The 127,790-nt window shown below is 34.8% G+C and overlaps 5 protein-coding genes, 2 long non-coding RNA genes and 2 other non-coding genes across 10 annotated transcripts; 5 read left to right on the forward strand and 4 right to left on the reverse strand.

Moving 5' to 3' along the window:
- Positions 1–8,776: 8,776 nt before the first annotated feature.
- On the reverse strand, positions 8,777–15,385 carry MCM6 (minichromosome maintenance (MCM2/3/5) family protein). Its single transcript, XM_022045837.2, has 18 exons — positions 15,182–15,385; positions 14,906–15,058; positions 14,655–14,780; positions 14,124–14,286; positions 13,808–14,001; positions 13,507–13,702; positions 13,342–13,416; positions 12,300–12,529; positions 12,096–12,210; positions 11,203–11,277; positions 10,983–11,123; positions 10,658–10,861; positions 10,393–10,554; positions 10,259–10,314; positions 10,054–10,166; positions 9,856–9,963; positions 9,400–9,530; positions 8,777–9,304 (listed from the first exon to the last, which is right to left on the reverse strand). Exons 1-18 carry the CDS (start codon positions 15,256–15,258, stop codon positions 9,188–9,190), a joined length of 2,436 nt encoding a protein of 811 aa, XP_021901529.1. The 5' UTR covers positions 15,259–15,385; the 3' UTR covers positions 8,777–9,187.
- Positions 15,386–19,801: 4,416 nt separating this feature from the next.
- PUP4 (purine permease 4) lies at positions 19,802–21,389 on the forward strand. The gene has a single exon (XM_022045961.2). The coding sequence runs from the start codon at positions 20,055–20,057 to the stop codon at positions 21,159–21,161; it is 1,107 nt and encodes a 368-aa protein (XP_021901653.1). The 5' UTR covers positions 19,802–20,054; the 3' UTR covers positions 21,162–21,389.
- A 49,997-nt stretch (positions 21,390–71,386) lies between these two features.
- Positions 71,387–73,884, reverse strand: LOC110817425 (uncharacterized). The gene is made up of 3 exons (XM_022045958.2): positions 73,645–73,884; positions 71,990–73,441; positions 71,387–71,915 (listed from the first exon to the last, which is right to left on the reverse strand). The coding sequence occupies exons 2-3, from the start codon at positions 73,413–73,415 to the stop codon at positions 71,557–71,559; spliced, it is 1,785 nt and encodes a 594-aa protein (XP_021901650.1). The 5' UTR covers positions 73,416–73,441; positions 73,645–73,884; the 3' UTR covers positions 71,387–71,556.
- Position 73,885: 1 nt separating this feature from the next.
- Positions 73,886–75,277, forward strand: LOC148268862 (uncharacterized). The gene is made up of 2 exons (XR_015817154.1): positions 73,886–74,250; positions 74,354–75,277. It is a non-coding gene; the product is annotated as an uncharacterized LOC148268862 (long non-coding RNA).
- Positions 75,278–85,474: 10,197 nt separating this feature from the next.
- On the reverse strand, positions 85,475–87,849 carry LOC110817400 (uncharacterized). 2 transcript variants are annotated; one of them, XM_022045921.2, is made up of 3 exons: positions 87,716–87,849; positions 86,048–87,499; positions 85,475–85,973 (listed from the first exon to the last, which is right to left on the reverse strand). In XM_022045921.2, exons 2-3 carry the CDS (start codon positions 87,471–87,473, stop codon positions 85,615–85,617), a joined length of 1,785 nt encoding a protein of 594 aa, XP_021901613.1. In that variant the 5' UTR covers positions 87,474–87,499; positions 87,716–87,849; the 3' UTR covers positions 85,475–85,614. The 2 variants fall into 2 exon arrangements, with proteins under 2 accessions (XP_021901613.1, XP_021901614.1); XM_022045922.2 differs by having other exon boundaries at positions 87,721–87,843.
- Positions 87,850–87,936: 87 nt separating this feature from the next.
- On the forward strand, positions 87,937–93,123 carry LOC110817401 (uncharacterized). The gene is made up of 3 exons (XR_002540191.2): positions 87,937–88,241; positions 92,738–92,836; positions 92,900–93,123. It is a non-coding gene; the product is annotated as an uncharacterized LOC110817401 (long non-coding RNA).
- Positions 93,124–100,974: 7,851 nt separating this feature from the next.
- Positions 100,975–104,702, forward strand: CEST (death domain associated protein). Its single transcript, XM_022045938.2, has 6 exons — positions 100,975–101,387; positions 101,480–101,524; positions 101,598–101,711; positions 103,085–103,165; positions 103,435–103,602; positions 104,485–104,702. The coding sequence occupies exons 1-6, from the start codon at positions 101,115–101,117 to the stop codon at positions 104,572–104,574; spliced, it is 771 nt and encodes a 256-aa protein (XP_021901630.1). The 5' UTR covers positions 100,975–101,114; the 3' UTR covers positions 104,575–104,702.
- Positions 104,703–109,614: 4,912 nt separating this feature from the next.
- TRNAS-GCU (transfer RNA serine (anticodon GCU)) lies at positions 109,615–109,702 on the forward strand. The gene has a single exon. It is a non-coding gene; the product is annotated as a tRNA-Ser (tRNA).
- A 6,210-nt stretch (positions 109,703–115,912) lies between these two features.
- TRNAC-GCA (transfer RNA cysteine (anticodon GCA)) lies at positions 115,913–115,983 on the reverse strand. The gene has a single exon. It is a non-coding gene; the product is annotated as a tRNA-Cys (tRNA).
- Positions 115,984–127,790: the final 11,807 nt, after the last annotated feature.

Below are 127,790 nucleotides of genomic sequence, written 5' to 3' on the forward strand. Positions count from 1 at the left end.
ATCTTCTAACGTTTTTCAAGTCGATCTTGCACACACTATGCAAGAACTTTAGCAACTATTAAAGTCGCCGCAAGTTCTAGTCATACTAGAATTTTCGACTCCATATTCAACAAGAATAGTTGACCTCTCACTCATTATAAACTCAACTTGTAACAAACATTGGAAATTTGTAGTTTTATGGATCAACTCCTATGGATGAAACAAGTCTAGTTGATCAGGTTGACATTTGTGCCAAGTTGAGTCACCAGAAATGAGGTGAGCTGCTGAGCCGAGGCGAACCAAATTTTGAGCGGATGTAAATAGATTGTTGCAGTTTGGTTAAGATATTAAATTTTAATTATAATTATTGACTTTATCCGCTAGTTGCCACTTAATGGGTATCCTATATTACAATGTCTCTTTAACTTCCCATAAATACTCATTTTCCAAATCATTTTTGAATAAAAATATGAAATATGTATATATATATATATATATAAAGCACCAAAAGGGTGCAATTAATGTACAAAAAGATTTGCAACTCAATCAGAATGCCTATTAGATCCCCAAAAGATCTTTAGTAGAATTTAGTAGATGACCATTAATAAAAAAAGCTATCAGGTTGAAGTCAAATATCCTTAAATATTTCAAGATAGTTACTGTACCTTCAAAAAAATCCTAATGTTCTTTACCTCCAATATGACCTAAAAGGTGGCCAAAAAGGATAAGCTTTAATCTCTTATCCCATTGGATTCCTTTCCAAGCATACAATTCTTTCTGAATGGAACTTGTAATTAACCCCTAGCAATCCATAAGCTAAATTCCAAATCCTAAACATAAATGAGCACTATAAAAGGATATAATTACAAGAGTAGCATCCATTCACAAAAATTTTGCCTCTAGTTATCAATTAATCTAAAGAATACATTTCTTTACAACCTCCCAAGTGAAGAAAGCCACCATGGGTGTTGCCTTTATCTCATAAATCTTACAAGCAGGAAATTCCACCCCCTTTATTCCGTCGTTATTCAAATAATTATAGAAAAACTTCACCTAGAATAAGCTTGGCAAATTCAACTTTTTAATTGGTTTATCTGATACTCTATTATCCACTTTCATACATGTGAGAGAATTAATAAAGCCGGATTCTTCTCCTATTTCCTAATTATTTAAATTCTTATTTAATTCAATATTTCATATCTCATTGTCTTTAATGTCGACCAAGAACTCTTCGATAGTGGTCTCCTTGTTATAAACCAATACATAAAATATTGGGAGATTGTTGTGCTAAAGCTCTCCCTTACATCTATTCATCCTCTCGAAATCTCGCTCCCTCTCTTAATTCCACCCTCCATCTAATACACTTGTGGAATCTCCCCATTCCATACAAATTCCTTTTCACATACCCGCTCCATTTGATCCTTTTGGGAGTCTAGCAAACTAACCCAAATCATCCACCTCATTCTTTCCCACTATTTTCTTAAATCAATAACTACCTTGTTCCTCTATGAATCTCCATAATTATTTCCGCCACTAGGAATCTTAGTGTCAATCCACCCTTTTGATTAGGCCATTTCACCTTTCTTCATACAAACAGATGATATCTGTTAAGTGACATAAGGTAAATAGGGATATTGAGTAGCTTATTTTTAATGAATGTCGACTCCCTTTTAATAGCAAACTCCACTTTTGCCCTATTAATATCGATTATAATCTAGTCATTGTCAAGTTTTTTATGGAAATCTCTTAAAATTTTGCTCACAAATGCATGTCCAAATACTTTATAGGAAGATCAACATTCTTGTACCCCAAGATGTCAGCCTTTTAACTTAGATCTCTATATTATTCTGTTGAAAATTGAGTTTCCTATAGAAGAAAGAGTTGACTTTTTTATCATTTCAACTCTAAACTTTATGTTTATTATTTTTTTCTTGTATTGACAACTTTAAATAACAACTGTCAAATAGGAATGTAGCTTTATGTTTTTTGTTCAGCTCCATATTTTTCTATTTAAAGTATGATATGTATCAGAGTTTGTATAATTAGTTAAAATTTGTAAACTTTTACTTCCACTTTGTATATATAAATGTATGAAATTAATGGAAAGTGTATGTCATTGAACATTTTCCCAACAATAGAAGACTATTATTTTTTCTGTAATTTTTTCCTCTTCACTTTCTTCCATATTCTTCCATTTTTTCAGAAATTTAATTAACTCATATCTCAATAGTTGTATCAGAGTTGCTGTTCTTGTGGGCTATGAGGAATTAAGCAAACTTGTTATTTGATTAAATTTCATCAAGTTGACAGAAAATGGCCATGAATGTGAACTGACCTGCACCACCAGTATTCACAAGAGAAAATTATGATTATTGGGTAGTAAGAATGGAGTCATATTTGCTTATTTATGACTTATGAACTGTTGTAGATGAGGATTATGTTGGGGTACCTGTACCTGAAAATTTTACATCAACACAAATTCGTCAAGATGAGAGGGCTCCATGAAGAATTTTAAAGCTCTATCTATTATTTATTCAGTTGTATCAAGAAATATTTTTCCATGGCTGGTTGGTTTTAAAACGGTAAAAAAAACTTGGAATTATTTAAAGGAAGAGTATGATGGAAGTGCAAAGGTGAGGGGTGTAAAATTATTAACATTAAAGAGGAAGTTTGAGCTGATGAAATGTGAAAGTGTTAAAAACTACTCTAGCAAGGTTATGAATATGATGAATCAAATCAGATTGCTTGGAGGGAATTTCAAAGATTGAAGAGTAATAGAAAAGATGATAATTAACCTTTCAAAGAAGTTTAAATCAAAACTTTCAGTGATTGAAGAAACTTACAATTTAGAAAAGCTGTCAGTAGCTAAGCTGATAAGCAAGTTGCAAGCTCAAGAGCAAATGACTTCTATTAGAAGTGATGGTGTTGTAGAAAATGCATTACAAGTTAGACAAAAAGGAAATTAAGTTGTTATAACCTCAAAAGAAGCTGATCAGTCTTTTGAGCCTAAAGTAAAGAGCAGCAAGACTTTAAAGAGTCCAATAAAAAGGAAAAACTTTTTGTTTACAGCTTTATAACAGGAGTGGGCATCTAGAGAGCAAATACTGGAAGAATTTGTAATGTAGAGTTTGTAAAAAAATAACACACATTGCAAAAGTTTGTTCAAAAAGAAATAAAAAATTACAGAATTCATATCAGCAATAAAAAAAATCTACTGAGTAACAACAAGCTAACTTTGTGGAGAATTAAACGCAGCAAGAGAGCCATTTGTTTATGGTTATTCAAGATCTTTATGTACTTGCTGTTGATATGTAGTATACTAAAAATGGTTATACAAGCCTCATGGTTAGAGATCACAGACTATTTTCTAATCGAGATTCCAAGTGCAGAACCAAAGTGAAGCTTGAAAATGGGATGATTGTGGAGGCTCAAGGCAAAGGTTCAGTGCCGATTCACACTAAATAAGATATAAAATTTATTACTGATATCTTATTTATTCCTGACTTAGAGTAAAATTTATTGAATGTGGCTTAAATGCAAAATAAATTATATTTAATTTTATTCAGAAATGATTGTTGTAATGTATATGATGCCGCAAATGTTGTGGTTCTGAGTGTTAAATAGGTTGATAATAGTTATTTTTATGTTTGAAGCTTGTGAATCAAATTGTCTTATCTGTTAAAAATGATGAAACATGCTTGTGGCATAAATGTTTTGGTCACGATCACATTGATGAATTAAAGTTGATACAAAAAATGGTATGGTGAGTGATATGCCTATTGTTTCTGGTGGAGAAAAAGTATGTGCAGTTTGTCAGTATGGTAAAATGCATAGGACCAATTTTCCAATTGGTGGAGTTATTCGTGCAACCATAAAACTTGAACTAATCCACTCTGATGTATGTGGGCCTGAGTGTTACTTCCTTAAGATGTAATAAATATTTTATTTTGTTTATACATGATTTTATAAGGATACTTGGTTTACTTTCTCTCAAGCAAGGGGCATGTGCTTTCTATGTTTAAAAAGTTTAAATCATATATAGAAAAGCAAAGTGGATGTGAAATAACAAACCTAAGGTCTGATAATGGCGGTAAATATATTTCATATGAGTTTAGGAAGTTTTGTGATGATTGTGGTATATTGCAGCAATTTACTGTTGCTTATTCACTTAAGTAGAATGAAGTCTCAGAAAGAAAGAATATGATATTAATAGAGAAGTTCAGATGCTTGATGTCAGAGAAGGAGTTGACTAAAAACTTTTGGGCTGAAGTTGCATATACTTCAGTTTATCTGCTTAATAGACTTCCTACCATATCAGTTAAAGAAAAAACTTCAATTGAAGCATGGAGTGGTTCAAAGCCTTCAGCAAAGCATTTGAGAATCTTTGGCTCAATTTGCTATACACTTGTTCTTTCTATGAAGAGGACCAAGTTGGATGATAGAGCTCAAATTGGTATATTTTTAGGATATGTAGGACAAGCCAAACATTATAAAATTTATGATGTACATTCTGGTAAAGTATATGTTAATAGGGATGTAAGATTTGATGAACAAGTTTGTTGGGATTAGAAGAAGAAATAAGTTAAAACAAAGGAAATTGAGAAAGACTCAGTTGCTTTCGAGTCTACATCAGGTCCATGTAATTCAGTTTGATATGAACAAAGTGATCATGATGTTGATTCAAATCCTATTACTAATACTCCTAGCAAAAAAATAGAGTCACTTACTGAAATTTATGAAAGATGTAACTTAGCAGTTATAGAACTATCTAACTTTGATGAAGCCTCAAAGTATCTTGAATGAGAAACAACCATGCAAGAGCAGTTTGACACAATTTGCAAGATTGAAATATGGGAGCTCACACCAAGACCTTTGAACAAGAATATGATAGGGGTAACATGGGTTTACAAAACTAAGTTTAATGTTAATGGATCAGTCCTCAAGCATAAAGCTAGACTTGTGGTGAAGGGATATGCTTAGCTTACAGGAGCTGATTTTGGGAATACTTTTGCACCAATTGCAAGACATGAAACAATAAGCTTACTTGTAGCTCTTGCAGTAAAGAAAAGTTAGAAAATGTTTCATTTAGATGTGAAGTTAGCTTTTTTTAAATGGAGTCTTGAAAGAAGAGATTTATGTGGAGCAACCACAAGGTTTTCAGGTTTCTAAAGATGGTGAATATGTGTATAAGCTAAAGAAGGCCTTATATGGGCTTAAGCAAGCTCCTAGAACTTGGTACACTAGAATTGATTCACATTTTATCAGCATGAGTTTTAAGATGAGCAAAACTGAAGTAACTCTTTATGTGAAAGGCATTGATGACAACAATCAGCTTGTTGTGTCAATATATGTTGATAATTTGCTAGTGACAGAATAATGGCAGAATTTGAGATGTCGGATCTTGAGGAAATGACTTATTTTCTTAATATGAAAGTCAAACAACTTAATGATGGAATTTTTCTTTCTCAAAGAAAGTATGTATGGGATGTCTTAAAGAGCTTTAAAATGGAGAATTACAAGTCAACTATCATACCACTTTTTGCAAGTAAATAACTTTCAAAATTTGATGAAGCTGAGAAAGTAAATGCAAGTCCTTACAAAATTTTAATTGGAAAACTTCTTTATTTGACTGCTATCAGCCAGATTTGATGTTCTCAGCTAATTATTTATCAAGATTTATGAATTCACCTGATCAAAAGCACCTTAGAGTAGCAAAAAAGGTGTTGAAGTATTTAAAAGGAAATGCTAGTTATGGTAATTAGTATTCTATAGAAGAAAGTGGTGGATTGCAAGAGTATTCTGATAATGACTAGGTACAAAATTCAGATGATTGCAAGAGTACTTTAGGATTTGTTTTTTCATTTGTTTAGGGTGTTTTTGCTTGGAATTCAAAAAAGTAGGACGTGGTAATTCAGTCCACTGCTAAGGTTGAATAAATAGCAGCAGCTACAGCAACAAACCAAGTTATATGGTTCAAAAAAATTTTGAATGAACTTAATATGGTGCATGAGGATCCTATTATTATTTGTGTAGATAACAAGTCTGTCATTGTAATTGCAAATAACTCGGTTCACCATGAAAGGATAAAACATATTAATGTGAAGTATCATTTTCTTCATGAAGCTGAGAAGGATGGTGAATTTCACTTAGTGCATTGCAATTTAAATGATCAAGTTACTAATGACCAAAGCTTTACCTAAGTGTAAATTTGAAGATTTGAGAGTTAAACTTAGTTTGTTCAATAGAAAATTCAAGGAGAAGTGTTGAAGATTGAGTTTTTCATAGAACAAGGATTTGACTTTTTTGTCATTTCAGCTCCAGACTTTATGTTTACTATTTTTTTCTAGTATTGACAGCTTTAGATAATAACTGTCAAATAAGAGTAAAGCTCCATGTTTTTTGTTCAGTTCCATACTTTACTGCTTAAATTATGATATGTATCAGAGTTGGTAGGATTAGTTGAAATCTGTAAACTTTTTCTTCCACTTTGTGTGTATATATGTATGAAATTAATGAAAAGTGTATGTCATTGAACACTTTTCCAGCAGTAGAAAACTTTTATTTTTTATGCAATTTTTCCCTCTTCACTTTCTACCACATTCTTCTATTTTCTCATAAATTTAATTAACTCATATCTTAACACATTCATTACGAACTTGGTTTTTGCCAAATTTATCTTAAAGCCTTGAGGCGACCTTAAAACAAAGTGATACACACTTACATAAAGCAAGGCCTTGTTGTTTGGTTCATGGAAAAATGGGAGACATTCACCATCCCAAAAACACAATTGTAAATCTTGTGCAACCCCATTTTTCTAGTTTCTAATAGTAATTCATTATCATCACCACAATAAATAGTATAGGAAAAAGAGGATTTCTTTGCCTTAAATATCTCAATGTTTTAAAGAACAGGGAAGATCTACAATTAACCATGACAGTATAGATTATGATTATAATTCACATCCCTTTTTAGGACCACCACTTCTCTCTGAGTGTCATTTTATTTAGTATGTAAAATAGAAAATTCAAATTCATATGAGCAATAGCTTTCTCCATATACAACTTACATAAGATACCTCTTTCTCTCTCTTTTTTTAAATATTATCAACCAACTCGTTCGCTGATAAAATCGCATCTAAGATCTACATTTCTCCCATGTAAAGGCATGTTACCAGTCCTATAACACCTTACTAACCGCTATAACCATCCTCCTAGCGAGGACTATAGTTATTATCTTGTGAGAACCACTCACCAAATCGAGTAGCTGAAATCTTTAATATCTAAACACCTTCCACTAATGGGATTAAGATTAGGAAAGTTGAATTGAAGATCTTCATAAAGGAACTTGCACTGTGAAATCTTTAAAAAATGTTATTAATCATTTTTAATAGTCCCTCAATTATGTTGGAAAAAACTCATATCAAAACTGGGACTTGGTGTTTTATCCCTGCAACAGTTTCTAATATCTTCATAAATCTCCTCCTCTGAGAATTCCTACGCAAATAAAAATCTTTATTGATTTCTCAAATAGTTAAAATTTAGCTCCTCTATAGTGGACCTCCTTAAGAAGTCTTCTGAATACAAGCCGTCCTCCCTTTTACCTCCAACTCCTCTCTATAATTCACTTCTCTATGATGACTTGCGAAATTGTGAAAGAATTTCCTACTTATGTCCCATTTCCTCATCCATCGCGATCTAGAGTCTTCTTTCAACTCAATTTCTTCTATAATTAGTCTTTTAACCAACTCAAGCCGAATGCCATCTCTTTTCTCCATATCCTTCCTCTCTAAACCCTGCCGCCCTTCAATATTTTCAACCCTCTCCAACTCAGAAAATAAATTGCTAATCCAAATGACATGCCAGAGAGGTGAGGTAAATAGAATGTTAAAAATTTTTCTGTGTTGAAACTATTTGTAGCAATTCGGTTTGTGAGCTCGGTGTCTGGATTGTGTATTGAATGGTTTACAAGTAAGAAAAATAGCAAAAGAAGAAAGCAAAACAATAAGAGTAAGACAGAAAGGTGCCACTTATGAATTCAATTGCCATCTTACAATGACTAGGGCTTTTCCAAAATATTTTGAATTCAATTTCACAAAGCCACTTATGAAAATGATTATTTTTCTTCTCTTTGTTTCTTTTTTTTAAAAAAAAAAAAAAAAAAAAAATCTCAAAATTAAAAGTAGTATAATTATTATCAAAGTTAAAACCTATATAAAAGTTTCTAATCAACAGTTTACACAAGCTTGATAATTCTACAATAAATTTATGTCACATTTTTTTTTATTTATTATTTTTATTATTATGATCTTCATGTTTATCTAATACCCTTCGCATCTCTCCTTTAAAGTTTTCACCTTCATCTCTATTTCTCTCAATCTATCCAGTCTTCTATTCTCTTACAATATTTTCCCTCCATTTCTCCATGTTGTTGCCTAATTGTGGTTCAGAGTAATGACTAAAGAAAAATGTCTACTTTTTCAGCAAAAACAATTTTAAGGGAAATACCACATGAATGAATTTTAATTAGATAAAGACAATTTACGGTTGCATATATTTTCTATTGGCATATGGGAATTTTGGTGTCTTGTAAATAATTAGTCTGGTGTCTGTCTGTTTTATTACTACCGCCTTTTAGTTGAAAAATGAGATCTTTTTCCCCAAGGGAGAGAGAGGGGAAGCAAAATGACAATGATACATGTGAGTGTTGTCAGGTTTCTTTTAACAAATTAATTTCATGTGAATCCAACTTAATAAATCCAATAAACGATTGATCATTCCTAGTCTTGCCAGTTTCGAAATGAATCCAACAGCTAAGGTAGGGTTTACCCCATCCAAGATACATTTAATTCAGCCTCAAGAGTAACATTACAGAGACCATGAAAAATAAAAAAATTTGCCTCATAACTCACGCACCAAATTTTTATATTATACATCTCTGAAAAAGAAAACATGAAGGGCACCTAATCTACAAGTTTTGCATCTTTGGGTATTCTGTTAATCACTAAATAAGTTGATAATTAGTATGGCTAGCGCCACTTGATACTGGTCTGCTTCGACATTTTGCTTTGCAGCTGTGCGGATTGCAAACCTCCCCAGTCACCCAGTTGGTGTTAGCAAATGTATAAACATTGCCCACTAACTAAATTCACCCGTGAACCACAGATGAAAAATGCCAGTTTCCTTATAATTTGTGCATTTCCAGGTCAATGTCAATCTACCACAAAATTGGGAGCGACAGCTAAAATCCTTTCATCTCTTCTGCCTTCTGCTGCTGCTTCCCTTCCATCATCTACCACTATCAGATGCCCTTCCCTCCGCACCAGACTCTGCATTACATTTAGTCAAATAGTTGCTACCACCATCCAGTCAAAATTATGGCATTCCAGTCTGCTGTTAGAACTTAAGATGCACGTGATCTCACCTCTATAATAGCTCTGAGTTTCTTAATTTCAAGTTTTACTTCCTCCTGGGAACTGTACTTCTGTTTCTCATTCTGCTGATCCACGTACCATTGAATTAGTTCCTTCTGCCTCAATCCAACAAGGCCAGTCCCTGCAAATGTCAGAAAAGAAAAAAAAAAAAAAAAAAACACAAATCAAGCAAACACAATAAAGATGAGACTCCAGCAAATGCTTGTGATCAGTATCTAGTTGGATTATGCTTTGTGGTTTACTGACATCCATGGCCTGTGCATTACGCATCTAGGGTTCTATGATCTCTGTTGATTGATCTATAACACATAAAATTCTTTTTTGGAAACCCATTGAAGCCTATTACAGTTGTGAATATGTAATTAGTACACAAGATTCATCCATTTATTTCTTTCAGTTATCACTTCAATCATAAGCAAGAAAGGCAAAGAGTTCATATAGTTTACCATCATCTTTTACAGTTTCTTCATGCTGTCTAAGGCGCATGACAAGGGCTTGAGTGACCCTCTGAAAATATTCTTCACTTATAACAAGCTTAGAAGCTGCTCCACCTTCTGCACAAATCACAGTTCAATTTGTTCCCATATTAAGAAATTTCCAAAAAAAAAATGATAAGTGGAGTCAAACAGGATTTATAGTTGCACCTGCATTCCTAGGAACAGACTCAGCCGCATTCCCATTTCCTTCATCAGCACCTTCAGTATTGTCACGGTTATCTTCTTGAAACTCAGAGAGATCAATCTCACTGGACTCAACACTGCATGGGGAAACAGAAAGCATACTCAACATTAAGCCCTATTTTCACATGGAAAAACAGAGAGAGAGAGAAAGAGAGAACTCTAATCTTGCCTGATTATAGATGTCTTCAACAGCTTCGCTGATAATCGAACATGACGTGGCTGTACCTGTAGAAAGTTACCTTTCCAATGTAAGATATGCATAAAATTGATGTGCACTGTCAGATTGCCAACACAAAAAAGCACCTGAGCTTCCAGATAGCTCCTAGCAATGGCCTCAGACAGCCTAATCAACGCCTCTAGCTGCCTAACTGTCATGCGATAAGCAACCCTAGTTCCCGGAGTTGTATCACCTCTTCGGAGAGCTACATAAGAGTCAACCAATAGTTTCCTTGCCTCTGAGTTTAACTACATTAAGATATCTACATTAAAAGGAGGAAAATACCATATAACAAAAAATGTATTTCAAGGTTACACCATATTCTGGTTTTAGAGAAAATGAGCCTGGGACCTTTGGTTTCAAAGTTTTTGCATATGCAATGTAACGTTTAAGTTGCGCAGTACTAAAAGCAGGAGCTAGTGCCTCTTCACGCTTCTGATGAACTCTTACAATGTGGTGAGCTATGTGGTAGTCAGTTTGATCATCTGGGTCATCAATCATTACATATACTAGATCAAACCTCGAAAGAATGGCAGGAGGCAGGGCAACATTATACTGGAGAAAATACATCAGAGACATTAGTCCACAAAAGAAATTCTCAGAGTGTAGCACTAGAGAAAATATGGAGTGCACGTGCAATGTTTATATAGTATCTGGTAAAAAGAAGAAATCTAACCTTGAGGGGCTTAGACTTGTCATAGCGTCCCCCAGTTGGGTTTGCTGCTGCCAGAATTGATGTTCGAGCATTCAGAGTTGCTTGTATTCCTGCTTTTGTGATGCTTATCGTCTGTTGCTCCATGGCTTCATGAATTGCAACCTTCACAACCATGTACATCAATTATCAACAGATAAATTTTGTAACATGACGATTCATGTGAACCTACGATGAAAATCACCTGATCTTTGACGTCCATCTTGTCAAATTCATCAATACAACAGATACCATTATCGGCAAGCATTAAAGCACCAGCCTGGATATAAATCAAACTTCATTATCAGATGACTATAAGCACACACTTACATTCCAAAGTTAGACCAGCGAAAGATGCAGGAAATTCTTTGCCTTCTTTTAGCTTCTACATTTTTGTTCATCTTAACCTCTGACTCATAGATGCTAACCTAAATAAATTACATTTCTGAACCTTGAAATTCCGATGATGTCTCTATTTGTGTACGGTCATCCACTTAATACACAGCAACTAAGATGTCTAAAAGTACATAGAAGTATTTTGGGCAAAGTATCCAAACAAAACAGCTTGTCATTTCCTTTTGATAGCATAGACCTCTTTCTCGGGCGTTTGACTTATTGTATCTACTTCCCCAATTCTTGTTTGTCACAGAATGATTTATCACCAACTTTTCTTATAAACCACAGTTCTTTATGCATTTGAACATGGTTTCAATTTTTTTAACTCTAGATATCTTTCTCTTTATTCTCTTTCAGCTTGAAGCTCGAGGTATATTTCTGATTCTCAGTTGAGAATTTACCTCAAGCTGCAGTAATTAAATATTCAAATCCATCCTGGATCTGATGATTTACTGTGAATGTTTTAAGCTATTCACATTATCTTTGGCAGGAAGATTAATGAAAGTAAATTTAACAATGGTTGTATAGGGAATAAATTATTCGGCTTTCTATAAGAATTCCTACCATGGATGAAAGACTATCAATGCCAACTGTCAATCAGCATGCAGCATTGTTGGCCCTGTAAGCTAGTGAATTGGTGTCTTACACCAAAGTCAAGAAATCTTTTCAATGAATGCATGGACAGAATATATCGAAGCTTACCTCGATACAGAACTCTCCAGTTTCTGGTTCTTTGGACACAGTTGCAGTTAACCCTGCAGCAGAGGAGGATTTACCAGAAGTGTAGACAGATCTGGGAACTATACCAGATGTATACCTACAGAAATAAATGCCAGCACTGGTGAGTCCCGCCAGCTAAACGTATAGGAAAAAATACAAAGACAAGTTTGAGTGAGAATAACATACTTGAGGAATTGAGACTTCGCACAGCTGGGATCTCCAACTATACAAACATTAATGTCCCCTCTCAGGTTGATGCCTTCATGAGTAAACTTATGGACACCACCCAAGAGCATAAGCAGGATTGCACGCTTGATGTCTTGGTGACCAAAAACAGTTGGACAAATGCTATCAACAACCTTATTAAAGAAATCAGGTGTGTTCCTCATTTGCTGAATTTCATCTAGTTCTTCTGCCTGCCAATTTAGAACAGTTAATAACTTTTGGCATCTGTAGAATGCTCCCCAGCTATCTTATTAGACAGTTAATAAAAGCAGATACAGTTAAAACTGCGTATCTGAAGCCAAATTAGACCTAAGAGCAAATGTTGATTTGGATCACTGACAAAAAAAATTCCATCCAAAAGGGATATAACTATGAGGCATGCTAAAATGAAATAAAAATACAGCCAATGAAAAAGACCTAACTACAAATAAATAATTCTTGGAGGAGATTTTATTCTATTTTCTTAATGTGGGTGAATATGTACTGATGAACCATCTATAATGCATCCCAGTTATTGGATTTGTCTTCTGCTGCTTGCCAAAATATACAAGTTTCAGCTTACCAAATTTACCAGTTTGATTGTTAGGTGCTTGATGGGAACTAAGTTCATATGTAAGAGGATGATGAGGAAAAGATTCATCAATAAGTTAAAGTAAATCCATTCACAAAAAATGGAGAGATTTAACAACCATCAAGCTAATTATGAATGACCATGACAGTTGATGAACATAGTCATGTATCATAGCATAAGATCAACAACATAAGATCTAACAAATTCATTTGCATTTTCTAAATTGTTAATTAGTTTTAGTCTCTACAGTTTTTAGCCCAAATTTTTGCCTGAAACATCTCAAAGGGAAGAAAGATCCTATTGTGCGTGGAAACATATAAAAAAATTTAGGACATGAAATGATGTGCAATATTTATTGATCGTGATCTAACTTGTTAAATCGAGTGAAGGATCATTTCCAAAAGTAGCAGACAACAGTGCACCATTACTAACCGTGAACTGCTGATCATCTTCTTCAGCATCCTTCTTTCTATTCCTTATGTCAGTATCCCTCCTACCATCAGAAACCTATCAAAGAAACTATAAATTTAGCCAATCCATCAAATATCCATCATAAGTTCTGATTTAGTTAATGGTAACAGTCACTTGCTCATTAACCTGCACTGAGTTGGCTATAAAGGCTAGGCGATATGAAAGATCCCTCACTCCTAATGCTCGAAGGCCTCGTACACCCTCTTGTCCAACAGCTGAATTCTTCCACTGAGGAGCTTCTCGACGACATTCTGCTCTCTCCCCTGGGGAGGCCAGTGCCAATATGTCTGGTATCACGACAACAGTACCAGTGAAAATGACCCTGCAATCACATTCAAACTGTTATAAGGATATAAGTTCATGCAATAGAGGGGAAAAACATAAAAATATCTAGATTACTCAATGAAGGAATGTTAAGAAATATTACGTATCTCCAGCTCTGGCCTGTTCAACAATCTCATGACGGAGTATAACATCTAGTGACCTTGGTAAGGAGCCTGCTGGTATCTCTTTAGAAGTCTCCTGCATTCTCACCCTTTGCCAGTCTGCAAATTTACTCTCTTGTCGAAGTAATGCCCATCTTGTTCTGTTAAAACATGTGGCACTCACACATATTGTAGGCTGTATCACAGTGATCACAACAGAAATAACTATCAATAAAAGAGTAAAAATTATACATCCTAATATTGCAGCACGTCTAAATAAAACCTACATAAATAAATAAACAAATATGCTTGTTTGACCTCTGTGTATTTGAATTGCTGTTCAACATTCTTTATAACACTGCCACATTCTAAACACTTGAAAGTTCCTTGGAGAAGTTCTGGTCGGACCTCACTTGTGCGTGTGACGACCCCTGTAACTGATACTAGTTTCCCAATTTCTGCTGTAGTTAATTCCCTCAACCTAAGGAATACATGGAATCAGTGAGAAATGATAATTTTTCAGCCACTGAAATCAGTTCAATAGAACCATACAGGGAAAGTAATGAGCAAACAATAATGTAACATGAGTTTCCTAAAGTTCAATCAAAGTGCAAATAGCAACATCCGGAGCAGCTCATAAGTAATGCTCTCAGAAGAAAAAGATTATTGAGCTCACTGACACTAATTATGAAATCAAGCGAGCAAAAAAGAAGGTGCCATATGCCCTGCTAAACAACGTCAAAATTAGCACAATTCACAAACATACAAAAAAAGTCAGGCCACCATTTCAGCATCAATCACGATGTAAAGTTAGATCTTAAATTTGTAGGAAAATTTCCTGAAAATTACCGCTTGGAGAAAGGGATGTTGTAGAAGGCGACGTTAATATCCTTGTTGGGGTTATCATCCGCGATAAAGGTGGGTTTCAGTTCCATGACGAATCTTTTGCAGGCGTTTTTCAAATACGGCTCAAACCTTGACATTTACAAGAAAATTAGAAAAATCGAAACCAACCAAATCCACGAACAATAGAGGTCAAAAAAAAAAAACAGAGATTTAGGGTTTTAGAAAAATGAAAGTTAAAAATTAGAAAAAGGAACCTTAGGTACTCATCGGCGATGGCCTTCTGGAGAATATCATTGAAGAGCATTGCGTGAGAAAAATCGATGAACATGGTCGATGATTCATTGGCTCTCATTGCTTCTATCTCCGCCTCGTAGTACGATTCAGGCATGTTTGGATCTAACCTAAAACTGAATCATTTTATATAATTAAAGGGAAGAAACAATTAGATAATGATTTAACGAATCGGACCGAGTTACGAGACTAATTCATTGTTTGACAAGAAAAAAGGAACGGGGACAAAGAGGAGAAACCTCTTTAGGAACTCGAGGAAAATGTTCTCTACTCGAACTGCCTTCTCATCCATGAAGAATCCTCCAAATGCTTCCATTTTCTCCACCTTTAACCAAAACTATGGTTTCTATCCTTCTTATCTTTGTTTTGATTGCAGAAAAGAGGCGTTGCAGCAACTACGCAGACTCTCTTACCACTTCGGAGCTTCCATTTCTGGCGGGAAAATGGAGGTGTTTCCCGCCAAAGCAAACGTCTTATTCTGTTGGGCTCAGTGGGCCGACTCCATTCTTGTCAAACCCCCGGACTTTGGTTGGGCTCATCGGGTATGAAACAAACCGAAGCACCGTGGTCTATTTTTTTCTAAATTAAATTATATTAAATTAAACTTTGCATTTTCATAAATTGTACAAAGTACGGTTAATAATTTTTATTAATTTTAACTGTAATCGTTTTTTTAAATTAGTTTTTTTCTATTTCTTCTTCCTTTCTCTCTTGGCTCGTCCTAGCTCCACTTTTCTTTATAAAACACTAAACAAGAAAAAAAAAATATATATATATATATATATATGTACATGTAGCAAGAAAGGTAAGAAAAAGTTTCATCCTTAATAATATCATTTACATATAATATTGTAAAAAGATTGCAATTTTTATCCACACAAGTTGAATATATGATTATCAAGAGTATTTACATCGAATGTTATATCATTCGTTACAAAATTAACAATTTATATTCGAGTTTTATTTTCAGCATATTTGACAAGAAATAAATGAGTAAGTTGTCGAACATATCATTCTAAAAATTCACACTACAAAAATCTCCTCCCAAGAGCTTAGTTCTCTTTCTTTATTTTCTCTAGTGGTTGCTCGCACCATAAAACCATCTTTACCTTTTCTTATTTTCTATTTATTTTTTTTCTTTTTTTAGTTATGTTTTAGATAAGTAGGCAATGATGATATATCAATAATCCATTACCTTAATAGTTAGTATATTTATCTATTCTTATAAGGATGAGTATTCGTGTCAGACTTTTTGTTATATGTACCCTCGTTAATATGAGTTGATACAAAAATATATATAAAAAGTTTATCTTAATTTGTAACATTTTTCTTTCAAGATGCATATTCTCCATCAAAGAAAAAGGAGAAATCATAAGAGGAGACTTTGTTGTTACTCATTTAAGGGAGAAAATAAGAACGAGCAATAAATAATACACCGATAATTAATTAAAGGAAGATATTCGGATAAAAGAACAAATTGTTTTAATTTCAACCAAACAGGTACTTTTCTAAGTAAACCGATTCACATCAAAGTGGATAGATTAATTTACTAATTAAAAAATCAAATTGAAACTGATAATTGTCTTATCTTTTGTTGTATTTCTAGTTTAAAAAAATCTATTTCAATTAATACTGATTTTTTTGGTCCCTTGGTGTGTGATCAGATGGCTAAAGTATTTAGAAATTCTTTATATTATTATTTGATTAACAATTTTCCTTGTATTTATAAGTCGTAACTAAAAGCGTTTTTCCCTTAAGACTAAATACTAGTCTAATAAGTATAATACTTCAATTATCTACTTTTGAGTAATTGAGTGCATGTTATATTATCTAGGTAATCTTAAAATCCAATTAATAAGATTAATTGATGTTATGATCAACATGATTGAAGAGTTTTACTAAAGAGCTATGTCAACTAAGGATCTAAATTAACTAGTTAAAATATTTAATCAAATTACACTGAATTTAGGATGAAATAATTAAGGGTTATTTATTTTCATGAGCTTATTAATTAGTCGTACTTAAAGTGTCTAAATGGATCCTATTTAAGCTCAAATAACTAAAGAGTTTTAATTATTGGACCAAAATAATATAGTTTGAACTAAATTAAAATTGTTAAGGGAAGGCCTCAAATGAGTAAAGATATTTTAGTAATTTGATATTGTTAAAGGGGCCTGGATATAGAGAGAATGTTTCAATTATTTTGCTCACTTATATAGATAGTTAATTATGATTTATATCAAATTTCAAATCACAATATTTATTTTAAATAATTAGTGCAAAAGTAGATAAATGAAGTATTATACTTATTAGACTAGTATATAGTCTTAAGGGAAAAACACTTTTAGTTACAACTTATAAATAGTCATGAGTGCGTAAATCGATTTTTATGGACTTCCAAAACTAATTGATACAGTAGTCTATTACTAACTTCTACTATAATCCAAACTCTTTTCTTAATGCTTATAAAAAGACCATAGATTCTTATTTACTAGCATAGTTAGTATTATGTATAATTCATTAGAAAGTTTTAGAAAAGAATTTTTCAAAGTAAGCTAGCGTGTAAAGTTCAAAAAATTTTATTTTAGATATTTTCTCAAGAAAATAAAATAAAATAATGATTTATTTTAGTGAAAGTTTCAGTTAAAAAAGAAAAAATTTTCTCCCTGAAGTTTTTCCTTAATTGATGAGCTAGGAGGAAGAAATGTTAAAGGAAGACATTCTCTTGTTCAAGGGATTTTCTCTCAAACTTGTTTTGGTTTAAAGCATGTCTAGGAAAGCATGATAAAAAATTAGTTTGATATGAATATGTCTTATTCAAAGATTAAAGCCTATCATAAGTTTAATATGATTACATGATAATCCATCTAATGAAGTGGTAATAAAATGAAAATTTTTTAAATTGGAACCTACCACTAAAAACTTACTTTTGGCCCCTCTGATAATTTTGAGTGCTAAAGAGCTTCATGAGGTCGAACTTCAAAAGACTATTTAAAAAATCATGATGTAAAAGGTTTAATAAGACATATTATTTTAGTTGACGTACCTATGTCCACTTGTTTTACTTTCTACATCTCATTTTGCACCAGTTTTGACTCCTCTTATAACTAACATGGAGGTTAATAAGCTTAATAATGATTTGAGTCACGACCTCTCTTACAATTGATGTAGTGGTTAATATGCTTGATGACGATTTGAGTTACGATATTGATGTATAAGGAGACATTTATATTAACTTTTAGATAGATTATTAATCGATTTAATTATAACTCTTATTTGAAGTGTATAAATTATCCAAAAAGTTATCAATCACTTAAGCTATTTATATATATATATATATATTTAATTTTAATTAGAAAATTAATAATTAATTTATTAAAAAGTGTAATTCTTAAATCTAGTAATAAAATTAGAAAACAAAATACCCGTAATAAATTTTGTTGTTAATATTTTAAAATGTTCAAACATTTATTTAATGATAAGTATATCAATTGACACCTTTTATTGGTAAATTTTTTTCTGAAATAATTTATCAAAAAATTTGTCCAACAAATTATCAATTATTAGCGACAGAATTAACACTAAAAAATTTATCGATAATCTACAACTTACCAATGAAATTTACCTACTAATTAATTTTGTTCATAACTAATGATGATTTTACCGGTGAAAAAAGACCATCACTAATATGGTTAGCCAACTAACAAGTTAGATGAAAAAAAAAATGTGTTACTCATAAACGATAGGTTTTTTGATAAAATGTTATTGCCTTTGCTAGAAAATTGATCTCTATGTCTATCGGTAAGAATTATCAATACCATTTTGTTGATAATTTAGAATTCATTAATGATTGTATCATAATCAATAATTTTGTGTCTACATAATTTCTCTTAGATTCCGTAACACCTAAATTATTTTTAATGTATGAATCTTAATGAGAATATAATCATGTTTAAGGCACAAGCAATTTTGTCCACTTAATGATGTCTAAACTTTCTATCGTTTTGAATCTAATTACGAACATGATACTTGCCCCGCAAGATGTAAAAAATTGATAAAGTATATAAAATTCAGTAACAATTTAATAATAAATGAACAAAAAGAGAGGAGAGGCTTAAAATAAATTTGCTGAATTTATATATTTCATTTAGTTATTGGATAAGGAAGTCATGCATAAATAAAATTACATACATTGTGTTCCGTTAACACGATAAAGACAATAACTGAGTATATATTAATATAGTGAAGTAAGAAAATTAATTAAGGGATAAGAAGTTTTTAGTAACTGTTGATTCGAATAGAAATTTAGAGTATAAAAATAAATTAATAAAAAAAAAAAAAAGAAAATAAAATAAGTGAAATATCATTTGATGGGAAGAAAGGAGGTGGGATGTGGCAATGGCAGTTTATAGGGGGAGGGAGACACATTTGTTTTGTTTTGTGAGTGGATGGTGACGGCAAAACAGTGGGCGTTTTTCTTCTTTTGGGGTCATTTATAAAATATAATTTTTGAAGAAGAATTATTTTATTAAATATTTAGACGTGTTAAAAAAATGCAGAAAGTGATAGGAATTTTGGGACAAAATTATATTGTAATAATGAAGTGAAAAGTAAGTTGAGGAGAGGAGAATGAGCAGTCAAAGTAGGGGGTTTCGGTAGTTTAATATAAATCCCAATAACCTACTAACGCCGTTCGTCTTGTTTTGCATTCATTTCCACCACCCACCTTTTTATCACTCTCCCTCTATATTTTACCCATTTCCCACTTGATTAATCACCCCAAAAAAAATTTATTTATTAATTGGGCTAATTTGGTACACGACATACATAATCATCATTTGATTTCCCAAATCCAACCTGGCTTAGCTACCTGCATCTTCACTTGAACCGACCCCACATACTCAAACCTTAAATCTCATCAAAACTTAATCCTCACCCTTTAAAAACGTGTATACATGGAAGTACTTAATTACCAAATCTGAAAAAGCTATTCACCAAACAGATTCGTCTCTTCACTCCTCACATCAATACACTTCTTCTTCTTCTTTTTCTGAAAGTGCAACCCCCCAAATTCCCAAAACCCATCTGTACCAGATTTCTCCGCCGACCACCATGAGTACTGACTCCCAATTCAATCAACTACAAGACCAGAAATCAAACACCAACAAGGCCTACCTGCCTCTCTTGATCATCAACTACATTTTTCTCTTCGTGGGTTCTGTCTCTTCCAGTCTCCTCTCCAAGTATTATTTCAATCACAGAGGTTCTAGCAGATGGGTGTCCACATGGGTCCAATCCGTCGGTTTCCCTCTCCTCCTCCCTCCCATCTTTCTCCCTTACTACCTCTTTAAATGCACTCAGCGTAAACCCTTTACCCGTTTCACTCCCAATATCTTAATCCTCTCCATCCTCGTCGGTCTCATGCTTGGTCTCAATAATCTTCTCTTCTCCTGGGGCAACTCTTATCTCCCAATGTCAACCTCCTCTCTCCTCTTATCCACCCAGTTGATATTCAATCTCATCCTCTCCGTCATCATCGTCAGACAAAAGATCACCTTTTCCAATCTCAATTGCGTCATTCTCCTCACCTTTAGCTCCGTCCTTCTAGCCCTCGGCTCCAGCAACGACAAGCCGGAGGGCCTAACCAAGACCAAGTACTTCATTGGCTTCTTCTCCACCATCGGCGCAGGCTTGCTCTTCGCCTTGTACCTGCCGGTGATGGAGGCGATATACAGGAAGGTGTACTGCTACGCCATGGTGATGGAAATGCAGCTGGTGATGGAGGTAGCCGCGACGGCGCTAGCCACGGCGGGAATGATCTGGGACGGGGGGTTCCGGGAAATGAAGAGAGAAAGCGAGGAGGTGTTCGACAAGGGAGCAAGGATGTACTGGATAGCGGTGTGGGGGAACGTGGTAACATGGCAGCTGTGCTTCATGGGAACGGCGGGGATGGTGTTCTTGACGAGCTCGCTAACCGGAGGGATTTGCATGACGGCGCTGCTGGGGATGAATGTTTTGGGAGGGGTTTTGGTGTACGGGGACGAATTTGGCGGCGTGAAGGTGGTGTCCACTCTGCTCTGTATGTGGGGATTTTGTTCGTATGTGTATGGTATGTATGTGAAAATGCGGCGAGAAGCAGATCATGGTGACCACAATCATGATAATCATGTTGGTAGGATGGAGATGGGCCAGATTGCGACGGCGCCTCATGCTGTTTGATACATCATCATCATCATCATCTCCTTTTTTCATCCTATGGTCATGGTTGATTATGATTATCATCATAAACTACATGTGGGTTTCCAAAATCCCATTTTCAAGATACAGTAGTATGTTGATGTAGTTAAACATATATTCAGTGTTGATGTGAGATAAAAAAAAAAAAAAATTATTTAAGGTTTTGTAAAAGTCTGGAGGGTTTAAATCGAATAAAGAATATGTTGATTATGTATGTGTATCCGTATCCATACATCCATCCTCATGTAGTTGACTTGACCTTTCAAAGGTTTCACCCCCGGAGTCTTCTATTTTTTTCTCATTTGATTTTGATTCAAAATATCAAAAAATAAAATTAACCAAATAATTTACACCTTTAATCATAAGTATTAACACTAAAAAAATAAACAAGTCTTTTTTCTCAATTAAATCACAATGATTATTAACAACTCATTTAGTTTTTGAAATCATTATGTAATGGATAAAAATAACGAATAAAATCACGATATACATGTTTACTAAATTTTTAAATAACTAAATTATAATTTTATTAGAATTGTAATTACAACACACATTTTAATCAATATTCATGTTTTCAAATTCTTGAATCATGATTATAGTTTTTAAACCCCTTCAACTTACAATTTGAAAAAAATAAATAAATGTTTTCCAAAGCCTTATGGTCTTTAGACCCCTTTAATAAATGTTCCCATTTTACTCCACCCCTTTTTCTTTTTTTTTTTTCTAAAAATCACCCGTTCACTTTTTATTTTTCTAAATTTATTTCTAACACATATAGAACCATATTTTATAATCATATCTTTAGTTTTTTTTATCTGAAACCTATTATCTTCTCTAATGAAAATAATTCTACATTCTCATAAAAAAATAAAAAAAATATTATTGATAATCTGATAAAGTTTGTCTCCAATTGTATGAACATGTAGACTATTTGGGTAATTGTAAATGCTTAAAATATTTCTACTTTCATTCTCTCGTCTTACATAATGGTTAAGAGCTTTCTAGATTTGTTAAGCTAAATGAAGTATTCTTCTTTTAGGTTTTTTTGTTTTGTTTTTTTTTTTTCGTATGTGTTATATAATCTACTTTTCCTAACTAATTGTAGATATAAGTAATCATTTGTCATATTATTATTAAGAGATAATAGTTGAACTCAATAAAATATATTTTATGTTTTGATGTCTGTGATGACCTTAACCTCCCAATTCCTTAAACCTCTTTAATAATATTTATAGTATTTATAAAACTAAAATAGATTTTTGGTTTCATTACATATCTTTTATGAATAATTCAAAGTTATATGGAATTTGGAATACATAATAAGTGTTAAAAGAATAAGTTATTTTTCATGAGTTCTCGATGATACTTAGGAATAATGGTTGGGGATAAGGATTTCAAATGTACTTTGTTGAGTAACCATCTGCTTTCTTTGGACGATCATGAACTTGAAGTACATAAGATTTGAGATAATTTGAGGAAGAAATGCGAATCTTTTGAATTTCGAGATCAAGGCTATTGGGTTAGTATGCAAAAAAAAAAAAAAAATTAAGTGCTTAACTTTCACTTATATAAATTCTGAAGAACTTTTTGTTCATTTTACTTCATTTATCTTCTTGAGAAAATTATACTTTATGGTTAGTAATGTGCATTAACCAACCCTTTTTAGTATTATGAGTGAAAGTATTGAGGGCTTCATCCCTCCTTTAAGATGGTCATTTTGAGTTTAAGGTGTCAATTTCTGTTGGTACAAATAAAGAACTTTTGAGATCTTTATCCATTTTTTAAATGGACATTTTGAGTTTAGGGAGTCAGCTTCTGTTGACATAAATAAGTGCCTAAAGGCATATGTATATATGCTTCAAGTAATATAATATATTGAAAAATTCACTACAAAAAAATAACTAGAGAATGTATAAAAGGATAAAGTAGATATAGATAGTTATAGATCACATAATCAATCTCAAAGTGGTCCACTAACTTCAATACCTCTATTCAAAATTTCAAAATCTCACTACAATGTGAATTTTTTTTTTTATTTTTATAATTTATGTATCATTAAACTAAAATGTCTTTTTATAGTTTAAACACAAATACATAACTCTCTTTATCTTTTACCCACTAATTTTAGTATTACTATTTTTTCTTTTTATGATAGATTTTAGAACACAAAGTTTAAAAAAATAGTAAAACCAAAAATATTTGAGTAAATATATCAATTCAAAGTACATAGGTAGCTTTTTCACAATTTTCTATAGCTTTTTTCACAATTTTCTTTTAATTTGTAATTTTTTTTTCTTCTGCAAATGTCTAATGCCTCCTTATTATTTTGTGTATTTCATTTCTCTTACTCCATCTCATTCTTTTTAGTTAATACCTTGTTGTTTTCTCTTTTCTATTGGGTCATGAGGTGTAAAAAGATAAATAAGATTTTTAATTTGATGAATAAGAATTAGATATGGAGCTTTTGATTGTTAAAAAAAGGATCACATGTAGAAAGATACAAAATATTCATATATGTTAAAAAAATAATAAAGAAGAGAACTATAGTCATTTATACTTAATTATACTTTTACTTCACACAAATTTAGTTTAGTTTATTCTACTCCACTATGTTTACTGTGAAAAATAGGTTGGTCTTTTCTTTAATCTTGAAGATGTAAATGTGTAATTTGAGTTAAAGAATATAATTAAATTAGAAACTGACAATAAGATGTAAAATATGGATGAAGAAAACTAGTCGAGGACATTTAGCTGGATGCCATCTCTTGAATTAATTCAGACGCAATAATTAAGAAAGATGGATGGATGGAGCTAGGAATTAATCTTTAAGATTGGGATGGGGTAGTCATATTCATACATATACACATAACTTTATCCTAATGTCCATTTAGATCGTAAAGGTTAAGATACAATTCTATAGTTCGGAGATAGTACAATCCTTGGACTTCAAAATATTGCACTAAAATGTGATTTACAATTAGTTTTTAAATTTCTAATGTCTAGCCCCAATCCAATTCTGAAATTTGTGTTTGTCTTTTTAAGTTTTTAAACTTATAATAAGATCATTCATACTTTATCTAAAAAGACACTTTTCATGTATAAATATCAAACGGTTGTTCAAGAATCCTCTATTAGCTTATTTTCTCTACCTCAACAAAATAACTTTTAGTACTATTGATTAATAGAGTTTTATTTTTCCTAAAAAGTTCATTATAAAAATATCATAACAAATTATTCTTAATTATAATCAAATGCGGTAATATAATAGTAATCCTATTATAAATTTATTTTAATATCATTAAATTAAATAACTATTTTATCATAATCTTATTTCATCTACTAAATCACATTATACATGATATAACTATAAAGATTATTTTTTGTCAATCTATATTTTCATTCAAAATATTTTCTCATTATTTTATATTTTTAAAATGGCTAAAAAAAATAAAATTTTTAAATGAAGTGAAAAGAAAAGGCATATGTATGTATGTATAATATGCGGTAATAATCGTTGTTGAAAGCGGGGATGAGAAACAAAGGAGAGACTTTAAAATACCTTTTGGCATATTGTCAATTTATAATAAGAGTATTATATCATATAAATTAAATACCTTTGGCATTAATGCTCGTGTTTCAAATGTTTATTTTGAATTTTATTTTTAGTTTTTAATTATATAGAAAATTAGATTTAGAATTTTGTTTGAGATTTAAAATTTATTTACATAAATTTATAAACTAAAAAAAAAAATTACTTTTCACAAATAAAAATTGATTTTAACTTTACTAACAACCATAATTTTAAAATTTGAAAGTGTAATTTATCCTAATTGAACATATAAGATGCTATTAAAATTAGTATGCATTGATCTTTGATGTACATAATATAACAAACAAGCTTTAATTGAGTAGTATACAACAAAAAGAAAATCACATATAATATGTTTCAAAGTATATAACATTTTATTATTATTATAATCCGTAATATGTTTTAATTAATTTAGAAATATGTATTTCCAAGTTAGTGGATATTTTTAGCAAAAGAAAGTGATGTTAATGTTGTCTGTGTAATCTAAGGATTAGTGGTATTAATTATAATGTCACTCAATTAAGAGCTGACCATTTCTTAAGGAATACAAGGGTTGACCAATGTGAACCACGGGAGTAGCATTGAGCCTACAATATCCATATGATGAACCCACCATGGATACATACATATATGATTAGATATATTACACCTTAAGTTTTGTATTATCTGGATATACACAGACATTGGAGAGTAAGATAGAACTATATAACATTTAATAATATTAAAATTATATAAAACTTACAAGTAATGGCACACGAGATGCTTGAAATTGTTATAAAAATATATGTCAACAAGTACTAAAAGGGTATTTTATGTTATTTACGTAGATAAATTTTTTTATTTTTAAAAAATGAACAGCTTATATATTTGGATAAAACATTGACTAAGAAAAATAAGTGATTATTTTTAAGAAATTAATATATATTATTTTCTAAATTATATCATTTTGTGTATATATTATTAAACTTTAAGAAGATAACAAGAAATAATTAATTAAATTAGGTATAGAGTGAAAACAATGATATAAATGTTACGATTATAATGTTTATTTTTTTTTTACTTTAAGAAAGTACTTGTTTATAGCAAACTTTTGTAAAGTACTTTAATAAATTAATAAATATATTGTTTTCATGTTATCAAATATAAAAAATTGAAGTATATAGGTTAAAACTATTATAAAAGTACTTAAAAAACTATTATAAAATAAAATAAACAATTTCAAAGATACCCTATATGTATATATATATATATATATCTTTGGTGTATGATATATTAGAATGTTTGCTTTCTTTTTGGTGGATCAAAATATTTACTTCTTGATTCTTTTATATGTGTTTGAATAGTAAAAATATAGTACATAATCTTATATGAAATTATTATTATTATAAGTATATAAGGATATCATTGTTTGTTTTCATTTCATTAATTTCTTAATTGGGTTACTTGTAAAATAAATATTAATATGTATATGAGTAAATTATATTAATTTTATTTTAACTAACATTAAATAGGTGAAATCTGAGAATATAAAAAAACAAATTAATGAAATGAAACTGATTATTTGTTATAATTATACTCTTACCAATGTTCTTTTTTTTTTTTTTTTTTTGTCTTTCCAATTATAGGATGTTGAATTAATACCCAGTTAGGTTCGCGTACAAGTCACAATGAATATTGCATTTTAACATGTTCCACTACAAAAGATGTCCAATATTTATAGCAAATTTGTTTTTATATATATATATAATGATAATGATAATCATAATTATAATTATAATAATTGAAGCATTGTAATGATGATTAAATGATTTGATTGTTTGGATAGAACCAATCCAGTAATGTTTTTAAGGGCATCAAAATTGGGATTAATGTGATCGTGATTTCACTCATCACTACACACATACATTTTGTTTGTATCATTAATATATTTCCATATACAATTAATCTTTTAATTAAAGAAATTAACAACCGCGTCTGCGTGTGACTTGTAAAACCAACCAATATGATTTTAAAGAAAAATAAGAATTATATATGTATGTAAATGTTATTAATGTAATTAGCATGAAAGAGATTTGTGGTTGGGTGTAATTAACAGCGGTGTCGTATATCGTATTAATTATTAAATTATATAAACGCCGGCCACCCAGTGAAAACAATTGGGTCAAATATTTATTTATATATATTTGAATACATACTATCAAAGTGCTGTGATTAAATCTCAGAGGATTGACCCAACTGAGTTGCCAATAGGGACACTGATTAGTGTGTGGTTAATTAATATAATTTTCCGGCATATAATCCAATCTAAAGATTTTAATTTTGTCTATATATACACATGAAATGAAAGCACACATCCAATCTGTCGTTTCTGGATTCAGCCTCTCCTAGATACACACACACACACGCACACATATATACACATAGATACAACTCTTCCAACTATATATATATATATGATTATTTATTTGGTGCAAGTGGTAGGTGATTACAGGACTCACTAATGAAAAAAAAGAAAAAAAAAAAATCTGTAAAATAAAAATATTTCTTAATAATTTTTTTTTTAATTTTATAATAGAACAAATAGATTTAAAATTAAGTTGTTAAGCTATTTATCTAATATGATAGACTGATTTATAATTACTTAAAATGAAGTAATTAAATTTAATAATAAATAAAAACATAAATAGTGGGGAGGAGGACGAGATCTTTACAAAAAAAAAAAAAAAAAAAAGCAAAAGAATTTTATTATTATTATTATAAAAAAGTGTTCTTCTTTTTCTTTAGTTAAAATTAATAATAATATAGAATTATAATGATTGCTTGTAATTAATTAAGCGGTGAGTGGATGAACATTTAATTAATTTTCTTACAGAAGAAGACATGAATTACGTGTTAATGTTTAAATTGTATTATTAATTAAGTACTGAGTCAAGCATACACGTCATAGTATAGTAATTAGTATTAGTTAAATTAATTTTAATTGGCAGACCCAATAGTTTAAAATTAATTAAATTTTGGTTCAAAAATTTGATTATGAATGTTTGTATCTTTGATCTAATCCATACATACAACTATGATCCTACTGGACAATAAAAGTTGGTTTCTTTTTTTTTTTTTTATTTTTTTTATTTTTTTTATAGAGCTTTCTTCCATTTTTTTTTATTGAATAATAATAATAATATATGTATTTGAGTGCATTTAACTTTTTAATCCCAACCTTTGCTTCCTTCTTGCATTTACTGAAGTTAAGTTAATATATAAACTACTTAAAAGTACCAAAACCCAATCATAATTAAAAGCAAACAAAGCAAAACCTTTCTTGATTTTGCCATATTAATTAATCCATCGACCAGTTAATTTCTTCTTTATGATCTCACACTACTTTTAATAAAAATACATTTTGCCTTTCCTTTTGCTTAACCCATCACGCATTTGCTTGGACATTAGAGGAAAAAAAATTCTCTAATAATAATGTCTTCAATAATAGACATTTCTACTTCCTTTCAAAATTATAGATGAATTTTTTTTAAAAAAATTTTATAAAAAATATTGATGATTTCAACTTTGATCCTCTAAAGTCTAATATCCCGGGGCATGTGATTTTATTTTATTTTATTTTATAGCATTTTGGGTACTTTTTTTTTTATCGTCATAAGGTTTATTCTCCTTCCAAGTCATTATATGTTTAGGAGGATGTTTAAGTGATGAGATGAGAAACCAAGGGTGTGTACAACTGTTATAAAAAGGTTCAAGGTCCCTTTACCATTATATGAACATGAATTAGGCGAGTTACCAACTCGGAAATAGTATGTAATTATTAAAAATGAAGAAAACTTATTGTATTAAAGAAAAGATAAACCAAGATATTAAAGAGGAAAGTAAATCAAAATGCTAAAGAAGAAGTAAATTAGGATGTTAGAGAGTAAATAATCAAGGTGTTAGAGATAAAATAATTGAGATTAAAGGGTAAAATTGTTCATTTCTTAATTAATTATATTTAATTGTTTATTTTTTTTCGTCTTATAAAACCTATATATGTAAGGATATAATATTCAATAGAATATATAACAATAAAAAAATAATTCATAACGTGGTATTAGAACTTTAGGTTAAGAAATAACTAAACTCTCTCACAGATCCTGCTCGACCTTCATTGCTAGAACAAAAAAATTCTAAAGATCCCAACCCTTGTGGTTAGCCACCATCACCATTACTATTGACCTTTGTAATTGACAACTACCTGAGGTAGACTTCCTCAATTGTATCGCCTTACTTAATCATCATACTCCTATTCAACACGATATGTCTTTTTTTTTTTTTTTCCATACAGCCACCTCTTGTGCGTAACCACCAACCATACAATCTCCAACTATTGCTTTAATCGATATTATATTAAAGATAACATCTCAAAATATTGAAGGATATTCCCACATGAAAAATTCTACCTGTGAATTCCAACAAATTCAGGATGCTTACCACTTCACAGAAAAAGACTATCTAAGCTAGTCTCAATTAATTCAAATAATCCTAAGGGGAAAAAGAAAGCTCAACCACCTTCTAAGTATCATATTAACACCCAGAGACCTTACATTCAATATCTATAATGAAAAAGATTATATGATTATGACATGACTCTGGAACTCTATGACTTTAGAAATAAGCAAAACTGTAATGTTTCTTTTCACAACAAAAGTGGTGTCATATAATTAACAAAATTTATTCAAAAATTAAGGACATCGCACAAATTTATGACATGATGGTCGATACATGATCTATGAAATAAAAACACATAAGTAAATGAATATTCTAACATGTCAAAAAACTAGTAGCAGAAATTATACCAATAAAACAACATGACCATGGATTACAACGGAGATGCAACCCATTTCAAAAGCTTTATAGAAAAAGACCGTGCATATCAATTTTTAGTAGGACTAGACCTTGAATATGGTCAAACGTGAATCCAAATATTGGAAAAAGAGGAAATGTTATCATTCAATGAGGTCATTTTCATCATAAGATCAAAATAACACACGAGATGGGTCATGTTTGAACGTTGCTCTACTAATAGTTAAACCCCAATCTCACGAGGGCCCAAACCTTATTAGAAATAAAAGAAAACAAGTTACCATGAGACTGTAACTCTTCAAGCTGATATTAGGGATAATCTTTGGTGTATCATTTATAAAAAGTTTAGACACACTAGAGATAAGTATTAAAAATTATATGACAAGCCTATTACCTCTAATAAAGAATGAAGATATAAAAATACCCCATAGAAGATTCCCAAACAAGTTTATATAGTTCAACAACGGGAAGGAGAAACACCAATTGATCTCATTGCTTTTGAGGCAGAGATTGGACAACAACAAAGTCAATTAGAGAATCTTGAGAAATCTATAGGTATAAGCGTGATAACAAAACTTAAGTATGCTTTCTTTTTCACACAATATCAATGCCTTAGATAAACCATTTAATAGAGTGTGGAGTTAGGAGTCACTGTCATATGACAAATACTATTGATCTTTTCAATGCATATATATTCCCTTTCCAAATAGCAAGGAGATTATCACTATAGATGATTCCCTAAATACCATTACAGAAAAATGGAACATTAAGCTTAATCCTACAATTATCTAAGAAAATATTTTACATTTTCCTTAATTATACACTTATTTTGTGTTAGTAATTAAATTATCACAAAACTTAAACTGTAAAGTAAAATTTTGTTAATCTCACTATGGCATTCGAGATAAGACATGAATTCTATTACATGGATACACTTGAGAGAACCTTCTTGACCATTACCATTGACCCTATACACCAAATTTGACTCCACCATAAGAGACTTGAGCATCCATCATTCTTTGTTTTAAAGGTTATGTTTCCTTTACTATTTACAAATTTTGAATATGAAAATTTACTTCACGATATATGTAAATTTACAAAACATAAAAGAAGTTTAGTTCCATTTTCATTAATTTACAATAATATTTGGGGACTATTTCGCACACCTAATATTTTTTAAGTATAATAATTTATATCATTTATTGATAATTTCACTAAAATTAATTAGTTGTTTTACTTAAGGCCAAATATGATATTAGTCATATTATACTCCAATTTGTAATATGATAAAAAAAGCTAATTTAGGACATCCATAAAAAATATTTCATACTAACAATGTCAATAGTTTTTTCAATCACACCACTTTCAGTATTCTCTCATCAATAAGGAATTCTTCATGAGTCATCATACGACCATTACTTGTTGATTATGTGAAGCGAACATGGGTTCAAAAGGCATTAAAAAGAAACATGAAGAAGAGATTACAATATCAGTAGGTCCAATCACAAAATTTCAAGCTAAGAGGCTAAAACATAAATTTCAAGATTTTGTACAAAGTTGGATACAACAAAAACTTGGCACATGTGGATTGCTTGAAAAATAAAAGGAGGCAAAGAAAATCATTAATTTCGTCCAAGTATGTGGGTAGAATTTAGAATGAATATCTAGAATTATTTTGGTTCATTTCCTAGATAATTAAATTCTATTCATGTTTTCTATGTCATTTAATACCATATTTTCCTAGGTCATTTAATACCATATTTCTCTATATTATTTAATATCATATTTTTGTTAGGTCATTCAATACCATGTTTTTCTAGATCATTTCCTATATAATTGGATTTTGTTAATGTTTTCCTAGGTAATCTAATTAGATCATTTGGTAGAATTTAGATGTTTTTTTACTATAAATATCTCATTTTCAATGTAACATAATAGACTTTGATTATTAAATGAATTTCATTGTCTTTCATGAAACTTCAACAAGTGAGAATTCTTATTCTTCTTATTGTATCAAGAATTGAATTAACTCATCAAGTTATTTTTTGGCACTTATTTATTCTTGTTTCTTTCATCTCAATCACCCAAGTTCTCAACTACAGATTAGTTGTGGGTTTGGTAGGAAGGATTTGTTTAGGGTTCTGAGTTATCTATGCTAAATGTATATGTGGAATTCTAGATGTAATCTTTGATCTTAAGGTTTTGCATCATTATGTTTATTGTTATTCATCATCACTCATTGGTTTAAACACTAAATTCATACTTTTCACGACTCTAAATAATTTATCAACATCACATTGATCGTAGGTCCTATATGCAGGACCTTGAGATGTTGAACTCTTCCTTATTGCTATTTTTATATCCACATAAATTATGGTTTAAGAAAGTTATAAAAAATATTCTAAAAAATTTGTCAACCTAAGCCTCGTACAAAAGAACTTATCACACCCACACTCTTAGATTTTAAATTCTCCTTTTGGGAGTGTGGCCAAAATGCATGAATCCAATATATCATCAAATTTATCTATATAATGGTGCAATGTTTATAAAGTGTTTATACATCCCTTTTACAACTTACAAAATATTTTATACAAGGCTCAATTATACACAATAATTTAAAAGACTTACATAATGAATGAACTCATAATAAGCTTGGAGTCTTCGTGGATTTGCTAGCACTTTTAAGTTTTTAAAACTTAGTCTCCAAAATGTTTCTTCGTATCTTGACACTTATTTATTTGAAATGATCATGAATTTAGTGAGATACACATTCGGTAAGTGACAAACATAACATAATAGTAAAAAGGATTAACGAGTATCATAACAAATCATATATACAACACATACATTTTTAAAAGCTCGAAACACATAAAGCACAAATACTCTTTACAAAGCTCAAAAATCATTTTACAACATCATACAAATTTCACACTTTCACCATTATCATAGAGAGCACAACAAACTCCCACTCTATTATGAAGAGGCACATAATACCCAAAATAGGTTGGAGCCCTTTCACTAAACTAAATGGACATAATAGATTCCCATCATAAAAATGGATGAACACAATATAGATGGGCACAAATAGACTTCCTCCATAATAAGGGTGGACAAAAAATAAAAAATTTACTTCGCATGATTTCTCAATAGTTTGAACATCACTTTTAGTAAACATATGCTTATAATACTTTAAATGTATCATTAAAATTAAGTCAGAGAGACATCAACAAAATTGATGCAAATAATAGTATAATAACTTTAAAAAATAATAGTATGTTACTTACTGAACCATTAAAAACAAATGTATATTATGACATAGGAAGCTACTTACCTTGTAGTGGCCCCAACTTCATTATCCTTAATTTAAAGGAACAACTCGTGAAAATCTCAAATTTTTTCTTTCGGGTTATGACTATCTTTTTCTCTTTCTTTCTCTTAGCTTTGGCTCTTTTTTTCTCTTCGCTTTCTCTAGCTTTGGCTATCTTTTTCTCTTATATTTCTCTTGGCTTTGGCTCTTTTTTTTTTTCTGCCTTTATTTTTTTCTATGGTTTTACCTTGTTCTTTTCCAAAACTTGTCTTGGCTATTTATAGTGCTTGTGAACACTCCAAAAACCAACACTTAATTGCAAGGTGTCATAAAGTTTTTCCAAAGGAAGACATCTAGCTATCAAGGTGTAACACATGTGACCAAAGAAAGACACCTAGCCTCAAGGTGTCACGTATTCAACTAAGGGAACCACAAGGTGTCACATTTCCATCCAAACGATGACACTTAGCCATCAAGGTGTCCTAAATTCATCTAAGTGATGACACCTAACCATTAAGATGTTCTAAAGTGATTTAAGTGATGACACCTAGCCATTAAGGTGTCCTCAATTCATCCAAGTAATGATACCTAGACATTAAGATGTCCTAAATTCATCCAAGTGATGACACCTAGTCATTATGGTGTCCTAATTTTATCAAAATGATGACATCTAGTCCTTAAGGTGTCACATATTTTGATTAAGGAGAAATTTAGCCATGTCAAGTCCTACATGGTCGAGATAAATTTTCTCACTCGAGGGAAAATTTCTTCCACCTGTGGGATATATCTCTCATTCTTCAACTCTTCCATATGCATGTTGTGGTAACCCGAATCCTAAGTTGCATGATTAAATATTTTAAAATAAATATTGCATCATTTTAATGAAATTTAAGGTAATTTGGACATGAAATTTTTGAAATATGTAGTGATTATATATGTGATAATAATTAGTAAATTAATTTGCATGCTTTAAGAAAAAAAATAGAGTGGAAAACTTGTATGATAAGAAAAGAGAAAAACTAACCCTAGGGTAAGGAAAATTTCCCTCCATCAATTAAAAGTTTTTTAGGAGAAAACAAGTTTTCCCTCAACTCAAGATCAATTCTCTCTTGCCCAAATGATCAATTTTCTTAGTGAAAATAAAATGAAAGAAGGGAAAAAACAATTGAAGTGGTAGAATAGAAAAATTATCCCATGGGAGAAAATCTTCTCATGAGCAAAAGAAAATTTTTCCTCTAAAGAGAATTAGGTTTTCCCTCGGCCAACAAATTCTCTTGGGTAAAACAGCATCCCAAGAGGAAGAAAAACATTCCAATAGGTAGAAAAACATTCCAAGAGGGTTAGTAAAATGATAAAAATCGAAAAAAAAAGAGAATGAGAATTAGGGTTAAGTTGGAGAAACATCCTTCATGAGGGAAAAAAATGACTATTGAGAGAGAAATGTTTCTCTAAAATAGGAAAAATGTGGAAATGTAGAAAATGTGCATTGAATGAAGAGAAGACACATGAGAAAAGAAAATGGAACTAAAAGAAAAACAATTGATGAAAGAGAAAAAGAAGAGAAATGGATTTTCCCCTAGACAGGGAAAAATTTTCCCCCTACTAGAGAAAAAATTTTCTCTCAGCCAAAGTAAAATTTTCTCATGGCTAAATGGCATTTCCTAATTAGTTAGAGACACGTGGACACATTTTGGAACCTAAGAAGATAGATAGTGCTACCTAGGATAAATTTGAACACATTAAAAATTAGGTGTCCACATTTGAATTGAGATTAGGACACCCCTTAACTAAGTAGCAACCTTATGAGGAAATGGATAAAACTTAGACAGAAATCCATGCGAAACTTGAAAAAGGGAAGAGAAAACAACCATGACAAGCCATTAAAATGAAAAGAAGGGAACAGTAAAAAAATTGACCACACTTGGTCGACCAAACGAGGGGAAGGTAGCCATTTTTCAGCTGGCCAAAAGGGGGGAGACCAACTAGCTTTGGCTAGCCAAGAAGACAGGAGAAAGAGCTAGCTAGGACGACTAGAAAAAAAAAGATAAAGTAGGCCATATCAGCCTGCTTTTGTTGGTTAAAGGAAAGAGAAAGGGTAGTTGTTTCTATTAGACGCATGAGGCAAATTTGTTACCTATTTTGTCGACTGAAAAAGAAGAGAAAAATGCCAAACTTTGTCAACAAGAAAAGGGTGAGGATGCAACTATGTCTTGACAAAAGTAAGGGGAAATCAACTTAATCAAGGCGTCAAAAAAAGAGAAGGAAACAATCTATGTTACCAGCCACTTGGAAGGGCAAAAAAGGATTGGAGCTGAGGGAGAGCAAGCAAATGAGGAGAGGTAAAGAAAAAGAGAGAAAGATAAGAGATTTGAGGGAGTGATATGTGAGGAGGCTAAGAAATAGGTGAAAACTAAGGGAAAAAAAGGGGAATTTTGAGGGAAAATAAGAGATGAAATTAAGGAAGAGAATGAGGAATTTAGGGAAAAACGAAGGAAGGAAAAAAGTGATAGAGGAAGAAGAAGGCAAGAAATTATGAGGGGTTCTGCTCGAAGCCGATAAAGAAGCAAACATAATTCCAAATTGATTTTGAGGTAAAAATATGTATTTTTTTTATAGTTCTAGAATTCGGGTTATTTTAGCATGATAAACAAGTACTTTCTTGCTAATTTATGGATAAAGAAGTTGGTTAAAAGCTCTTTAAAATAGAGAGAAAAGCCACCAAACCTTATAGGTGTAGGTTATCCAGAAACTATCTAGCCCATAAGTTTTAAGGAATTATGGATTTGGGGGGGGGGGGGGGGGGAGAGGGAAGGTTTTGAAGGTTGGAGGGTAAAAATTGAAGTGTTTAAGTTTCAAAGAGAGTTAAGTAGTTTGCTATAAACTAATATACAATTAATTGTATTATTTGAGTAGAAATACCTGTTGAAGATAAATATAGAAATTATAAATTTTTTTATTTATTAGTTTAAATTTAAATAGGATTTATTTTTAATTAAATTTATAACGTATTTATTTTTAAAAAATCATGTTGTTAGTGAGAGTTTATCTTTTAGGAGATTTGATTTATATTTATCTCTTAAATAATGGTAAATTATTTTTTAAAAATTTAAATTTGATGTAAGTATATTTAAAGATACTTTTAAGTTATTAATTTTAGAGGAAGTGAAGTCAATGAAGATTTAAGTTTTCTTCATCTTTGAAAAAATCCCAAGAAGTGGTATCAAAATCTTTATTGGTTATAGAGAGAAGAGTTGTAACACCCCAACCCTTTTAATTTTTTAATTTTAATTTTATTTTTCTGGAAATAATAATTCTGTAATTATTATATGAATATAATGATTAATTATGTAATAATATATTGAATTTAATTTAGTTTAATTTATTTTAATGAAAATAATAATAATAATAATAAGGGGTAAAAATTATTTAATAATTTAATTGAAAATAATTTTGGAAAAAAGGGGTGAAAATTTGAGTTCTTGGGGTATTTTTAAAAGAAAATTTGAAAACTGGGGGTCAAAACATAATTTTAAAAAATTGTGCCCCGTCAACTGCCTGGTCAGCAGCCCCGGCCAACCAGGACGCCCTGCGTGGCAGAGATGCTGACGTGGGAGGCCACGCGGAAGGGAAACACGTGGGTGATCCGCGTGCGCGCGAGCGAACGGCTGAGATCCGTTCCCGTGCGCACGGACGGCCCAGATAAAAAACGCGCACGCACGGCCCAGATTGTACGTGCACGGACGGCCCGGATTGAATCGTGCACGGAGGGCCCAGATTGCATCGCGATGAACGGCTCAGATTCATTTCCTATTTAATCGCGATCGGACGGTCCAGATTGAATCGCAATGGACGACTCAGATTAAAAGCGGATGGTTATAAATAATATCATCCGCACCTAAATCCTAACCCTAGCCGCTAGAGCCCATCGCCGGAGAAGACAGCCCAGCCGCTGGGGAGCCGACCACCGCCACTCGCTGCCTCACCGGAGCAACGTTCGGCGGCCAAATGACGTAAAAATTCTCCCCTTGGCTTAGAATTTGATTCTAAACCCACCTATGGCCAAGTAGGAGCAAAAACACTGCCAAATCCCAGCGGCGCCGTCGAAGCCCAGCTGCGTCGCCGCGGGTTGTCTCAATTTTTACCTCCGATGAGGCCCTTCCCGATTCCCGTTCGATGTAATTTTTTCACAATTGTGACCACCTTTCCCTCCTCTACAGGTTGACCAGAGCAAAACAACAAACCGCGACGCGAGCCGGAGGAGCCGCCGCACCGGAGAGCCCCACCGCCGGTAAGTTTCAATTTTTTGTATTTTTTCGGCCCACTGAGGGCCCTAGGGGTGTTTTCTCACACGAATCAATGCAAGTTTTGCTGAATTCGGCCGAAAACAGTTGGAAACGGCCAACCCGAGGAGGATCGCCACCGCCCGCGGCGACGCCATCGCCGGAATTCTTAAATTGACTGAGTAGGCCCTGGGTCTGATTTTTGAGTTGTTTGGGACATGTGTAAGTACCGTAAGTGCGTTTCAGTTCCCAAGAAAAAATTCAGGGAATCTAGGGACTGCCCATAAGCGTAGTGAAAATCTAATTTTCGACGTCGAATCAGGTAAAGACCCTATTTCCTATCACGGGATTAAAGTCTGAACAAATGATAAAACTGTTTTTTGTACAAATTGAGTAGATATGCATAATTACGGTTTCTAATGGAGCCCGAATCGGACATATTTCTCTGTCAGTTCCTGTTTGATTTATTTTACAGTTTAAATGCATTATGGTATCTGGTTTATTTATTATATGGTTTTGAATGCATGAATCACTGTTTACTTCACTACTGCTTGATTTTGTGAATCTAAGATATGCTTGCCTTGTTGGATGCATGTTGCTTGTTTAAGTATTCATGTTTGAATAGGTAACGAAGACTAAGAAAAAAATAGGAAAGGGGTGTGAATTGATAATTGGATAAGATGACAGCCTCACTAGATATTCTGGGAGATGGTGGATGGACCGGGTCCATAGGGAACCCTACCGGGAACATTGTCTCATACCGAACGGGGTATGGAGACTTTAAATATTTTGGCGTTCATACCGGACGGGGTATGAACGACCTGCTTCACCTTCATACCGGACAGGGTATTGAGATTTATTATTTGGTGTCCCTACCGGATGGGGTATGGGGACGACCCTGAAAATTAAGTTTGTTAGGGGAATAGTTTACGTGTAGTGGGTACCCCTATGGATCCCCATGGATACTAGTAGGTTGATAAAAAGGGAACAACTGTTGTTTGATGATTGGAATATAAAAGTATGACATGTGTTATGTTACAAATTTTGTATGAATTCATGATATCTATGATGTTATTGTTTGCATGGGTCGTTTTTTTACAAATCTCACTGAGATAAGTGGACGGTAAATGGTTTGATTATGGATAAATGAATTTGTTTAAAATTTGTGCTCCATTGGTTGTTTTTGGTTTTCTACAAACCTTTACTTCTGTGACGGTGAATAGTGTGATGTCCTTACTGGGTTAGGGTAGCTCATTCCTTATTTAACCATTTCAGATAAGGAGGACTTGGTTTTCGAGCCCGATCCACAAGAAGACGGCGAGTAGATGCTAGATGTCTTATAGTTTTCTTTATACTTCTTTCATTTCTAGTATTTCTTTTAGAGAACTTATTCTTTGATATTGTTTAGTATTTTTAAGTTACTGTGTAAGAGATATTAACCTAAATATTTTATTTCGCTTCCGCACTCAGATTATTATATATATTTTTTTTTTGAATTTTTGGGGCCGTTACAGTTGGTATCAGAGTCACGTTCCATAGACTTGTCCCTTACACAATAATACTTAGAGAAACACCAAACCAATGAATCATTACTCAAGCATTCCTTGTGAAATGCAGGTACGGAGAGATGAGAAGATGAAGACCCCCACTAAATCGAGCAGCCCGGGATGGTTTGCTTCAGGAAGACGTCGATAAGATATTTGAGATGCTGGAGATACTCACTGCTGCCCAGCAGGGCCGAGAGGAGAGAAGGGAGCTACCTGACCCTCCCCCGCTGCCATAGGTTGAGCCACCACTGCAGCGAGAGAATCCCCAGCCACCTTGGTACAAGCCCGCTCCTCCACAGTAGCACCCGGTGCCACCGCCACAGTATAATCCGGTGTCCCAGCCATAGTATAATTTGGTGCCCCCACCATATCAGCAAGTACCACCACAAGGCCCCCCCCAGTCTATCCTCAGCCTGGCCTAGTCCCTCTTCCGCGGGACCCAGTTTCTTCCATGATTGACCCAGGTTACGTAGAGAGGTACAGGAGACTAAATCCATCCACTTTTGCAGGGGAATCCTCCTTCGAAGATGCCCAGTATTGGTTGGCAGAAACGGAGAAGGCCTTCAAGACCCTAGGAGTGACTCCCGAGCAGAGGGTCACCCTTGCTACCTATATGCTGGTGGGAGAAGCAGACCGCTGGTAGGAACTCAAGCAGACCACCCTGCCTATTCCAGTCACTTGGGAACAATTCTTAGTAGCCTTCCATGCAGAGTACCTCCCAGAGCACATCCGACATCTTAAGGAGATGGAGTTTGTCCAGTTGGTCCAAGGGAATATGACAGTGTCAGAATATGCCCGTAAGTTCCTGGAGTTAGGCCGATACTCCCCTGAGATATTGATGGATGAGGGCAGGAAGGCTAGGAGGTTCTAGTGGGGCCTCTGCCCAGAGATCAAACAGCACCTATTTGTATTGGAGCTCAAGACATACTCAGCCGTTCTGGCCAAGGCACAGTTAGTGGAGAGGAGCCTCCACACCCTCCCTCAATTAGCAGGGAACCACAGATCCTCAGCTTCACTCCGCAGACCAGCACCTACTGCGTCTGTCCAACAGAACAAGAGGCCTAGACCGGTGATCCACGCTCCCCCTCAGGCTCCAGTGGCAAGACGTGGTTAGATCTGTCAGCATTGCGGTAGGGATCACGGGGACCGACCATGCTACCGCTTCAACAACACTTATCGCATATGTAGTAGTGCCCTACACTATGCGAGAGAGTGCCCAAGGAACTAGAATCAGGGAAGACCTCCTATCTAGGGCAAGGCTTACAACCTCACCCAGCAGGATGCCGATGCCGACCCGGACGTGGTATAGGGTATGTACATTATCTGTAACGATCTTGCTCATGTTTTGTTTGACACTAGTGCATCGCATTCATTTGTCTCACCTATTTTTGCTTCCAAAATTAATGTATTACCTGATAAACTTGATTCAATGTTATTTGTATCTACTGCTGGGAGTGAAACACTATTAGGAGAAGTTGTCTACAGGGCTTGTGCCGTGGAGATAGCAAATAGGAAACTGAGTGTAAACCTGATAGAATTAGATAAGGGGAATTTTGATGTAATTTTAGGGATGAATTGGCTAGCAGTGTATCACGCCACCATAGATTACTTTAGCAAGAAAGTTGTATTCAATCCTCCTAATGAGGAGCCATTTACAAATTAATAAAATCATTTAGTACTTATTCCTTGATGGCAAATCTTCTTAATTGTCGAGTACCTTAACCTTACTATTTTCTCTAACTATGCAAACCCAAGAAAGAGAATTGTATTCAAGAAATTTTGGTGGTCCAAGACTTTCCAGATGTGTTTCCGGACGAACTACACGGACTTCCAGTGGACAGGGAAGTTGAGTTCACCATAGATCTACAGCGAGGCACTCAGCCCATTTTGGTTGCTCCTTACCACATGAGCCGCATTGACATGGAGGAGCTGAGGAAACAGATCATTGGATTGCAAGACAATGATTTTATCAGACACAGTGTGTCCCCTTGGGGCGCCGTAGTCACTTTTTTCAGGAAGGGAGATGGAATGTTGAGGCTATGTATTGACTACAGAGGATTGAATAGGGTCACAATCAAGAACAAGTATCCCCTTCCCAAGATTGATAACCTTTTTGATCAGTTGTAGGGTGCGCAGGTCTTCTCCAAAATAGACATGCGATCAGGTTACCATTAGGTGAAAATAAGGATAGAAGACATCCCCTAGACGGCTTTTCGAACCAAGTACGGACACTATGAGTTCCTAGTCATGCCATTTGGCCTAACCAATGCCCCAGCCATCTTTATAGATCTGATGAACAGGGTCTTCAAAGAGTTCTTAGATCAATTTGTTATCGTGTTCATCGATGACATCTTGGTCTACTCAAAAAACAGAGAAGAACATACTCACCATCTAGCCTAGGTTTTGCAGGTTCTCAGAATAAAAAAGCTGTATACAAAGTTGAGTAAATGTGGATTCTGGCTTGAGCAGATCGCCTTCTTAGAAAACATTATATCAGGATGGAGTATCAGTGAATCTTGAAAAGGTTGAAACAGTCCTCGGCTGGGAGAGATTGACATTAGTTAAAGAAATTCGTACCTTTTTGGGAATGGCGGGCTATTACCGCAGGTTCGTTGAAGGATTTTCTAATCTAGCAGCTCCCATAACTCGACTCACAAAAAAGAATGCCAAGTATGAGTGGAATGAGTACTGTGAAAGAAGTTTTTCAGAACTAAAGAAGCGGCTGACTACTGCACCTGTACTGGCCTTACGGAGTGGATCGGGGGGATATACGATTTACAGTAATGCCTCCTATCTAGGCCTAGGTTGTGTTCTAATGCAGCATGGGAATGTCATAGCTTATGGGTCCAGACAGTTAAAGAGTCATGAAAAAATTATCCCACCTATGACTTGGAGCTTGCCGCAATCATACACGCCTTGAAGACCTGACGCCATTACTTATATGGAGAGACTTTCAGATCTATACCGATCACAAGAGTTTGAAACACATATTCACTTAGAAGGATCTCAACATGCGTCAGAGAAAGTAGATAGAACTTCTTAAAGACTATGATTGTGATATCTTGTACCATTCGAGTAAGGACAATGTGGTAGCCGATGCACTCAGCAAAAAAAGTACAGGTATTTTAACCCACTTGATGGTCCCAGAATGCAGGCAAATTGGGGCTACACAACAGGTTCGACTTCAGGACTTGAGGAGAGCCACATGTTTGCGCCATTTAACCGTCTAGCCTGATTTAATCTAGAGAATAAGGGAAACTTAGTCAGTTGATCCCGCCCTAGTAGCCCTCAAGAACAATGCAGAACAGGGAGTTAGTTTAGAATTCTGAGTCTCTGCCAATGGGTTACTCCAATTTCAGGACAGGATGTGTGTTCTAAATGACAGTGAGAGTAAGAGCGACATCATGACAGAGGCCCATAGCTCAAAGTTTGCCATGCATCCCGGAAGCACCAAAATGTACCAAAGCATGCGACCCCAGTTTTGGTGGAATGGGATGAAAAGGGACATAGCTGACTTTGTGTCTAAATGCTTGATATGTCAGCAGGTCAAGACAGAGCATCAGCGCCCAGGCGGGCTACTTCAGCCTTTACCGATTCCGGAATGGAAGTGGGAATATATCACCATTGACTTCGTGACAGGGTTACCTAAGGCACGCTCAGGACAAGACATCTGGGTAATTGTTGACCGGCTCACCAAGTCTTCCCACTTCTTAGCCATCAGGATGACCGATCCCTTGGATAAGTTGGCAAGAATGTATATACAGAAAATAGTCATATTGCATAGAGTCCCAGTAACAATAGTGTCCGACAGGGATCCTAGGTTCACTTCTCGATTTTGGAGTAGCTTCCAGCAAGCCATGGGAAGGAAGCTGTCCCTCAATACTGCCTTCCACCCTCAGACGGATGGAAAATTAGAAAGGACAATCCGTACACTTGAAGATATGCTTCGAGCTTATGTCCTTGACTCTGGGGGCCATTGGGACGATCATCTGCCCCTGATAGAATTTATCTATAACAACAGCTACCAAGCGAGCATTGGCATGGCTCCATATGAGGCGTTATATGGGTGTCCATGCAAATCGCCGATTTGTTGGGAAGAAGTGGGTGATAGAAAATTGTTCGGCTCGGAGCTGGTAGAGGAGATCACATCCAAGATAGTTAAGATAAGGAGGAACATTCAGACGACTCAGAGCAGGCAGAAGAGTTATGCGGACACCCAGAGGAGAGATTTAGCGTTTGAGAAAGGTGACTGGGTGTTCCTTAAGGTCACTCATTTAAAGAGAATTAGTAGGTTCGACAGGAGGAAAAAACTGAACCCACGATTTATTGGACCATTTGAAATCTTAGACAGGATTAGTACTGTTGCCTAAAGACTAACACTATCTCCAGAGCTTTCCAAAGTCCACAATGTGTTCCATGTGTCCATGCTACGCAAGTACAACCCAGACCCCTCTCATGTCTTGGCCCACGAACATTTCCCACTCCAGGAGGACTTATCCTACGAGGAAGTACCAGTCGGCATTACGAATCGAAAGAGTAGATTACTCCGTAACCGGAAAATAACCTTTATAAAGGTCGTATGGCAGAACCACACACCAAGGGAGGCTACATGGGAGCTAGAATTAGACTTTAGAGCCCAGTACCCTCATTTGTTCGATCAAAAGTAAGAGACAAATTTAAGGGACCAAATTTCTTTAAGGGGAGAGAGAGTTGTAACACCCCAACTCTTTTTTTTTTTTTTTTAATTTTAATTTTATTTTTATTTTTTTGGAAATAGTAATAATAATGATAATAAAAATGGGTAAAAATTATTTAGGGATTTAATTGAAAATAATTTTGGAAAAAAATGTGAAAATTTGGGTTCTGGGGGTATTTTTGAAAGAAAAATTAAAAATCAGGAGTCAAAACGTAATTTTAAAAAATTACACCCCGTCAGCTGCCTGGTCAACAGCCCCAGCCAACCAGAACGCGCTGCGTGGCAGAGACGCTGACGCGGGAGGCCACGCGGAAGGGAGACACATGAGCGATCCGCGTGTGCGCGATCGAACGACTGAGATTCGTTCCCGCGCACACGGATGGCCTAGATTGCACGCGCACGGACGGTCCAGATTGAATCGCGCACAGACGGCTCAGATTGCATCGTGATGAACGGCCTAGATTCATTTTCTATTTAATCGCGATCAGACTGCTCGGATTGAATTGCGATGGATGGCTCAGATTAAAAGTGGATGGTTATAAATAATCTCATCCGCACCCAAACCCTAACTGTCGCCGCCAGAGCCCCTCGCCGGAGAAGACAGCCCAGCTGCCGGGGAGCCGACCGCTGCCACTTGCCGCCGCACCAGATCAACTTCCAGCTGCCAAACGAGGTAAATATTCTCCCCTTGGCTCAGAATTCGATTCTAAACCCACCTATGGCCAAATCATAACGAAAATACCGTCCAATTGGCCGAAAAACACCGCTAAAGCCTTGTCGCGCTGCCGCGGGTTGTCTCGATTTTTTCCTCCGATGAGACCCTTCCCGATTCCCATTCGATGTAATTTTTCCACCATTGTGACCACTGTTCCCTCCTCTATAGGTTGATCGGAGCAAAAAACCAAACCGTGACGCGAGCCGGAGGAGTCGCCGCGCTGGAGAGCCCCACCGCCGGTAAGTTTTGATTTTCTGTGTTTTTTTGGCCCACCGAGGGTCCTAGGGGTGTTTTCTCAATGGAAACAATGCAAGTTTTGCTGAATTCAGCCGAAAACAGTTAGAAACAACCAACCTGAGGTGGATCGCCACCGCGAGCGGCGACACCGTCGCCGTAGCACGACGGAGCCGCCATGCCGAAATTCTGAAATTGGCCGAGCAGGCCCTGGGTATGATTTTTGAGTTGTTTGGGACATGTGTAGGTACTGTAAGCGCGTTTCAGTTCCCAGAAATAATTCAGGGAATCTAGGGACTGCCCATAAGCGTAGTGAAAATCCAATTTTCGACGTCGAATCAGGTAAAGACCCTATTTCCTATAACGGGATTAAAGTCTTAACAAATGATAAAACTATTTTTTGTACAAATTGAGTAGATATGCATAATTACGGTTTCTAATGGAGCTCGAATCGGACATATTTCTCTGTCAATTCCTGTTTGATTTATTTTACAGTTTAAATGCATTATGGTATCTGGTTTATTTATTCTATGGTTTTGAATGCACGAATTACTGTTTACTTCACTACTGCTTGATTTTGTGAATATAAAATATGCTTACCTTGTTGGATGCACGTTACTTGTTTACATATTCATGTTTGAATGGGTAACGAAGACTAAGGAAAAAATAGGAAAGGGGTGTGAATTGATAATTGGATAAGATGACAGCCTCACTAGATATTCTGGGAGATGGTGGACGGACCGGGTTCATAGGGAACCCTATCGGGAAAGTTGTCTCATACCGGATGGGGTATGGAGACTTTAAATGTTTTAGTGCTCATACCAGATGGGGTATGGGGACGACCTGCTTCACCCTCATACCGGATGGGATATTGAGGTTTATTGTTTGGCGTCCCTACCGGACGGGGTATGGGGACAGCCCTGGAGATTAAGTTTGTTAAGGGAATGATTCACGTGTAGCGAGGACCCCTATGGATCGCCATGGATACTAGTAGGTTGATGAAAATGGGGCAACTGTTGTTTGATGATTGAAATATAAAAGTATGACATGTGCTATGTTACAGATTTTGTATGAATTCATGATATTTATAATGTTATTGTTTCTATGGGTCGTTTTTCATAAATATCACTGAGTTAAGTGGATGGTAAATGGTTTGATTATGGATAAATGAATTTATTTAAAATTTGTGCTCCATTGGTTGTTTTTGGTTTTCTACCAACATTTACTTATGTGACGGTGAATAGTGTGATGTCCTTACTAGACTAGTTTAGCTCATTCCTTATTTAACAATTTCAGATCAGGAGGACTTGGTTCCCGAGCCCGATCCACAAGAATACGGCGAGTAGATGCTAGATGTCTTATAGTTTTCTTTATACTTCTTTCATTTATAGTATTTCTTTTAGAGAATTTATTCTTTAATATTGTTTAGTATTTTTAAGTTATTGTGTAAGAGATATTAACCTAAATCTTTTATTTCACTTCCGCACTCAGATTATTATATATATTTCTTTTTGAATTTTCGGAGCCGTTACAAGAGCAATGAGGAAAAGAAGAAAAAAACAAAAACCATAGATAGAGTCTTAATTGTCAAGATGTCAAATAAGTCTTCATTAACATAAAAAAGAAAACATTTCTACCATGCGAAATATGCAAAGAAAAAAATATGCTCACAATATTTTTATTGTAAAATATTTGAGCATATACAAAAAAATTGTAGGTTGAAGAATAAACAAGCAAATTTTGCTCAAGAAGAAGAAGAAACTCTTTTTTAAAATTTGAAAAGAAGTGCTTCAAAGGATTTTGATGAAAAGTGCATCAAATAATTAAAGATTGATGAGAAGTGCAATTGAAGATTGGTGAGAAGTGCATCATCAATTAAAGAGAAGTGCTTCAAAATATCAAAATCAATCAAGAAATATTAGAGAGAAGTGCTCCAACAAAATCAATTTGGTGATTATAATTTCTACATTAAGGGAGAATGTTGAAGATAAATGTAGAAATTATAAATTTATTTTATTTATTAGTTTGAATTTAAATAATATTTATTTTTAATTAGATTTAGAACATGTTTATTTTTAAAAAATCATATTATTAGGGGTAGTTTATCTTTTAGAAGATTTGATTTATATTTATCTTTCAAATAGTGGTAAATTATTTTTAAAAAATTTGAATTTGATATATGTTTATTTAAAGACACTTTAAGTTGTTAATTTTGTAGAAAGTGAAGTAAATAAAAATTTAAGTTTTCTTCGCCTTTGAAAAAATCCCAACAATACCATGTTGTTTTTGGATAGTCATGTCAAAATAAATATGTTGAATTGATGAAATTATGGGCCTGTTGGGATTATCATTTATGGTTATGTTTTTGTAAGTTTGATTGTGCTTTTGTGATGATTTTCAAGCCCAAACCCTAAAAATTTGAGTGTTTTCTTGACATAAAAGAAAGATGTTTACTTAACACATTGTACGATGTCAATTTCACCATTATCAAGGACGGCACTATAGGTTTCTAATTTTATCGTGATTAGGCTCACTTCATCAATGACATTACGTCAGTAAGAATGACCACGTATTCCCACCCTAACTCAAATGGGCATAATACTTTCTTCATCATGACATAGGGCACCGAATCAATAATGACCACTTTAACAATCCCTCCATGATAAGTGGTAAAAATGAAAATTTACTTTTTTTTTATACTAAAATCATCATAATGTTGAAAACATTTACTCATTAAAATTTTTATATCTTTTTTATCAAGAATCTTATTGTATTATTAACCTTTTTTGGGGTCTAAGCAACCATTGTGAAAGTAATATTAAAAAAAATGAGTACTTGATAAATTACAATGTATGTGCCTATTCACTTATATTCTGGAAAAGGTGTATGTTTTAATTATTTGGCATTATATGTAATACTCGAACCCAAAATTTGGTATAAGATTAATTTCAACAAAAAAATATTATAAAAACTTATTTTTGAAATAATAAATTTTAATTTAATGTAAAATTATGGAAAAAATAGGTTGAGTATGAAATTAAAAATAATTTTAGAAAAAAATGAGTGAAAATTTGGGTTCGAATGATTTTTTTGAAAGAAAAATTAGAAACTGTCAGTCAGAATGCTATTAAGAAACATTGAGCTATGTAAGACTGCTCAGTAAGCAGTCTCGACAAATTAGAGCGCGCCACGTGGTAAGGCACACTGATTCCATGCTACGCAGGAGGCCATGCTGACGATTCGTGTGCCCTGTGATCGGACGATCCGAAAGTGTTCCTGTTCGCATGGACGGTCCAAATCCATTTCCTCCCCAAGCATGATCAGACGGTCGCCATTAAATGCGATGAACGACTCAGATTCATTCTCTCTTTAAACTTGATCAGACGGTCGAGATCAAATCGCGATGAATAGTTCAGATTCATTTTCTCTTTAAACGCGATCGAATGATCGAGATCAAATGAGATGAACGGCCTACATTAATGCAAGACGGATATAAATATTTTGCATCACACTAAACCCAAACCCTAGCCGCCAGCCTCCCACTAGAGAAGAAGAACCAGTCGTCGGAAAAAGGAGTCAATTACCACTCGCCGCCTATTGCCCGTTGCCCGCCACAGCGCCGGAGCCACCTCCAATCGCCAAAAAATGTAAAAATTCTCCTATATACTCAGAATTTAATTTCGAGCACCTCCATGCCCAAATCGGAGTAAGAGGAATAACGAGTGAGCCAGAAACTGCGGGAAGAGCCTGGCGACACCGTCGCAGGCAAAACCCGCAACCTCCTTCGATGAGCCCCTTCATCTTTTTCATTTTGTGCAATTTTTTCACAATTGTGTTCACCGTTCTGTTTTTTACAGGTTGACCGAAGAAAAACACCCAGGCGGGAAGATGCGTTGCCGGGGCCGCCGCACCAAAAAATTTTGTCACTGGTAGGTTTCTGTTTTGTGACTTTTTTGGGCCAATCGAGCTCCCTAACGTGTTTTCTCGCAAGGATGGGTATAAAACTAGCCAAAACCGATCAAAACGGGTAGGCCGAGACAAATTGTAGCCGCATGCGTTGGTGCCGCCGTGCTGGAATGCCGAAATTGGCCAAAAAAGAATTTTTTACACCGATTTTTGGTTTTTAGGGTATTTTTAGGTACGTGAAGCATGTTTTAATCTCTGTAGGAAAATTCAGGAAACTTGGGGACTGCTAGTAGGCACAGTAGAAAGTTCGATTTTTCAAACAACGATTTGGGTAAGAATCCATCACCTTATTCTCTATTATGGAATTGAAGGTTAATAATCGATAATATGGTATTTTGTATAATTTAGAAAACTTCGAGAATAATTACAAGTTACTAATGGAGCAGAAACCAGTTAGTTATTTATTTGTCGTGTTTAACTAATTGTTAAATTTACAGCTTTAAATACATGATGATATACTGGAATGGTTGAAAAATTCAGTTGTGCTTCTTTGATACATATATTGCTTGTCTTACGTGATTTATGGTTGATTTGTGAAATTAGAAATTAATATGCATACATAAAATTATTTGGTCATGTGAATTAATGAATTGTACTCTTACTGGATATCCTGGGAGATGGTGGACGAACTGGGTATGTAAGGAACCTCATCGTGAACGTTGCTTCTTACCGGACGGGTTATCGAGGAATGGTATTTTTGGCGCTCATACTGGACGAGGTATGAGGATGGCCCGATTCACTCTCATACTGGACGTGGTATTGAATGATGATATTTTTAGTACTCAAACCGGACAGGGTATGAGGATGACCGATTTGTTGACAATGTTGGATAGTGGTTCACGCGTAGTGGGACATCCTTATGGGCTCACAGGAGATACAAGTAGACAAATAAAAAGGGAAAATGATTGTTATTGCTCACTTGAAAATGAAATTTGAGTATTATTTGAGTTATTTTCTCTATAAGTTGATTTTGCAAATCTCGCAAAGGTATGTTTTTCTATGATAAATGAATTTACTTAAATCAAGATCTCAATTAATTGTTTTCATGATTTTCACAAACCTTTAGTTTCTGTACCGGTGAGTAGTGTGATATTCTTACTGGACTTGTGTAGCTCACCTTTTGATTAACTATTTTAGATTAAGAGAACCAAGACCTAGATTTAGATCAACAAGAGGGTTGTAAATAGTTCACCACCCGGACTCCATTCAAAAGTTAGTGAAAGTCGTCTAAAATGTTCAACATATTCCCTTTTATTTATTTTTTTAATTTTCGTTTGTTCTTTTAGAATGAATAGTCCTGTAGTCATATTGGGTATTCTAAATTATTGTGTAAGGAATGTAAACCCTAAACTCTATTATTTTACTTTCGCATTTAATTTATGACTTTATTTCTTTTTAAGTTATGGACCTTTACAGTTAGTATCAGAATCGTGTTTCTCGAAATTACTCCTTACACAAAAACCTAAGGAAACACAAAAAAAATGACCTATCGCTCAACCGTTCCTTGTGAAATGCAGGTACAGGTAGATGAGGAGATGAAGACAGCCACTAAACCGAGCAGCCTAGGAGGGTTCACTTTGAGAGGATGTTGACTGACTCTTTGAAATGCTGGAGAGACTCATTGCTGCCCAATAAGCCCGGGAGGAAAGGAGGGAGCTACCTAACCCTCCCCCACTGACACAGCTTAAGCCACTCCTACAACGGGAAGATCTTGAGCCACCTTGGTACAACCCTACTCATTCACAATGCCATTCGATACCACCACAATATGGTCCGGAGCCCCAACTGCATCACTCGACACCACCACAGCACAATTTGGTGCCTCCACCGCATCATTTAGTACCACTACAGGGCAATCCAGTCCCTCCCCAGCACAATCCAGTCCCTCTTTCACGGGACCCAGTTCCACCAATGATAGACCCAAGCTACATTGAGAGGTATAAAAGACTAAACTCATATATATTTGTAGGAGCATCCTCATTTAAAGAGGCTGAGTACTCGTTAGCTGAGACAGAGAAGACTTTCATGATTCTTGGAGTGGTTCCCGAACAAAGAGTTATACTCACCACCTACATGCTGGTGGGAGAGGCAGGTTGCTTGTGGCAACTTAAACAGGCCACCGTGCCCGTTTCAGTCACTTGAGAATAGTTTCTGGCCTTCAATGCAGAGTACCTCCCAGAGTATCTCCGACATCTGAACAAAATGGAGTTTGCACACCTAATCTAGGGTGATATGATTGTATCAAAGTATACCCAAAAGTTCCTAAAGTTGGGATGATATTCCTTTGAGATCATGATGGATGAAGGCAGAAATGCAAGAAAGTTCGAGTGGGGCCTCATTCCTGAGATTAGACAGTAGTTGTATGTGTTCGAGCTCAGTACTTACTCAGCCATTCTGACTAAGGCACAACTAATAGAGAGGAACCTTTGCATTTTTTTTCCAGTAGTAGAGAACCTCAGGTCCCCAATTTCAAACAGCAGACCAGCACCCACTACACCTGTTCAACAAAATAAGAGACCTAAGCTAATAACTGAGGCTTCTCCTCAAATTCCAGCAACAAGATGCAGTAGGACTTGCCAGCACTATGGCAAGGATCATGGGGATCGACCCTGCAATTCCCTCAACAATACTTATCGTATTACGCAAGAGAGTGTCCGAGGAATTAAAACTAGGCCAAACCTCCTATGCAGGGCAGAGCTTACAACCTCACTTAACAAGATGCAGAAGCCAACCCAGACGTGATATAGGTACGTACACTATCTGTAATCATCTTGCATATGTTTTAATTGATACTGGTGCCTCACATTCGTTTATCTCACATGCTTTTACACCAAACTTGAATGTATTAGCTTAAATACTTAATTCTGTATTGTGTGTCTACTCCTGGGAGTAGGAAACTACTAAGGGAGATTATATACAGAGCTTGTATCATAGATATAGTAGATAAAAAATTGATTGTGGACCTAATAAATATTTACACGGGGGACCTTGATGTCATCCTATGAATGACTAGCTAGTGGCGTATCATGCCACCATAGATTATTTTCACAAGAAACTCGTATTCAACCCTCCTAATGAGAATGTTTTACAAATTGAAATTTTTTTTAAATATTATTCCCTCATGGTAATTTTTCTATTACTAAGTGTTTTAACTCGGTCGTTTCCTCTAACTAGGCAAACTTAAGAAAGAAATTCACATTCAAGAGATTTTGATAGTCTAAGACTTCCTGAATGTATTTTTTGATGAACTACCTAGACTGCTAGTGAACAGAGAAATTGAATTCACCATAAATCTTTAGCTAGGCACCTAGCCTATCTCGGTTACCCCTTACCACATGAGTCGTGTTGAGATAAAAGAATTGAGAAAATAAATCAATGAATTACAGGATAGTGGGTTCATCCGGCATAGTGTGTCCCCCTTGGGATGGAGTTACATTTGTAAGGAATGGAGATGAGACTTTAAGATTATGTATTGACCACAAGGGACTGAATAAGGTCACGATCAAGAACAAGTACTCCCTCCCCAAGATCGATGACCTTTTTGATCAGTTGCAGAGTAACCAAATCGTCTTCAAAATAGACCTACGTTCAAGTTACCATCAGGTAAAGATCAAGGCAGAAGATATTCCCAAAATTGTTTTCCGAACCAGGTATGGACACTATGAGTTCCTGGTCATGCCATTTGGACTAACCAACGCACCAGCCATCTTTATGGATTTGATGAATAGGGATTTCAAACAATTCTTAGATTAATTCGTCATTGTATTTATCGATGATACCTTGGTCCATTCAAAAAGTAGAGAGGAACACGCTCATCATCTGACTAAGGTTTTGTAGGTTCTTAGAGAAAAGAAGTTGTATGCAAAGTTGAGTAAGCATGGGTTCTGACTCAAGTAGACTACCTTCATAGGGCATATCATATCAAGGGATGGAGTGTTAGTGAACCCCAAAAAAGTTGAGGCAGTGCTCGGTTGGGAAAAATTGACCTCGGTCAAGGAGATTCGTAGATTTCTGGGGATAGCAGGTTATTACCGCAAGTTTGTGGAAGAATTTTTTAGTGTAGCTGCTCTTTTGACTAGGCTCATAAAAAAGAATGTTAAGTTTGAGTGGAACGAGAACTCTGAAAGGAGCTTTTCAGAACTAAAAAAACAATTGACTATTGTACTTGTCTTGGCCTTGCCAAGTGGGACAGGTGGATATACAGTTTATAGTGATACCTCCTATCTGGGTTTGGGTTGTGTTCTGATGCAGCATAGGAAGGTCATAGCCTATGAGTCCAGGTAGTTGAATAGTCATGAGAAAAAACTATCCCACTCACGACTTAGAACTTACTGCAATTATCCACGCCTTGAAGACTTGACGCCATTACTTGTTTGGAAAAATTTTTCAGATCTATACCGACCATAAGAGCTAGAAATACATATTCACTCAAAAGGATCTCAACATGCGTCAGAGACGATGGATAGAACTCCACAAAGACTAAGATTGCAATATTTTGTATCACCCGAGCAAGAGCAACGTGGTAGCCGACACACTTAGCAGAAAGAATACAAATACGTTAGCTCACATAATGGTTTGCCATGCATTCTGGAAGCACTAAGATGTATCAAAGTATGCAACCCTAGTTTTTGTGGAATGAGATAAAATGAGAGGTGGCCGACTTTGTTTCTAAATGTCTAGTGTGTCAGCAAGTCAAGGCAGAGCATCAGCACCCAGACAGCCTGCTTCAGCCATTACCGATTCCAGAGTGAAAGTGGGAACACATCACAATGGATTTCGTAGTAGGATTGCCTAAGGCACGCTCGAGACATGATGCCATTTGAGTAATTATTGACTGACTCACCATGTCTTCTCACTTCTTATTTATCAAAATGACCGACCCCTTGAACAAGGTAGCAAAAATGTATATCTGGGAGATAGTTAGGTTACATGGAGTGCGAGTGATAGTAGTATCCGACAGGGACCCCAGGTTCACTTCTTGGTTATGGTTTAGTTTTCAGCAAGCTGTGGGAATGAAACTGTCTCTTAGTACCGTATTCCACCCTCAGACCGATGAACAATCAGAAAAGACGATCAACACACTGGATGATATACTCTGAGCTTGTCTTCTTGACTTCAGGGGCTATTGGGATGATCATTTTCTCTTAATAGAGTTCGCTTATAATAACAGCTACCAACTAAGTATCGGCATGACTCCGTACGAAGTGCTATATGACTGCCTATGCAGATCGTCGATCTGTTGGGAAGAGGTGGGGGATAGAAAATTATTCGGCCCATATCTTGTGGAGGAGACTATAGCCAAAATAATTAAGATCAGAAAGAACATCCAGACGGCTCAGAGCAGACAGACGAGTTATGTAGACACTTGGAGAAGGGATTTGAAATTTGAGAAAGGTGATCGAGTATTCCTTAAGGTCACTCCTTTTAAAGGAATCAATAGGTTTGGCAAGAGGGAGAAACTAAATTTCAAATTTATTGGACCATTTGAAATCTTAGGTAGAATTGGTACCGCTGCCTACAGACTTACATTACCTCCATAACTATCCAAAGTACATAATGTGTTTCATGTGTCCATGCTATGTAAGTACAACTCGAACCCCTCTCACATCTTGGCCCACGAGCCCCTTTCTCTCCAGGAGCATATGTTCTATGAGGAGGTACCGGTGGGCATTGTGGACCGAAAGAGTAGAGTACTCCGCAACTAAAAACTTTCCTTCGTTAAGATTTTATGGTAGAATCACACACGAAGAGAGGCCACATGAGAACTAGAATCAAACTTCAGAGCCCAGCCCAATTGTTTGATTGAGTGAGAGAGAGGTAAATTTGAGGGACTAAAATTCTTTTGGGGGGGAGAGTAGTAATACCCAGGCCTGAATTTGGCCCAGGATTAATTTCAACAAAAAAAATGTATAAAAACCTATTTTTAAAATTAATAAATTTTAATTTAATGTGAAATTATCGAAAAAATAAGTTGAGTATGAAATTGAAAATAATTTTGAAAACAAATGGAAGAAAATTGGGGTTTTAAGGATATTTTTGAAAGAAAAATCGAAAATTGGGGCCCAGAACATAATTAAAAAAAATGCACTATGTAGGATGCTCAGTAAGCAGCCTCGAAAAATCGGAGCGTGCCGGGTGACAAGGCATACTAACTCGGTGCCATGTGGGAGGTCACGTTGGCATTCGCATGCCCCGTGATCGGACGACACGAAAGCGTTCCCACGCGTGTGGATGGTCTGGATCCGTTTCCTTCTTAGGCACAATTGGATGGTCGTGATTAAACATGATGAACGGTCTAAATTCGTTCCCTCTTTAGACGCGATCGGACAGTCGAGATTACATCGCGATGAACAGTCCAGATTCATTTCTTCTTTAAACGCGATCGGATGGTTGAGATCAAATACAATGAACGATCCAAATTAACGCGATACGGATATAAATATTTCGTATCACACTGAACCCAAAATTTAGCCGTCAGCCTCCTTCTAGAGAAGAAGAACCAGTCGTCGGAGAAGGGAGCCGACCGACGCTCGCCGTCGCGCCAGAACCACCTACAACCGTAAAAAAAAGGTAAAAATTCTCCTATCCGCTCCAAATTTGATCTCAAATAACCCCATGGCCAAATTAGAATAAAAAGAACGGCAGGTGAGCCAAAAATCACGAACAAAACCCAGTGGCGCCACTACAGACAAAACCCGTAACCTCCTCCGATGAGCCCCTTCCTGTTTCTCATTTCGTGTGATTTTTCCTCCATTGTGTTCACCATTCTGTTTTCCACAGGTTGACAGAAGAAAAATGTCCAGCCGCGAAGGTGAGCTGGTGGAGCTGCTGCACAGAAAAATTCCACCACTAGTAGGTTTCTATTTTTTTATTTTTTTGGTTAATCGAGACCTCATAATGTGTTTTCTTGTAAGGATAGGTATAAAACCAGCTGAAAACGGCCAGGCTGAGCCAAATTGCCGCTGCAGGTGGCAGTACTGTCGCCAGTAGGCGTAGGAGAAAATTTGGTGTTTCAAACACCATTTCGAGTAAAAATCCCTCACATTATTATCTGTTATGGAATTGAAGCTTAATAATCGATAATATAGTATTTTTTGTAATTTAAAAAACTTTAAAAATAATTATAGGTTACTAATAGAGACAGAACCGATTAGTTATTTATTTGTCATGTTTAACTAATTGTTGAATTTATAGTTTTGTATACATGATAATATACTAGAATAGTTGAATGATTCAGTTGTGTTTCCTTGATATATATATATATTGTTTATCTTGCGTGATTTACGGTTTATTTGTGAAATTAAAAATTAATATGTAAACGGAAAATTGTTTGGTCATGTGAATTAATGAATGTTAGTCTTATTGGATATTTTAGGAGATGGTGGACGGATCGGGTACATAGGAAACCCTACCGTGAACGTTACTTCATACCGGACGGGATATCGAGAAATGATATTTTTAGTGCTCATATCGGACGAGATATGAGGACGGACTGATTCACCCTCATATTGGACAAGGTATTGATGGATGATATTTTTTGCATTCATACTGGACGGGGTATGGAGATGACCGATTAGTTGACAATGTTAGATATTGGTTCATGCGTAGTGAGACATCCTTATGGGCCCACAAGAGATACCAGTAAGCAAATAAAAATGGAAAGTGGTTGTTATTGCTCACTTGAAAATGAGATGATAATGTTATTTGAGTTATTGTCTCTATAGGTCAATTTTAAAAATCTCGCAACGGTAAATATATGCAATAAATGATTTTTCTTATGATAAATGAATTTACTTAAATCAAGAGCTTCATTGGTTGTTTTTATGATTTTTACCAACATTCAATTTCTGTATCGGTGAATAGTGTGATATTTTTAATGGGTTAGTGTAGATCACATTTTCATTAACTTTTCTAAATCAAGAGAATCAAGACCTAAATATCGATCAACAAGAAGGTTGTGAATAGTTCACCACCTGAACTCTCTTCAAAAGCTAGTGACGATCGTTCTAGAATGCTCAGTATATTGTCTTTTGTTTATTTTTTTAATTTTTGTTTGTTCCTTTAGAATAGATATTCTTGTAACCTTATTGGACATTTTAAATTATTGTATAAGGAATGTAAACTCTAAACTCTATTATTTTGCTTTCGCATTTAATTTATGACATTATTTTCTTTTAAGTTCCGGATCTTTACATTATATTATAACATGTTATTGAGATTATGAATATTACTCCAGTTATAATCATTTTAAATCAAGAGTAACGAATAGGCTAAGACTAGGAGGAATTTTGGATGCTAGATTTTGAAGAACTAAGTATACTAAAGTTATTTTGAATATTCTAAATGTGTACTTATTTGGAAATTTTAAAGCCTAATATATTAATACTATAAAGGAATGTATTAATCATGCAATGTATAAACGTTGTACATTTTAATTTAATGATATATTTATTAAATTTATTGTGTTCTGGTCATGCCCATATAAATGGAGGTTATGCATGTATTTATTCATAGTTAATACGTTGCTGCGTCACATATAAGCTTCACCTAAAAAAAATCAAATATACAATTCTATGTTTAAATACTAAAGATTGTCACATATAAACTTTACCAAAAATATCTCAAATGTGTATTAGCTTAAGAATAATGCAAGTCGTGTATTTTTTAGATACTAAATTTGTTATAGAGAACTTTCGAAGTTGAGAATAAAAGATAATAAGACAAAAGGAATTTGAGAATGGAAGAGATTGTTGGAGATAAGAAACAAAGAGAGAAAGAGAGAAAAGAAAGAAGATATAATGAAATTAGAGGGAGAAAGGAGGAACAAAAGGAAGGAAAGGAGGGAGATCAAAAAATAGGGAGGAAGGTAAACAAAAAAAGATATAATTCTTCCATTTTTGTTCCTAGAAGAATAAAAAATGGATAAGAAAAATAAGAACTTAGATCAAAGGAAAGGAAGAGAAATAAACAAAGAGAAGAGAGATTAAAAAAACGAAGGGGAAAAGATGGAATCTACCTGTTTAAGTAAAACATGTACCCTTTTATCATTTGAAATGCTACCCATTTTTGTACCCCACACTCTCTAATTCTTTATATGGACGGTAGAACACCACATATACTAATTTAGCCTACTATGTGAATGATATTCGAGAGCTTTGGTGAATGCCATGTAACAATGCTCTGTACTAAGTTATCACATACTGAAGAAATGGTGTAGGTGAGAGAGACACTCAAAAAGAAGCTATCAGCAATATATTTTTTTCAGTCATTACGTATGCTATATTGTTCTTGAGGTTTCTTTTCATGCCTCGCATTTGTGGGTTGTATTCAATATTCAAGTAGTCCTGATGTTCGTATGTAATAGGTTTGTTGTTTTTCGACTATACACTTGAGGGTATATGGGTGCTACGGTTAAGTACAATCTTATTAGTAATTATCAAATAAATTAGTTCTATCTCTATTTGCAAAAGAAAAAAGTAATAGACATATGTCAAACAAACACATTACTTTTTTAATTATATTTCAAGATCTCAAGAAATTTTACCAGTTCATAAACTTCACCTTGTTAAAAGCTGAAAAAGTATAAGTCAAAGCAAATCACTCCTTAGCTTTTTCTCATTGTACAGTACCCGCCAAACTCTATTAAAAAAATGGCATGTAGTAAATTGGAAGAAAGTTGAAGTATAAACATGAAGCTGCAGTTTTTATTATAAAAATTAGAGAATAGAATAAATATAAAACTGATAATCCAGCCCATATATTGGAAGAAAACGCATTAATATTGGAATACATTAAAACTTCAAAAAAGAAAAGAAAAAGCAGGTGTAAAAAGGAGAGCCTTGCAGTATGAAGCATATGAAGAAAGTGAGAATGATTGGTTATGCATTCATATTTACAGAGGGAGCTGGCAGTAGCAAAAGAAAAAAAACTGAAATGATTTGAAATGAAAGCAGATGCTCTTGCACAGTTGCATAGCACTTAACCCTGGAGGAGTTCATGAATTAAATCAAAACAAAAATGAAAATGAAAATGCACGATCGAAGATGATGATGTCCCATCACCACCTCTGCAAACTTCCAACCCTAAACCCAACATACAATTAAATATACGTATCTATATATATACGCATGTGGCACAAGCACAGTACATATCACCGTACAGAATGCTTAGGTGGGATCCAATTCGTCCGGCCAAAACCCTAGACACTAGCTTCTCCTTTTTCATTTTATGGTGTCTAACCCTAGTTATCTTTCTTTTCAAAAGAAATCAGATTTTCTATCTTATATCTCATCGCCTCTTTTCCCTACATGTATATATATATATATATATTACTACAATCAATGACTCAACGCCTTCATTCCATCACTTCGTCTAATTATTCGCTTATTCCTTTTGACTGTACATACATCTCTACAAACATACATTCATATCTTCCTTAATTTAGTGTACCAATTTTTGGAATCTATCCCATTCTACCTCTTGGGTCCTTTTTTTTCTTCGTGTCAACAATATATGCTTACTTAATTCCCATGCATAGCAACACGTGCAACCTCTATTCATTTATATTTTTCTCCCTTCATTTCTACTCTATGTCATCGATTTGAATTTTTATATATGCAGTAATAATTTCTCTGGTTGGATTAGAATTCTTATGCTAATATTTTGCGCCGAATAATTTGTCTTAGCCTCACGAACGACTAACTATGATATGATAAGAGAAGTCCACTACTTTATATTTAATTTATACATGAAAATTTAATACATTATTTGGTTTCCGATAAGAGCAGTTCGGAGGGGATGAATTTTCTGAGAAAGTTCCCAATATCATTGCCAGAAGATTTAGTCCTAATTTTAAATTGTAAAAACAAATACATTACAATTTTCTCTCTAAGTTTCAATAATTAAAATTTAAGTAAATTTATTTCAAAAAACATTACAATTAACCATAAAAAAAATAAGAAAGAGATCCGAATGAATGGCAAGAGAAAAAATAAGGATGATGAAATTTTTTAAAAAAATTAAATAGAGTTAGAGTGAAAGATTTTTCTTAAATTAATAAATTAGAAAAAATACAACAAATTTTTAAAAAATAATAATAATTTAATAAATTAGGAATGCTACAGAATTACCCACTAATTCATCATAACCTACTGATGAAATATATAACTGATTGAGCATCTGAGTAAATATAAATAAAAATTTATAAATCTGCAATTAGTATAAGATATCTATAAATGTAATGATATACTTGTTTATAACATATATAACACACCTTCGTCTCGTTAAGTATGTATTAATAATATATTATTTTATTTTTGATTCTCCTCAAATTACTCAAATTTTGAGTAAAAATATTTAATATTTTGTATATGCAATGTTATTTTATATTTACTATGGAATCAATTAAATATTATTTAAATGTTTTAATTAAATTTTAATTATTTATTCAAATATTTTACAAGCTTTTTTACATTGAAAAAAATTAATGAGACTTGTAGTGGATATGAAGTTTCATATGTGGGGTTTGTGGGATGAGTTATTGGTAGATAATTTTTTACCTGTTTCAAATATAAGGCTGAGTATATAAAAATACTTGCCTCATACTCGTCCTGTGTAATGCTCCAAACTTGTTTAAACATGTTAGAATGATGCAGATTCATGAGAAAATATCAAAAAACATGCAAAGTTCACTAATGGAACAAGTTCTAACTATCACAGCCTAAAGTTCCCTGTGCATGAATCTTTATTCAAAACCTAAAAAATATAACTTTATAAGCTCAACAATCCATAAGTGACCAGTATTTCATAGTTGGTTACTTTCATATAAGGAACATAATATACATATATATATATATATTTATAAATATAAATGATAAAAAGAAAATTTTCAAACTCAGTCGTTCACACTTTTCTTACAAAATCTCATTTAAGATGATTTAAAATATATATATATTTTTAATTTAAAATTTAGTGATGCAGAACTCAAAATCAATAAATAAAATTCAAAATTCACACATACAATTCAGCATATAAAATTTAAATATTTAAATAAATCATTTCTACTTAATCCACAATTAATATGTGATTGCAAACTAAGATAATTAAAAAAAAAAAAATTGATAAAACGCCACAAAATTATCTCAATAAGTAGAATCAATTTCTAACTCAATAAGACAATTGAAGAAACCTTCCAAAGAGTCTTACAAAATTCAAAAGCAATTACTTGAAAATAAACTAAAAATTTTATTGATTAAATTGATTTGTTTATAAGCAAAAGAATAAGGCATTTATATATACATAAACCTTACTAATTCTACAAGAATTGGGAAATTAAATCTTAAGAAGACTCTAATTATATTCTTATCTTGGATTTTAATAAAATAATAAAATAAAGACTTACAAATTAACATAAACTATGACTCTTATCTCTTAAATAGTTACTGAAAATTTATAAGGATTGTACCGACTCCTTAAAGTATTATGTTCGGGTTTGAACTCTTTTTTTTAATGACTTTTGATGTTGAAGATAAAATAAGATCCAAATTTTGATCTCGAGGGACAAAGACTTTTAACCATGATTTAGTTGAAACAAAAATCTATCCATGGAGCGTATAGAAGTGTAATCTCAGCCATGACTTAAAGTAATAGGATTCTTCCTCTTATATCTTGGCAAAGACTCTAAATTAATGAAGACTTCTGGTTTGGATGATGTAGAACTCTTGAACTCGCCCATACTTGGTAGAGTGAGGATTCTTGAATCCTTATGAAAAGTGAAGTTTAAATCCCCATTTTGATGAGAAGAGTGGGTGACAGGTATTATAGAAAAAGTGGGCAGGTTGGATAATATGAAATCCTGACCAAATTTAACGAATAAAATCTTTTATTTCCATATGTTAAAGATGCTTCAAGTTCCATTAAGTCTCTCCATAGGTGAATGATTAACTTCCACTTATAAAAGGAATAGAAAAAAACTAGAGTTTAAGAGATTAAAGACTCTTTTTGATAACCAATTGTGTGTGATCTTTGTAGGATATTTGATGGCCAAATTTTTATGCTTACAGCCCTCCTTTTTGGATGAATTGTCCTAAGTGAGTCTACCATATCATATTCAAATATGAATTCTTGATCTTCCATGTGTTCCGTATACTTTATAATTCTACCCAAGTTGTCCATGATAAGAGGAGTGAATGACAAAGAGATTACTTGACCAAGAGTACAAAATTTTGATCTCTTGATGACTATCATGTGGATAATTACTCGGCCGAGTGTCCTTAAACTTTAAGACACCTTGAGGCTCGTGAGCATCCATGTAAACTCCCATATTGCCATGAATTCCCATGCGATCTTCCATGTGAACTTGTGTTTCGTCTTAGTAACCAACTCTTATGTAACTTAGTGTGTCTTACCTCCATTTCTTCGCATCATTTAGTTATACACATACCTATACATGAGAAAATCTTGTCTCTACTATAAACTAAAACCATACTTACTTTATCATTGGCAACACAATGTCATATCTAGTTCCTATTGCACTTGTTAAAAATGGTTACTATTTAATCTATATTAGCAGGATTACAATGCTTAAAGTTAATAGCTCTCCATTGATAGGGTCATGAATTATCAATCAATGTTTTTAACTCTCATTTATAAGGTCACAATGTATAATGTTTAACCCCCCATTGACAGAATCAAAAATTTCACATAATAATGTTAGAGTATTATAATTTGTAAGTATTCATAAATGAAAATTTTTGTTATTTACTCAAAATAACTTAAAATCTTAATATATTAGTTTCAACAATACGAAAAAATACAATAATATATTCATCATATAATTCTCAAATTTATGAAGAATATAATAATTTATAAAATTATATTAATTCCAAATCCTCAAAATGATTGACTTCTAAAATGTAGAAAGATAATAATTTTATTTTTTGAAGCATAATTTAAGAAGGATAAAATATTTATATGTTTGACAGCTTTTTAAGTTATCAAATATATATTCATATAGTATTAGAATGTGAGATTCATAATTGACAAAATTGGTATATAAACAAATATAGATGTATATATTGTTCAAAACTTGAAATACCCCAAAAGAATAAAAGCTACCTATCTCCCTAGCAATTATAACCCAATTAAAAGTAATACTCTAATTAAACCAAATTATCATATAAAATAAAATAATTCCTTATTAATTTAAACAAATCCAAATGTATACTCGCACTCAACCTTACTACTTCTTAACTCTAATTGGTGGCCAACCTAATTTTTATGCGCATGTCTCAATTTTTTTTCAAAAATGCTATTTTTATATTTAATTAAAACAAATTAGAAAATTAACCTTAAAAATCAAGCACACTCTCCAAAACAATACAATGATAAAATTCACAAATTTTTTCTAGAATATAACTTCAAGAAAAATATGAAAACTAGATAAATATATATATATATATATATATATAATATAATTTTTCAAAATCCATAAAAGATTTCAGTTTGAAATTCATTTGGGAAGAACAAGAGTGAATTATACTCTTCAGGACATGAGAATGAATCCAGATATGGAAATTTTTTTCAGATTACAATGATTAGACTCCCAACTTCACATTTGAGGTATCTCTTAACTACTAATGAACTTTAACACAACGTTAGTACCTCTAGAAAGCTTATTTGAAGGGCTATTAGATTTATCTAAAGCTCACCTAAATCAGTAACCAAAATTTATTTTCCAGCGCCACTAAGTTGACCAAAAATCATGAGGAAAACTTGGGAGCCACTGTCTTTGGATGCAATTTTTTTCTCACCATAGAGCTTAGTTGGCAACGACTTTGGCACAGATCGAAAGCTCTTCTTAATCAGCTTTCGGATAATATATGATTTGCTATATAAATTGACTAAAATAAAAAAGTTATTACAAAAAATTAAGAAGAACTTGTAAAAATAAATAAAAAAAGTCAATTTATAAGTATTATCTATCAATTTTAAAAAAATCATTATTAACCTCAATTTTAAGTACTTATTGCTAAATTTCTTCCTCCAAATCAGATTAGAAGTTTTTTATTTTAAAGAATTATTGGAGTTCTCACTAATCATATTGAGATTGTACGTTCGAGAATAGTATAAGATAAAAAAATTTAAGACATCTATCTCCAATTAAAAGTAATTATTAATTTAATTTACATGCAAAATTAAAATTCTATTTGCAAAATAAAAATTCCTTCGTAACTAAGAATGATTTCTCTTGACGATATTTCTCTCAATGAAAAGGGCGAGGCTCCCCCGCGCCCGGATGACAACGGGTTGACCAAAAAGGTAAAGATAAGAAAGGAACCCGTCGAACCGCCTCTAAAAAAAGAGGAGAGGGCGGAACAGATGGAGGATGTAAACATGGATGAGGGAAGCGAGATGGACTTCACAACATTTGAGGAGGGTGACCAAGTGGACACCGCTCTAAACAAAGTAGGACAATTCCAAGCTTGGGGACGAGACAAGTTATCATTCACGGATAAACTCATCAACACCAAAGCCCAGGAACAAAAAAAAGAAGACTTTGAAATCCAGGAGGAGGATGTGGTGGTTGTGTCGAGTGGAGACTTCTTCAATGTCTCATTCTCAGACAGAGTTCACAACTACCTATCTCAATCTATGAAGAACTCAGTGATCATCAGATTGCTGGGTAGAACAATCGGATACAGGCCCCTGCTTGGCCAACTTCAAAGTCTCTGGCGACCGACAGGGACCTTCCAACAGGTGGACCTAGAAAATAGCTACTACCTTAGTCAAGTTCAGCGATGCGGATGACTACACGCACACTCTAACCGGCGGTCCTTGGGTCATCTATAGACACTACCTGATTGTGTAGCCATGGACATCGTCATTGCAAGGATCATGTGGCTTCGGTGGTTGCTTAGGTCCGGTTTCCTGGACTCCTAATCCAATACTATCACAAAAGCATTTTGCGGGCAATTGTTAAGGTAATCGGGACAGTTGTGTGCATCGATTATAACATGGAAACCACTGAGAGGGGGAAGTTTCCAAGCTTGCCATTTTGGTGGATCTCACGAAACCATTGATATTCAAAATTATGATTGAATGACACTTATAATGGGTTGAGTATGAGGGTCTTCCTGTCATCTGTTTTGAATATGGGTGTTATGGCCATCTTCAAGAATATTGCCCTAAGATGGCTAAGGACGGCCCGGTGGAAGGGGAAGAGGGGAAGGAAGCGACCAACGAACCTACAGCAATCACGGTGGCATCATAAGTTTGGCCTTTGGATGCAGGTGACCCGTCGAGGAAGGAAAGATATCAGAAAAGGAAACTTACCTAAAAACAAGGAGACTCCTGTGAATCATGGAAGAAACGACTCTGGATCGAGATTTAATCTAATTGCTGAAACGGACGACGTTAATCTCCACTCCAACGGCCGGCAGACAGATTCTACAGGGGCGGACTTTCAAGAATTGGAAGCGGGTGTGATAGGAGGAAAGTAGGAGAAGAGCCTTAAATACAGGCAGGAGGAAAAAAGAGATGGACCTCTCGGTGATGGGCCAAATAAATCCAAAATAGGCCCAATAAAACATAACCCATCAATTGCCAATTGGACCAAAATAGCAGGCTAGTGGCAAACCCGGGCTCGATTCAAACTTCCACTCAACAAGTGGTGGCCCAATTTCTCTCAACCCGGGCAGGCCGAGTTAAGGAGATTAATATGGTCCTACCTTTTAGCCCTAGCCCGCACGTGACAATCCAACACATCAACTCTATCCTCGACAGAAAAAAGTACTTTGCAATCCAAATCGAAAAGAACCAGGTCGGGCAAGGCAGCGGCATCACACCAACTGCCGTTTCTAGCTCTGGTGCTAAACTTTTGAGCGACACCTTCCAGAAAGCTTATCGCCCACCAAACAAGCGTATGTCTGGTATCAGGGTTAGTAAGACCTCTCGTGGTGACTTGAAATTGAAGAAACATCGTGAAGAGGTTACGAAGGCATCGAAACTCGTAGCTGTATCTCTTTTGGGCGAGAAGCAGGAGGGGTTGGAGACGGAGACTGGCACCGACCTGCTCAGCGAGCCTGTAACTTTGCAATCTGATATGGCCAAGCCAGATTGTGCCTCTTTACCGACCTGGGATTGTTAAGGTACAACATGCCCTGGTTTCGACCGAATTTTCTGGGCTTTTACTCATCAATACTGACCTAGGATTGCGGTCCTTATGGAGCTGCGTATTGCTAGGAACAAAGCTAACAAGATTATTCGTAACATAGGCTTTGACTCCTCTCACCGGATGGAAGCTCTTGGGTTCTTTGGGGGTATTTGGCTCCTCTGGAATGACCCATATCAAGTTAAAATCTTGGTTAATAACAATCAGTTCATTCACGCGAGATCCTTTAAAACAAGGATGGTTGTAAAATTTTATTCACGGCAGTCTATGGGAGCTCCCAATGACAGAAACACCACCACTTATAGGGCTTTCTCAACCAACTTAGTACAACTATTGATGGCCTTTGGCTGCTTGCTGGTGACTTTAATATGATTTTGGATAGTTCAGACAAGAGGGGTGGAACTAGGAAAAGTTGTAAAGGGTACTCGCATTTTTCCCAGTTTATTACCCATAACATCCTCTCCCAAGTGGACTATGTTGGCCCTGTTTTCACCTGGCGTAAAGGCACTCTCCTCCAATGTCTCGATAGGGCTCTTACCAATATGGCATGGCTGAGTACCTTTCCTAAGACTTTAGTGCAGCACATGCCTAATCTTCAGTCAGACCATCGGTCACTCCTGATTAATACTTGGGTGAGTCACATGTAACGCCCAAAACCCCAACCTTTTCAGTTTCTTGAGGCGTGGCTTACTCATCCCGACTTCCCTATGCTCGTCCATAACAGCTGATAGAAAGATAGCTCTTTCTAGGCCACTATTGAGCACTTCTCCAAACAAGCAAACAATTGGAACACCACTGTCTTTGGTCACATTTTCATAAAGAAAAAGTGTTTGTTGGCCCGTATTGCTAACATCCAGAAGAGCTGGAACAAGCCCATTATGGGTATCTCATTAACTAGGAAATGGACATGCGCAAAAAAGTTGAGGGAGTGTTGTTGCAGGAAGAATTGTTTTGGATGTAAAAATTGCAGTGTGAGTTTATCTCACTTGGTGATAAGAACACGAAGTACTTCCACGGACGTACTATGGCTCGCCGTCGGCATAATAAAATTGTCATGCTTCAGGATGCTGAGGGGAACTGGGTTTCTGATGACGGTCATCTCAGACACATGGCTGTGAATTTCTTCAAAGAACTTTACTCCAAAGACATGATGGAGGCTCCAACCTATCAGATAAAGGGTAAATTCCCGCCCCTTACGACGACCATGCTTAATATGCTTAATGCCCCTGTTACAAAAGACGAGATTCGTCTGGCTCTGGTTGTCATGAAACCACTCAAGAACCCTAGACCGGATGGCCTTCATGCGACCTTTTTCCAACACCACTGGGAGGTCGTGGGGGACTTGATTTATGAGATGGTGACGAAGGTTTTTCAGGGGGCTGATTTGGAGAAGGGTATTAACAAGACTATAATTACATTGATCCCCAAGGTAGCCAGACCCACTTCCATCAAGGACTTCCGTCCTATTAGTCTCCTTAATGTCTCCTACAAGGTTATTACTAAGTTGATTGCCAATAGGCTCAAGAGCACTATGCCTAGTATCAGTGGCACACAGGCTAGCTTTGTGGAGGGCCAGAGTATCTCGGACAATATTATTGTGATCCAGAAGATAATTCACTCTACGAGGCACAAAATAGGCAAGGTTGGTTGGATGACGATCAAAGTGGACCTCGAGAAAGCTTATGATAGACTCAGTTGGGATTTTATTGAGGATACCCTCTTTGATGTTGGTTTCCCACAGTCCCTCGTCAGAGTTATTATGCAATGCGTTTGCTCGGGTTCCATACATTTGTTGTGGAATGGGGAGATCACTGAAGAATTTATACTCTCACGTGGCATTCGTCAGGGTGACTCTCTGTCTTCCTATATCTTCGTATTATGCATGGAACACTTCTCACAATACATTGATCAGCTGGTTAATTATGAGGAGTGGCTTCCGGTTTCCTTGAACAAGAAGGGCCCCCAAACTTTCTCATCTTTTTTTGGCTGATGATTTGATTCTCTTTTGCCGCACTTTGGCTAGACAGGTTCAACTCATCAAAATGGTGCTGGTTGAGTTCTATGAGAGCTCTGGGCATAAGATTAGCACTCCCAAGACGCGTATCTGCTTCTCTCACAATGTTGCAACTAACGAAGCTACTAGGATCAGCAAGGAGTTTGGTTTTTAAGTCTCGGCGGATCTGGGTATGTATCTTGGGGTTCCCCTGCTCCATGGCAGAATCATGAAGGACACCTATAGGTATATCCATTAGAAGGTGCGGGCGAAACTCTCCGAGATGGCTGCTAGCTGCTTCTCCATGGCCAGTCATCTCACTCTGGCCAAATTCGTACTCATGTCTATCCCTACCTATGTTATGCAGACCGCTACACTTCCTAACTCACTATGTGATCAACTCAACCGCCTGATACGAAAATTTGTATAGGCCTTTTCTAGAGAGGGAAAGAGGATCAGCTTGGTTAGTTGGCAGGAGATATGTCACCCCATTTCTCATGGTGGGGGTGGCCTCCCCAGCCTTAGAGCGCTTAACAAGGTTGTCCTTATGAAAGTGGATTTTTTTATCCTGACCAAGCCGCACCTTCTTTGGGTTCAAATTTTGCGTTACAACAAGTCCCCCCCCTACCTCCCCTAAATCGACCACGTGTTCCCATATTTGGAGGAAATTGAGTGGTCTTTGGGACGAGTTTTCCCAGGGACTAGCCTAGCATGTTGGTTATGAGAATACAGTGAGGTTCTGGGATAATAACTGGTTAATGAATTATGGCCCTCTCAAGCTCCTCACTTTTCAACCTCTCATGGATACATAGGGTTCCATGCGTGTTAAGAATCTAGTGACCTCGACCGGCCAGTGGGACTAGGCTCTTCCGCTAAACTTGCTCCCTCACAATACTTCATTTAGCTGTTGTTAGTCCCCCACGGAATGATAGGGGGGCCAATGCCCTTATTTGGGCCTTTTGTCTGACGGTAAATTTTTGGTTAAATCTGCTTATCATATGCTTACTAATATTTATCCTCTTTTTGTAGATAACAAGTGAGACTTGGCATGGAAGTGGTCGGGCGCTTAGTGTATTCGTCATTTTCTTTGGCTGGTCTTGCAGAAGGGCCTTCTCACGAGCAAAAAGTGGGTTCGCAGGCACATGGTAGGTGATCTCAGCTACTCGATCTGCAATACTAGTATTGAGGACCTCAACCATGTCCTAAGGGGTTGTCATTGGACGCATATTCTTTGGACCAAGATCATTCCTCAGTTAGTTGCCCCTACTTTCTTCAATGTTACTTTTAATGCAAAGGATGCCGCCAAACTATAGAATAAATTCAGTTGTTGCTCATCCTTAAGAGATTGGAAGACTATGTTTAGCATTACCTGTTGGATCCTTTGGAAATAGAGGAATGCACTCATGTTTGGGGGTAGTTCTTCCAGTTTGGAGGAATTAAGACACGAGATCTTCAGGTTGATAGAGTACACATTTCAAGCTTCCACCATTGGGACGACCATATCTGGCCATCGCACTGGTAAAGTGGAAAAACTTATCAACTGGACCCCGCCTCTGGGGAAGAACCGATACAACTTGTGCGAGTGTTATTGGCCGAGACAACAATGGTTAGTGGATTGAAGGCTGCCTCAGAAATATTGGCACCTGCACTGTTCTCCAGGCTAAACTCTAGGGTGCTCTAGATGGTCTCGAGCTGGTTTAGAATTTAGGATCGCGTCATGTGATCTTGGATATGGATAATACCCTTACTGTTCAGCTTCTTAATTGTGCCCTCAACGAGTAGATCCCCACCAATGCGAATACTCACCTAGTGTTGGCTCTTCAATCTTAGCTGACGAAAGATTAGCATGTCACAATCCAACATATTTATCTTAGGGGGAATCATTGTGCGGACTTCCTGACCAACCTAGCCTTTACTTTTCCTCTCAGATCCTACTATTTGCAGCGGCCGCCCGCTGAGCTTCTGAGTATCCTTTGGGAGGACTTTACTAGTATTACCTAAACTAGAATGTGCATTGTTTAGTTGTATCTGTTGGAGTTTTCTTCCTTATGTACAAAAAAAAATCCTATTTACCATAAATTGTGTATTAGTAATATTATTTTAAAATTTACTACTCTAATTAAAAGTTAAATATTCAAATGCCCAATGTAATATTCTCAGTTTTTAATTATAGCTTCTTCTACCTCTTGACTAGTTTACATTAAATTCCCGTTAAATCAATGTCATATAACATGTGATGTTTCGTCTTAATTCCTTTAAACTTTAAACTTTCTTGAAATAACTAATAAATATACTCCATAATACAAAATAAAAACTGATGCAAACCCACTTAAATAAAATCACTTGGATAAAATCCAAACATAACATTAGAATTTATTGGAAATTAACTAATAGCCTATCTTCTTTGCAATTAATCTAAAAAAGAACATTGGAAAAATATTTCAAAATGCAGTGAAATTAACTCTAATTTCTATATAGTGAACGAGAATAAAAATGTATAGTAGCAGAGAAAGGAACATCATAGATAAAATAAACGAGCACTATAATGGTACCTATTCAACATATTAATAGCAGAAAGAAAAAAAAAAAAAAAAAAAAAAAAAAAAAAAAACGAACATGCTAAACCATTATAACGAGAATAAAGTCATTCAAACTAAACAGTTGACACACTAGAAATAAATTTGAAGCAAATTAGAAGAAAGCCACAGAGAAAATCAGCTTCATTTCATAAACTCATACCTTCAATCTCTTGAATCAAATACGCAAAATTTTCAATGCTAATTAAAGAACCCTAAGTACAAATCACAAATTTAAATTTGCAAAAACTCAATAAGTTCACAGAAACAAATACCTCATGTTCTTCCCTGTTTCTATCTCATTGAAACCTGAAAAAAAGATTTCCCCGAAATCCTTCCCTTTTATCCTCTTTTTCGGCTCTCAATCGACTCACTCCCCCTTTGTTTTCTTTCCCGATTCTCTTTTGCTTTAACGAACCCCGCACGCCTCTGCGTTCCTCTTCCTTCTTTTCATTCCGCGAATCTCGCGTGCTGGGCCGCCTTTTTTTCCAAACGGTCACGCCAGCGCATCACTTCTGGAATCTTCTTTCTTGAGCCTAGATCTGGTATGCCAAAAACGATGCCGTTTAGGTCTCCAAGGAAGCTGGATATGATCTATCCCAAGTAGTAAAATCTGGCACTAAAAGCGTCTCATTAACTTCTAATGATTTCCACCTTATCTAAAAGGAATTTTGTGTTATCTTCTAAGACAAGATACTAAATAATTTTAAAAAATTTAAGACTTTGTCTTAAATTAAATCTTGAGGTGTATACTAAAATATGATATTTAGTTGATAATATCATCCCAATATGAACCTTCACAAGGAGGGATGTCTTTGACATATTGATTTCCACCAAATTCATAAACATTGTATTTCATTTGATACATATCTCGGTAAAATAGTACTTTATAATACTTAAAAAATGAGTTATGAGTTTTAAACAAAATAAAAATATTGAATATTTTTTAAAAATGTTAAAATTTAATAATAAGTCAAAACTTTTATATTAAAATATTAAGGACATGATTTTTGATGAATCAAATCAATTCTTATACAACTTGGGACACAAAATATAATCCTTTTAAATAAAATTACAATCCTTTAGATTATTTCAATTAAGATATTTCTAATTTAATTATGTTTTTTAATAGCGCTCATGATTAAGAGATTCAATCTGAGGTATCAAATTTCTAACTTCCAACTATGGAAGCAGAGAAAAAGTTGTAGGTAAAAAATGAAAATTAGAAAGCCACGTTTCAGGTTGAAGAGATAGAGAGTATATAGTGATGAACAGAAGAAATTGGGTTCACCCATGAAGACTGGGAGTGTATACGATAAAGGAGCAACAAATGCAATATGATCATATCATATATGCAGACTATGAGTATACAAGAAAATCCACAAACAATTTCAACATCATCAGACAGGCTCCTATATTTGCTTTCTAGAAAACAAAGAAAAAGGAAGAAGAAAAATCACTGACGGAACCACAATTCGAACAATAAAGGAATCTTTGCGGAGGAAGCAGAATCAAACTGAGATATCAGAAGGGCATAAGGCCTGAGAGACTGCTCATAATCGAAACTTGAGTAGCAGCCTAAAAGATCTTCTGGGTCTGTCCATTCAATTCCATCAAGTTTCTCCACATCAATAAGATTCAAAGCCCGCCTTTCAAATGCTTTCCAGCTCTCCATCATCACCATTCTCCAACCCCATACATTTTTCTTATCATCCATCTCATGGCAGCAAATGAACTTACAACCCTGGCTCAGTATTCGAATGGCTTGCTTCTGCAATTCAGGATAACAATCGCCGCATTTCTCCCACCAAATTCCTGAAAATCAACTCAACATTATCAACATTATACCTTGCTAATAACAAAACTAAATTTTGTTTCCTAATACTTACTGGGATGGAATGATTTTGCCATCTCTATGGCAGTGTCTGTGAATAGAATTTGGTCCATGGACTGGTACTGTATCAGTTGTGAGACACAAGCCTTCTCCTCCTCATCACTAGAGAAAATGCGGCTGGATATAAATTGCTTAATACGATTAAATTGGAGATCAGCTTCCTTGAATTTCTGGGCAAGCAAGTTAGATGGGCTAAGAAAAGCTGCAGTTTCATGAATTTGAAAGATTATGTCTTTTTTGGCTTCAGAAAATAATTCCCATATGATTTGGTAATGAGCAGAGTCGAGTGTATTTTTGTCCTTAATGTATTCAGCAAGGCTAGACTCCGTCTTCTCAAACAGTTGGTACAAGTATCCCAAACCTGGACTGTCCACTGAAAGTAGTAGAGACATAGCTTGAAACAGTGGGCATAAAATCATCTCTAACCTTTTCAATCCACTCCAGAAATCCTTGCAATGAATGACGAAGTTAATGAAAGTTGCAGCTTCTTTGTCTTCATATTCCAACACATGATCACTACATACTTGGATGGGTTGCAGTGCTTGTTCAACTCCGATAAGTGATTTCAACACCCAGAATCCGCTTGCAGTTTTGCACAGCTCAGCATCCCAATGCGTATGATTCAAGCACCCAACAACGGTGTCCAAGTTCTTGAATTTAGTCATATCCATTGGAATGCAGATAATCTTGGGCTCGTAATATTTGTCTATGAATTTGGAAACAACCGTAGCAGATTTCACTATATTCCGCACAAAGCCAACTTGGAATATGTTCACTAAAAGTTTCCCAACGACCCCAGCAGCACATTTGGCGATGACAGTCACCCATGGATATTGTTCATTGAAAAGATTCAGCACAGATTGAGGAACTTTCTCATGAGCCAAGAACTGAACAATATTTGCAGGATCAATGGCATCAAGCTGTTCTTTGATATCCCGTACCCAGTACTTCTCTGAATCCCATGGTAAAGGTTGGCTCCTTTGAGTTTGAGGGTAAATATCAGGCCATAGAAATATCCCTTTGGGTGTATAAACCCTTATGCCTCTAAGTTTATCGTACCATGATCTGAACTTCTTTATATCAGGTGTTATGGTGCAACCAGTTTTGTTCAAAGACTGCTTCAAATCTTGGAAATACTCTTCCACTTCTTTCTCCACTTGTGGAATCAAGTGAGTTTCCAGAGTTTCACTGTCTGGTAGATGATAATGAGACCCGAATTCTGATACCGCCTTTACGAAGTCAATAAAGAACGCTGACTCCATAAAATCATCTGAAGATTCTGAATCTTTAGGCCTGCTTGTAGCAATGAACTTGGCAAGCAGTTTGTCCACTGATTCTTTATCCTTGTTCTTTGCCTCCATGACTGCTACAGCACCTTGTGCTGGTGGTGGTGAGGAAGCACAAATGATCGTCTTTGACATGAGAGTGTTTCTTGTTTTCTTGGCAGCTGGTTGTGAATTAAAAGAGACAGAGCGACAGAGAGTGTTAATGCTAAAGTGAAATGACAAAAAGAAAGTAATTCATCATCAGAACCACACAGAAACTATATGCAAGAAAGATTCTCGAAAGATACACAGAGAAAAATTGTGCGATTCATAAACTGAAGGGAGTAAAAAAGAAGAGCAGTCTCTTGAAGAAAGAAAGAAATACCAAGGTTTTGATTTGGCGAAACCTCAGAGCAGAGGGAACCGTTTGAATTCTGTTATTACTGTTGAATGTAGGGGGCAGGGGTTTATATAGAGAATAAACTGCAGAAAGGGTTTACGGGTTGGACTGTCTTCGGTTGGGCTTATATATTTACGATTATATTTTGATTTAAAGTTTTTGTTGAGGCCCAAAATTTTCCAGCCTAAAACCTCGGCTTCTGCCATTTCACGCAAATCGTTGCATGTTTTTTGGTTTCCCAAAAATAAGAAATTTGCAGGTGATTGAGGAGGAAAGAGATGCTGGAGATGTGGAATTGAGGAGACAGTACGAGAAATGACAGCACTTCAACTGTGTCAACTGCCACTCTCATCTGCTGCAACCCAATCCTCCTCCTTTCGTCGCACCCATCCATGTTCATTTCTAGCTCTGAGTGACAAAACCCGATTCATAATTCAAAGGAGGAAAACCAGAGTAAAAACTGTACGGGTCAGGAAGGATGATCTTACAGAAACACAACTATCCACCTCCTCACCTGCCCAAAATTAACAGCAGTAGCAGCAGCAAGAACCTGACCTCCAAGACCTTGAATATGTCCGCCAAATCCAAAATGTTCGTTCTCTTTTCCCTCTTTTTTGTATTTTAAAAATGATTTCTTGCTTACCCATTTCTTCATAGTAGTGAATCGTTAAGCTTTGTGTCTGTATATGCGTAGGTCTTGGAGCTACTCAGGAAAAATAGGGACACGCTCTTCAGCGAGATTGGAATGTCGCTTACTCCTTTGATGATTAGATGGCTAAGGAAGGGGAAGGTAATACTAGGTTTCCCATAGAATGATTAATGTTAGGCGTAGAGTAAATAGTGTTGCATTTTTAGGCTTAAAAGTTGTTAAAATAGATGACCCCCATAAGTAATAAAAGAGAGTTTTAGGAATTTTTACAGTGAGCATTTTGAAAACAATAAACTTAGCGAGGAATAGAAAGTAGGCTAGAGAGACAATTTTCAGAAGAAGAGGTTTAGATTCACTGTCTTTGAGGGAAAGTATAGGGTACATGATTAGGTTGGTATGATATTGAAAGGGTCGCCCTGGGTTCAATTAGGGACCTATTAGGTCTCATTGTGGGTTGATAAAGGGAGGGAAAAGATTTAAGGAACTTTTATTTTTGTTATAATTTGAGGTTTTATGGTTGGAAGAAATGATAGAATTTTCAGACAAAAGAAGATGGGTGTTGATGAATTTATGGATTTGGTTAGGATTCGGTTGGCTTGGTGGATTAATTCATGCATTCCCAGATTGAAGCAATTGCCTTTGAATAGTCTCTTCATCTCAACTCCAGAGTTGGCACTTGTGGGAAGAAAAAATGGCAAGATCAAACCTATTACTTGGGACCCTCCTCCGTCTGGTTGTTGGAAATTTAATGTTAGACAAATTGTTTTTTAGGTAAAACCGAGGCCTGCAGTTGTTGGTGGCATGTTAAGAGACTGGTTGAGAAACATAAGGTTTTTCTGTTCAAACAAATTTTCTTGCAATCATTTTTTGATAAAAACTCCATTCAAGTCAATATATTGTATCATGTAAACCATTACTCAAAGCCTGGTACTGAATGTATATTAAAGAAATCAATTTGATTAAGATACACCAATGATCTCTTGCTTGGAAAGCCCATTGATTGAACCAATTTCTTGAACTAAACTCATATATAGATTGCTAGAAATTCCAATAGGAAGATTTTTCCATCATGAATTTGTCTTTATTTCTTGTTTTGTAACTTGATAGGAAAAGAGAATTTCTTATTTATTTATTTACGTTTTCAAATATTAATCAAATTAAAACTATAACTATACACATTTTAATATCAAAACAAAATTATTTTTAAAAAATATTAAATCCTATATATGGAATAGATTCTTTTTTAAAAAAAAATAAATATCTAAGTAATTTTTTTAATTATTTTTAGTAACGAAAATATTATAGATATAAAAAAATAAAAATAAAAATATATTATTATTATATTAGTGAAATGAGTAAAAAAGGATGAAATGAGATAGGGCTGGAATCCATTTCCTAAAGTCTTTTCCCTAATTTAAATAAGGTGGAGAATTTTTTTCATTTCCTATTTAATTCAAAGCCAAATGAAGCGTTGACCTATCTTCATTCGTAATCTTTCGTTAGATCTCTATTAGATTTAAATTAACTTGTCATCTCAGTAGAAAGCCATTAAAAACTTTTTAAAGCTTCTTGACAAATTTTCTAAACTCTTATTTGTATAATAAATAAAAAAAAAACTTTTAGCTACATGTCCAAAATATTCTTTAATAAAAGAAATGACTCATGTATAACCCATCTTAAGTAGTAAAATCTTGCACTAAAAAATACCTCCTTAACTTCTAATACCTTTTTTTGTTTGTCAATGTCTTATTTGTTTTCGTACATATTTAAATAAAATGATATCAATCGTATTTAAAAATAACTTGTATTACCTTCTAAGATAAAGTTTTAAATATTTTTAAGAACTTCAAAAATGATCTTAAATTAAACCCTTAAGGCACATGCTAAAGTTTAACATTTACTAGCAAACATCACGCCAATATGATTCCTCACAAGGAGGGACGTCTCTAAGTAAAACTACTTGTTTAATATATTCATTCCTTTTTTATTGATAAACATCATAACCATTTTTGGTATATATCTTGATAAGACAGTAGTTATCATACTTGAAAACAGAGTTATGAATTTTAAATAAGATAAACTCTTAAATATTTTTTAAAAATATCAAAATTTAATGATAAGATAAAACATTTAAGTCAAAATACCAAATACATGACTCTTAATGAATCAAATCACCTAGTGTAACGACCCGTGAACTTGAAAAAAATAAATTATAAATTAAATACGGAAGAAAATAATAAATTAGGGTTTATGTTCCATACACAATAATTCGGGATACCCAATAGGACTACGAGAATAACTCTTCTAAATAAACAACTAATAATCAAAGAAATAAATGAAAAGTAAACAAACTAGAAATAAATGAAAAGTAAACAAACTAACGTTCTACTCGCAACCCTCTTGTGGATCGGGTCCTGGATCTTGGTTCTCTTGATTTGAAATGGTTAATGAATGAGTGAGCTATATTACTCCTGTAAGAATATCACACTACTCACCGACACATAAATAAATGTTCGTAGAAATCATAAAAATAACTAATTAAACTTTTAATTTAAGTACAATTTATTTATTATAAACAAAATTATTTACCGCATGCTTACTCCAGCGAGGTTTCCAAAATCAACCTATAGAGTCAATAACATAAACAATATAATATTTTCATATTCAATCAGTAGGAACAATAACTTTCTCATTTATTAACCTACTGGTATCCATTGGGGTCCACAGGGATGTCCACACTACGTGTGAACTTTTTTTCAATATTTTCAACTAACGGGCCATCCCCATACCCCTTCTGGTATGAGCGCTAAGAAATACCACCCCTCAATACTCCGTCCGATATAAGGGTAAAACGGGTCGTCCTTATACCCCGTCTGGTATGAACACCAAATTACCAATCCTCGATATCTCGTCCGGTATGAAGAAACGTTCACGGTAGGGTTTCCTATGTACTAGGTCCATCCACCATCTCTTAGGATATCCAGTAAGGCTGTCATTCATCCATTCACTTAATCAAACAATTTTCTGTTTACCTTTAATTTTCAATTTCTCAATTAACCATAAATCACGTAAAACAAACAATATATGCATCAAGGGAACACAATCGAATTATCATACCAATTCCAGTGTATTATCATGTATTCGAAAACGTAAAATAAATCAATCAGTGAAATATGACAAACAATAATAGATAACCGGTTCTGGCTCCATTAATAACCTTTAATTATCGATATTTCTAAATTATGTAAAATACCATATTATTCATAATTAAACTTCAATTTCATAACTAGGAATAAGGTGAGGGATCTTACACAAATTGATGTTCGAGATGATAAACTTTCAATTGCGCCTACTGGCGGTTCCCGAATTTTTTAAATTTTCCTTCGGGGATTAAAACACACTTCAAATACCTAGAAATATCCCAAAAAATTCAAAATCAGTGTTACAGACCCCTTTTGGCCAATTTCAGAATTTCAGCACGGCGGCTCAGCCGTGCTCTGGCGATGGCACCGCCACGCACAGTGGCGGTTTATCTTGGGTTGGCTGATTTCAGCTAGTTTTGTACCCATCCCTATGAAAAAAATACATTAAGAGGCATCGGTTAGCCAAGAAAAAAGTCAAAACACTGAAGTTTACCAGCAGCGGAGTTTTCCAATACGGCGGCTCCGCAAGCTCACCTTCGCAGTTAGGTGTTTTACTTCGGTCAACCTATATAAAAAGGAATGGTGATTACAATGGTGGAAAAATTACATGAAATGAGAATCGGGAATGACCTCATCAGAGGCGATTTTTTACTTTTTTTCGCAGCAGCGCTGTCGGACTTTATCCATAGTTTTTACCTCATCCGCCGGTCTTTTTACTCCGATTTAGCCATGAGGGTGTTCAAAATTGAATTTTGAGTGAATGAAATTTTTTTTTACCTCTTTTGGTGATCAGAAGTGGCTTCGGCACGACAACATACGACGGTCGGCTCCCTTCCCAGTAGCCGACTTTTCTTCTCCGGCGAGGGGGTGTGGTGGCTAGGGTAGGGTTTGGTGTGAAGAGAGGTATTTATATTCGTCTCCTTTTAATCTGGGCTGTCTACTACGTTTAATTTGGACTGTCCGATCACGTTTAAATAGGAAGTGAATCTGAGTCGTTCATCGCGATTTGATCTAAACTATCCGATCGCGTTTAAATAGGAAGTGGATCTGTGTCATTCAACGTGTTTAATCGCAACCGTCTGATTGCGTCAGAGAGAGGAATGGATCCAGACTGTTCACGCCCGCGAGAACGAATCTGGACCGTCCGATCACAGACACGCAGATTGCCAGCGTGGCCTCTTACGTGGCACCCCATCAGTCTGCCTTGCCAAGTGGCGCGCTCTGATTCGTCAGAGCTGCTGACTAGGTATCGTACGTAGTACATTTTTGTTAAATTATGTTTTGACCCTCAATTTTTTATTTTTCTTTCTAAAACACACTCAGAACCCAAATTTTCACCCATTTTTCCCAAAATTATTTTCAATTTCATCATCTACCTATTTTTTCCTAATTTTACATTAAATAATAATTTATAAAATAAAAAATTAAATTTTATACATAAATTTAAATATTACAAATTTAATTTCGGATATTACAACTCCCCCCTTAAAAGAAATTTAGTCCCTCAAATTTGTCTCTCTCTCATTCAATCAAGTAGTTGGAGATACTAGGCTCTAAAGTCTGCTTCTAGCTCCCATGTAGCTTCTCCCTGTGTGTGATTCTGTCATAGGACATTAACGAATGAACTTTTTTAGTTGCAGAGTATTCTGCTCATTCGGTCTATAATACCCACCGGTATCTCTTCGTAGGACAGATCCTCATGAAGTAAAAGAGGCTCGTGGGCCAGGACGTGAGAGAGGTTTGGGTTGTACTTGTGTAGTATGGACACATGGAACACATTATGGATCCTGGATAGTTCTGGAGGTAGTGTCAGTCTGTAGGTAGCGGTGTCAATTCTTTCTAAGATTTCAAATGGCCCAATAAAATCAGGTATTTAGTTTCTCCCTCTTGCTAAACCTACTGATTTTTTTGAAAAGAGTAACCTTAAAGAACACCCGATCACCTTTCTCAAATTCCAAATCCCTCCTTCGTGTATCCGCATAATTCTTTTGTCTACTCTAAGCCGTCTGAATGTTTTTTCTGATCTTAACTATTTTGGTTGTAGTCTCCTCTATAAGATCTGGACCAAACAATTTTCTATCACCCACCTCTTCCAAACAGATTGGCGATCTCCATGGGCGGCCATTCAACGTCTCTTACGGAGCCATGCTAATACTTGCTTCGTAACTATTATTGTGAGCAAACTCTATTACGGATAAATGATCATTCCAATGGCCTCTGAAGTTAAGAATACGAGCTCGGAGTATTTTCTCCGGTATGCGAATTGTCCTTTCTTATTGTCCATCGGTCTGAGGGTGGAATGCAGTACTAAGGGACAGTTTTATTACCATGGCTTGTTGAAAAGTAGACAAGAACTGCAAAGAGAATCTGGGGTCCTTGTCGGACACTACTGTCACTTGTACTCCATGTAACATGATTATCTTTCGGATATATATTCTCGCTAATTTATCCAAGGGATTGGTCATCCTGATGGCTAAGAAGTAAGAAGACTTGGTGAGTCGGTCAATAATTACCCAAATGGAGTCATGTCCCGAGTGTGCCCTAGATAACCCTATCACAAAATCCATTATGATATGTTCCCACTTTCACTCCAGTATTGGTAATTGCTAAAGTAACCCGCCTAAGCTTTAATACTCTACCTTGACTTGCTAACATACCAAACACTTGAAAACAAAGTCGACCACATCTCTTTCCATCCCGTTCTACCAAAATCGGAGTCGCATACTTTGATATATTTTAGTACTTTCGATATGCGTGACAAACTTTGAGCTGTGAGCCTCTGTTCATGATGTCTCTTTTCAGCTCACTATCACATGGGACACACATCATGTCCTGAAATCTAAGTAACCCATTAGTAGAGACCCAAAATTCTGAATTAACTCTCTGTTCTGCATCCTTCTTGACGGCTACTAGGATGGAATCAATGGATTGTGATTCCTTTATTCTCTAGATCAACTTAGGTTGGACAGTCAGGTGGCCCAAACATGTGACGCTCTTCAGGTTCTGAAGTTGTACCTGTTGTGTGACCCTTATTGTCATACCTTCTGAAACTATTAGATGAGCTAATATACCTGCACTTTTTTTACTGAGTACGTCGGTTATCGCGTTGCCCTTATCAGTATGATACAAGATATTTCAATCGTAGTCCTTGAAGAGTTCTATCCATTTTCTCTAATGCGTGTTGAGATCTTTTTGAATGAATATGTATTTCAATCTCTTATGGTCGGTATACATCTGAAAGATCTCCCTATATAAGTAATTGCGCCAAATCTTCAAAGCGTGGATAATCGCAACAAGTTCTAAGTCAATGGTGGGGTAGTTTTCTTATGACTTTTCAACTATCTGGACCCATAAGCTATGACCTTCCCATGCTGTATCAGAACACAACCCAATCCTAAGTAGAAGGCATCACTATAAACGGTATATCCACCTGTCCCACTCGGCAAAGCCAATACAAGTGTGGTAGTCAACCGTTTTTTTAGTTCTGAAAAACTCTTTTCACAGTCCTCGTTCTACTCGAACTTGACATTCTTCTGTGTGAGTCGAGTCAAAGGAGCAGTTAGACTAAAAAATCCTTCTATAAACCTATAGTAATAACCTGTCATTTCTAGGAAACTATGAATCTTCTTGACCGAGGTTAATTTTTTTTAGCCGAGAACCGTCTCAACTTTTTTGGGGTTCACTGACACTCCATCCCTTGATATGATGTGCCCTAAAAAGGTAGTCTGCTCGAGTCAGAACTCACACTTACTCAACTTTGCATACAACTTCTTTTCTTCGAGAACTTGAAAAACCTGAGTAAGATAGTGAGCGTGTTCCTCTCTACTTTTTTAATATAGCAGGATATCATCGATGAATACAATGATGAACTGATCTAGGGATTGTTTGAAAATCTTGTTTATCGAATCTATAAAGATGGTTGGTGCGTTGATTAATCCAAATAGCATGACTAGAAACTCATAGCGTCCGTACCTAGTTCGAAATACTATTTTTTAGAAATGTCTTTTACCTTGATCTTTACTTGATGGTAACCTGAACGTAGATCTATTTTGGAGAAGATCTGAGCACCCTACAACTAATCAAAAAGGTCATTGATCCTGGAGGTGTACTTGTTCTTGATCGTGATCATGTTCAGTCCCCTGTAGTCAATACATAACTTTAACGTCCCATCTCTTCTTTCTTACAATTGGGACTTCAGCACTCTGAAGAGAAACGCGGTGTCAGAAGAACCCACAGTCATGCAATTTTTTGATATATTTCCTCAACTCTTCCATTTTTACATGACTCATTCGGTAAGGGATAACTAAGATAGGTTACGTGTCAAACTGAAAGTTTATGGTGAACTTAACTTTCCTGTCCACTGGTGGTCCGAGAGGTTCATCAAGAAATACATTCGGAAAGTCTCGGACTACTGGGATATCTTGAATATTGTGGAGAAAACAACTGAGTTAAAGCGTTATGTACTAAGAAATTTGTTAGGGGATAATAATATTTAAAAATTTTATTAGCTTGTAAATGACTCTTTGTTATGAGGCTTAAATATAATTTTTCTCTTGGAAATAATCCACGGTGGCGTGATACGTCGCTAACCAGTTCATTCTTGAAAATTTATCAGAGTCCCCCCATGTCAATCTCTATCAAGTCTGTCATGGGTGAAACTGAGTCCCGTAGAAGAGGGGCCAGATATTACTGGGGAGGGACCGGGTGTCCTGTAACGGTGCCAGATGATACGGTGGGGGCTCCAAATTGTATTGTGACAGTGTCGGATGATATAACGGAGGAGCAGGGTTGCATCGAGGTAGCGTTAAATCCTCTCGTTGTAGGGGTGACTCATAGTGTGGTGGAGGGTCAGACAATTCTCTCATCTCTTCCCTGGTCTACTAGGTAGAGATGAGTCTTTCTAAAATCTCGAAAAGTCAATCGACATTCTCTCGAAGCGACCTGTCTCAGGCTGCGTTGTTCAATAAAGGACCTCATCTCCTTGTGTCTTTGTACTTATTTTTAATAAGAAATGGTTGAGTGATGATTCATTCTTTGGTATTTCCTAGGATTTTTGTGTAAGGAATAGTTTTGAGGAACCTAGCTTTGATACCAACTGTAATGACTCATGAACTTGAAAGAAAATAAATTATGAATTGAATGCTCTGAGGAACCTGGCTCTGATACCAACTATAACGACCCATGAACTTGAAAGAAAATAAATTATGAATTGAATGCGGACGTGAAATAATAAATTAGGGTTTACATTCTTTACACAATAATTTGGGATACCCAATAGGGTTACGGGAATGATCTTTTAAAAAAAACAACTAATAACCAAAGAAATAAATGAAAAGTAAACAAACTGAACGTCTTACTCATAACCCTCTTATAAATCGAGCCTTGGATCTACGTTCTCTTTATCTGAAATTGTTAATGAAGGAATGAGCTACACTAACCTAGTAAAAATATCACATTACTCATCGACACAGAAATAAAAGTTGGTAGAAATCATAAAAATAACTAATGAAACTCTTAATTTAAGTAAAATTTATTTATCATAAATAAAATTATTTACCGGATGCTTACCTCAGCGAGGTTTCCAAAATCAACCTATAGAGTCAATGACATAAACAATATCATATTTTCATATTCGATCAGTAGGAATAACAGCTTTCTCATTTATCAGTCTACTAGTATTCATTGGGGTCCATAGGAATATCCCTACTACGAGTGAACTCTTTTTGAACATTTTTAACTAACGATACATCCCCATACCCCGTCCAGTTTGAGTGCTAAGAAATACTATCCCTCAATACCCTATCCGGTATAAGAGTGAAATGGATCGTCCCCATACCCTGTCCGATATGAGTGCCAAATTTTTAATCCTCGATACCCCGTCCGGTATGAGGCAACATTCACAGTAGGGTTCCCTATGTACCCGGTTCGTTCACCATCTCCTACGATATCCAGTAAGGCTGTCATTCATTCACTCACTTAATCAAATAATTTCTCGTTTACCTTTAATTTCTAATTTCTCAATTAACTATAAATCACTAAAACAAGCAATACATGCATTAAGGGAATACAATTGAATTATCATACCAATTCTAGTGTATTATCATGTATTTAAAAACATAAAATCAATCAATCAGTGAAACATAGCAAACAATAATAGATAATCGGTTCCGGCTCCATTAGTAACATTTAATTATCAATATTTCTAAATAAGGGGCACAATCAAATTATCATACCAATTCCAGTGTATTATCATGTATTCGAAAATGTAAAATCAATCAATCAGTGAAACATGGAAAATAGTAATAGATAACCGGTTCCGGCTCCATTAGTAACCTTTAATTATTGATATTTCTAAATTACGCAAAATACCATATTATTCATAATTAAACTTCAATTCCATAACCGGGAATAAGTTTATGGATTCTTACACAAGTTGATATATGATATGTTAAACTTTCAGTCCTGCCTACTAACGGTCTCCGGGTTCCCTGAATTTTTTTTCGGGGATTAAAACATATTTCAAGTACCTAAAAACATCTTAAAAAATCCAAAATCAGTGTTAAAAACCCCTTTTGGCCAATTCCAGAATTCTGGCATAGTGGCTACGCCGTGCTCCGACGACAGCACCACTACTTGCAGCGACGGTTTGCCTTGGGTTGGCCATTTTCGGCCGATTTTGTACACATCCCTGCGAAAAAATATGTTAAGGGGCCTTGGTTGGCCCAAAAAAAATGAAAAACCGAAGTTTACCGGCGGCGGAATTTTCCGGTACGGCGGCTTCGCGGCTCACGTTCGTGGTTGGGTATTTTGCTTCGGTTAACTTGTAGAAAAACGAATGATGATTACAATGGTGGAAAAATTACACGAAACTAGAATCAAGAATGGTCTCATCGGATGCAGTTTTTTACTTTTTGCTGCGATGATGCTATCGGGCTTTACCCGCAGTTTTTGGCTTATCCACTAGTCCTTTTGCTCCGATTTAGCCATGGGGGTGTTTAAAATTGAATTTCGAGCAAATGAGAAAAATTTTACCTCTTTTGGTGGTTGGAAATGGCTCCGGCGCGGCGATGGGTAGCGATCAGCTCCCTTTCCGGCGGCTAGCTCTTCTTCTCCGGCAGATAGGGTTAGGGTTTGGTGTGAAAATGAGTATTTATATCCGTTTCCTTTTAATTTGAGCCGTCCATCGTGTTTAATCTAAACTGTCCGATCGCATTTAAATAGGAAGTGAATGTGGACCGTTCATCGCGATTTAATCTGGGTCATTCGATCGCATTTAAATAAGAAGAGAATCTGGACCGTTCATCGCGTTTAATCGCAACCGTCCGATCGCGTCTGAGGGCAAAACTGATCCGAACAGTCCACACGCGCGGGAACGAATTTGAACTGTCTGATCGCGGGCACGCGGATCGCCAGCGAGGCCTCCCGCATGGCACCGTGTCAGCGTGCCTTGATACGTGGCGTGCTTCGGTTCATCGGAACTGCTAACTGGGTATCCTACGTGACACATTTTTCTTAAAATATATTTTGACTCCCAGTTTCTGATTTTTCTTTCAAAAATACATTCATAACCTAAATTTTCATCACTTTCTTCTAAGATTATTTTTAATTTCATCGTCTACTTATTTTTTCCTAATTTTACATTAAATAATAATTTATAAAATAAAAAATTAAATTTTATACATAAATTTAAATATTACAAATTTAATTTCAGGTATTACACCTAGTGTACAACCTGCCACACAAAGTATTATCTTTGTAAGTAAACTCACGATCCTTTGGATTGTCCTTTGGATTGTTTAGGTAAAAATATTTAAAACTCCGATTATGATTTGTTTATAGATCTCGTAATTAAGAGATTCAATCTGAGGTATCAAATTTCTAACTTCCAACTATGGAAGCAGAGAAAAAGTTGTAGGTAAAAAATGAAAATTAGAAAGCCACGTTTCAGGTTGAAGAGATAGAGAGTATATAGTGATGAACAGAAGAAATTGGGTTCACCCATGAAGACTGGGAGTGTATACGATAACGGAGCAACAAATGCAATATGATCATATCATATATGCAGACTATGAGTATACAAGTAAATCCACAAACAATTTCAACATCATCAGACAGGCTCCTATATTTGCTTTCTAGAAAACAAAGAAAAAGGAAGAAGAAAAATCACTGACGGAACCACAATTCGAACAATAAAGGAATCTTTGCGGAGGAAGCAGAATCAAACTGAGATATCAGAAGGGCATAAGGCCTGAGAGACTGCTCATAATCGAAACTTGAGTAGCAGCCTAAAAGATCTTCTGGGTCTGTCCATTCAATTCCATCAAGTTTCTCCACATCAATAAGATTCAAAGCCCGCCTTTCAAATGCTTTCCAGCTCTCCATCATCACCATTCTCCAACCCCATACATTTTTCTTATCATCCAACTCATGGCAGCAAATGAACTTACAACCCTGGCTCAGTATTCGAATGGCTTGCTTCTGCAATTCAGGAAAACAATCGCCGCATTTCTCCCACCAAATTCCTGAAAATCAACTCAACATTATCAACATTATACCTTGCTAATAACAAAACTAAATTTTGTTTCCTAATACTTACTGGGATGGAATGATTTTGCCATCTCTATGGCAGTGTCTGTGAATAGAATTGGGTCCATGGACTGGTACTGTATCAGTTGTGAGACACAAGCCTTCTCCTCCTCATCACTAGAGAAAATGAGGTTGGATATAAATTGCTTAATCCGATTAAATTGGAGATCAGCTTCCTTGAATTTCTGGGCAAGCAAGTTAGATGGGTTAAGAAAAGCTGCACTTTCATGAATTGGAAAGATAATGTCTTTTTTGGCTTCAGAAAACAATTCCCATATGATTTGATAATGAGCAGAGTCCAGTGCATTTTTGTCCTCAACGTATTCAGCAAGGCTAGACTGTGTCTTCTCCAACAGCTCGTACAAGTATCCCAAACCTGGACTGTCCACTGAAAGTAGCAGAGACATAGCTTGAAATAATGGGCATAAAATCATCTCTAACCTTTTCAATCCATTCCAGAAATCCTTGCAATGAATGACGAAGTTAATGAAAATTGCAGCTTCTTTGTCTTCATGCTCCACCACCTGATCACTACATACTTGGATGGGTTGCAGTGTTTGTTCAAATCTGATAAGTGATTTCAACACCCAGAATCCGCTTGCAATTTTGCAGAGCTCAGCATCCCAATGCTTGTGATTCAAGCACCCAACAACCGCATCCAAATTCTTGAATTTACTCATATCCTTTGGAATGCAAACAATCCTGGGTTCGTAATATTTGTCTATGAATTTGGAAACAACCGTAGCAGATTTCACTATATTCCGCACAAAACCAACTTGGAATATGTTCACTAAAAGTTTCCCAACAACCCCAGCAGCACATTTGCTGATGACAGTCACCCATGGATACTGTTCATTGAAAAGATTCATCACAGATTGAGGAACTTTCTCATGAGCCAAGAACTGAACAATGTTTGCAGGATCAATGACATCAAGCTGTTCTTTGATATCCCGTACCCAGTACTTCTCTGAATCCCAAGGTAAAGCTTGGCTACTTTGAGTTTGAGGATAAACATCAGGCCATAGAAATATCCCTTTCGGTGTATAAACCCTTATGCCTCTAAATATCTCGTACCATGACCTGAACTTCTTTATATCAGGGGTTATGGTGCAACCAGTTTTGTTTAAAGACTGCTTCAAATCTTGGAAATACTCATCCACTTCTTTCTCCACTTGAGGAATCAAGTGAGTGTCCAGAGTTTCACGATCTGGCAGTTGATAAGGAGACCCGAATTCTGATACCGCCTTTATGAAGTCAATAAAGAACGGTGAGTCCGTAAAATCATATGAAGATTCTGAATCTTTGGGCCTGCTTGTAGCAATGAACTTGGCAAGCATTTTGTCCACTGATTCTTTATCCTTGTTCTTTGCCTCCATGACTGCTACAGCACCTTGTGATGCTGGTGGTGAGGAAGCACAAATGATCGCCTTTGACATGAGAGTGTTTCTTGTTTTCTTGGCAGCTGGTTATGAATTAAAAAAGACAGCGAGAGAGAGAGAGAGAGTCAATGCTAAAATGAAATGACAAAAAGAAAGTTAATCATCATCAAAACCACAAAGAAACTATATGCAAGAAAGATTCTTGAAAGATACAGAGAGAAAAATGGTGAGATTCATAAACTGAAGGGAGTAAAAAAGAAGAGCAGTTTCTTGAAGAAAGAATGAAGATTTGGCGAAACCTTACAGCAGAGGGAACCGTTTGAATTCTGTTATTACTGTTGAATGTAGGGGGCAGGGGTTTATATAGAGAGTAAACTGTAGAAAGGGTTTAATTGTTGGACTGTCTTCGGCTGGGCTTTTATATTTGTGGATTGACTTCGCAATTTTGATTTAAGTTTTTGTTGAGGCCCAAGAGTTTCCGGCCTAAAAGCTTGGCTTCTGTGTTTTCACGCAAATGTAAAAAATTTGCAGATGATTGAGGAAGAAAGATATGCTGCAGCTGTGGAATTGAGGAGACAGTAGGGAAATGACAGCACTTCAACTGTGTCGACTGCCACTCTCACCTGCTGCAACCCAATCCTCCTCCTTTGGTCACACCCTTTCATGTTCATTTCTAGCTCTAGTGACAAAACCCTATTCACAATTCAAAGGAGGAAAACCAGAGGAAAAACTGTACGGATCCGAAAGGAGGATCTTACAGAAACGCAACTACCCACCTCCTCACCTGCCCAAAATCAACAGCAGCAAGAACCTGACCTCCAAAAAGTTCGTTCTCTTTTTATTTTCGTTTGTTTTTTTAAAATGAATTTCTTGCTTATCGATTTCTTCATAGTAATGAATCATTAAGCTGTGTGTCTGTATATGCGTACGTCTTGGAGCTATTCAGGAAAAATAAGGACATGCTCTTCAGCGAGGTTGAAATATCACTTACTCCTTTCTATGTTCGTTTGACCAAATATCATAATTTTCAGTGTTCCAATTTTCTAAGGTTAAACTCACCATGATGAGTTCTTACGTTCTAAATAAATCATGAATTTAGTAAATATTTCTTGGAACTCAATACATTTTTCTACTAAGTTTTTAGTTCAGTTGCATTCGTTTGTTTTTATATGTACTCCAATGAATATATTTCTCTTTTGAATCTCCATAATTCATTATTAAAGTTCATTAATTTTGATGAATTTGAAATGTATTGTTTTAACTCTACTTAAAATTTATTTGAAATTAAACTCCTATGTTTGAAAATTGCAAGTTCGAATAGTTATTATATTAAAAACAATCATAGCAAAATCTCTAATATCGTTAGTAATGTTGTAAATTAACTCACCCTCATTTAAATTTAAAGATAATAAATCATTACTTTTTGTGTTTCCTGATCAAGATTCATTCACTATCAAGGTATTCACGTGATTGTGAGTACATTTGAATGATTTGCAATTCATATAATGATGAGGTTATTGATAGATTTCTAGATATTCACGAGTTTAGTATTAGTAGTGTAATTTCGTATCACTGCCCAGTTGGGTTAAAGAGAAAATATATAAATTAGGGTCCTAAGCCTTTTTGGGTTCTCAATGCAATAGCCAATATGAAAGGTCTTCAGAAGCTTGTTAGAGAAAAATGGACCAATTACTCAGTTTTGAGATTCACTAGCACTAAATTATCACACAAAAAAATCTCAAATTGTTAAAGAGAGCATATTTTAAGTGTCGCATGGTAGATTCAATAGAAGAGGAAATATAAGAAACACAAGAATGTTTATGTAGAATTGTCAAAGACTTAGAATAGAACCATATGAAGAGAGGGACTGGGGAGCTTTTAGAGAAAAAGAATTGGAAACTAAAGGTAATTAGAATGGATGAGTGTATAACTAGGGGAACAGTGAGGATTAGATGGCTAAGGAAGGGGAAAGTAATACTAGGTTTCCCATAAGATGATTAATGTTAGGTGTAGAGTAAATAGTGTTGCATTTTTAGGCTTAAAAGTTATTAAAATAGATGACCCATAAGTAATAAAAGAGAGTTTTAAGAATTTTTACTGTGAACATTTTGAAAACAATAATAGACAAAGTATACAACTACAAGGGATAGACTTTAATAAATTTAGCGAGGAATAGAAAGTAGGGCTAGAGAAACAATTTTCAGAAGAGGAGATTAATTTCACTGTCTTTGAGGGAAAGGGGGATAAGGCCCCACGGTTAGATGGTTTTCATAAAGCAACTGGAGGTGCTTGCTGATATTCTGCAGGTTATGGATGAATTCCACTGTATGAAATTTTTTTAAAATTCTTTAAAACTTTCCTAACCCTTTTTCGAGAAGTAGAGAATCCGACAGGTTTAAGAGATTTCAGGCCTATTTCACTAGTTAATATTGTGCATAAAATAATCATAGAAGTGTTGATGAATAGGATATGACGTAAAATGTGGCTTGGTTAGTGAATCATAGTTGCTTTTTTTGAAAGATAGACAATTGATGGATTGCATATTGATTGCTTTAAAAATGGTTAATTTAATGCAAAAAATAATAGGGACAGTGTGTTTTTAAAGGTTGATTTTGGAAAAGCTGATGATATGATTGATTAGAAGTTCCTAGAATGTTCTGAATGAAATGAATTATGGTAACAAATGGGTGAAATGAATTATGAAATGTATCTCTTCTGTTGGCATCTCTATTCTGATTAATGGTTCTCCTTTTGGACAGTTTAGAATGAAAAGGGGTTTAAGGGAGGGGGACTTGCTGTCCACTTTCTAGTTTCATATAGTAGCAGAAGGCTGAACTAAATGTAAATAGAGCAGTGAGTAATTGGGTTCATAAAAGAAGTTCCTTTTAATAATTCAGGGAGCAATTTCAGTTCACTTCAATTTGTGGATGATACATTGTTTTTTGTAATAAGATGAGGATCATATCATAAATTTTTAGAGATTTTTGGGGTGTTTTGAGTTGATTTCTGGTTTAAAGGTTGTTTTTTTGATAAGCAAGGTATATGGAATTGGTGTAGATAATGGGCAGATGGATAGGATAGTAGAGCAAATTAGACGTGAAGTAGCCTTCTTACCTTGTATATGCTTAGGCTTCCCTTTGAGAGCTAATCCATCCTCTGTTAACATGGCAACCAGTTTTTGATAAGATGGAAAGAGGTTAGCGGCATGGAAGGTTAAATATGTGGTAAAGGCCGTTTTGGAATCAATTCCATATTTTTTATGTCACTGACATAACTACCAATAGGGTTAGAAAAAATTTGGGAAGTATCATTAGGAACTTTTTGTGGATAGCACCAAAGACAATAGGAAGGTTCATTTAGTATCTTATGGAACAATTTGCATACCTAAGAGGGAGGGAGGACTAGGGTTTGGTAGTATTGCTGAAATGAATAGGACATTACTGAATAAGTGGACATACATGTGTTGTGATGAAGTGGGAACTTTTTGGAGGAGAGTTATATGTGAAATTCATAATAATGGTGAGCATTAGTCCCACTGAGTGAGAGACTACCGATGGGTTCGACAGGTTTTTGGAAAGGTATCATTAAGGACAACCTAGAAGAATGTGTTTTTACTTTTAATGATCATGGCTGTTTTATACTTCTCCTTGATGATGGTTCTATAATTGATTTTTGGAATGATCTGTGGGTAGAAGAGGAAAGCCTTTACTGTAGGTTCTTGAGAATAAACTATTTGTCCATTGCCAAATCTAGTCTGGTGTCGGCCTTTGGGGAATGGAAAAACATCTTTGGCTGGGAAAGTGATTTTAAGGCCCATTTTAATAATATCTTGAGGAACGTAACTTTGAATAAGGAGTCCAAGGATAGGATTGTTTGGAATTTTAATGTGGTTGAGATTTTTTAGTTAAGGGTGAAAGGGGTACACTAGGTGTCTTTTAGGTGTTGAGGAGAGACAAGCTCTTGAGGCTAGTATTTGGAAGTCACAAATACTCCATATGGTTAAAATGTTTTCCTAACAATTGATTAGAAGACGGGTATTAATGTTAAATTATTTCCATAATTGTAGGATTAAGTTAGATAAACCCAAGTGTTTGTGTTTTGTAAGGGCAACACAGATTCAATAGATCATGCATTCCCTCATTGTATATGGAGCTGGAAAGTATAGGGTACATGATTAGGTTGGTATGATATTGAAAGGGTCACCCTGGGTTCAATTAGGGACCTATTAAGTTTCATTGTGGGTTGATAAAGGGAGGGAAAAGATTTGGGGAACTTTTATTTTTTTATTATAATTTGAGGTTTATGGTTGGAAAAAATGGTAGCATTTTCAGACAAAAGAAGATGGGTGTTGGTGAACTTATGGATTTGGTTAGGATTCGGTTGGCTTGGTGGATTAATTCATGCATTCCCATATTGAAGCAATTGGCTTTGAATAATCTCTTCATCTCAATTCTAGAGTTGCCACTTGCGAGAAGAAAAAATGGCGAGATCAAACCTATTGTTTGGGACCCTACTCCGTCTGGTTGTTGGAAATTTAATGTTCACAAATCTTTTTTTAGGTAAATCTAGGCCTGCAGGTTTTGGTGGCATGTTAAGAGGCTGGTTGACAAACATAAGGTGTTTCTTTTAAAAAAATTATGGCATGTTAGACTCTAACATAGTTGAATTGATAGCGATTAAAAAGACTTACGGTCTGCTTGTTTAATCATCCTATGGCTGGTGTGGATAATGTTCTTGTGGAAAGCGATTCTACAATGGTTATGTTGTGGATGTTGAAAGATAATTATCCTTGGAAGCTGAATAAGATCAGAAACGAGATAAAAAAATATGAAGAATTTGTCGGGAAATATTGTTTTTATGATTATAAACAAAGAAAAGAACACAATTGTTGATGTCGTAGCCAAGTCTGGTGTAAATAGACAAGAAGAAGTTTGCATCTGGTTGTAATATGTGAGTTGATACTTATTCAGTTTCTATTGTCACTAGGAAACATTTCTTGACCTCGTTGGCTGCCCTTTCTTTTCAGCTTGGACTTGCTTTTCATGGGTATTTGGTGTGGGATATTCTTGTGTGGTAATTTGTGCGAGTGGGCTGCTTTTTTGGTACTTATCTCTAAAGGTTGTTTGCTATGGACTCTGCTCATTACCAGATCATGTGGGGATTGTTTTGTGAAGCCGGAAAAGACATTATTTTTCCAATTCATGAAACTGCAGCTTTTCTTAACCCATGGATTAAAGATTCAGAAATTCGAGGAAGCTGATCTCTAGTTTAATCGGATTAAATAATTTATATCCAACCTCATTTTCTCTAGTGATGAGCAGGAGAAAAGGCTTGTATCTCGCAACTGATACAGTACCAGTCCATGGACCCAACTTTATTCACAGACACTGCCATAGCAATGGCAAAATTATCCCATCCCAGTAAGTATTAACAAACAGCATTTAGTTTTGTTGTTAGCAAGGTATAATTAAGTTCATTTGCAGGAATTTGGTGGGAGAAATGTGGACATAGCTTTCCTGAACTGCAGAAGCAACCGATTCAAATATTGAGCTAGGGTTGTAAGCCCGTTTGCTGCCATAAGTTGGATGATAAGAAAAATGTGTAAGAAATATAAATGTTATGTCTACGAGCTAATTATATATGTAATATATTGAATACATTATTATTTAATGATCTATTTTAATATATAGTAATAATCTTTTTATCATCTTATTATTTAATTTATTTGATAAATTTTTTTTATTAAATTTATAGATTTTACATTAAAATAGCGATCTTAATAATGAGAATAAAATATTTTATGATTTAATTTAAAATATTTTTAGTCGTTGAATAATTAAAATAGAATATTAATGATCTGGAAAAACTAATATATGTGCGATAGTTTTTATGAGATAAAAATTAATTGATCTCGTTAACTAAATTACATATATAGATAATGTATATGTAGATATGATCATTAAACCAATTCAATCGAGAATTTTTAATGATTAATATTATCTTAAACCATCAATAGATTATTCTCTTAGAATGATGAGACGTAAGAATTTTTTTATATATGAAATCATCACAGTAATTGACAAGTCGTTTATTATATTTTAATTTTGAACACCTATAGTTGAAAGGATATTTAGTGTGATTAAATATTTATAAAATTAATTATTAATCAAGATTGAGGATCTATCAACTTTAGTAATAAGTTTAAGTTCTATATTATTATTTATTATAAGAACTATTTTAAAATATTTGACAGAACAGGTAAATGAAAGAAGAAAATAATTTTTTATGTCATTCATTAGTCAGTTATAATTGACATGAAATATAGTTGGTTATCTATGGAGATTTGACAGTTAAATTATATTTTAGAGTTAAACCAGAATAATAATGATAAAAGAAAATATTACATCTTTTGTTAGCAGATTTTTAAGAGTAATTGTATATTTTAAATTATACGGTCGTTGAGAAGTATTGTTAGACACCAATCCTGATTAGTAAATTAGTTTAACCAATTTATTATCGAATTAGTACAGAGTGTTCGAATTTTTAAATAATTTTAGTTTAAGAATCTTCTATGAGATATATTTTAAATTTAATTTTTAATTTGTAAGTGCAGATAAATAAAATTAAATTATTTTATATTTTTTTGTTACATACTATAAAAATATTACAATACTGCAAAATATACTGGGTTGGAAAATGGTGATGATGGAGAGTTGGAAAGCATTTGAAAGGCGGCGGGCTTTGGATCCCATCCATTGACGTGGAGAAACTTGGTGGGAGTAAATGGATAGACCCAGAAGATCTTATGGGGTGATATTCAAGTTTTGGTTTACGAGCAGTCTCTACCTCAGTTGGATTTCTGCTTCCTCCGCAAACCTGTCCGATGCCTTTATTGTTTGAATTGTGATTTTTCTTCTTTTTTTTATGGCAAAGTGGAATTGTAGGAGTCAGTCTGATGATGTTTGAAAATGTTTGTGGGTTCCTCATTTACTCATAGTTTGGATATATGATATGATCATACTGCATTAGCCGTTCTTATATCCTCCTATACTCCCCACATTTTAATTTTAATTTTTTTTTTTTTTGTACCTATAACTTTTACTCTGCCTCCATGACTTAGAAAGTTAAGAGATTTGATGATACTTAAAGATTCAAATCTTTTTTTATAATAAAAAACTAATTTTAAATAAAATAATAAAAGAGATTGTGATTCTACTTTTTACGGCAAGGGTAATGTTTTTGGTATTTTGAATTAAAATATTCATAAATACCATTTTGTCAAAATATTTACTAAAAGAGATGATGTTTATCAATCAAGAGTAGATCGTCGGTATGTCACAAACATATCTCCTTGTGAGGTGATTTTTTAGTGGTAGATGGGCATGTAGGTAAAGACTATTACTACTTTCCACTTTTTTAATGGTTTGCATTTTCTTTTCTTACAAATTGTTTCAAACACCTTGTTTTATAATGTCAATTTATTTTCTTTCTTACTTACAAATTATAATATATATATATATATATATAATACATAAAAATTTTTTGCATCGACTAGAAACTTCCAACATTTTTTAATTTAACATAATTAAATAGTACTTAAACAATTAAATAAAAGGTTGATTTTATAAGTCATAAAATTTTAGAGTGTCTAATATCTCTCCCAAAATGCACCTAGCCTTTGGACTCATAATTAGGATAAGGATGACCTAATCGCAAATGAATTTTGATTATTCTATTTTTCTTGATTGTATTTAATGAATATTACAATCTATATTTCTCCGATATTAGCTCAAACTCTGTGGTAAATAGTAAAGACTAATTATGCACCGGTCTAAAATATCTCATAAACATTATGACTTTAGCGGGGTAGAAAAGATAGATTCTAAAAAATTGTTGAAGTTTTTAAAATCCTTTTTTTTTTTTTTTTTTAATTTCAAATTTTCTTCCATCATTGTTAATAAGAATTGCAATTGCCTTGATAAAATGGGAGCATGAGATCTCAAGCTCCATTTAAACCAATATTTTGTATCATGTAAATTATTACCTGAAGTTGAGAATTAAAAATATATCAAAAGATAATTTGTATTCTTTCTACTAACATATTTATTTGATTGATATATACGAATGGCATTTTGTTTGGAAAACCGATTGATTAAACTAATTTCTCGAACTAAACTCATATCTACACTGTTAGAAATTTTAATAGGATGGTTTTAGGGTATGGAAAACTTTTCTCATCTTTATCAACACCAATTTCCCCATCCTTGATCGCATCGAAAACATGTTTATATTTCTTATTCCTAAACTGTTAAAGAATATGAATTTCTTGCTTTTCCACGTGGATTTCTTTTCTTCTTTCATCTTTTCAAATTATAATCAAATTAAAACTATAACTACACATATTTTTAATCTAAATACCAAATTATTTTAAAAAATCTTAAATTCAATATACTTAATAGATTTGTTTTAAAACAAATATCTAAGTTATTTTTAAGTAACGTGATTTGATAATTTTTTAGTTAGTAAATAATAAAAAACTGTAGCAATTCGGGATTTAAAAAGAAATAAATTATAAATTGAATGCAGAAGCGAAATAATAAAGTTACAGTTTACATTCCTTATACAATAATTTAGAATACTTAATAGGGTTACGAGAATGACTCTTCTAAAAGAACAAACGAAAAATCAAAGAAATAAATGAAAAATAAATAACTGGGCATCCTATTCGCAACCTTCTTGTGAATCGGAATCTAAATCTTGATCATCTTGATCTGAAATGGTTAATGGAAGAGTGAGCTCTACTAAACTAGTAAGAATGTCACACTACTCAACGATATAGAAATGAATGTTGGTAAAAATTATAAAAACAACTAATAGAGCTCTTAATTTAAGTAAATTCCTTTATCATAAATAAAATTATTTATTACATACTTACCATAGTGAGATTTTCAAAATTAATTTATAGAAACAACATCATAATTTCATTTTCAATTAGCCAAAACAACAACTTTCCATTTTTATCTGCTTACTAATATCCATGGGGGTCTATAGAGATGTCCCCATTATACGTGAACCTTTACGGTTTTTGGTTTTTCTCGCAATGGCGCCGTTGGGCATTAGCCGCAGTTTCCGGCTCATCTGCCAGTCCTTTTACTCTGATACCATCAGGTTGTTCAAAATAAAATTTCGAGCAAATTAGAACATTTTTACATTTTTTGGTGTTCAGAGGTAGTTCTGGTGCGGCGAGGGACAGCGGTCAACTCTTTTCTCCGGCGACTGGTTCTTCTTCTCCGACGGGGGGCTGGCGGGTAGGGTTAAGATTCGGTATGAAGTGAGATATTTATACATGTCTTCTTTTAATTTAGGCCGTTCATCGCGTTTGATATCAACTGTCCGATCGCGTTTAAAAAAGAAATAAATATGAACCGTTGATCGCGATTTGATATGTACCGTACGATCGCATTTAAAGATGGAACAAATCTGAACCGTTTATTGTGTTTAATCGCAATCGTCCGATTGCGCTGAAGAGCGAATGGATCTGGACCGTCCATGCGGATGGGAACAAATCCGGATCGTTCGATCGCGGGTATGCGGATTGCCAGCGTGGCCTTCCGTGTGGTATCGAGTCAATGTGTCTTACCACGTGGGGCGCTCCGGTTCCTCGTGACTGCTTATTGGGCGATCCTGCGTGGTATATTTTTCCTAAATTGCGTTTTGACTCCGAATTTTCGATTTTTCTTTTAAAAATACATCCAAAACCTAAATTTTTACCTCTTTTTCTAAAATTATTTTCAATTTCATCATCCACCTATTTTTTTCTAATTTTCACATTAAATAAAAATTCAAAAATTTAAAAATTATATTTACATAAATTTATTTTTATTTTTTTAAAAAATTAATTTCGGAATAAATTTTGGAGCTCGAGTATTACAAAAACATTACGTGCATATATAAAAGAATAAAAATATATTATTATATACATGAAGTGAGTAAAGTAGGATGGAATGAGGTAGGATAGGGACCTATTTCCTGAGTTTTTTCCCTAATTTAAATGAGCTTAAGAATTTTCTCATTTCTTATTTAATTGGAAGTCAAATGAGGGACTGACTCATACTGTTTGATGATTTCTCATTAGATCTTTGTCAGATTTAAATTAACATGTCCTCTCTATGAAAACCATTAATTCTTTTTAAAGCATTAGAAATGTTTGTGTTTGGATCCTGAAAAATTTCTTAAGCTTATATGTGTTAAAACTTTTAATTACACATCAAAATTATTTTTTAGTGAAAGAAATGACTTCTATATAGTCCAAAGAAGCAAAATCTCATATTAAAAAATACTATAACTTGTAATATCCTTTTTCTGTTGGTAAATACTATTATTGATTATCTTTTTTATTTTAGTACATATTTAAATAAAATGATATCTAAAAAGAATTTGCTTATTTCTTAAGACAAAGTTGTAAATATTTTTAAAAACTTCAAAATTAATCGTAAATAACATTTAGTGAAAAACATCACGCCAATATGATCCTTCATAAGGAGGAATGTCTTTAACTAAACTTACTTAATAAACATATTGATTCCTCCTTAATTGATAAACATCATTACTCTTTGGTAACATATTTTTAAAAGATGGTATTTATCTTACTTGAAAAGGAAGTTATGAGTGTTAAAATAAGATAAAATCTTAAATATTTTTCAAAAATAATAAAACTTATTAATAAATCAAAATTTTTAAGTCAAAGTATTAAAGGTGTGATTCTTAATGAATTAAATCACCCCTTGTACAACTTATCACACAATGTATGATCATTTTAACTTAATTCACAATCCTTTAGATTATTTTGGGTGAAGATATTTCTAACACTATTAGGTTTTTTTATACAGCTCATTACTAAGAGATTCAATTCTAGGTATTAAACCTCTAACTTCCAAATCATTGAAGCAGGGAAAAAGTTGTTGGTAAAAATATGATAATTAAAATGCCGCGTTTCAGGTTGAAGAGATAGAGAGTATACAGTGGTGAATAGAAGAAATTTGGTTCACCCATGAAGATTAGGAATATATGAGGATGGAGCAGCAAATGCAATATGATCATATCATATATACAGGCCATGAGTATACAAGAAATCCACAAACAATTTCAACATCATCAGACTGACTCCTATATTTCCTTTTCTGAAAAGATAGAACAAAGAAGAAGAAACATCACCGACCGAACCACAATTCGAACAATAAAGGATTCTTTGCTGAGGAAGCAGAATCAAACTGAGATATCAGAAGGGCATAAGGCCTGAGAGACTACTCATAATCAAAACTTGAGTAGCAGCCTAAAAGATCTTCTGGGTCTGTCCATTCAATTCCATCAAGTTTCTCCACATCAATAGGATTCAAAGCCCGTCTTTCAAATGCTTTCCAGCTCTCCATCATCACCATTCTCCAGCCCCATACATTTTTCTTATCATCCAACTCATGACAGCAAATGAAAGTACAACCATGGCTCACTATTCGAGTCGCTTGCTTCTGCAATTCAGGAAAGCAATCACCACATTTCTCCCACCAAATTCCTGCAAATCAACTCAACATTATCAACATTATACCTTGCTAACAATTAAAGTAAATGTTGTTTGTTAATACTTATTGGGATGGGATAATTTTGCCATCGCTATTGTAGTGTCTGTGAATAGAGTTGGGTCCATGGACTGGTACTGTATCAGTTGTGAGATACAAGCCTTCTGCTTCACATCAATAGAGAAAATGAGGTTGGATATAAATTGCTTAATCCGATTAAATTGGAGATCAGCTTCCTTGAATTTCTGAGCAAGCAAGTTAGATGGGTTAAGAAAAGCTGCAGTTTCATGAATTGGAAAGATTGTCTTTTTTGGCTTCAGAAAACAATTCCCATATGATTTGGTAATGAGCAGAATCAAGTGTATTTTTGTCCTCATTGTATTCAGCAAGGCTAGACTCCGTCTTCTCCAACAGTTAGTATAAGTATCCCAAACCTGGACTGTCCACTGAAAGTAGCAGACACAGCTTGAAATAGCGGGCATAAAATCATCTGTAACCTTTTCAATCCACTCCAGAAATCCTTGCAATGAATCCCGAAGTTAATGAAAATAGCAGCTTCTTTGTCTTCATATTCCAACACATGATCACTAATACTTGGATGGGTTGCAGTGCTTGTTCAACTCCCGATAAGTGATTTCAACACCCAGAATCCGCTTGCAATTTTTGGACAGCTCAGCATCCCATTGCGTATGATTCAAGCACCCAACAATGGCGTCCAAGTTCTTGAATTTGCTCATATCCAGTGGAATGCAAACAATCTTGGGCTCGTAATATTTGTCTATGAATTTGGCATCAGCCATCGCAGATTTCACCATATTCCGCACAAAACCAACTTGGAATATGCTCACTAAAAGTTTCCCAAGAACCCCAGCAGCACATTTGCTGATGACAGTCACCCATGGATGTTGTTCATTGAAAAGATTCACCATAGATTGAGTAACTTTCTCATGAGCCAAGAACTGAACAATATTTGCAGGATCAATGGCATCAAGCTGTCCTTTGAGATCCCGTACCTAACACTTTTCTGAATCCCAAGGTAAAGCTTGGCTCCTTTGAGTTTGAGGGTAAACGTCAGGCCACAGAAATATCCCTTGGGGTGTATACACTCTTATGCCTCTAAATATCTCGTACCATGACCTAAACTTCTTTATGTAAGTCGTTATGGTGCAACCACTTTTGTTTAAAGAGTGCTTCAAATCTTGGAAATACTCCTCCACTTCTTTCTCCACTTGTGGAATCAAGCGAGTTTCCAGAATTTCACGGTCTGGCAGTTGAAAAGGAGACCCGAAATCCCATACAGCCCTTATTAAGTCAATAAAGAATGGTGACTCCATAAAATGTTCTGAAGATTCTGAATCTTTAGCCCTGCTTGTAGCAATGAACTTGGCAAGCATTTTGTCCACTGATTCTTTATCCTTATTCTTTGCCTCCATGACTGCTACAGCACCTTGTGATGCTGGTGGTGAGGAAGCACAAATGATCGCCTTTGACATGATAGTTTTTCTTGTTTTCTTGGCAGCTGGTTATGAATTAAAAAAGACAGAGTGAGAGAGAGAGAGAGAGTTAATGCTAAAGTGAAATGACAAAAAGAAAGTAATTCATCATCAGAACCACACAGAAACTATATGCCGGAAAGATTTTTGAAAGATACACAAAGAAAAATGGTGAGATTCATAAACTGAAGGGAGTAAAAAAGAAGAGCAGTTTCTTGAAGAAAGAAAGAAGATACCAAGGTTTGATTTGGCGAAACCTTACAGAAGTGGGAACCGTTGAATTCTGTTACTACTGTGGAATGTAGTGGGAAGGGGTCTATATAGAGAATAAACTGTAGAAAGGATTCACGGGTTGGACTCTGTCTTCGATTGGGCTTATATGTTTGAATTAAGTTTTGGTTGAAGCCCAAAATTTTCGGGTCTAAAACCTCTGCTTGTCTTTACAAAGGTTGGCTTTCTTATTGGTTTTTCTCAGTTCTTCAAGAAGATAATCACCGTTCGTTCTTAACCACGAAAATCAAAGTTCACGCAAGTTATTGCATGTTTTTGGTTTCCACAAAAATAAGAAATTTGCAGGTGATTGAGGAGGAAAGAGATGCTGGAGCTGTGGAATTGAGCAGACAGTAGGAGAAATGACAGCACTTCAACTGTGTCAACTGCCACTTTCACCTGCTGCAACCCAATCCTCCTTTCGTCGCACCCATTCATGCTTATTTCTAGCTCTGAGTGATAAAAGCCAGACCATAATTCAAAGGAGGAAAACCAGAGGAAAAACTGTACGGGTTGGGAAGGAGGATCTTACAGAAACACAACTACCCACCTCCTCACCTTCCCAAAATCAACAGCCGCAGCAGCAGCAAGAACCTGACCTCCTAGACCTTGAATATGTTCGCCAAATCCAAAAAGTTCGTTCTTTTGTTTATTAAAAATGAATTTCTTGCTTACCCAATTTTTTCATAATAATGAATCGTTAAGCTTTGTGTCTTTATATGCGTAGATCTTGGAGCTACTTAGGAAAAATAGGGACATGCTCTTCAGCGAGGTTGGAATGTCACTTACTCCTTTCTATATTTGTTTGATCAAGTATCGTAATTCTATTTGTTCCAATTTTTAAGGTTAAACTCACCGTAATGATTGAGGATCCCAGAGAAGTTGAGAGACGAAGATTACTAGGAATTGAGGATCCTGATGCGCCAACCAGAGACGATTTAGCAGAAGCTTTAGAGCAGGTGACTCTTTCCTTTCTTTTCACAACTCTATAAGCTTTGTCTTCCAGCAGCTCCATACATTTCAAAAGTTTAAACTATTTTTATCTAGTCCTTTTTCAACTAAATTATCCATAAATGAACACAAGGTCGCATCAATTTGACTTATGGTTTTTTTTTTTTTTTTTGTGCCAAAGATTAAAAAAAAACCGAAAAGGCCATGTAGAGTTCATTTTACTGTCCAATGAATTCTACATGGAATGATTTATAAATGAGTTCTTATGTTCTAAATAAATCATGAATTTACTAAATATTTCATGGAACTCAATGCATTTTTTGTACTAAATTTTTAGTTCAGTTGCATTTGTTAGTTTTTATTTGTACTCAAATGTATTTATTGCTCTTCTGAATCTCCATAATTCATTTTTAAAGTTCATTAATTTCGATGAATTTGAAATGTATTGTTTTAACTCCACTCAAAATTTCTTTGAAATTGAACTTCTATGTTTGAAAACTGCAAGTATGAAAATTAAAATTTGCAAACAACTTCCACCTTTTCTGTGGAATTAGTTGCTTCAAATCAACCCCTAAAAAAATGGTGATGTTAGTCTATGAAGAGCCCTAGTTTGACTGCCCGGAATTGGCTGGATGATACAATTGTTGGCACATATGAAGATTTTGTTTTGCGATGCCAAGAGTTAAATTCATACTATCATCAATCATATATAGGGTTGGGGACATCAGGATGTATTGTGTATTTTGTTTGCTTCTCCTCCTAGGTTTATCCACTGCAGCAATAATTTCCTAGTATCATTTTGTGTATTACTAGTGGACCAATGAGTTAGTTAAAGAAGTACATAAACTAATCTAAGATTCTTCTACCTGTCACTTCTTTACAGATTTCTGAAAATATGAAATTCTGGTTTTCAGGTTTATGCATGCTTTTCATATACATTGATCTCTCTTAATTCATTCACATCAGAGGTACAATTATGTATTTTCTGCTCATATAGGTAGATGCTTTAAGTTATTTTCCCCTGTCAACTATGGGTTAGTTACCTCAATTCTGCTCCTCCATTATATTATATGCAATGTATAGCTTTCATCATCTTGGACATGTAAACTTTTACCATAGCCATTTGCTGTCCATTTGTGATTCTAAACATACCATACATTCGGTAACACATCCAATATGTGAGTATTTTAGGGAATATTTGAACATATTTTAGATGTAAAGCATAAATTATATTTTATAAAAGATGGTCGAGTATCATCCATATGCATTGGCAAATGGGTATTTGAGATCTTTTCTTAAAGATTGGGAACACTTCAAAATTTTAATTATGGAGGAGATGGAGTTCAACACTTTGATTAACAGTATATTCCCTATTAACCAGGTCAATGAAGGAAAAGTTCCAGAAGATCGTGTTGCTCTGCGGATGCTAGCTGAGGAAATGATGCAATGGCCCAATTTAGAGGTGTTGTCAAAAACTGAGTAGATGGTATCACTGATGCTTAGTAGCTTCTTGGGGAGATTTTGTAGTATTTTCCTAGATCATATTTCAAACTTCCCTGTACTCGTTCTGAAAAGCTTACTGCATCTTGAGTTGGCTGTTTTTTACTTTATGTTTTTTACAATAATTGCAACTTTTCTTGCTTGTTTCATTTTTCATCATTTGTTTTCTATTTCCGTAATGACTAAGGACCATCCTCATCAACATAAAGAGAACACGTTGACCTTGAACAGGTGGAAGTCCCAAAGAAAAAACGAAGTAAATCATTGTATGCAAAAGCGACAGACACAGGAGTAAATCCTGAAGTAGCTGCTAAGAGACTCAATATCGATTGGGATTCAGCTGCTGAAATTGATGATGATGACACTGCCAGCGATGAAGCAGAAGTTCCTCCAGCTGTGGTTTGTTCATTTGATTGCTTTCAATTTAACAATTATATCTTTTATTGGTATCATATCCTATTTCATTTTCTCTACTTCTGAAATGGACCTATTTTTATGCTGCTGCCTTTGCCCTTTATATATTCCAGCTATTTTTTTTATCTCTTCTTCCAGTTAGTACAGTTTTAAAATCATTGTTTAGATGTGAGTTTCTTGAATGCCATTTATCACCCAAAAAAAAAATCTTTTTCAAAGGTTTAAGGAAGGTACATCTAAAATTTTTAATAGATCGCAGAGAGCTAGACCCTTGTTGAACAATTTTAGATGTAAATGGAGTGATTTCACTGGCCAAATGTCTTATGCAATATCTTTTACAATTATTGTGTTCCACAAGATTGTAGAATGAATAATTTTTTGCTTAGTTTATTGCTGAAATGTTTATCGTTCTTCTAAAGTAATGGATTTTGTTTAACTTAATATATAAAATTGTGTACTGTTATTCCAAGGTCCTCCAATTTAAATTTGCACCCCGCTTTGTTTTATTAATAATTCATTTTACCAGTGAGACGAAAATGCTTAGTATTTATGGGAGACAAATAGCTTTTCCTTATAAAATTAGTTTGAACATAGATGTTAAACAAGAAGCCAAAAAACACCATTGTAACTCTACTCTAGTTATTTGTTCAAAATTTTTTCACTCAACTGTGAGATCACATTCATCACCATTCCTTTGAGAGAAACATAGAGATACAGTTTGCCCTGTAGGATCCGAAAGATGCTTTTAATTTATATTTCTATAAGTAAAAATTAATTTGCATAGAGCTTTTCTTTCTTACTTACTTTTTTAAACTTCATTTTTTTGCATTATTAGTTGTTGTAACCAGGGAAGTTGATCTTTTTCAGGGTTATGGAGCACTGTACTTAGTGACAGCTTTTCCAGTCATCATTGGTATATCTGTTGTATTGATTTTATTTTATAATTCTCTCCAGTAGAAATTTCATCTTGACTATGGATTGCAATGTACAATTTCACTTCAAAAGACATAAATTCCCTTAAGCAGTCAAGCTTGTATACTGAAATGTAGAAATAGAATAATGCCTGATGAAATTGATCTTCCAAAGCACTAGGCTCACTGTAAACCACATGACAATTTTTTTTTTTTTCTTGTTGTTTAAAATGCTAAGAGATTGTTCTCAATTATATGAAAACCAAATGTTAGGAAACTATGTGATTCACTATTTACAGATTAAAATGTCTATGTTAGAAATTATAATTTGAAATTATTATCTGACCCTTAGGATGCATGTAGGTTATGAAATTTTTATGTTTATTAGAATTCCTAGCAACTAAGTAGTTTTATGGAGTACAGTAATTATTTAGAAATGTCTTTTGGGTATGCCCCATTAATTAGGAATAATTTAAATTCTTGCTTTGTTTGTTTTTGTACCTATAAATACCCCCTTGTCTTTTGCATTTGAAAGCATGTCAGGGAAAAGTTCTCTTCATATAAGTTTCTTTAGTTTTTTATTTCTCTAACAAAGTGGTTTTTGAGCCAAATTCCTTAGAATTGAGAGAAGAGTGTGAAAAAATTGAGAGATGACTAACAATGCAGTTTCTTTCTAGTTCTCTCGTCTCACAAAGGAGAATTATGAGAGATGGTGTCTATGCATAAAAGTTTTACTTGACTCTCAAGATGTGTGAGAGGTTGTAGATAAAGGCTATGAGAAGCCTCAATATGAAGAAGATTTATCTCCAAATGAGAAGGAAGCTTTGTCCAAGTCCAAGAAAGAAAGATCAACAAGCCATCATTCTCATCCATCAATATTTAAATGATTAAATGTCAAGAAAGTGATAGATGCTACCACTTTAAAGGAATCTTAGAAAATTCTAGAAAAATCTCGCAAAGGTGTAGAAAAAGTGAAGAAGGTGAAACTTCAATTACTAAAAAGAGAATTTGAAGCTTTTAAGGATGAAGGATTCAAATTAGTCTTGGGATGTTCAAGGGAGAAGGCAATTATGAATCAATTAAAGAGATATGGAGACAAGATAGAAGATGTACATGTAGTGGAGAAGATTCTTCATTTTTAATTTCCAAGTTTGATTATGTAATGTGTATTGTTGAAGGGTCAACAGATCTAGACTCAATGACCATTAAAGAACTAAAGTGTTCTCTATAAGCATATGAAGAAAAGATTAAGAGAAGACAAGAAATGTCATTGGAACAAGTTCCTAAATCTAAGGCTATTTTAAAAAATGATGGAGGAGAAAAGAGTCAATTTAAAGGACATGGATGAGGAAGAGGAAGTGGTCTTAGCCATAGTGGGTGAGGAAGAGTCAATGAAAGATTATTCAAACAATCAAAAAGAAGCCAACCATCACTAGGAGGATGTGGAGAAGCAAGAGGAAGAGTACAAGGCTACTATCAAAATTCAAATGGAAGGAGGTATGAAAAGTCTATAATTGTCATAAACTTGGCTATTTTGCTTGGGAATGTCATAGTGACACTATTTTTTTTTTGAAATAAAATTATATAGAAGTATTATTCACAAAGGCACTAAAGGGAGTACTACCCATATATAAAAATATTTATAATTCAATTAACTGATCAATAATGTGCCCAAAATCTTCGAACCGATTCATGTCATGACCCAAGATCATATTACCAAAAACATGAAACTATCTATCCTTGATACTAATCATCTCTTTTTCAATAATCTCAAAAGCTCTAATATTTCTTTCCTTCCAAACAATCAAAAGATAGATAGAGAAATTAAAAACAAATAGGTTATCTTTTTACATAAATCCACCCAAGCCCATAATTCATCCTTCACTGAGCCTGCAATTACCCAATTGATCCCGAGGAGACTATACACCATAATCCATATGTTATAAATCACCGGGCACCACATTAGAATGTAATTATAGGATTCCACATCCCTTTACACAAGTAACATCGATTAACAATAATTTTACCTCTCCACATCAACTTATTGATAGTTAATATACTATTCTTACTCGCCTCCCTAGCAAAAAAAGCTACACTTGGGGAAGCCTTCTCTTCCATATCTGTTTTTTCATAAAGAGATCATAATCATTCCCTTCCCTCCTAGTCAAATGCTTGTGAAAGTTCTTCATTGGGAAATCCCTTCGTTTTCTCAAATTCCACATAAGCTGGTCATTATAATTTTCTAACTGAGTTTGCGATAGTATAGAGAATACTGACTTGGGTCACTGGCCATCCGCCGGGAGTTTCGGGTTTAATACCGATATTTTAGCAACAAATCCAATAAATCTAAGTGTAGTCCTTGGTGTATTGATCTTTTTTGGAAAGGGAGTGTGTGCGAGTTGTTTATTTCAAGAATAGGCTGGATCCAACCAGTTGCATTCGCTAGAACTAGGAAAGAAAAGGGTGCACGATCCCGCGAATTACTTCTGAATAAATTCAAAAAAATCAAATTTAAGAACCATAGCATTTCGTGATTCATTGGTAAATCTACTTTACTTTGATTTTCTATTAACCAAAAATAAAAAATCTGGGATCATTAACATGGTTAAAGCTAAACCGTTTGAAGTCCAGATGCAGCATGGTACTCTTTCTACTACTATAGTTAATACAGAAAAAATTTCAAAACGAATAGTTAGAATTTTTTTTTCGATATAAAACACTCATGTCGATAAAATGATTTGAGCCCCCCTTTTTTATTGGAAATGGAAAAATGGGTATTTCAAACACCCTTTCGAATTTTTTTTTTTCGAATGCTGAATTGATGACCTAAGTATAAAGTAAGAAGAATTCTTTGGATTTGAAGAAAAAAAACAACTTTGCTGACAATTATCTATTTTTGGTTGGTCAGAAGAATCCTCCGAATATTCCCGTCTTGGATTAGTGATCATATTCGATATTTTTTTTTGAATATGAATAGAGAAGAGAGGGAGAGGATAGGCTCATTACATTAAAAAAAAAAAAAGACATGGGAATGAAACTCCCATAAGAAATTTTGAAGTAATTGAGCGTGAGAGCCAAATGAATCGAAAGATTCATGTTTGGTTCGGGAAGGGGTCATGAAATTTTTTGAAATGAATGTAAAGATAATCTACTTTCATTAAGTGATTTATTAGATAATCGAAAACAGAGGATCTTGAATACTATTCGAAATTCAGAAGAACTACGGGATGGGGCCATTGAACAGTTAGAAAAAGCCCGGGCTCGCTTACGCAAAGTGGAAATGGAGGCGGAACAGTTTCGAGTGAATGGATACTCTGAGATAGAACGAGAAAAATGGAATTTGATTAATTCAACTTCTAAGACTTTGGAACAATTAGAAAATTACAAAAATGAAACCATTCAGTTTGAACAACAAAGAGCGATTAATCAAGTCCGACAACGGGTTTTCCAACAAGCTTTACAATGAGCTATAGGAACTCTGAATAGTTGTTTGAGTAACAAGTTACATTTACGCACCATTAATGCTAATATTGGTATGTTTGGGGCGATGAAAGAAATAACTGATTAGTCCTTTACCCTTTTTTACTATAGGCATTATTTTTTTTGCTTCAAAAAAAGAATTAGGAAATACTCATGGTAACCATTAGAGCCGACGAAATTAGTAATATTATCCGTGAACGTATTGAGCAATATAATAGAGAAGTAAAGGTTGTAACTATTGGTACCGTACTTCAAGTGGGCTCTTTTTCTCATACTTATTAAATTGGAAATAGTGAGCCAATTCCTAAATTATGTTTCGTAATTTCATAATCCAATTTCTCAATTTATAATTGCCTCTTGGATACAAATCACGAGAATGTATATTCTTCCTCGAATCTTTTATTGAAAGGTAAAGGATTAAATCCTTTTAAGAAATAAAGTTTTTGATCGTAAGATGAATCAAACCAAAAGACCCCTTAACTATTAAGGGGGTTAATAGAACGAATCACACTTTTACCACTAAACTATACCCGCTACAATGCGATTATTGTATCAAAATGGACTTTTTGTCGAACAAGGTAATCCGGCGTAATCAAAATAGAATCAGAAAAAATCCCGAAAATTTGAGCATTGACATGTTTTGTCAACAAACCTAATGAAATTAGTAAAAGAGGACTCATTTCAGTTATTTAGTTATTAACCTTTGGTATAGGTTCAAATCCTATTGGACGCAATTTATTTCCATATCCATATATAAAATATATATATTTTATATATATTTCTATGTTAAGGTTAAGAAAGTTAAGAAAGAAATTTTGAATGATCTGATGAATAAGAGATGCTTACTTATGTTGTATTTGCTTATGTTATATATAGTATATACTTATTTTCTATACTTAGAAACTTATATTATGAATAATTATTAATTATTATATTAAATATTAAATTCAAGTAAAAAATGAAATGAATTTAAATTAAATTAAAGAATGATCAATTTCGTTTCTTTTATTTATTTATTTATTTTATTTAGAATTATTCTTGAAGTAGAAAACGTTCAATTTGTTCCTGAATAGCTTCTTTCAAAATGGTTTCTGCTTCCTCAGTGAATGTCTTGGTAGAGGATATGAGTTCTTGGAACTGAGGTTTATTTGTTTTTAAGTAAGTACGTAACTCAACGAGAAATTTCCTGTCCTTCTTATTCTTATTCTTATGCTTCTGATTCTTGTTTCACTCCAATACCAAGCCCATTTTTTTTTTCAAATCAAATGAATCATTTTTTCTATCATTCATTGTACAAAAAAAAAGGCTCGGCTGGGTACTGCCAGGCCAGGCTATGGAAATAAAAAAAGACCCTTTTTGACGAGACGAAATCAAAGAAATATTCTTCTTTTTTATATTTTTATTTGATATATCTCTTTCGAGCTTTTTCTATACCTATATCGAAATGGAATTGCTGATAAAAGTTATATATATATAATATAATATTAAAATAATAATCTATACAAAAAAAAGTAAAGTATAAAAAAGTAAAGAAGGGCTTTCCCTTTTTTTTTTTTAAGCATTACTTTTTGTGTAATGTAACATAGTAATTACCCCTTTTCAATTAGGAGAGATGGCTGAGTGGACTAAAGCGTCGGATTGCTAATCCGTTGTACGAGTTATTCGTACCGAGGGTTCGAATCCCTCTCTTTCCGTTTCCTTTTTTGATGATGTGGAATAGATCAAATTCTAATAAGATTATAACATTTCTAAAAATCAATATAGAAAAAAAGCAAGAAAACCCTTATTTTTTTATTCTTCACGTCCAGGATTACGTCCTGGATCATTAGATAGGAATCCAAAGATGAAGAGAGAAACAAAGAATATCACTACGGTGTAAACAAAGAGTTTGAGAGTAAGCATTACACAATCTCCAAGATCTTATCTTTATTTTTGGAAAAAAGAGAATAGATTCTCTATTTTTATACCACATATCCTATTTATTTTGACACCAATAAATGAAGCGATTTCTATAATTTCGAGAAATTAAATAAACTAGAAAAGAGTTTTTTAAAATGCATGTGTAAGAAGAGTTGAGTCTTTCATATTAGAAATTTCTTTTTTCATACCAACAATTAGATATTCCATGACCGGAACAGGGGGGGATCCACGTTACACCACGATTTTGAATCAGAAGAGAGATTTCAAGAAATGGCAGATCTATTCACTCTATCAATAACCGAGCCGGATCTGGTGTATCATAAGGGATTTGCCTTTTCTATTGATTCCTACGGATTGGATCAAAAACAATTCTTGAATGAGGTATTCAACTCCAGGGATGAATCGAAAAAGAAATCTTTATTGGTTCTACCTCCTATTTTTTATGAAGAAAATGAATCTTTTTATCGAAGGATCAGAAAAAAATGGGTCTGGATCTCCTGCGGGAATGATTTGGAAGATCCAAAACCAAAAAGAGTGGTATTTGCTAGCAACAACATAATGGAGGCAGTCAATCAATATAGATTGATCCGAAATCTGATTCAAATCCAATATAGCACCTATGGGTACATAAGAAATGTATTGAATCGATTCTTTTTAATGAATAGATCCGATCGCAACTTCGAATATGGAATTCAAAGGGATCAAATAGGAAATGATACTCTGAATCATAGAACTATAATGAAATATACGATCAACCAACATTTATCGAATTTAAAAACGAGTCAGAAGAAATGGTTCGATCCTCTTATTTTTCTTTCTCGAACCGAGAGATCCATAAATCGGGATCCTAATGCATATAGATACAAATGGTCCAATGGGAGCAAGAATTTCCAGGAGCATTTGGAACATTTCGTTTCTGAGCAGAAGAGCCGTTTTCAAGTAGTGTTCGATCGATTACGTATTAATCAATATTCGATTGATTGGTCTGAGGTTATTGACAAAAAAGATTTGTCTAAGTCACTTCGTTTCTTTTTGTCCAAGTTACTTCTTTTTTTGTCCAAGTTACTTCTCTTTTTGTCTAACTCACTTCCTTTTTTCTTTGTGAGTTTCGAGAATATCCCCATTCATAGGTCTGAGATCCACATCTATGAATTGAAAGGTCCGAACGATCAACTGTGCAATCAGTTGTTAGAATCAATAGGTCTTCAAATCGTTCATTTGAAAAAATTGATCCATAACATCTATGTTAGCTTTTTTGTCTGGATTCAGGATTCAGTATTCAGGATTCTGGATGCATTCAATTCAGAACAATTTGATTTCTAGATGATCCCTCTAGAAGAGGGGGAGTATAACAATCTTTCTAGTTACTTCGTTCTCTATTTTTATTTAATAGAATCCTTAGGAAAAGTGTTTTGTTTCCACCGAGCTAAAACAATATAATATGTCGATCCCTCTAGTAAACTAAAGTTATCGTTTAATAGCCATTTTGCCTCAATTTATTGTATACAAAACACCCTTCAATTCGAATTAGAAAAAGCAATGTCTCCTTGCATAATATGGATTCCAAACATTCATGATCTGGACGTGAATGAGTCGAATTACTTATCCCTCGGTCTATTAGTGAACTCTCTCTCCAGGGATTGTGAAAGATGTTCCACTAGAAATATTCTTGTTATTGCTTCGACTCATATTCCCAAAAAAGTGGATCCCGCTCTAATAGCCCCGAATAAATTAAATACATGCATTAAGATACGAAGGCTTCTTATTCCACAACAACGAAATCACTTTTTCACTCTTTCATATACTAGGGGATTTCACTTGGAAAAGAAAATGTTCCATACTAATGGATTCGAGTCCATAACTATGGGTTCCAATGCACGAGATCTTGTAGCACTTACCAATGAGGCCCTATCGATTAGTATTACACAGAAGAAATCAATTATAGACACTAATACAATTAGATCTGCTCTTCATAGACAAACTTGGGATTTGCGATCCCAGGTAAGATCGGTTCAGGATCATGGGATCCTTTTCTATCAGATAGGAAGGGCTGTTGCACAAAATGTACTTCTAAGTAATTGCCCCATAGATCCTATATCTATCTATATGAAGAAGAAATCATGTAACGAAGGGGATTCTTATTTGTACAAATGGTACTTCGAACTTGGAACGAGCATGAAGAAATTAACGATACTTCTTTATGTTTTTTCTCTTTATCCATGGATCTTTTTCTCATACTTATTAAATTGGAAATAGTGAGCCAATTCCTAAATTATGTTTCGTAATTTCATAATCCAATTTCTCAATTTATAATTGCCTCTTGGATACAAATCACGAGAATGTATATTCTTCCTCGAATCTTTTATTGAAAGGTAAAGGATTAAATCCTTGGTTTAAAAGAAAAGAATGAGGTCTTTCTCTTTGCTTGGTCAATAACTAAAAATTCCGACTATAAATTGGTTGAGGAGACTTACGACTTAATTTTTATTGAAAAGCTATTCTATTAATCTAATATATCTGTAATGTAATTATTTTGAAATATATAGGTTGAAAATACCCTTTTGAATAAAAAAAAGAAGGAAATTGTCCAATAATTGGATCTGTACCTACATCAATTCACGCCCATTATATTGAATTAGAATTTAATTCAATTACAAATTCCCGAAAGATTTATTAGAATCTGATCCAACAACAGAATTTTTATTAATAAGCATGGAATTGTAAAAAGATGTAAGACTCTATATCTATATTTTCATTTTCTATATTTCTCTATTTGAATTATATATACATACGTAAAAGAGGAAGATGAAATTCTTTTATTTGCCTCGACTAATTAATTATAATTGCACGGAAGGAAGAATTCGCTTTTGATCTTGTTGATAGGGGTTTACTGATTTGTAAGCAGTAATATCGGTAAACAAAAAATAAATAATTATTCGCATGATTCTTTCTACAATTCAATCTTATGTCACCAACGAAAAATCCATTCTTCGGGGTTTACTTTGATTCTGATAACCTAACTACTTTGCTCTATTTGATTGAATTTTGATTCAAAGGAAAAAAAACCTTGAAGCTGAAATAACTCACTCAAAACACCTTTTAAAGGATTACGTGGTACAATTGAATCGAATAAGCCCTTATGGAATAAATATTCAGCTGCTTGTGAACCCTCAGGCACTGTCTTATTCAATGTTTGTTCAATTACTCTTTTACCCGCAAATGCAATATAAGCATTAGGTTCGGCAATAATGATATCCCCCAACATACCAAAACTAGCTGTCACCCCACCGGTAGTAGGAGATGTAAGAATTGATACATAGAATAACTTTTTATTTGATTGATAATCATATAAAGCGGAAGATATTTTAGCCATTTGCATCAAACTCAAACTTCCTTCCTGCATCCGCGCTCCTCCGGAAGCACACACTATAATAAGAGGTAAAAATTCATTGGTAGCATACTCGATCAAACGGGTGATTTTCTCGCCTACTACGGATCCCATACTACCCCCCATAAACTGAAAATCCATAACCCCAAGTGCTATAGGAATCCCGTTTAGTTGACCTGTACCTGTTTGAACAGCCTCAGTTAATCCTGTCTTTCTTTGATAAGAATCAATACGATCTTTATAAGGTTCCTCTTCCGAATGAAATTCAATGGGATCCAGAGAGACCATGTTTTCATCCATAGGATTCCAAGTACCTGGATCAACCAAAAGTTCAATTCTATCTGAACTACTCATTTTCAAATAATATCCACATTGTTCACAAATATTCATTTTTGACTTCAAAAATTTCTTATAATTTAATCCATAACAATTTTCGCATTGAACCCACAAATGCCTGTATTTTTGAGTTATATCGAGATCATTAGAACTTTCTTTTATAGTTAAATCACTACGATTCGTGTTAGTTCTTATATTGGAATTTTCGCTTTCACTACTCTTTCCACTTTCACTACAAATGTAATTATAAATGTAACTGTCATTGTAATTGTCACTACCACTTAAAATAGAACTATCAATACAGATTTGATAACGAAGATAAGAGTCAATGCAACTATTAATGTGATTAGTCCAACTATATTTAGTATCGTACATGTAAGGATCATAGTGGGGATCGTCACTTTTAGATCTATTATTCATATAACTAGAATTATGATAACTATAAAAAAAACTTTCTAGTTCACTCAAAAAAGAATGATCATTGTCAATCTCAAAATTGTTATTTTCAATATCAAAATATATAGAATAACTATCCCTATTACTATCCCTAACTAAAAAGGTGTCATCCGAGATGAAATTCCGAATGTCCTTGGCGCCGACTAAATGATCAACATTACTGTAATAACTAGAACTCTCACCCCAAATGGAATTATAAATGTTTTTATCCGGACCATTTATAACCGGGTCTTCACTTATACTAGTATTTTCAATAGGACCAAGACTATCCATTGATTTACTTAGCCCACATATGTATTCCACTTCCCCCTTAGACAACATCGAATTGAACCACGATTTTTCCATAGAGCTTTCTGGCCTCTATTTACATGAAAATACAATAGATGAATAGTCATTCGATGAAAAAAATCATTTGAATAGTTCATTTCCTATCAGAATAAGCATATAGATACAATTGTTAGGATTATTAACTAATAATTCTTAACTAATAATGAGTGAATATTGAAAGAAATGATTCTCTTTGTGAGAACCCGGAATATCACCTCACTATATCTAATGGAACCCCTTTTTCAATTCTCAATTTCAATTATAAATAATGGGTCCCCCGGTTATGTAAAATTCTCATTCAAAAAAGAAATATTTGTTCTCCTCTATGAATATGAAGAACCATTTTTTCGTAAAATATCGTAGTTAAATCTCGTATACTAATATAAAAACTAATAAGTTTTTATTTCAACGCGGAATGAAAAGGACAACATACAGGATAGGTAGAAGAAGTTATGATACTTGGCTCGACTCATGAGTCGAAACTCGGGATAGAAAAGAATACACCAATCCTAAGAATCCATATCATATATATGATTAATTGTGGACCCAACACAACACAATAATAACAATAGAAAATTTGAGTTGTGTTTAATCTTATATTTTTGTATTTAAGATCTTGTATATCTAGATAAGTATGTATCTATCCAAAATACATAAAATAGGGTAAGGTCGGCTCAATCCTTTTAGTAAAAGATTGGGCCGAGTTTAATTGTAATTCAACTAATAAATAATAAAACGAACAGTAATTACTGGATTAAATAGTATCCACTGCTGGGAATTCAAATTTGATCTCCTTCCATACTTCACAAGCAGCAGCTAATTCAGGACTCCATTTGCTAGCCTCACGGATAATCTCATTACCCTCACGAGCAAGATCACACCCCTCATTACGAGCTTGTACACATGCTTCTAGAGCGACTCGATTAGCTACGGCACCCGGTGCATTTCCCCAAGGGTGTCCTAAAGTTCCGCCACCAAATTGTAGTACGAAATCGTCTCCAAAGATCTCGGTCAAAGCAGGCATATGCCAAACGTGAATACCCCCTGAAGCCACAGGCAGAACACCTGGTAGAGAGACCCAATCTTGAGTGAAAAAGATACCACAGCTTCTATCTTTTTCAACAAACTCATCACGTAGTAAATCAACAAAGCCCAAAGTTATGTCTCTTTCTCCTTCAAGTTTACCTACTACGGTCCCAGCGTGAATATGATCCCCACCAGACAAACGTAAGGCAATAGACACTACATTAGTAGTAGAAAGGCGAGCATATCAGGATTTACCGATTCCATTCCACTACTCTAAGCTTTCCTTGAATCCTAGACGCAAGAATTTACAACACTTTAGAGAACAGAACCTCCATAGGTTTAGAATCAAGAAAATATCAGAAGTCTTTTTCCTGCGCTTGCTTTTGCTGGGGAAAATTTTGTGAGTTATATCAGCAAAACAGGATAGGGGATTTCGAGTCTTTTGTTAATCAGGCGACACCCAGATTTGAACTGGGGAAAAAGGATTTGCAGTCCCCCGCCTTACCGCTCGGCCATATCGCCAAAACGATACAAACTAGATGAAAATCTTCCCCCTCTTTTTCTATTGAAAAATAAAATGTGGATTTTCAGTCACAAAAGCAAAACTTCAGGACAAACTGGAACCATTAACTCTTGACTGTAAATTCATGACCGTTCTTGTATTTGAATTTCAAATTGTGTTTACCTAATGATATAAGAAAATCCAAAATGGATATATAACATAACTAATCAGTATTCATTTTTTTTTTTCAATTTTCACAATCAAAAAATCCTTCTCAATTTCAATTATAACAACAATTATGAGTATATGTAAACCCCGAAGTATAAGTTGGTATATAACTATAGCTACCTAATGGGGTATTTTCTCTGTATAGTATACAATATGTAATTGCCCATTCATTGTCGTGCTTCAATTTTGCATTGAATAAATTGAAATAGATTGAAGAGAAAATAGGAATTTTTGGTAGAGTACGGCATGTGCTGGCCCGAATAGAACTGTAATGCAATAAAGGAAGAAAGAAAGACGTAAATATCTGCACATTTTAATAAATAAAAGAAATACAAGCTTTCTTACGCAGTTCAATGATATTCTAAAAATTCTATTAAAAAAAAGGTCAAAATATATCTTTTCTCTGCGAATCATTTTTCGAACAATGGAATACACGAAAAAGTCAAGTGCTAGAAAAATCAACTTTCTATTTATTCTTTCTTATTATTATGTCTTTATCTTTGCAAACAGATCAAATCATAAATACATTTCTTTTTCTCGGATCCAATCGGACTGGAATATGTAATATCATAATAATGGTAGAAATTGAATTACTTTTTTTGTTTTGATATTCTATAAAAAACCCATGAGTCTAAGTGACATTTATCAATTCTTTTCCATTTGTATCTGTCTGTTATAACTTGCAATTTGAGTATAATCTTTCTTCCTCCGTTCATACCATACGTATTTCATACATTACATATATATATATGTAGTTGGGTAAAATTTCATGTGATTCAGTAAACAGAATAGAAATTCCATTCTTTCTTTATGGAATTATATGCGTATGATTCCATAAAGAATGAGAAATGGGATTTTTCGATAAATGGGGGAAATTCAAAAAAAAAATGCTCGGGGATGGAAATGAGGGAATGTCTACAATACCTGGGTTGAATCAGATACAATTTGAAGGATTTTGTAGGTTTATTGATCAGGGCTTAACGGAAGAACTTTATAAGTTTCCAAAAATTGAAGATACAGATCAAGAAATTGAATTTCAATTATTTGTGGAAACATATCAATTGGTAGAACCGTTGATAAAAGAAAGAGATGCTGTATATGAATCACTCACATATTCTTCTGAATTATATGTATCCGCGGGGTTAATTTGAAAACCAGTAGGAATATGCAAGAACAAACAATTTTTATTGGAAACATTCCTCTAATGAATTCCCTTGGAACTTCTATAGTAAACGGACTATACAGAATTGTGATTAATCAAATATTACAAAGCCCTGGTATCTATTACCGGTCAGAATTGGGTCATAACGGAATTTCGGTCTATACCAGCACTATAATATCAGATTGGGGATGAAGGTTAGAATTAGAGATTGATAAAAAAGCAAGGATATGGGCTCGTGTGAGTAGGAAACAGAAAATATCTATTTTAGTTCTATCATCAGCTATGGGTTCGAATCTAAGAGAAATTCTAGAGAATGTTTGCTACCCTGAAATTTTCTTGTCTTTCTTAACCGATAAGGAGAAAAAAAAAATTAGGTCAAAAGAAAATGCCATTTTGGAGTTTTATCAACAATTTTCTTGTGTAGGCGGAGATCCAATATTTTCTGAATCCTTATGTAAGGAATTACAAAAAAAATTCTTTCACCAAAGATGTGAATTAGGAAGGATTGGTCGACGAAATATGAACCGGAGACTGAATCTTAATATACCTCAGAACAATACATTTTTGTTACCACGAGATATATTGGCAGCTGCAGATCATTTGATTGGAATGAAATTTGGAATGGGTACACTTGACGATATGAATCATTTGAAAAATAAACGTATTCGTTCTGTAGCGGATCTCTTACAAGACCAATTCGGATTGGCTCTGGTTCGTTTAGAAAATGTAGTTAAGGGAACTATATGCGGAGCAATTAGGCATAAATTGATACCGACTCCTCAGAATTTGGTAACTTCAACTCCATTAACAACCACTTATGAATCTTTTTTCGGATTACACCCATTATCTCAAGTTTTGGATCGAACTAATCCATTGACCCAAATAGTTCATGGGAGAAAATTGAGTTATTTGGGCCCTGGAGGATTAACGGGGCGAACTACTAATTTTCGGATACGAGATATCCATTCTAGTCACTATGGGCGCATTTGCCCCATTGACACGTCTGAAGGAATCAATGTTGGGCTTATTGGATCTTTAGCGATTCATGCCCGGATTGGGGATTGGGGGTCTCTAGAAAGTCCATTTTATAAAATCTTTGAGAAATCAAAAAAAGCACGGATGCTTTATTTATCCCCAAGTAAGGATGAATATTATATGGCAGCGGCAGGAAATTCTTTGGCTCTGAATCAAGGTATTCAGGAAGAACAGGTTGTTCCAGCTCGATACCGCCAAGAATTCCTGACTATGGCATGGGAAGAGGTTCATCTTCGAAGTATTTTTCTTTTCCAATATTTTTCTATTGGAGCTTCCCTCATTCCTTTTATCGAGCATAATGATGCAAATCGGGCTTTAATGAGTTCTAATATGCAACGTCAAGCAGTTCCCCTTTCTCGGTCGAAGAAGTGCATTGTTGGAACTGGGTTGGAACGCCAAGTGGCTCTAGATTCAGGGGTTCCCGCTATAGCCGAACACGAGGGAAAGATCGTTTCTACGGATACTGACAAGATCATTTTATTGGGCAATGGGGATACTCTAAACATTCCATTAGTTATGTATCAACGTTCCAACAAAAATACTTGTATACATCAAACCCCCCAAGTTCGGGGGGGGGGGGGGGAATGCAATAAAAAAGGACAAATTTTAGCGGACGGTGCCGCTACAGTTGGTGGCGAACTCGCTTTGGGGAAAAACGTATTAGTAGCTTATATGCCATGGGAAGGTTACAATTTTGAAGATGCGGTACTCATTAGCGAGCGTCTAGTATATGGAGATATTTATACTTCTTTTCACATACGAAGATATGAAATTCAGACTCATGTGACAAGCCAAGGTCCCGAAAGGATCACTAATGAAATACCGCATCTAGAAGGCCATTTACTCCGCAATTTAGACAAAAATGGAATTGTGAGGCTGGGATCTTGGGTCGAGACATGCGATATTTTAGTAGGTAAATTAACGCCTCAGGTGGCGAAAGAATCATCGTATGCTCCGGAAGATAGATTATTACGGGCCATACTTGGCATTCAGGTATCTACTTCAAAGGAAACTTGTCTAAAACTACCTATAGGTGGTAGAGGTCGGGTTATTGATGTAAGATGGATTCAGAAAAAAGGGGGTTCTAGTTATAATCCAGAAATGATTCGTGTATATATTTCACAGAAACGTGAAATCAAAGTAGGTGATAAAGTAGCTGGAAGACATGGGAATAAAGGTATCATTTCCAAAATTCTACCTAGACAGGATATGCCTTATTTGCAAGACGGAAGACCAGTTGATATGGTCTTCAACCCATTAGGAGTACCATCACGAATGAATGTAGGACAGATATTTGAATGTTCGCTTGGGTTAGCAGGGAGTCTGCTAGATAGACATTATCGAATAGCACCTTTTGATGAGAGATATGAACAAGAGTCTTCGAGAAAACTAGTGTTTTCTGAATTATATGAAGCTAGTAAGCAAACCGCGAATCCATGGGTATTTGAACCCGAGTATCCGGGAAAAAGCAGAATATTTGATGGAAGAACGGGAGATCCTTTTGAACAGCCTGTTATAATAGGGAAGCCTTATACCTTGAAATTAATTCATCAAGTTGATGATAAAATACATGGGCGTTCCAGTGGACATTATGCACTTGTTACACAATAACCCCTTAGAGGCAGGTCCAAGCAGGGGGGGCAGCGGGTAGGAGAAATGGAGGTTTGGGCTCTAGAGGGATTTGGTGTTGCTCATATTTTACAAGAGATGCTTACTTATAAATCTGATCATATTAGAGCTCGCCAAGAAGTACTTAGTACTGCGATCATTGGGGGAATAATACCTAAACCCGAGGATGCTCCAGAATCCTTTCGATTACTCGTTCGAGAACTATGATCTTTGGCTCTAGAACTGAATCATTTCCTTGTATCTGAGAAGAACTTCCAGATTAATAGGAAGGAAGTTTAATCAGAATGAATCAGAATTTTTCTTCTATGATCGATCGGTATAAACATCAACAACTCCGAATTGGATTACTTTCTCCTCAACAAATAAGTGCTTGGGCCAATAGAATCCTACCTAATGGAGAGATAGTTGGAGAGGTGACAAAACCCTATACTTTTCATTACAAAACCAATAAGCCGGAAAAAGATGGATTATTTTGTGAAAGAATTTTTGGGCCTATAAAGAGTGGAATTTGCGCTTGTGGAAATTATTGAGTGATCGGAGATGAAAAAGAAGACCCGAAATTTTGTGAACAATGCGGAGTTGAATTTGTTGATTCTCGGATACGAAGATATCAAATGGGATACATAAAATTGGCATGTCCAGTAACCCATGTATGGTATTTGAAACGTCTTCCTAGCTATATTGCGAATCTTTTAGATAAACCCCTTAAAGAATTAGAGGGCCTAGTATACTGCGATGTGTGATTTGATCGAAATTATTATTTTACAGATTAGGAATGAGAAACTGTCATCCCAATCAATGAAATTGGGATGCCCTGGATCTGACATGTCTCTTGGGAGGAGTAACATGAAGCTCAGAGTTATGGGTGTATTCAATATTCTCCAAAAAAGAAAAAAGGGGATTGGTCTATAGTCGATTCAGTAAAAAATAAATAGGAATTTCTAGTTGTACCTCGTGAAAAACCCTTCTTTCTTTTTGTGGAATTAACCATTCCTCTTTCTTTTAGAAAGGAATGCAATTTTTTTTATGTTCAACAAAACAAGGAAACAAATATGTCATGGTTGCAGGAGTCTATACATTGCATATAGGCTTTATCGCGGCATAACCATCGAGGTGATGCAGGACCTAAAAGATCGAATGGAACGATACATAGACAAGTAAATCCCGTATGAATTCTACGACACTCCTTTCATTTAAGGGGATTCGACATTCGAAGGGAAGTAGACTACTCAAAAATTTCACATTTCATTTCTGTCGTATAATTGAATAAAGAATTCAGAAAATCTAAATCGAAATAAAAGAAGAAAAGAATGAATTGAATCAATGAAATGTTGTTTGGTCTTCACTGGGGACTTGAGTAAGGAGTAGATTTTTTGGGGGGTTTCTAGAATTTCATTTGAAAGTGAGATCCCCTTTCTTTATCTTTATTTGGTATAACTACTTGAGCCGGATGAGAGGAAACTCTCAAGTCCGGTTTTGAAGGGGGGGAGGAGATCCTATAGGATCCTATCCCAATTTTTCTTTTGCTAGGCCCATAACTAAAAAACCTACTTTCTTACGATTATGAGGTTCATTCGAATATGAAATCCAATCCTGGAAATACAGCATCCCACTTTTTTTTACTACCCAAGGTTTCGATACATTTCGAAATCGAGAAATTTCTACCGGGGCGGGTGCTATCCGAGAACAATTAGCCGATCTAGATTTGCAAATTATTATAGATTATTTGTTCTTAGAATGGAAAGAATTAGGAGAAGAGGGTCCCACAGGGAATGAATGGGAAGATCGAAAAATTGGAAGAAGAAAGGATTTTTTAGTTAGACGCATGGAATTAGCTAAGCATTTTATTCGAACAAATATAGAACCAGAATGGATGGTTTTATGTCTCTTACCGGTTCTTCCTCCCGAGTTGAGGCCGATCATTCAGATAGATGGGGGTAAACTAATGAGTTCTGATATTAATGAACTCTATAGAAGAGTTATCTATCGTAACAATACTCTTACCGATCTATTAACAACAAGTAGATCTACGCCAGGGGAATTAGTAATGTGTCAGGAAAAATTGGTACAAGAAGCCGTGGATACACTTCTTGATAATGGAATCCGTGGACGGATTAGTCAATTTGATTTCTCGAAATATATGAAAGAAAGACTAAAATAAAAAAGATCTCTTTTTTTTTTCGTTCCTATTCTTCTTTCTGAGAAAAAGTGAAAAAGTTGGTGGGCTAAAATAATAAAGGATTATTTCGTTTCTGATAGTCATTGCTTTAATCGGTGGATAGGAGCATACTCTGGATCGGAATCATGGGGAGTACTGCCTCATCATTTCTACTAAATTAAAGCCCCAATTAGCATTCTTTTAAATTCACAAATTTCTGTATGTAATCTCCATTACTAATCCTTTGTGTATTTTGGTGTTCCTAATCATCCACTCGTTTTTGCTCAATCCCCCGCTTGGTACTACATGTATGGTAATCTATACAAACGAGAGCGAAAACTCCATGCGGAGGATCTTTTGAACCCGCTTCAAGTCAGGATGACTAATCAACCAATCTTGGGGTAAAGTGCCTCTTCAACTTATGTTTACTTCCGCTTAACTCTTGTACGTAGAAAATGAGACTCAATTTTTTATTTTTACTGCCAATTTATAAGCTGTTTTCTTTTACTCATATAACTATCTAATTTACTTTATTAATCCCAAAGATGAATAATGAAGATATTTATTCAATTTATTTAACTTATTTTTCTAGAACGAAAGGCATAGGGAAAAGAAAAGTTTATGTTTCAACGAATCACACGTAGAGATATTGATAAAACACATAGAGTTAATGGTATTTCATAACTAATTGATTGAGCAGCAGCTCGCAGACCGCCTAAAAAAGAATATTTATTATTTGAAATGAAATGAGCTTTTATTTTAAGTTTTGCTCTGAACGATCCCCATACGAGCAGGCTTGTGTTATGGGAATTATTTTATTTCGATGAACCAAGCGAGCGGAAGGGACCAGTTACAAACAAGAAAGAATATAATAACAATAATGAGGAAAAACCTATAAAATTTTTTGTATTTGAATATTCTTTATTATTTATGTATCTTTATTTATTTATATATAAATAAATAAAGATAGGTTTAGTTTAATTAACTATTAATTAAAACTATTAATTAATTATTTAATATAGGAATATAGGATAGGTAGGGCTATACGGATTCGAACCGTAGACCTTCTCGGTAAAAGAAATCGAACTAATTATTATCAAAATGATTCGAACCCTTTCAAAGACCCAACATGCATTTTTTTTGCATTGGGCTTTTTCATTAACTGATATAAATCTCAGTTAGTCTACCATATTTTTTCTTAAGAAAAAATAAGAAAATGGCTCCACGTGCCCTGATTCATTATTTGAATTCTAATACAATACAGGAGCACTACCAAAGTGTTTCAAAGAAGGGTTATCTTGACGTAGGTTTGCTTCTGGCCTAGATCAACCTAAGTTAAATGGAGTCTCTATCATCCTAATTAAAAAATCAAACATGAAACTTCATACACCTTAAGATTCATAGGACGAAAAGAGAATTTTTGAGGTCCTTATACTCATTATGCCTAACATTGAATAGACTGGGTATTCACCCTATCAATATCTCAAATCAATGATGGGTTCTATTTGGCTCCTACCTAAATACTTTCTCCTCGAGCTCCATCCTGTACTATTTTTTACATTACAACCCAACAAAAAGAGGGTTCTAGTAGAACAAAGAATGTCGAGCCAAGAGCACCTTTATTCCTGTATAATATAAAGTGGTGGAGGTCAAAATCCACAGCAGATCATGTCCTTCAATTCAAGTCGCACGTTGCTTTCTACCACATCGTTTCAAACGAAGTTTTACCATAACATTCCTCTATTTTGGAACCAGTATGTAATTGATTCAATTTTGGAATCATGAATAGTCATTGTTCGATCGGTACATAGTAATCTATACTTTTTCCTTCTATATGAAGAAATGAAGATCTATGAATTACCCCTAAAGGTTCACATCAAAATAGTGCTAGTTGATGAGAGTTACTTCGGAAACAAAAAAAAGTAAAGTAAACTTTTGGTTATTCTCTCAATTCCAATAAAATGCAACTGGATCTAATATGTATGAGTTGGCGATCAGAATCTATATGGATAGAATTTATAGCGGGGTCTCGAAAAACAAGTAATTTCTGCTGGGCCTTTATCCTTTTTTTAGGTTCATTAGGATTCTTATTGGTTGGAACTTCCAGTTATCTTGGTAGGAATTCGATATCTTTATTTCCGTCTCAGCAAATAGTTTTTTTTCCGCAAGGGATTGTGATGTCTTTCTATGGGATCGCGGGTCTCTTTATTAGTTCCTATTTGTGGTCCACAATTTTGTGGAATGTGGGTAATGGTTATGATCGATTCGATAGAAAAGAAGGAATAGTGTCTATTTTTCGTTGGGGATTTCACTTGGAAAAGAAAATGTTCCATACTAATGGATTCGAGTCCATAACCATGGGTTCCAATGCACGAGATCTTGTAGCACTTACCAATGAGGCCCTATCGATTAGTATTACACAGAAGAAATCAATTATAGACACTAATACAATTAGATCTGCTCTTCATAGACAAACTTGGGATTTGCGATCCCAGGTAAGATCGGTTCAGGATCAATATCCAGATCATATTATCAAGCAGTTCCCCTTTCTCGGTCGGAGAAGTGCATTGTTGGAACTGGGTTGGAACGCCAAGTGGCTCTAGATTCAGGGGTTCCCGCTATAGCCGAACACGAGGGAAAGATCGTTTCTACGGATACTGACAAGATCATTTTATCGGGCAATGGGGATACTCTAAATGTTCCATTAGTTATGTATCAACGTTCCAACAAAAATACTTGTATGCATCAAACCCCCCAAGTTCGGGGGGGGAAATGCATTAAAAAAGGACAAATTTTAGCGGACGGTGCCGCTACAGTTGGTGGCGAACTCGCTTTGGGGAAAAACGTATTAGTAGCTTATATGCCATGGGAAGGTTACAATTTTGAAGATGCGGTACTCATTAGCGAGCGTCTAGTATATGGAGATATTTATACTTCTTTTCACATACAGAGATATGAAATTCAGACTCATGTGACAAGCCAAGGTCCCGAAAGGATCACTAATGAAATACCGCATCTAGAAGGCCATTTACTCCGCAATTTAGACAAAAATGGAATTGTGAGGCTGGGATCTTGGGTCGAGACAGGCGATATTTTAGTAGGTAAATTAACGCCTCAGGTGGCGAAAGAATCATCGTATGCTCCGGAAGATAGATTATTACGGGCCATACTTGGCATTCAGGTATCTACTTCAAAGGAAACTTGTCTAAAACTACCTATAGGTGGTAGAGGTCGGGTTATTGATGTAAGATGGATTCAGAAAAAAGGGGGTTCTAGTTATAATCCAGAAATGATTCGTGTATATATTTCACAGAAACGTGAAATCAAAGTAGGTGATAAAGTAGCTGGAAGACATGGGAATAAAGGTATCATTTCCAAAATTCTACCTAGACGGGATATGCCTTATTTGCAAGACGGAAGACCAGTTGATATGGTCTTCAACCCATTAGGAGTACCATCACGAATGAATGTAGGACAGATATTTGAATGTTCGCTTGGGTTAGCAGGGAGTCTGCTAGATAGACATTATCGAATAGCACCTCTTGGAACTGAGGTTTATTTGTTTTTAAGTAAGTACGTAACTCAACGAGAAATTTCCTTACCTGTCCAATTTTTAATGAATCAAGATAACCATTCGTTCCGGTATAAATGGTCATTATCTGCTCTTCCACCATGAGAGGGGTTGATTGGGATTGTTTGAGTAACTCACGTAATCGTTGACCTCTTGCCAATTAATTCTGAGTAGCTTTATCGAGATCAGAAGCAAATTGTGCAAAGGCTTCTAATTCAGCGAATTGAGCCAATTCCAATTTTAATTTACCAGCTACTTGTTTCATAGCTTTAATTTGAGATGTGGATCCTACTCTGGAGACGGAAATACCTACATTAATAGCGGGTCTGATTCCAGCATTGAATAGATTGGCGGATAAGAATATTTGTCCATCTGTAATGGAAATTACATTAGTAGGAATATAAGCCGAAACGTCTCCCGACTGGGTCTCAACTATTGGTAAAGCAGTCATACTTCCTTCACCTAACTGAGAGCTTAATTTAGCGGCTCTTTCTAAAAGACGTGAATGCAAATAAAAAACATCTCCTGGATAAGCTTCACGACCAGGCGGTCTTCGTAATAGAAGAGACATTTGGCGATAAGCCTGTGCTTGTTTGGAAGGATCATCATAAATGATTAAAGTGTGTTGTTTAAGATACATAAAAAATTCAGCCAAAGCTGCTCCTGTATAAGGCGCGAGGTATTGTAATGTAGCTGGGGAATCCGCCGTTTCGGCTACCACAATAGTGTAGTCCATCGCCCCCCTTTCCTGTAAAGTAGTCACTACCTGAGCCACAGAAGATGCTTTTTGATCAATAGCTACATAAACACATATTACATTTTGCCCTTGTTGATTGAGAATTGTATCTGTGGCTACCACAGTTTTACCGGTCTGTCTGTCCCCAATAATTAATTCTCGCTGCCCACGCCCTATAGGGATCATCGAATCAATAGCAATAAGTCCTGTTTGAAGAGGCTCATATACGGAACGTCTCGAAATAATACCTGGAGCGGGAGATTCAATTAACCGAGATTCAGAAGCGGAAATTTCACCCCGACCATCAATAGGTTTAGCCAGAGCATTTATAACACGACCCAAATAAGCCTCACTTACGGGTATCTGAGCAATTTTTCCTGTTGCTTTGACAGAACTTCCCTCTTGTATCATCAAACCATCACCCATTAATACAACACCAACATTGTTTGATTCTAAATTTAGGGCAATGCCTATTGTACCCTCTTCAAATTCTACTAATTCACCTGCCATTACTTCATCAAGACCATAAATACGAGCGATGCCGTCGCCCACTTGAAGTACGGTACCAATAGTTACAACCTTTACTTCTCTATTATATTGCTCAATACGTTCACGGATAATATTACTAATTTTGTCAGCTCTAATGGTTACCATGAGTATTTCCTAATTCTTTTTTTGAAGCAAAAAAAATAATGCCTATAGTAAAAAAGGGTAAAGGACTAATCAGTTATTTCTTTCATCGCCCCAAACATACCAATATTAGCATTAATGGTGCGTAAATGTAACTCGTTACTCAAACAACTATTCAGAGTTCCTATAGCTCCTTGTAAAGCTTGTTGGAAAACCCGTTGTCGGACTTGATTAATCGCTCTTTGTTGTTCAAACTGAATGGTTTCATTTTTGTAATTTTCTAATTGTTCCAAAGTCTTAGAAGTTGAATTAATCAAATTCCATTTTTCTCGTTCTATCTCAGAGTATCCATTCACTCGAAACTGTTCCGCCTCCATTTCCACTTTGCGTAAGCGAGCCCGGGCTTTTTCTAACTGTTCAATGGCCCCATCCCGTAGTTCTTCTGAATTTCGAATAGTATTCAAGATCCTCTGTTTTCGATTATCTAATAAATCACTTAATGAAAGTAGATTATCTTTACATTCATTTCAAAAAATTTCATGACCCCTTCCCGAACCAAACATGAATCTTTCGATTCATTTGGCTCTCACGCTCAATTACTTCAAAATTTCTTATGGGAGTTTCATTCCCATGTCTTTTTTTTTTAATGTAATGAGCCTATCCTCTCCCTCTCTTCTC

This window comes from Carica papaya, chromosome 2 (assembly GCF_054855325.1).
Source record: "Carica papaya isolate Zhongbai chromosome 2, ASM5485532v1, whole genome shotgun sequence".
NCBI lineage: Eukaryota > Viridiplantae > Streptophyta > Magnoliopsida > Brassicales > Caricaceae > Carica > Carica papaya.

Coding starts and splice junctions, on each gene's coding strand:
- MCM6 (XM_022045837.2), bottom strand. CDS start 15,258: ATGGAAGCATTTGGAGGATTCTTCATGGATGAGAAGGCAGTTCGAGTA. Junction 12,211..12,299: donor GCGAAGTCTCAATTCCTCAA/GTATGTTATTCT, acceptor TTATTTCTGTAG/GTATACATCTGGTATAGTTC. Junction 10,167..10,258: donor TTGAAGACATCTATAATCAG/GCAAGATTAGAG, acceptor TTCCCCATGCAG/TGTTGAGTCCAGTGAGATTG.
- PUP4 (XM_022045961.2), top strand. CDS start 20,055: ATGAGTACTGACTCCCAATTCAATCAACTACAAGACCAGAAATCAAAC.
- LOC110817425 (XM_022045958.2), bottom strand. CDS start 73,415: ATGTCAAAGACGATCATTTGTGCTTCCTCACCACCACCAGCACAAGGT. Junction 71,916..71,989: donor GGCAAAATCATTCCATCCCA/GTAAGTATTAGG, acceptor GTTGATTTTCAG/GAATTTGGTGGGAGAAATGC.
- LOC110817400 (XM_022045921.2), bottom strand. CDS start 87,473: ATGTCAAAGGCGATCATTTGTGCTTCCTCACCACCAGCATCACAAGGT. Junction 85,974..86,047: donor GGCAAAATCATTCCATCCCA/GTAAGTATTAGG, acceptor GTTGATTTTCAG/GAATTTGGTGGGAGAAATGC.
- CEST (XM_022045938.2), top strand. CDS start 101,115: ATGACAGCACTTCAACTGTGTCAACTGCCACTTTCACCTGCTGCAACC. Junction 101,388..101,479: donor ATGTTCGCCAAATCCAAAAA/GTTCGTTCTTTT, acceptor TTATATGCGTAG/ATCTTGGAGCTACTTAGGAA. Junction 101,712..103,084: donor TAGCAGAAGCTTTAGAGCAG/GTGACTCTTTCC, acceptor CCTATTAACCAG/GTCAATGAAGGAAAAGTTCC.